This window comes from Cryptomeria japonica, chromosome 4 (genome assembly GCF_030272615.1).
Source record: "Cryptomeria japonica chromosome 4, Sugi_1.0, whole genome shotgun sequence".
Lineage (NCBI taxonomy): Eukaryota > Viridiplantae > Streptophyta > Pinopsida > Cupressales > Cupressaceae > Cryptomeria > Cryptomeria japonica.
The window spans coordinates 680,322,673-680,466,851 of NC_081408.1; the positions used below are offsets into that span (position 1 = coordinate 680,322,673).

Sequence of the window (144,179 nt, forward strand, 5' to 3'; positions counted from 1 at the left end):
CTGGAATGCTTAAACCAAATACTGAAATAGCAGTTAAACCAATTAAGCATAAACAATAATCATAGAATAAATACCATCCACATGACACCAAGATTTATACGTGGAAAACCCGGTAAAGGGAAAAACCATGGTGGGAAGACTACCCACAGTTAGATAATACTTTTGTAGTAAGTATGTGAATTACAATTGAGGGGTTTGCACTTGTAGGAAGGCCAACAGCCCAGAGCTTACTACTCATCACAAAAGGAGTCTCACTGACTACATAGAAATCTAGACTACAATCCAGAAGAAGTGTTTGAACTGCAAAGATAGCATCTCCTATGCATGAGTACAGTTCTGGTCAAGCTCAATATCAGAGGACTAAATCCTCTTACATAAACCCAACTCAATCTCCAATGATCGAGCAAATCCTCTTCATGAATGATATTACATTATTCACATAGACAATCTCATAGAACCATATCCCATATCTTGACCTTATACCTATGATGATCTATAGTGAGATCTTGCATCATATATACAAACCCTCGACCATAAACAATAAGGTCAGCCATAAGACAACAAACCAATTACATAATTACAAAACATGTTGTCCTTAGACCAAACAAATAATATCCAACATATAAGACATCTCGTAAACACATCGAGAGGTCCAATGCACATGTTACATTAAGTCGGTCCATAACCTAGATCAATCAGGACCCAATATAGGTCCACACGCTAAGGCAATGATCTCCAACCACCAAGTATCGAACATGATCACCAAAAACATCTTGACTCTCCACCAAAAGCTGCACCAACACCACTTATGCAATTCATCAAAGATCTTCAACAAAAGCTTTGCTTGTGAAACCCTCGCCGAAACTGCAAGCCAAACTTCCAAGCAAACAGGATAGCATCTGATCACCAGACCAAAACCAAATGACTGAGCATGAACATGAGTATCATGAATAAGCCAATTTCATAACCAAACCATACCGGAGCCTACCGGAATATGTCGGATCCAAACCAACCAGAAAATACTCAACCTACCAGGACCAAAAGGGTGTCAGTAAAGCATCCAAACAGCTAGTGTTGACATCAATGACAAAATATCACCTAATCAATTCCATCAAATTGCCAACAGGTATCTGGTTTTATATACCATGCTTTCTTTTTTAAAAAAAAATCTATTTGGTTGAAGAAAATCTATGTGTTTGGAAATCTTCTGGTTGCAAATTGGTTTTAGTTTTGGTTGGAAAAGAAAATATAGCTTTCAATTTTGAAAATTAAACCCTTTAGTTTTATGTCAATTCCCCAAATCATTTCTGACTGTAAAAGAAAAATTAGTTTCAAATGGAAAATGTGTGAATGGTTGTTCACTGTGGATTTGAGAAAGATTTATTTCTGAGTTTTCAATTTGTTCATTTCTTTTGAAAATTAGTTTGTTATAGTGTTGTAAATTGGGGGAAATTTGTAAATTTGTTCAAATTGACCCCTATATGGGGTCATGCTGGCAAAATTTTGCCAAATATGGATGCCTAGGAATGAAATGGTTTTTTAAACAATTAATTGTTCTATCTCTGTTTTTTTTTTTACTCATAAATTTTCTGATTTTATTTTGATTGGGAGGTTTGTTCTTTAAAAAAAAAATTATTAAGAAAGAAATAAAATAAAAAAATATGTAAATTAAATCATGGTGTGTGGGGGAGTCGTAGGCTCAACCCCACAACACCACGAGAGGGGAAGCATTGTGCAAGTGCTTACCCCACTGTATGTGGGAGCGTTACTTACACAGCACTTTCCCCACATATAGTGGGGAGCATTGTATTCACAATGTTGTCCCTACTATGTGTGGGGAGTGTTGTGTAAATAGCGCTTCCCTCCCATTCATGGGATTCTCTTTTTTTTATTGTAAAGTTTTTTTTTTTAATTTTAAATTTTTTTATTAATATATATATTAATATTTTAATTTAAAAATTTAATTATTATTTAATAATATTTATTGAATTTATATATTATTAAATATTAATGATAAAAAAATTAATATTTAATAATATATTAAATTAATTACCTTGGATTAAGGTAATTTCCATTTTAAGGCTAAATTTTAATATTAGTGTATATATATATATATTAGGAACAACAAACTGTCATCATTAAAATGAGAGTTTAAAACATAACGTCGTTGGCTAGTAAGAGGTCTTTGGTTAAGGCATTCCAACGAGGTCCCATCTCCCACTTTTGCCACCAGCAGCCTCTATGTGGCCCAAAAGAATCTGTGTTTGAAAACGGTGTCCATATATATATATATATATATATATATATATATATATATATATATATATATATATATATATATATATATATATATATATATATATATATATATATATATATATATCAGCAAAAGGCCGAAGCCATAAAAATTTATTAGATTAAAAATTCATTGCATTGCATTACAATCTCCGCTCAGTGCGGGCGCCGGTAGGAAAGAGCAAAGAGGAAAAAACCTTCGGCCTTGCCTAGGACTTTAAGTCCAAATACAAAAAGACCAGTTATGATTACATCATTTTGATTAGTATATTAATATATTAATAAATTAGATATATAATATTTTTTGGACATATATATATATATATATATATATATATATATATATATATATATGTATGTATGTATGTATGTATGTATGTATGTATGTATGTATGTATGTATGTATGTATGTAGAATAATATATATTTATGTTTATTAATGGGTTTTTTATAACAAGTTGGAAATTTAGTGAAATTTATTTATTGGAAAATTTATATTGGAAAACGTAGCAAACTTGGTCGAAATAAAATAGATGGAAGAACAACATTATTGAAATTATTTTATATCATGATGTACTTTTTGGTTTGCCTGTGTGTTTGGCTTATGATTAGGTTATTGTGCAAATCATTAGTTAATTGCTATATGGTGTTGTTTATATGTTATAGTCTCTTTTCATGATTCTTTTGAGTTCTCTAGTTTCCTCAACCTAGGTGCTAGATTCGAATGACCAAGTGAACTGATATTGTGTCTGAACTCCTTGAATATTTTGGTATCGTGAGTCGTACATTAGAGTTCAGTAGGATTGTGGTGTCGTAAGAGAGAGTGGCTTTCGAGTGGGGGTCGCACCCAAAGTGGTAAGCAGGATAACCCATCGAAAGTTAGATAATAAGTGATAATACTAATAATGAATTAGGAGTGGGTAGCTTCAAACACTAAACAAGATTAATTTACCTCACTCATGGTTGAGTGCTCATATAGACTCGGGATGCAGTGGGAAGGCCTGGAATGGAAAACCATCTACCTTGTCTTCATGAAAGGATAGTTTGGGTTTGCATTAGATTTGGATGGGGTCAAGGGTTCAGGAAGGGCTACCAGGATAACCCATTATGGGGTCGGTACCTATGGAGGCTTGCCAGGATAACCATGCCAAACTATGCAATAACACTCTTCTCTTATGTGCACTAGTGTGTAGACTTGTAGATGTTACCTGGTATACTTGTGAAGTCTTATCTGATGTGTATTTGTATGTTGGTGAGTTGATCTGAGGGTTTTTTAGACCATATATTCTTTCCTTTCTTTGCTAGTGGGTCTTAGTGCTATCTCCTAGCACTGAGGGGTGGTTCTTTTGAGCCACATGGTCGGGTGGTAGTGCCACTTTCCATCGATATCATGTTCGCTTCCTTCTTGTGAGGTTTGTCTTTGCAGGTGTTCCAGTTGGATTCCTTTGTACTTCATGGATTCATTATTGTACCTATTTGAACCTTATGAGTTCAATTGTGTCATTTGTATTATTATGCCTTCTTGGCATGTTGTAAACTATGTAATTCATTATATGATCTTTATTTAATTCATATGTTATCCTGTAATTTAAATGCAATGTATGTGAGATATTATAAGTTGTTAAATTTTATAATAATAGTTATGAGGTTATTGAATGATTTATTGTAGTAAACTAGATGTATGTAATTATTAATGTGTAATAAGATCTAATGCAAGTATGTAATTTTAAGCATGTTTAATTCAGTTATTTAAATGAATATCATTGCAATGTATTAGGGATAGTTAACATGCATCATAAGTGGTTAAGTGAACCTTAAGGTTTCAGTTTCTTTTTAAATTAATCTTCGTTGGAAACCCTTTAGGAGTATGGTTAAGTCTTCTGCTTGTGTAATTAAGCAGTGCTATGTTATAAAAAAATTCTGCTTTTATTCCTATATTTTCGTGTGATCTTTTTGGGTTTCTTGGTGGGGCATTACATAAACACTGAGACCCACAAGGCATGGGTTCAATTATTTGCTGCAAACCATGGTTTCTATACTTCACCAAAAGCTAAAATAGACACTTCAGACATCTCGGTTGAAGGGAAGGGAAAAGGTATAATGGGTTCCTCATCTACAATTTTGAAAGATAATAAGGCATTGGATCTAGAGTCCCCAGTAGAATCTAATGTATAGGACACAGAGGTGATACCGACAGATGTACATATACCAGTAGATACTTAGAATATACAGGCTGAGGACACAGTTCATAAGGAGGAACCGGCAGTAACTATTACTACACCAAGTGGCGAAGCCATCGATGCAAAAGAGGAAGCTATTAAAGTTAATAAACCATCAGAGGAGAAGGTAGAGGAATCCGACAGGGAACCAGTAGTGAGCACATAATTGTTGTCAATTGACACCTCACAGGTAGAGCATAAGAGCTTAACCAAGATTAGTTCTACTGAGCTCATGATGATGGCTGCACAGAAGATGTTGAAGGAAGGATCTATGGACAAAGTAATTATTAATCAATCTATCCCAATTTTGCATAGATATGTCCCGAAATGCCATTTTGACAAAGGAGGAAGCCCATCCACTTGTCCCTGAATGACATTTTGACAAAACCAAGATATACAAGTCCAATCTTGAGAAACTCACACTTTTCAAGGTTGATTTTGAGTTGTGCCTTTTTCAGCTTCTTCAAGACCATCTCCACATGCTTGAGATGTTCTTCTTTGGACCTGATAAAGATTAGAATGTTATCAAGATATACAATCACAAATTTACTTATGAACTCAACCAAGACTTCATTCATGAGCCTTTGAAAGGTGCTAGGTGAATTGGTAAGGCCAAATGGCATGACCAACCACTCATAGAGGCTAGCATTGGTCCTAAATTTTGTCTTCCATTCATCCCTTGGTCTGATTCTTATTTGATGATGGCCTGATTTTAAATCTACCTTTGTGAAGTAGCTTGCACCCCCAAGCTTGTCCAACAGATCTTCTATCCTTGGCATAAGGAACCGGTACCTTATAGCGATCTTATTGATTACTCTGGAATCTATACACATTCTCCATTTTCCCCCTTTCTTGGGTACTAAGATAGTAGGTATAGCACATGGACTCAAACTCTTTTTGATGAATCCTTTGTCCAAGAGCTTGTGCACTTGTTTGGCAATTTCTTCATTTTCACTAGGTGTCATTTTGTAGGCAGCCTTGTTAGGCAAACTTACCCCTAGAATCAGGTCTATTTGGTGATTTGTAATCCTCATTGGTGGCAAAGAATCAGGTAGATCTTCTCCTATTACTTCTACATATTGTTTGAGTAGACCCTTTACCTCTTGTGGCACTTATTCCATTGGACCTACCTTACCTTCTTCACTAACTTTGAGCACAATAGCATACCCTTGATCTCCTTCTTGTTTCATCACCTTAAGAAACTCTTTCCCACTCATAATCATCACACTTGATCCCACTTGTTTTTCCTCTTTTGGATTAGGTAATGGATCCATTTGATACCTCTTACCATTCTTGATAATGACATAGCTATTCTTCTCTCCATCATGCTGAGCCTTTACATAAAATTACCATGGACGTCCCAACAACAAATGGCAAGCATCCATAGGCAATATATCACATCAAATCTTGTCCTTATACTCACCAATCTCATAGTCTACCCATGCTTTCTCATCAACTAAGAAATGTTGGCCCCGGTTGAGCCATGACACCTTGTAGGAAGTGATATGTGACATCCTCTTTAACTTTAGTTTATCCACCATTTTAATTGAAAGTATATTCCCAGTTGAACCTGAGTCCACAATCACTTTGAAAATCTTGCCTTGAGATTTACAAGTTGTTCTAAACAAACACTTCCTTTGTGGTGGCTCTTGAGCTTGAGGAATCTTCAACGAAGACCTTCTTAGCATTAGACTTTCACCATATGTCATTGGGTCTACCTTGTTGAGAGGAGAAGACACCCTTTGATTTTCTTCTTCCTGTACTAATTGTGTTCTTCTCTCACCCATGTATGAGTGTGAAGAGTTGGTTTCCTTCTCCGGACACCTTCCCATTGTGTGGCCAACTTGATTACAATTGTAACATCTACCAATGAAAATTGAATTTCCTCTTCTTGAGCTTCCAAATCCGCCCCTAGAATTATTTCTTCCTCTGAAGGATCCTCTAAATTCCCCCCTTGAAGATTCTCCACCACCTTCTTGCCTTGAGTTTTCTTCATTCCTTGATGTTTGTTGTCCTCTACCAAAAGTGTCCCTTCCTCTAAAGGATCTGTCACCTCTAAAATTTTGATTTTGTTCACTCCTCCTCTTGATTTTGTCTTCTGCCCTTAATGCTAACTGAAAACACTTATGAATGGTATCAGGAGTAAGGATACTAATTTCATCTTGTATATTTTGTCTCAATCCATTCATGTATCTAGCCAATTTCTGCACCTCATTCTCATGCTTCTTAGCTCTGAGGATTAGTTTATGGAAATCCTCCGTGTAAGCATTGACATCTAGGTCTCTTTGTTTCAGGTTTTGTAGTCTCTTGTGGAGTTGTACCTCATAATCCCCTGGTAGGAATTGTTCCTTGATCCTAATCTTCATTCTTTCCCATGAAGTGATCTTATTTTTACCTCCTTGCACTCTCTCTTCTTGCATCGTGTTCCACCATATCATGGCGGATCCTCTCAACCTTGATTTTTCCATATTCACCTTTTTCTCCTATGTCACCTCCTTGTAATCAAAATGATTGTTTATATCATCCACCCAACCAGTTAACTCCTCTCCATTGAGAATCCCTCCATGGGTAGGTAGCCCATCAAGATTGTCCTTAGAAATGGACTTGACCGCATCAAGGAAAAGTCTTTGGTCTTGTGGCATTGCAGTTGTTCCATCTTCCTTTTCTTCCCCTTCTTCTTCTCCCTCAGTCTCATCTCCCCACTCTATCTTAACCTTCTCTTTATCCTTCTTAGCATCTAGAGTCTCTCCTCCATCTTCATCCTTTATTTTCAACTCTTCTATCATCTGGGCCACCAAGTCCATGATGGTCTCTTGAGTTATTGCTTTAGGTGGCATTGAAATTGCTTCAGATTCTTCAGGGTCTAACATGCATTGACTGATTCTATAGGTTGGCTTTGATACCACTCTGATGTAGAAGTCATGTGCCTAGCTCTCTAATTCACCCTTACTCACCCCAACTCCTCAACTCACCCTTCTACTCAAGTTCCTCCAAGGTCACTTATTAGGGTACACTCATTAGACCTCAAAGGCCTAAAATCTATTAGATTACCTCCTAGGTATATCCACTTGAGGTTTCTTGTTGGTTTTGACCCAAATCTCTGATTTTGAGATGGTCTCCTACTAGGTTCCCAAAGCTCCAACTAGGCTCCAAAGACCTCCACCAAGGATCTTCACTCTAAAAGAATTTTCAAAGGTTGTGGCTATGTTGTTCATGTATTTCCAAGGTCATTTTATGCATTGACAAGGTCTTCACCTTCCTCCCAAGCCCTAGGCTTTCAACTTGCTTCTACCAGCTGCTATTAGGCCTAGTTGACTAGCCCTTCTTTGACTATTTTTTTGGTCTTATTCCCAAAACTTTCTTAACAACCCCCAAAATTTTTACATATTCAGATACCCATTTGGAAGTTAAACAAGATCACTCAGTTTCCCATCTCAGTTTGTTGTACAACTAGGGTTACTGAAAAAGAGCTATTTTTAAGGGGTTTATGGCTTCCGGGCAGTTTTGGAAGATGTGCTCCAAACTCTTCACCAGTCACAATAACCAACCCAAAAAAACTTGGATTATTTTATTACACTCATATAAATTTCCAAACGCTATGGCTTGCTGGGGTGTCACTTCTCCATGGCTCTGAAAATGAACAATCTTTGTTGCCCTCACACACTAGCTACAAGCTTGTGTGTTATTCATCTCACCCATTCTCCTCCTTGTGGCCTGAAAAAACACAAAAAACCTACTCTAAAACTATTTATAGATCCTACCCAATCCATCCACTGGATTGCAACTTTTTCCATTCATGGATGCTCAGGTAAAATGCATTTTTACAATCAAAACCCCAAGTTTCTAGGATTTGTGAGCAACTTTTACAAAAACAGTGATAACTTTTGATCCAAGGCACTTCAAGCCTTCATATTATACTTGTTGGAAAGATTAAAAAAATTCCTAAATTCCTCTACTATTATTAGCATTGTACCAGCTCATACAAGTCGTACAAAAGCAGAAAATCAAAGCAAAAACAGTCCAAACGTGAGGAAAAGCATAGGAAACCCTTGGCAAATGAATTGAATGCAAACCAAAAGTTGATTAACCTGTTATTGGAGATGATTAGAAGGTTTTATACACCATTTTAATTTGGTTCCAACCAACATCCAATGTCATTTCCTTCATGGACAACCTTTGCCTAAAGATGCAAAAGTTGTCATGACCAATTTTTGACAACTTTTACCTATGAGTGCCAAAACACACTCCAAGGCTCTCAAGGCTTGAAACATCACTCAAATGGAATACCACAATGGATTTAAAACATTTCCAAACATTATAGCAAGTTTCCAGGCATCCACCTGGTACAAACAAAAAATTGACATTTTGACAACATTTCAAGATAATGACAATTTTGGATCCTGAGCACAACAAAAGTGTGGACAACCAAACTATGGCTTCAAAAATCATCATAGGATTTCTTCCACCTTATTACAACATAAAATAACTTTAAATCACACAAAAACTCTAAAATGCAAGAAAAGACAACTTTGAGCTAGGTGCTTTGCACCACCTATCCGGAAATTTTCAAGTATATTCAACTCTGATAAGGTATTTTGGGACATATTCTTTGCACGGTCTTTCATTCTTCATCCCATTTTTTGGTATTTTTTTGGCATTGATGTCAAAGGGGGATGTATAGGTGAAAAATATATTCTCAACATTGGGAGATATGGAGTATTTTGTATAGATCATGATCACAGATGGACATGCAGCTCAGGGGGAGTGGTCTCGGGGTGAAACTAGCAGATGGAAACCATTATCATTTTTCACATGAGTGTTGCCATCAATGCCAAAGGGGGAGATTGTTGGAAATTGAAACTTGTTTTATTGGTTTCAATATGTTGTCATTGATGGCAACATGTTTTGGCTTTCATTCCTTGGTTTGGTTGTTCACCAGCAAACACTTCACTAGCACCAACATCGGCAGGTATCTTCACCGGTAGGAAGGATTCTATGGGTACCGACCTTGTAGGACGACATGAATCACATTCAGGATACCAATATAGGAGGCCGACATCATTTGGGAGATCCAACAATCGGCAATTGATTTTGATATTTATGTATATATGTAATTGAGCCAACATGTATATTCATTTTATAATTATCTATGTAAGTCGACATAAAGCATGCAAGATTGTAAGGGTATATAGGTCAGTTGATTAGATCATTTTGTAATATGATATGTGAGAGAGTGATAATTGTAATGCAAGATGTGTTGATTATGTAAGAAGTTATTCTCGCAAGGGTTTAGGGTTTCAGAACCGGAACAGCCAGAGCTTTAACCGGAACTGTACTCGGGCATAGGAGATGCTATCAGTGCAGTTCATTCTATCTTCTGAATTGTAGTCTGGATTTTTATGTAGTCAGTGAGACTCTTTTGTGATGAGCAATGTGCTCTAGGCTGTAAGTCTTCCTGCATGTGCAGGCCCCCATATTATGTAATATCTTTTCATATGGAATTGTGGGTCACAAATCCCACCGTGGTTTTTCCTCTTTGAGTTTTTCCATGTATAATTCTCTATGTTATGGTATTCATTTGTGTGATTGGCTTATTGATTGCTTTAACTGTTTCAATCTTATATGTACTAGTTTACCAGTTGGTGAATGCATGTTATAATAAGGTTAAAATTAAACATTTTGATAGAACACTAATTCACCTGCCCCCCCTCTTAGTGTTCTTGGATTCCAACTAGCCCTAGAATTTGACAGTCACCCCTCCCTGTCATATGAATTTTTTATGATGGTCTCGTCATTGCAATGCCTTTCATTTGATGTTTTAAAAAGAATATTAGTTATAAAAAAAATTAATTGTTAAGATGTATCTTGTGTAAACAAATAAAAGTACAATTATTGATATATAAAAGGAATTAAATTTAGATTTTTCAAACAAAGTATTCAATATATTATTTTCTCTCAAACTTAACAAACAATAGTACAATTACAAACATTAAAAAAAAAAAAAATTGAAAAGAAAATATGGATAAAAGGAATGTAAAAATTTAGAAAATAATGATAAATTAATAATATATGTAAAAAACTTAAATTTACTAAATAAGTTTCTAAATTCATACTCAAAAAAAATTGTTTTAATTAAAATGAAATCTATTTTTTAAAAATTCATATGAAAATATTTTAAAAGTTAGAAACAATTAATTCGACAAGTTTCTAAATTGATATTTAAGACAATCTTATTAAAAATATTTATAAAAATAAATTAACTAAGTTTCTAAATTTATATAAGAAAATACATAGTATTTTGAAAAATTTATATTAAAATATTATAAAATTACAACTTGACTAAGTTTCTAAATTTATATAAGAAAATACATTCTATTTTAAAAACATTATATTAAAGTATTATAAAATTAGAAACAATTATATTCTACCTTTTCAAGACATTCTAAATAATTTTTTATTTTTATCACAAACATTTTAAAATGATATATATCAAAATTAAAAATTATAATACTATATAATATATATTGCCTATTATAATTTTTTAAGATTTATTAACAATTTTAAGTGTCATATATATGTCAATATTAAAAATAGTAATACTATATAATATATATCGCCTATTATAATTTTTTACGGTTTATTAACAATTTCAACTGTCATATATATAAGTTTTTTTTTTAAATAACATGTCAATGTGTACGGTCTACTATTTTTTTTTATTGTCATATACGGTCTAAAAGTGAAAAAACGGCCATATTGACCATCAAATTCCAGGCCTGATTCCAACAACTTTATGATTTGTGTTATGTGTGGTTCGACCCCAACTTTGGTATTGGTCAATTTTGGTTTTAGAGTGTGAAGCTTTTTTATGTTTCTTGGATTTCTATATGACTATTATATTTCATGTATGTGGACAGTTAGAATAATAGTGTTATTTGATATTTCTTCACTCGGTGTGTATGTTACATGGTTATTGATGAGATATTTTGGTGATAATAGAATTCTATCTTGATGATCTTAGATGTATAATTGTTTGATCTCACATTCCTTATGATCTCTGATGTGATTATGTGATTGTGATCATTGATTGAATGGCATTATCTTCGATGGAAACATATGATGTAGTTTATGATGTGATTATATGATGTTGTTCATATATGATATTTCATTATTGGATTAGTCGATCTATGAGTTCCTTTCTATTTATCGATGTATACTAACTCATTTGCACTATTTCTATGTTTGATGTGCTTGGGTGAGGGGGAAAAGTGTTGCGCTAATCTCTATGGGCAAGCTACGTCACTTCCATTCCCTACTAATGGTATGATATTTTGTGGTTCATATATATATGTATGTATGCTCGACAATTTGTTTATGTAGATGCAAGTACCGAGCATCGACTCCACCTAAATTTTCAGGTCTAAGTGTGCTCTCCAACCCAATGGTAAAGTGGACAAGGAGATATTAGTCAAACCCCATTAGGCACCCTAGTTCCTTGTTTGTCAGGTCTTGTCAGTCATTACCCTATGTTAGTTTATCATGTTTTGAGTTGTTGTAAATTGCCATTCTTATTTATAGTGTAATAGTTCTTAAGGAGTGATTGGTATTTTATCTCTCTCTTTGTATTTTGAATATGATTGTTAAATCAAATAATTAATTGTGATTGTGATATTTAAGGGTTTAAAGTATTTAAATCAATTGATTAATTTGAAAAGAGAATTTTTTAGGGAAATTAAAAAAATAAAAAAATAATATCAAATAAATATTTAAGGTTAGTTAATTAATAATTCATCATTGTTCAATTTATTATAAATATTTAATTAAGTATCTCACTAATAATATTACCACTTATTGTTTTCTTTAAAAAATATATATATCTAAAAAGAAAATAGTAATTATTTATTTAAATTAATGTTTTTGCATGTGCATGTGGGGGTTACAAATAATTAAATGAAATTAATGAAGGAATATTGCGTGTCAAGAGTTACAATTTTTTTTTAAAGTTATTTTTAATGGGGCTTTCTTGTTTTTTGGGGGAGGAAGCTCTGTCGTGAAAAAAAAATTTCCTGCAAATCGTTCTTGGTTTTGGGGATTTTGTTTATGAATGGGGTTTTTCTCTAAAATTTTGTGTGGAGGATTGTTGAAGCTCCTATGGATATTGGTATCGTGTGGTGAATATCTAAAAATTTCTAGCTTCATCCTATGTATTGATCTTCTGGTAGCAAATAAGGTAGGCTTCTTGTCTTTTTATTTTGTGCATGTTAAAAGTTCATGTTATTCTATTAAAAATCAATTGACTGTTCTCTTCTTATGAAATCAAGAATGTATGGTTATGTGTGATCAAGAGAAAATTTGGGTTTTATAGTTCTTGTTATTTTATTCCAGATCAAAAAATGGTATCCGGGAAAAACGATTTTAATAATGTTAAATTTGAATCCAAAATTGATTATAAGCATTATGTGATCCCTTGTCTGTGAAATTGAATTCATGAATGGTCTCTTTTAATTATTTCTCATACCGAGAATAAAAAAAATTGTGACCTTTGTTTATAAATATTTTTGTCTTCATTTTCTGAGCCTTTTCTTTTGCAGTCATATATATATATATAGTCTATATCATAAAATTTGTTCTCGTCTGGTTATCGTTTAGTGTTCGGGATTCATGTGTTCCATGGCTTCTTTGTGTTGTGGATATGGCGGGGAGCCACAACTCTCCCTTTAGCCATGGGGAGACCCAAGGCTATGGGGAAGACCTCCCCACTACGTGAGGTGAGAGCTCTTTCCCACAACCCCCGACATTTCCTTTTCATGGCAGTCATAGCCTCTATAACTTGCAGTATAACCGATGCTCGATCTGATATTATTTTTGGCTCCTTCGATTATATATATATATATATTATAACTGAGATTTCTATCATGGGGATTAAGGAATTTTAGTGAATTTTGTAATTATATTGCTAATTTTATTAATATAGTTATAGGTGTTATATTGTGTTCCTTGATTTTATATTATAATTGCTCTTGTTCTAGACCATGGTAATAATCAACATTGTCCATCGTATTTGAAGATTCAATTATATTGTTTGAATTATGTTTGACTCTTTTAGGCTTGGTTTGTGTTAGATTCCTTAAGCACAAGTTTACTTCTCGTCCTTGTATGTAGAAGAATGGTGTCTTGCTAGGCTATCCTGATAGCTGAGTCTTCATTGTTGGCTTTGATGTACTGTTTACTTTTGGTTTTGTGATATGTTCTAGCATGTGGATTAAGTCATTCTATTGATAGAGTCTTGTCACCTTAGATATCATGACCTTGAGTTTATTTTGAATCCTAGGTGCAAGTAGGAAGAGTGGCTTCTATTGAGGGTCAGACCCAAAGTGGTCACCGAGGTAACCCAATAGAAGTTTGGTAAACAAGTGATAACTTAATTAATAAACTTGTGTGGGTAGTTAGATCACACTAAATAAGATAATTCTCTGATGCCTCCTTACCCACAAACGCTCGTACAAGTTTGAGGGTAAGTGGAGAAGGGCCTGGAATGGCTTCCACCAACCTTGTCTCCTCGAAAGGTTGGTGTGGTCCACTAATGAATGTATGGGGGTTGGGGGTCGAGAGAGGTCACTAGGGTAACCCAGGATGGGGGTCGGGACCTAGTGAAGATATACCAAGGTAACCCATGACATTCTAGTGATGACACTCTTCTCTTGCAACCTAGTGGTAACCTGCATCCTTATCCTTCCATGTGTTCTTGAGTTCTCAGAAGTGGTTGTATTCTCATGCTTGTTGTCTTTGTGAATGTGCTCAAGCCTCTAGTGTATTTTTGTCATTCATGTGCTTCTATGGTATTCTCTTGTGAGCCTCTTGCTTGTTAAGTTTTGTTGTTTTCTTGATAGTATGGATATCTGGTTTCTTCGGTGAGTCATGTTGATACTCTTGTTTATCTTTCTTCCACCTGGTGGGTCTGACTAGTACCTCCTAGCATAGGGGTGTGGACCTATTTTGGTGCCACATGGTTGGGTGGAGTGCTTTTTGCACCCATTGGGTTTGGCCCTTTTAGCTTCATGTTCGAGTTGGCTCGGAGAAGATTTGAAGACTATCATTGATGTACCAGATTTATGTATACTTCCCTACATGGGACTTTTGGAGATTTGTATATTGTGGATCTATCATTTCTATATGTAACTCCTATGTAAATTCTCGAGAATTGTAACGAGATCTTGTATCCATATATTATTTTGTTATGTAAATTATTGCAGTTCCTTTTATAATTATTTGAGATGATGTATAACCTTGTGTAACATTGTTATGGGGCCTCAAGGATATTTGTTAATTGATTCATTATGTATTTTGTTTAACCATTTTTTAGCATTTGTATATGTTATATTGATTGATTCAAAAAAAAATTATTTGCATTTTCATGTTCTTGGTTGTTTTGTCCTCTGGGGCTCATGGTGGGGCATGACACTTAGTATTAGAGCCCATGTTCAAACACTGCGTTCTCTGGGTGTTCTCGGATTCGTTCATTGTTTGTATGTTTGTTGTGTGTGCGTAAATTTTGGCATTAGCTTGTCTCATTCATTTCGTTGTGTTGTCTAGTAGGATGTCGAGAGATCAAGGTAGAGGACGTGGCAAAGGGATAGCAGCAAATAGTACCCACTCTTAGAGTTCCCACGGGGATTCTAGTAATCAAGAGCGTGAGCAGTCTGCATCAGCAGGGAATCAGTTGCAAGTGTTGCTTGAGCAGCTTCTTGACCGCTTGGGTTCCCACTAGGAGAATGTGGCTCATGAAAGGTCACCAGTAAGGCCGGTTAATGATATGTCAGAATGAGAGGCGGCATTTATGAGAGACTTGATGAGGACCAACCCTCCTAAATTCCATGGTACCGGAACTGGGTTAGAGGCTGAAAACTAGTTGATTGAGTTGGAACGATGTTTTGCTATGCACCCCTTCAGCACCAATACTAAGGCTAGATGTGCAATATTGCATTTAAGAAATTTTGCTTCCACATGGTTGTGGTTGGAAGAACAGAAGCTTCACCTAGACATTAATATCATTTCTTAGGAGTTGTTTGTGGAACATTTCCGGACACGGTTCCTTTCAAACCATTAGAGGTAGCGTAGAGCAAATGAATTCCATGATTTGCATCAACAAACCATGTGAGTGGAACAATATGAGTGATATTTTTACGATCTTAAGAGATATGTTGGGATAGGAGATGATGAGATTATGTTAGTGCAACATTTTTCATGGGTTTCAATGATTAGATTAGTGGTGATGTGTGGGTTTTTGAACCAAAAATCATGGAAGTTGTAGTTGAGAAACCTTGCTTGGTAGAGGAGAAACTTGCTAGGACTCATAGGTCTCATTCAGGAGGGCAGTCTCGTAATGCTTCAGTTGGTGAACAGGGTTCTAGAGAAGCTGAGAATCAGGGAGCCAAATCTTTTTTAGGAGAGCAGCAACATCAGTCAAAACGTAAGAACTTTGATCATCGACAGGGTGAAAGTTTCCAGCCTAGAAGGGATAGGGATTGGGAGAGGAACAAGCGTGATCGTAAGGACCGGCCTTCTCACAACATTCAATCAGTAGTTAGTTGGGGTGGTCATCAGTAGTCGAGTGCACCCTCTGGTGGTAGTGGTTATGGTCATGGTACATGATATTTTTCATGTGGCCAACAAGGTCACATTGCTAGGTATTTCCCTCAGAAGGGTACTCAAGGATCTAGTCGTGGGCTAGCTATTTCAAAGCCTAACGTTGGAGATACAAGTAGGAGCTACAAGATTCATTCAACAATTGATAACCGCCTTGAGGAGCGTCAAGATACGATGATAGAGTCATCAAGAAATGATCGGGAACCATGTCATCAAGGAAATGGACGCTCAGGAGCACAAGCTTCGAGTTCTTAGAGATAGAGGTTTTTGGAGTGGTTTATGATGCAGTAGGATATTCAGTAGAGTCTTGTGTTTGTGTGAGTTCTTTCCTCATTAAGTTTCCAAGAGTAAGCCTAATTCTAGGGGGGGAGAATGTAGTGCCCCTCCCTCTTTTGGCTTGTCAGACTTTGTGATTTGTGCTCTGTGTGATTCGACCCTGATTTTGGTATTGGTCGATTTTAGTTTTAGAGTGTGAGGCTTATTTATGTTTCTTGGATTTCTATATGACTATGATATTTCATGTATGTGGGATGTTAGAATAAGTGTTATTTGATATTTCTTCACTTCGTGTGTATGTTAGATGATTATTGATGAGGTATTTTGGTGGTAATAGAATTAGATGTATAACTGTTTGATCTTGCATTCCTTATGATCTCTGATGTGGTTATGTGGTTGTGATCATAGATTCAATGGCATTGTCTTCGATGGGAACATATGATGTAGTTTATGATGTGATTATAAGAAGATATTCATATATGATATTTTATTATTGGATTAGTCGATCTATGAGTTCCTTTCTATTTATAGATGTATACATACATACATACATACATACATAGATATATACATATATATACATATATATATATACATACATACATATATATATATATATATGTATGTATATATATATATATATGTATATATACATATATATATATACATACATATGTATATATGTATATATATGTATATATGTATGTATGTATATATATATACATATATATCTATGTATGTATGTATGTATGTATGTATGTATGCTCAACAATTTGTTTATGTAGCTGCAAGTACCAAGCATCAACTCCACCTGAATTTTTAGGTCTGAGTGTGCTCTCCAACCCAAATGGTAAAGTGGACAAGGAGATATTAATCAGACTCTGTTAGGAACCCTAGTTCATTGTTTGCCAGGTCTTGTCAGTCATCACCCTTTGTTAGTTTACCATGTTTCGAGTTGTTGTAAATTGTCATTCTTGTTTATAGTGTAATAGTTCTTGCGGAGTGATTGATATTTTATCTCTCTCTTTGTATTTTGAATATGATTGTTTAATTAAATAATTAACTGTGATTGCGATATTTAAGGCTTTAAAGTATTTAAATCAATTGATTAATTTGAAAAGAGAATTTATTAGGGAAATTAAAAAAATAAAAAATAAAAAATATCAAATAAATATTTAAGTTTAGTTAATTAATAATTCATCATTGTTTGATTTATTATAAATATTTAATTAAGTATTTCACTAATAATATTACCACTTATTGTTTTCTTATAAAAAAACAATTATCTAAAAAGAAAATAGTAATTATTTATTTAAATTAATGTTTTTGCATGTGCATGTGGGAGTTACAAATAATTAAATGAAATTAATGAAGGAATATTGCATGTCAAGAGTTACAATTTTATTTTTAAAGCTATTTTTAATGGGGCTTTCTTGTTTTTTGGGGGGAGGAAGGTCTGTCGTGAAAAAAAAAACTTCATGCAAATCATTCTTGGTTTTGGGGATTTTGTTTATGAAATTTCTTGGGGGTTTTGCTCTAAAATTTTGTGTGGAAGATTGTTGAAGCTCATGTGGATATTGGTATCATGTGGTGAATATCTGAAAATTTCCAGCTTCATCCTTTGTATTGATCTTCTGGTAGCGAATAAGGTAGGCTTCTGGTCTTTTTATTTTGTGCATGTTAAAATTATGTGTTATTATGTAAAAAATCAATTGATTGTTCTCTTCTTATCAAATCAAGAATGTATGGTTATGTTTGATCAAGGGAAATTTTGGGTTTTATAGTTCTTGTTATTTTATTCCAGATCAAAAAATGGTATCCGGGAAAAAGGGTTTTAGTAATGTTAAATTTGAATCCAAAATTGATTATAAGCATTTTCTGATCCCTTGTCTATGAAATCGAATTCATGAATGGTCAATTTTAACTATTTCTCATCCCAAGAATAAAAAAAATTGTGACTTCTGTTTATAAATATTTTTATCTCCGTTCTCTAAGCCTTTTCTTTTACAGTCATATATATATATATATATATATATATATATATATATATATATATATATATATATATATATATATATATATATATATATATATATATATATATATATATTGTTGGCATATGTGTAGAGCATGATGACATGATGATATTGTATGTTGTCATTGATGTCAATATGTTGAAGTATGACCTGGTATGTTGTAGTAAGCAAACTAGCAAGAGAACCGGTATGATGATGTAATCCGGTATTTGTGAAAAAGTGAAGCGGTATGTTGGAATAAGAACCGGTAAATGGAAGTTTAGTATTGGGGTTTCATTTGGCATGACTACCAGTTGGTAGTCTCAGCTTCAAGGTTTCCAGTTGATGCATTCCAAGATTGTGTGATTCAACCAATGACATCTTGTGATGAGTTAGCATTGTAATGAAAACCAGATAAGTGTTGCCACGTCAGCCTTGTGCGCGTGAAGGATTTCGTTGAGGATCTTGCATGGAGATTGATCCTATCTACCTCGAGAATGTGCGAAGTCTCTGTAAACGGTGGAGAGCGCATGATGAGTTATCAGCTTCCTGAAGCGGCAAAGAATGAATGTTGGAGAATGTCTTGAGATCTGTTCAAGACTGTTGTATTCGATGTAGTATGGTTAATGATTAGGATTGAACCGACTGGATTGTAAAACCTAAATGTTTAGGGTTAGGTTTATGCTACCGACCTATCTATTTCCTATAAGGTCGATGATGTTTTTCATTTTGAAGTTGTTGGCAAATGGTATGTGTGTATCCCAGTGAGTGATACCTGATTCTTGCCAGACCGGACAAGTGTGGTGATACCTGTAGAGTGTGATTGCAGAAGAAAAGGAGATAAAGTGGATCTACCTTGGCATTGAGTGTTGTTATCAGATCAGTGTTTTACCTGTTGACTTCTAACCATTTTAGCAGTTGGAACATCCCTTAACCGGGTAGCTTTAACAAGATTTTGTGTAAATCCTTTAACAGGGTGACTCAATTCAATGAGTTCTTCAAATCCTCTTGCGAGGTAACCTTTAACAGGGTTCTAACCTTTAACCGGATATTTAGTCATCCCTTAACTGAGTGATCCCTCGCAGGATCAGTTCCTAGCACAACCTATTGTAATAGTCTTTAACCAGACTAGGCTCCTAACAGAGCGGACTTCAAAAGAGTTCAAGAACAGCTTGTGGGTATTCATCCCCACCGTGGTTTTTCCCAATTGGGTTTCCACTTGAAAAATCAGTGTGTCATGTGTGATGCCTTTCATGTGATGGTTTAATGTTTTATGTCAAATAGGTAAAATATGTTGAACTAGCAGTCATTATATTTTTTATGATAGATTACCTATTTATGCATAAGGGTGAAGTGGAAATGAGGTATTAGATTGTATGGAAATCTAAGGGTTACCGGTTTATGTCTTTCACATTCTCACTATGTTTTACCAGTAGTAATCTGGTTTAGACCGGTGTTATTGCTTGCCAATCAAACTTAAATATTTGCAATCAAACCAGTTCAGGGAAAGTGTTTTTTCCTGTACTGATTCACCCCCCCTCTCAATACTGGTTTGGTACTAACTGTTCATCATTTATTCATCATATATATATATATATATATATATATATATATATATATATATATATATATATATATATATATATATATCAATGCATATAATCAATATCATAAATTTTGTTCTCGTCTGGTTATTGCTTAGTGTTCAGGATTTGTGTGTTCCATGGCTTGTCTATGTGGTGGATATGGTGGGGAGCCACCCACGTAGTGGGTGGGCTCTCCCCATAGCCATGGGGAGACCCAAGGCTATGGGGAATCCCTCCCCACTGCGTGAGGTGAGGGCTCTTCCCACAACCCTCGACATTTCCTTTTCATGTTAGTCGTAGCCTCTATAACTTGCAGTATAACTGATGCTCAATCCAATATTATTTTTGGCTCCTTCAATTATATATATATATATATGACAGAATTATAGTGTTTGTGCAATTGTATTTTAATTATATATATTTATATATAAATATATATATAGGTTTTTCAATTATGATACCTTAGTGGAATTAAGTGGATATCTAAAGTTGCATTTTAATGTCAATATATGATTGTAGAAATAAAATGGATTGATTTTGGGCTTTAATTTATTGATTTAGCCTTGAAATGGGAATTGGTAGTAATGGACTTAGTCATTATTAAGATTTAATCATACTTAAGTGAGTGTTAATGTGTAATTGTGAATCAAGGAATTTTAATGAATTTTGTAATTATATTGCTAATCTAATTAATGTAGTTATAGGCGTTATATTGCATTCGTTGATTTTATATTATAATTGCTCTTGTTCTAGACCATGGTAGTAGTCAACATCATACATTGTATTTGAATATTCGATTATATTTTTTGAATTATGTTTGACCCTTTTAGGCTTGGTTTGTGTTAGATTCCTTAAGCACAAGTTTACTTCTCATCCTTGTATGTAGATGATTGGCATCTTGCTAGGCTACCCTGATAGTCGAGTCTTAATTGTTGGCTTTGATGTACTGTTTACTTTTGGTTTTGTGATTTGTTCTAGCATGTGGATTAATTCATGCTATGGATGGAGTCTTGTCACCTTAGATATCATGACCTTGAGTTTATTTTGAATCCTAGGTGCAAGTAGGAAGAGTGGCTTCTATTGGGGGCCAAGACCCAAAGTGTTCGCCAAGATAACCCAATAGAAGTTTGGTAAACAAGTGATAACTTAATTAATAAACTTGGGTGGGTAGTTAGATCACACTAAATAAGATAATTCTCTAATGCCTCCTTACCCACAAACACTCATATAGGCTTGAGGGTAAGTGGAGAAGGGCCCAGAATGGCTTCCAACAACCTTGTCTCCTCGAAAGGTTGGTGTGGTTCACTAGTGAATGTATGGGGGTCGGGGGTTAGGAGAGGTCACCAGGGTAACCAAAGATGGGGGTCGAGACCTAGTGAAGATATACTAGGGTAACCCATGACATTCTAGTGATGACACTCTTCCCTTGCAACCTAGTGGTAACCTGCATCTGTATCCTTCCGTGTGTTGTTGAGTTCTCAGAAGTGGTTTTATTCTCATGCTTGTTTCCTTTTTGAATGTGCTCAAGCCTCTGGTGTATTGTTGTTATTCATGTGCTTCTATGGTATTCTCTTGTGAGCCTCTTGCTTGTTAAGTTTTGTTGTTTTCTTGATAGTATGGATATCTAGTTTCTTCAGTGAGTCATGTTGATACTCTTGTTTATCTTTCTTTCGCTTGGTGGGTCTGACTGGTAACTCCTAGCACGGGGGGGTGGACCTATTTTGGTGCCACATGGTTGGGCCGAGTGATTTTTGCACCCATTAGGTTTGGCCCTTTCAACTTCATGTTCAAGTTGGCTTGGAGAAGATTTGAAGACTATCATTGATGTACCAGATTTATGTATACTTCCCTACATGGGACTTTTGGAGATTTTTATATTGTGGATATATCATTTGTATATCTAACTCTTATGTAAATTCTTGAGCATTGTAATGAGAATCTTGTATCCATGTATTATTCTGTTATGTAAATTATTGCAACTCCTTGTAATTATTTGAGATGATGTATAACCTTGTGTTACATCATTGTGGGGCCTCGAGGACATTTGTTAATTGATTCAATATGTATTTTGTTTAACTGTTTTTTTAGCATTTGTATATGTTATATTGATTGATTCAAAAAAAAATTATTAACATTTTCATGTTCTTGGTTGTTATGTCTTCTGGACCTCATGGTGGGGTGTGACATATTGTGCCATGTCATTTTTGGTCAATTATTTGTGCCCTTTTTATCATCATTGAGATTTCAAAATGTTGAGATTTAATACAAACATCAATGGTATAATTGAACCATGATGACCTGAGTATAACTTACATGGATTTTGATATTGCAGCATGACACAAGCATCGAGGTATAATTGAACCAAGACAACTTGAGTGATGTTTGCATAAAATAGGAAAGAGTTAACCTTTATCCTATGAAAATCCAAAATATCATTGATGATGTGTTACCGATCACGTCTTGCGACAATGTTGCATAGTATTAAGGATTCACTCACAGACAACAGTCAAAGAAAAATATCAAACTCCTTCCTTTCTTCTCTAGTTTCAAGACATCCTTGAGTCACGCAGGAGATATGATAACAAAAATCAAACTACCACAAATAAACATTTGTGTTTATTCTTGCTACTTGTCAATTAAAAACATCCTGATAATGGATTGAACTTGATTTTGACTTGGATTCCATTGGTGATTTGTTTGGGAACTTGGTTTCAATGTTCATTATTGATTTTTGTGAATCATGTTTCACATGCATGTCACTTTGTTTTTTTATCTACATGTTGCTAGCTCAAAGTGAATTTCCCCCACTAAGTTTGGGATTTTTCCCCCAGTCTAGATACAACCATTTATTATGGATACATACGATGATCACCAAGCCATGGTGAGAGATTACAGCGATGCCTGAGCTATATACAAGGCCCTTTAACAGATATGGATAATGATAGGAAAAATTGGATATATGATATTTGTTGATGAATACTAAGAGGGGGGGAGTGAATTAGTGTGCCAAAAATATTTGTACTTAAACACTTTGCAAGACTAACAGTAAACCGGTAAAACAGTTTAGCAGACAAACTGGTTAGCACACATGCAAACCAAATAGAAAATAATGCATTCACCCACAGAAGCACAAACACCATAACACAAGAGATTTTGGCGTGGAAACCCAAATGGGAAAAACCACGGTGAGATGGAACTCACAAGTAACTATCTGCAGAATAGAAACCAGACTGGTTAAGGTCAGACCAGTTAAGATCTTACAATGTTCTTTACCAGAATAGATCCTGCTAGGAATCTCGTTCTCTATTAGGAGATAAGTCTGATTAAAGACTACCTTGCTAGAGGATTTTAGATCCACAAATGTGAACCACCTTGTTAGAGGATTTACAAGAGGCTTTTGGGCCTACCTGGTTAAGGGCTACAGACTTGTCAAAGATATGAGTAATCAACAAATGAGTGATCTAGCAAATAGCACAGATTGCTTGGTTAGATCCTTGATAGCTTGATCCTAGTGCATTATAGCATTACTTCAGTCTTCTACACATTCATACTCTCTCTAATTCCTCAACCACCTTAAACCCTAGCAACAATATCAACTTCACCAACAGCAACAACCTAAAACCCTAGACATGATGTCCTTATAAAGGAATCTGATTTCATGTTAGTCTAATAGGATTACAATCCAATTCCCTAGGTTCAATGAACCTGGACATACTTGGTAACATGACACAAAAAGTACCGTTAAAGTGTCGGCACCGTCAAACAATCGGTGGATGGTAACTCATCACAAAATGTTAGTTGGTAACTCATCACAGAGTATTACTGATTCATACAATATACCGGTTCAAGCAAAATGTCAGTTGCCAGTTTTGACAAAAATGAAGACTCGAAAATATGTGTTATGCTGCTTTGACCCTTCGTGCCACTTGAGATCCTCAAACCGCTTGGGGTCAGCATACCGCTTCAGATCGGTAATCACTTTCTGCAAAACACCAATAGTCTAAGGACTATAATGCATCATACCGGTTGGAACATGTACCGGTTGAGCTTTGACATATACATACAAAAATGATCTCAATGTAAGTGTGTGTCCATCAATGACAATCACAACATAATCATCAAAAATGCCAACAATCTCCCCCTTTGGCATTGATGGCAACACTTAGGAAAATAAAATTTTGACATCTAAGTGTTTTACAACAAAATCATGCCATTAGCAAAATTGCTCCCCCTAAGCATATACACTATCCCTTTTAACAATACAATGTATAACTATTTTGCATATAGAGATATCAGAGCATACATCAAAATTTTAAATACCAGATACTTCTCCCCCTTAGAATACTTCTCCCCCTTTGCCAACAATGACAAAGTACAGCTGAACAATCCCTGTTTCCATTTGGTATTAAAATAATAAAAGTTTATGACAATAAGGAATAAAACTTGTCAAAGTCCTACAAGAATTGTTACATAGATAAAGATCGGGACTCAAGTAGGGAGGTGGCTACTTCTTTTTATGTCTGCATTTGGGAGACTTGTTCTTCCATGGCATCAATTGTGCTCATCTCCTATGTCACTATTAAGGCATCTAGATTTAGATAGCACTTCTAAAGAATTTGCAGATGTGGGAGTAGAACCAGTTGTAGCTCCTACAAATCTCGAGACCAGGTGTTGATCTCATGCTCCATTTTTGCTTTCTGGATGTGAAACCGGTGAACGGTTTGCCCATAGGCTGTAAAGGAGTCATAAGGCGGCTTGAATATGCTCATGTAGGACTGCAAGTCAGATTAAAGCTTTTGCTTCTGTGCAAGCACATCGTCACAAAATAGATGGGGTTGGAAAATTTTGCTGAGTAGAAGATTCCCCTCATCCAGAGCATCCCTTATATCCTTTTGTGCTTTTTGGAGTTTAGTCCGGAGCCCATTTAACTTCTTCACCAGAGAAATATTTAGAGACTTTTGATGCTCTTTCTTAGAATTTTCCTCTACTACCTCTTCTAATCTCTGCACTTGATCATCTACTACTGTGCATAGGAGCTTTAGTTGGGCCAGTGATGAGTCGGTACTGGAGAGGTTTGTACCGGGTAACAAACCGGTAAGAGTGTCCACTGCAACTTGGATCACATCTTCCTCCTTCTTCCTCCTTAACACCTCAAGGTGTTCTTGAGCAACCTTGATGCTCTACAATAGCTCCATTTCACTTGCAGACTGCAGGACGATGGGACTCATGAGGTCAGCCAGTTTGGCTTGACTACCGGTTGCATTAGGTGTCTCCATCTGCGTGCTCTTTGTCGCTTCTCCTGCCTTGTCCTCCTCTATTTTCTTCCTTGTTGCTTCTCTTCTCTTTTCCTCTTCCTTCTCTTCCTCTTCCTTCTTCCTTTTCTCTATTTCCTTCTACTTCTCCTCTACCTTATCTTCATCTGCATTCTTCTTTTCTGCTTCCTTTCGCTTCTCCTCTTCCTTTCTCTTCTTCTCGTCCTCTTCCTCTTTCTTCTTCCTTGCATCTTCTTGTTGCTTTTTCTCTTCTTCATCCTTCTTCTTCTTCTCCTCTTCATCTTTTTTCTTCTTCTCCTCTTCATCCTTCTTCTTCTTCTCCTCTTCATCTTTCTTCTTCTTCTCCTCTTAATCCTTCTTCTTCTTCTCCTCTTCATCTTTCTTCTTCTTCTCCTCTTCCTTTCTCTTCTTCTCCTCTGCTTACTTCTTTGCTTCCTCCTTTTTGTCCTCTGTCTCCTTTTGCTTTACTTCCTTTTCTATCTGGTTCTCCTGACCTATAGCTTCCGATGGTGTACCTTGAGCAATATCTTCTCCATCCAGAGCAGCGACATCAATAGTGTCGATAGGTTCAACAACCGGGTTTCCTTCATCATCAAATGCTTCATCCGGTTTTGTTATTATGGGTTCTTTCTCAGCCTTCCAATTGGCTTCAGCCACTTGATGCATCTTCAAAGCTTCTAGAGCAAGGGTGTGTGTATTCTTGAGCACTTCTTTACCCTTCCCTTCCAGTAACAGAAGTCTTATTCTTCTCATGAAGAAGAGGCCTTTGTATTTGTTCATTACTTCGAACAGTTTGTAATTTGATACATCAAGAAAATGTTCAGCAAAAAATTTTTTTCTCATTTCCTATTCCTGCTCTATGGCAATGTGCCATTTATTGTCTAAGGACTTATATAAAGAATCTGGTATCTTAGATCTAATTTATGAAGGAGACCGATCATTAACACATAAATACTGAATTATTTCCTTTTCAACTGCTTCCTTTTCATCATTATTGAAGTCATCAAAATAGTCTATTAAATCATTCAACAATTTTCTCCTAATGTTTTTTATAGTTCTTTGACAATGCGTCAAAGGTTTGTAGGAGGAGATGTCAATATTTACCAGCGTCGATGATGTCGTTTCATTCTTTGTCTTTTTATTTGCTTGATGTGTCTTCTTTGGTTTTTCCTCAGACACAGTGTCTTCTGAGTCTGGAGAGGTATTCCTTGTCTTCCTCTTTCTCTCAAACACTTTAGCAGGTACTGCTTTAGAATTATTTTTAGCCAATGACCGCTTGGTCACTGTAGGATTGGTTGTAGTAGCCGGTGTTGATGCTAAAGGCACTGTTTTTGCCTTCTTCACTGAAGGTTCTTTTCCTTTCTTTGCTGAGGGTTCCTCAACCGGTGTTATCCTTTCTAGGTAGGTGCCAGTTCTTTTTGCCTTTGGATCAAACGGTGAGGCAATAAGAGTAGAGGCATATTCTTCTAGCATATCATTCATTACCTCATAGCCCATAGGCTCCACTTCCTCCTGTCTGGGCTCAACAGCCTCTATTAGGCATTGATCCACTTTAATGGTGAAATAGATATCATCTTCATATTTATTGACAATATCACCTGATATTCTCACCCTCTGACTCATTTTGCATCTAAACTCATCAAAGTACTTGTTCATAACTTCAGGGTAATCGGTTCCAACTACTTGAATGCTTTCCTTGATTTGCTTGGTTACCGATTGGTTAGCAAACCACTAGACATCACCTACTCCTGGAAAGTAGCCTTGGAAGTAAAAGAATAACCCAACCAGTAGTTATCCAAACTTGAACCTCAATGCATTTGTTGGCATTTTTTAAGTTTATGTTGTGGTTATTATTGATGGACACACACTTGCATTAGGATCCCCTTTATATGTATGAGCTAGAGCTCAACCGATATATGTTCCAACCGGTATGTTGTATTCTAGTCTTTATAGACTATTGGTGATTTTGCAGAATGTGTTTCCTGGTCTGAAGCGGCATGTTGACCCCAAGCAGTTTGTAGATCTCAGGCGGTATGAGGGAGAAAAGTGGCATAACACATTCTTACCAGTCTTCATTTTTGTCAAACCGGCAACCGGTATTTTGTATGAACTGGTAATACTCTGTGATGAGTTACCAATCGGCATTTTGTGATGAGTTACCAATCCACCGATTGTTTGACGATGCTGACACACTGGCAGTGCTTTTTGTGTCGTGTTACTGAGTATGTCTAGATTTATTAAACCTAGGAAATTGTAATGTAATCCTATTGGACCAACATGAAAGTAGATTCCTTTAAAAGGACATCATGTCTAGGGTTTTAGGTTGTTGCTGAAAGGGTTTATGTTGTGCTAGGGTTTAAGGTGGTTGTTGAGTTGTTGTAAGAGCGATCTTATCTGAGAAGATCAAGTTCTAACTAAGTGAAAGACAGAGAAGACTGAAGTAATGCTGGAACGCATTAATTGTGAGCTATACTAGATCTAACCAAGCAGTCTGTGTTATTAGATAGATCAAACACTTATTGATTACTCACATCTTTGACAAGTCTGTAGCCCTTAACCGGGTAGGCCCAAAAGCCTTTTGTAAAATCCTCTAACAAGGTGGTTCACCTCTGTGAATCTAAAATCCTCTAGCAAGGTAGTCTTTAATCAGACTTATCTCCTAACAGAGATTGTGATTCCTAACAGGATTTGTTCTGGTGAAGAACATTGTAAGAACTTAACCGGTCTAGTTTCTATTTTGTAGATAGTGACTTGTGAGTTCCATCTCACCATGGTTTTTCCCATTTGGGTTTCCACGTCAAATATCTTGTGTTATGGTTGTATTTCTTTTGTGGGTGAATGCTTTATTTGCATTTTGGTTTGCATGTGTGATAATCGGTCTGTCTGTTAAACTATTTTACCAGTTTGTCTTTAGACTGTTTAAGTGTTTTAGTGCATAGATTTTTGGTATACTAATTCACCCTTCCCCCTCTTAGTATTCATCAATTGGTATCAGAGCCTACCTTTCTATAGGTTTAACCACTTGGAAAGAGATATGGGGGAATACACCTTGAGGGAACTTACTCAACGGCTCACTCAGTCTTAGCAAGCCTATGATGATCTTATGGTCAAATACAAGGCATCTCAAGCAAAAAGGAGAGAACATGCAGAAAAGTGGATGGAGCTATCTAAAAATAGTTCTGCAGATGAAGCAGATATGGAAGCCATGATAGTAGAAGTAAATAAGTTGAATGAATCAAACTCCAACTTGAGAAAGGAGTTGGAAGGATTGACTATCCGGTTTAGTCAAGAGCTTGAGAACAGGAGGAAAGTTGAAGATCTGGTAAAGGATAGAAATCATGAGATCTCCAAGTTGAAACAAGAGATTAGTGCACTGACTGCTTGCCTTCATGAGAGCAGAATGGAAAAAGAAGGAGTACAAGATGAACTGAACATAGCCATCTCTGAAAATGCAAGCCTAATAGAGACAAATACTGCTATTTCCAAAGAACTCTTTGAGTCAAAGGAAATACTTGCTAAGTTCAGCAAAAGTATTGTCAAGCTAGAGAAAAAGCTTGAGTCATCTAGACCAATAAAGAATACCAATGGACTTGGTTTCTCTAGACATGAGGAAGGAGAATCCTCAGGAATAAATATTGAAGCATCAAAGAAGCAACTGGCATTCAAAGGGAAAGGTAAGAAAAAATTCAAACCTATTTGCTTTAACTATCTTAAAGAAGGACACACTACCAATGTATGTAGGAGCAAAGCCTACAATAATTTTCCTTACTCTATCAACAATGTACCTAGATCCAATAAGTTCAATGGTCATTGTTATGCATGCAACAAGTTTGGGCATAGAGCATTTGAATGTAGGTCTGTGATGAATAACACTGGAAGATATCCTCAAAGGACCCAAGGAATTGGTCCTGAACCTTTTGTGAACCGGAACCACAACCAGTTTAATGTCTTCAATCATCAGCCAAGAAGCGGTGGCCATCAAGCAACAACCAGATGGAGAGCAAATTGTATGATCTATCATGGTTATGGTCACACTACTGCAACATGCAGAAGGAAGAATGGAAACATGAACAATGGACCTTAGAGAGCACCTGGATTGGTTTGTTATCACTGCAACAAACCGGGTCACATTGCAAGATTTTGTAGAAGCAGAAAGAGTATATCTGATGATATAACGGTCACTCAAAAAGGAGAAATTGATGTTGAAACAGTTCAAACGGACATGAACAAAACCTGGAGGAAGAAACCAACAATGTTGGAAGAGGAACCAGTTTCTACACTTAGTGTGGAAATATCAAAACCGGCAAACTAAGCTCCAAAAGTCTTAGGGGGAGAAAACAGTGAAATGTTTTCGAACCCCCGGTTTACACCGATAAAAGACCTTAACCGGTATGCGATACCTATCACTTGGAAGAAGACCGGAAATAGTAAAAAGGCAAATTAGGGTTTACGCCCTAATAGAGGAGCATTAATGGTGGTAGGTGAGAGACATGTATAAAAGCATATTTCAAATCATTTCTCACTATCTGTTTTCGAGCGAAGAAAAGTTTTTCAAAGTGCAAAGCGAAGAAAAGGCGATTTGAGATAAGATTTCAAGAAATTGACAAAGTCTTGAAGGAGATTCAAATTCAGTTTGCAAACGGTCAAGTGGAGAACACAAAGCGGTGATTCGGCAACCAACGGAGTGTGGAGTGAAGCAGAATCAGAAAGCCCTAAATTTGCATTTTAAAGGTATTCCTCGAGTTCTTAAAATATTCTACAATGGCTTCCGCATCTCATACCAGTTCTAGTACATCCATTGAGTCTGAAGGTTTCATTCAAAGGAAGTCAAAGTATAATGCCCTATCACAAGTTCTGACTAGAGTGATAGTGGAAGAGGGAATTTCTGACTATATTGATTGCAAGATTGAAGACCTAGGGTCTCTAGCCATCCACTCTCAACTAGGTCTATTTTGTGGAAAGAACAAGAAAATCAAACTGGAATATAGTATCTTAGAGAAGAAGAAACTCCATAATGCAGTATATTTTTTGGAAGACTTTACAGAGGATCATATTAGGATCATTTTGAGCCAATTCCATGGTGACAAGATGTACTTGGAAAGAATGCATGATATCACGCCACGGGCAATTCATGCAGTCACTGGTTTCTACAACACAGGAGAAGTGCCAGCCCTAAAAACAGTAAGCAAAACTGAAATGGCCAAGCTCACTGGTTCAATGAGTGATTCACGAGGCATGATAGTCAACTCCATCAAGGATGATCTTGTTAAATATGTCTGCATGGTGATAGGCTACAGAACATTCTCTGCCAGCAGAATTAACTCTATATCTGTTGCAGCGGTAAATGTCGCTTACCGAATGATTAAAGAGGATGCATCATCTGACCTGTGCACCGGTATGCAGAGGCAACTCCTGTCTAATCTGAAGTCGATCAAATAGGATAATGCACTGAGATTCAAGTTTGAACAACTATTGGTTGGGTTGTTCTTTTATTTCCAAGGCTACTTTCCTGGAGTAGGTAGATGTCCAATGGTCTCCTGACCAACTAGTAACCAAGCAGATCAAGGAAAGCATTCAAGCTATCGGAACCGGTTACCCTGATGTGTTGAACAAATATTTTGATGAGTTCAGATGGAAAATGAGCCAAAGGATGAGGATCTTAGGTGATATTGTTAAGAAATATGAAGATGACATCACCATCTAGGTGGACAAATGCTTAATGGAGGTTGTTGAGCCTAGAATGGAAGAAGTGGAGTCAATGGGCTATGAGGTGATGTACGATATGCTGGAAGGGTATGCCTCAACCCTTATTGCCTCACCTCTTGATCCTAAGGCAAAAAGGACTGGAACCTATCTGGAAAGGATTGCACTGGTCGAGGAACCCTCTGTTAAGAAAGGAAAAGAACCGGCAGCAAAGAAAGCAAAGGCAGTGCCTGCAGCATCGACACCAGCTACTACTGCAACTCTAAGAGTAACCAAACGGTCACCTGCAAAGAAGAAATCGGAAGTGGCACCAGCAAAAGTCTTTGAAATAAAAAGGAAGACTAAGTCAAATGAACCAAACTCTGAAGAGACTAAGTCTGATGAAATGCCAAAGAAGGCCAGACAGACGAAGAAGATGAAGAAGAATGAACTGGCAGCGTCTGCATCGGTAAATATTGATATCTCTTCATATAAACCTTTGATACATTGTCAAAGAACAATAAAGAATATTAGGAGAAAATTACTTCATGATTTAGTAGATTATTATGATGATTTTAGTGATGAGGAGAAAGAAGAAGTACTATAGGAAATTATTATTTATTTGTGTAAGAATGATCGGTCGCCATCAGAGATTAAATCTCAGACACCAGATTTATTATATAAGGCATTAGATAATAAATGGTACATTGCCATAGAAAAAGAATAGGAGATTAGGGAGAAAGTATTTGCATAGTACTTTCCTGACCTCTCAAACTCAGAATTATTTGATGTTTTAGACCAAAATAAAGGACTCTTCTTCACAAGGAGAAGAAGACTATGGTTGTTAGAGGGAAGAATTGATGATGTTGAAAAAGACACTCATCAGCATATGAATCATGCTATCCAAGCTCACAAAGCATGTATGGCCAACCTACAAGCAGAAAAAGAATTGGTTATATCCAAACCGGATGAAGTTTTTGATGAAGAAGGAAACCCAGTTGAAGAACCAATCGACACTATTGATGTCGATGCCCTAGATGTAGAAGTTGTCATGCAGGACATACCTTCTGAGTGAACAAAATAGGGGCAATAGGCCGAACAGGGCAGTGAGAAAGTCGAGGACGGACAGGAAGCGGCTGAGGAACAGGCAGAGAAGAAGAAGAGGGATGAAGATGAGAAAAAGCAGAAAGAGGAAGAGAAGAGAAAAGAGGAAGAGGAGAAAAGAAAATATGAAGAGAAAAAGAAGCAAGAAGATGAGAGGAAAAAGAAAGAAGAAGAGGATAAGGAAGAAAAGAAGAAGAAGGAAGAAGAGAAAAAGAAGAAGGAAGAGGAAAAGAAGAAGAAGAAGGAAGAAGAGGATAAAGAAAAGGAAAAGCGGAAGGAAGAAGAAAAGAAGAAGAAGGAAGAGGAAGAGAAAGAAGAGGAGAAAAGGAAGGAAGCTGAGAGGAAAAAGAAAGAAGAGGAAGACAAGGAACAAGAAAAGAAGAAGGAAGCAGAGAAAAAGAAGAAGGAAGAAGAAGACAAGGCAGCGGAGAAAAGCAAAGTGGACAAGACAACGGAAGCAGTGAAGAGCACATAGATGGAGACTCCGAAGGCAACCGGGAGTCAATCCAAACCGGCTGATATCTCCAGTCCTATCAATCTCCAGTCTGCAAGTGAATCGAAGCTAATGCAGAGCATCAAGGTTGCTCAAGAGCACCTTGAAATCATTCGAAGGAAAAAGGAGCAAGATATAATTCAAGCAGTCGTAGACACCCTTACCGATTTGATCCCTGATACCAATCTTCCCAACACTGAATCATCACTAGCACAGCTTAAGCTACTATGTACTATAGTGGATGATTAGGTGCAGAGCCTGGAAGAAGCAGCTGAGGAAAATGTCAAGAAAGAGCATCAAAAGGCTCTTAACATTGCTCTGGTGAAGAAATTGAATGAACTCCAGTCTGAACTGCTGAAAGACCAAAAGGATATAAGGGACGCTTTGGATGAGGGAAACCTGCTACTAAGCAAAATTTGTCAACCCCATCTATTCTACGATGATGTGCTAGCCTAGAAGCAAAAGCTTCAAACAGACTTACAGTCTTACTTAAGCAAATTTAAGCCACCTTATGATTCCTTTGCAACTTATGGGCAAACTATTCACCGGTTTCAAATCCAATCAACCAAAATGGAGCAAGAGATCAGTACATGGTCTAGAGATTTGCAGGAGCTACAACTATTTTTACTTCCACGTCTAAAAATTCTTCAGATGTGTTATCTGAACCTGGATGCCTTGATAGTTACGCAGGAGATGAGCACAGTTGATGCCATGGAAGAACAGGTATCCCAGATGCAAACAGAGAAAGAAGTGGCCACCTCCCTACTTGAGTCTTGGTCTCTATCAATGAAACAATTTTTGCAGGACTATAAATCGGTTTTTGACAAGTATTATTCCTTGTTCTCATAAACTTTTATTATTTTAATATGGAAACAAGGTTGTTCAGCGGTACTTTGTCATTGTTGGCAAAGGGGGAGAAGTACTCTATCTATTTTGGAGAAGAATAAGGAGAAATATCTGGCTTTAAAATTTTGATATATGCTTTATGCTTTGATATCTCAATGTTTATGCTCTATATGCAAAATTTCTATACATTGTATTAATTAAGGGATAGTGTATATGCTTAGGGGGAGCAATTTTGTTAATGGCATGTTTTTGTTGTAAAACACTTAGATGTCAAAATTTTATTTTCCTAAGTGTTGCCATCAATGCCAAAGGGAGAGACTATTGGCATTTTTGAAGTTTATGTTGTGGTTGTCATTGATGGACACACACTTACATTAGGATCCCCTTTATATGTATGAGCTAGAGCTCAACCGATATCTGTTCCAACCGGTATGTTGTATTCTAGTCTTTAGACTATTGGTGATTTTGCAGAATGTGTTTCCCGATCTGAAGCAGCATGTCGACCCCAAGCGGTCCGTAGATCTCAAGCGGTACGAGGGAGCAAAGCGGCATAACACATTCTTACTAGTCTTCATTTTTGTCAAATCGACAACCGGTATTTTGTATGAACCGGTAATACTCTGTGATGAGTTACCAACTGGCATTTTGTGATGAGTTACCAACCAGCATTTTGTGATGAGTTACCAATCCATCGATTGTTTGACGGTGCCGACACACTGATGGTGCTTTTTGTGTCGTGTTACTGAGTATGTCTAGATTCATTGAACCTAGGAAATTGTAATGTAATCCTATTGGACCGACATGAAATCAGATTCCTTTAAAAGGACATCATGTCTAGGGTTTTAGGTTGTTGCAGAAAGGGTTTATGTTGTGCTAGGGTTTAAGGTGGTTGTTGATTTGTTGTACGAGCGATGTTATCTGAGAAGATCAAGTTGTAACTAAGTGAGAGATAGAGAATACTGAAGTAATGCTAGAATGCATTAACTGTGAGCTATACTAGATCTAACCAAGCAGTCTGTGCTATTAGATAGATCAAACACTTTTTGATTACTCACATCTTTGACAAGTCTGTAGCCCTTAACCGGGTAGGCCCAAAAGCCATTTGTAAAATCCTCTAACAAGGTGGTTCACCTCTGTGAATATAAAATCCTCTAGCAAGGTAGTCTTTAATCAGACTTATCTCCTAACAGAGATTGAGATTCCTAACAGGATCTGTTCTAGTGAAGAACATTGTAAGACCTTAACCGGTCTAGTTTCTATTCTGCAGATAGTGACTTGTGAGTTCCATCTCACCATGGTTTTTCCCATTTGGGTTTCCACGTCAAATATCTTGTGTTATGGTTGTATTACTTTTGTGGGTGAATGCTTTATTTGCATTTTGGTTTGCATGTGTGATAACCAATCTATCTATTAAACTATTTTACCAGTTTGTCTTCAAACTGTTTAAGTGTTTTAGTGCAGAGATTTTTGGTATACTGATTCACCCCCCCTCTTAGTATTCATCAGCATTATCCTGTTTGATTGATTTTAGATTCAATAGGAGTTTCCTTTTCATACCGGTGCATAGGTCAAATGATGCATCCTCCTTGATCATCTGGTAAGTGACATTCAACGCTGCAACAGATACAGAGTTAATTCTGTTGGCTGAGAACGTCCGGTATCCAATCACCATACATGCATATTTCACCAGATCATCCTTAATAGAATTGACGGTCATACCTCGTGAGTCGCTCATTGAACCGGTGAGCTTGGACATTTCAGTTTTTCTTATCGTCCTTAGGGCTGGCACATCCCTTGTATTGCAGAAACTAGTGACGGCATGAATTGCTTGTGGTGTTATATCATGTGTTCTTTCCAGGTACATCTTGTCACCATGAACTCTACTCAGAATGATCCTAATGTGACCATCTATGAAATCCTCCAGGAAATAAACAGCATTGTGGAGCTTCTTCTTTTCCAAGATACTATACTTTGGTTTGATCTTTTTATCTTGTCCACAAAACAAACCTAGCTATGAGTGAATTGCTAGAGACCCTAGGTCTTCTATTTTACAGTCTATGTAATTTGAGATTCCCTCTTCTACTATCACACCAGCTAGAACTTGTGATAGGGCATTATATCTAGACTTGCGTTGAATAAAGCTTGCTGAATCTACAGATGTACTAGAGCTAGTATGGGATGCAGAAGCCATGATAGAAACTGAAAACTTAAAAAATACCTTTTGAAAAACATGAATTTAGGGCTTTTAGATTCTTCTCCACCTCACCCTCTGATGGTTGTAGAATCACCACTTTGCGTTCTTCACTTGACTGTTTGCAATTTGAATTTGAGTCTCCTTGAAGATTCCTTAAATTCTCAGAATCACAGCACAAATCACTTTGTCGTCGCTCTGCACTTGAAAAACTCCTTCGCTTCAAAAAACTGATAGTGAGAAATAATTTGAAAAATCTTTTTAAACATATTCCTTACCTACCGCAATAAATGCTCCACTATTAGGGCATAAACCCTAATTTGCCTTTTACTATTTCCAGTCTTCCGCCAAATGACAGGTATTGCATATCGGTTAAGGTCTTTTACCATTGTAAACCGGGGGTTCAAAACATTTCGCCATTTGCTCCCCCTAAGCTTTTCTTAAGCTTAGTTTGTCGGTTTCGTGATTTCCACACTAGGTGCAGAAACCGGTTCCTCTTGTAACACTGTTGGTTTCTTCTTCCAGGTTTTGTTCATATCCGCTTGCAGTGTCAACATCAATGTTTCCTTCCAAAGTGACCGATATATCATCTGATATACTCTTTCTTGATCTACAGAATATGGCAATGTGACCCAGTTTGTTGCAGTGATAGCAGACCAATCCAGGTGCTCTCCAAGGTCCATTGTTCATGTTTCCATTCTTTCTTCTACATGTTGCAGCAATGTGACCATGGCCATGACAGATCCAATAGTTTTCTCTCCATCCGATTGCCGCTTTATAGCCACTGCTTCTTGGCTGATGATTGAAGGCATTAAACCAGTTGTGATTTTGGTTCACAAAAGGTTCAGGACCAACTCCTTGGGTCCTCTGAGGATATCTTCCAATGTTATTCATAATAGACCTACATTCAGATGCTCTATGCCCAAACTTGTTGCATGCATAACAGTTATCATTTAGAAAATAAGGAAAATTGTTGTAAGCCTTACTTCTACACACATTTGCAGTATGTCCTTCTTTAAGACAGTTAAAGCAAACAGGTTTAAACTTTTGCTTACCTTTATCCTTTGATGTCGGTTGTTTCTTTGATGTTCCAGCATTTGTACCAGAGGTCTCACCTTCCTCATAACCGGAATAACCAAGTCCATTGGTATTCTTTGCCGGTTTGGCAGATTCAAGCTTTTGCTCTAGCTTGACAGAACTCTTATTGAACTTAGCAAGTATTTCCTTTGACTCAGAGAGTTCTTTGGAAATAGAAGCATTTGTTTCCATCAGGTTTTCATTCTCAGAGATGGCAATGTTCAGTTCTCCTTGCATGTCTTCATTTGCCACTTTGCTCACATGGAGTTGAGCAGTTAATGCACTGATTTCTTGTTTCAACTTGGAGTTCTCATGATCTTTGTCTTTCACTAGATCTTCAGTTTTCCTCTGGTTCTCAAGCTCTTGGCACATTCGAATACTCATTCCTTCCAATTCTTTTCTCAGGTTGGAATTGGATTCATTCAATTTTTCTACTTCTTGAATCAGGGCTTCCATGTTCGCTTCAACAGAGGAACTATTTTCAGATAGCTCCATCAGCTTTTCTACATGTTCTCTCCTTTTTGCTTGAGATGCCTTGTATTTGACCATAAGATCATCATAGGCTTGCTCAGACTGAGTGAGCCGATGAGTAAGTTCCCTCAATGTGCATTCCCCCATATCTCTTTCCAAGTGGTTAAACTTATAGAAAGGTAAGCTCTGATACCAATTGATGAATACTAAGAGGGGGGGTGAATTAGTGTGCCAAAAATCTTTGTACTTAAACACTTTGCAAGACTAACAGTAAACCGATAAAACAGTTTAGCAGACAAACCAGTTAGCACAAATGCAAACCAAATAGAAAATAATGCATTCACCCACAAAAGCACAAACACCATAACACAAGAGATTTTGACGTAGAAACCCAAATGGGAAAAACCACAGTGAGATGGAACTCACAAGTAACTATCTGCAGAATAGAAACCAAACCGGTTAAGGTCAGACCAATTAAGATCTTACAATGTTCTTTACCAGAACAGATCCTATTAGGAATCTCAATCTCTATTAGGAGATAAGTCTAATTAAAGACTACCTTGCTAGAGGATTTTAGATCCACAGATGTGAACCACCTTGTTAGAGGATTTACAAGAGGCTTTTGGGCCTACCCGGTTAAGGGCTACAGACTTGTCGAAGATATGAGTAATCAACAAATGAGTGATCTAGAAAATAGCACAGATTGCTTGGTTAGATCCTTGATAGCTCAATCCTAATGCATTACAGCATTACTTCGGTCTTCTACACTCTCTCTGATTCCTCAACCACCTTAAACCCTAGCAACAATATCAACTTCACCAATAGCAACAACCTAAAACCCTAGACATGATGTCCTTATAAAGGAATCTGATTTCATGTCGGTCCAATAGAATTACAATCCAATTCCCTAGGTTCAATGAACCTAGACATACTTGGTAACATGACACAAAAAGCACCGTTAAAGTGTCGGCACCGTCAAACAATTGGTGGATGGTAACTCATCACAAAATTCTGGTTGGTAACTCATCACAGAGTATTACCGGTTCATACAATATACCAGTTCAAGCAAAATGTCGGTTGCCGATTTTGACAAAAATGAAGACTGGGAAATATGTGTTTTGCTGCTTTGACCCTTCATGCCACTTGAGATCCTTGAACCGCTTGGGGTCAGCATACCACTTCAGATCGGTAATCACTTTCTGCAAAACACCAATAGTCTAAAGACTATAATGCATCATACCGTTTGGAACATGTACCGGTTGAGCTTTGACATATACATACAAAAATGATCTCAATGTAAGTGTGTGTCCATCAATGACAATCACAACATAATCATCAAAAATGCCAACATTTGTAATAATAGATAGATGAGACAATCAATCACAGATAGCACATGTTACCAGGTTTTCACTACTTGCTTTTATTGCACCTTTTTGACTTTTTGATTTTATTTTTTTTGTATTTTCTTGCTTTTTTTTTGGCTTTTAAATTTTTCCCATGCATTGGGTAAGTCAGGTATAGAACCTTTTGAGATGAATGTTGTTGATAGGTTCGTCAAATTGGTCCCCTTCTGATGTAGATAGTTGATATGCCCCAGATCCATATGTTGATGTGACAGTAAACGGGCCTAGCTAATTTGGTTCAAATTTTCCCTTCTTTTCCTGATCCTATTGATTGCAAGGATTTTCCTTTAGTACCAAATCACCAACCTGAAACATTTGTGGCTTTACGCTGTGATTATAGCTTCTAGACATTCGTTGTTGATATGCTTTTATATGATCAAAAGCAACTTGATGATGTTCATCTAGCAGTTCCAATTCTTGTAGTATGTTTACCCTGTATTCTTCATCTAGGATGAGTCCCTTTAATGATACTCTAAGTGATAGTATTTCAACCTCAATGGGTAAGATAGCTTCTGATCTATTTACAAGTGCATATGGTGTGGCTTCAGTTTGGGTACGGATGCTAGTTTGGTATGCCCATAAGGCAGTGTTTAATTGGACATGCCAATCACAGCCCGCATCATTTAGAGTTTTCTTTAGGATTTTTAGAATGGTTTTATTTGAATTTTCTTCTTGACCATTCCCTTGAGGATAGTATGGTGTGGAGAAGAGATGTTGGATATGAAATCATTCACATAGTTCTTGCACATCTTGATTCTTGAAGGGTCTACCATTATCAGTGATAATGGAACTAGGAATGTCGTATCTCTAGATAATGTAGTTCAAGATAAAGGAGGATATTTTCTTGTTGATGATAGTGGTTAATGGAACAACTTCGACCCACGGTGGGCACCAAAAAAGTATGCAAGAAAGATGGTTAGATTTCAATTAAGAGCAAACACAAGAATACCAATGAAACATTATATGTAAGGATTTAGCAAATAAAACAAAGTAAATAAGTCATCCTCCCAAGACATCCCATTGTTCTCTATCTCATAGGATTCCTCAAGTCATGGTTGCTCTCAGATCACTCAGTAACTAACCTTTGGAATGATAACTCCAAGAATGAGTGATATATGATGAAAATGATCTATATGCAAGTGCAACTAAGATCTAGAATATGATAATAAAATCTAGTTCTGATGTGGATTATGCTATGATAATGAAACTAACTATACTATGAAATGGATATTAAACTATACTAACATTCTATGCTAACATGAGTATGTTATACTAATGATATGAGATTCTTCTAAATGCTAAATATTATGATTAAACAAAGAGGCAAAATTTTAAGACTTGATGAAATGGACTATAATCTAGATGCATGAAACTTGGATGATGGATTGTAAGAGAAATGAGGCCTATTCCTACAAGAAATGGGAAATTAGATAGTTAAGATTGAGTAATATTAACAAGGGCTAGAATTGAATGATCTTCAATCCATGTGACACTTTCAAACCAATCCTATGTTGACAAGTGTCAATATGACAAGGCTTTGAGAGGGGAGAGAAGAAACATTAAATTCTTGAGAAGACATGAGGGTTACCCTAGGAGGGTTTAATTAGGGTTGAGTTAGTGGATAAAGCTTTAATTAAAAGGATAAACTCTTGTGCAAGGGATAAAGGAATAACCATGGTAAAAGCAATGAATGCTTGACGAGACCCATGGGTTAAAGGATGGTTAAGTTAGAGAGAAAGTCTCTAACCAAGGGTCAAGGTTGAGTTAACCATTAATGGTTATATAAGAGCCTTACAAATTTTGGAAGACTTTGGAGGTTAACTTGTTGAAGACATAAAGCCTTTAATGGTTTATGAAGACTTTGGGGGTTTTTGAGAAGTGGTCATTTTCTTAAGAAATGTGTAAATGTTTAGGAGAGGGATTAGGTTAAATTGGAAGTGATTAGAAGAATCTAGAAGGGGGTTTAGTGGGCAAGTGAATTTGTAGGAGAATGCAAGTGGGAGGGTTTTTAGGATTTTATTTGAAATTAATTTAATTCAAAAAGTTGGTTGAAACTTGCATTGTTTTGATTTAAATAAATATTGATTTATTTACATGTCAAAAGGGGTTTTTCAATTAAATGTAAATTTAATTAAATGGGAAAAGGGGATTTAATTAAATAAATATGCTTTATTTAATTAAAGACTAGAATTTGGCTAAATGAATAAAATCAAATAAATTGAACAATTTATTTAATTAATAGAGGAAGGGGTGAATTAATTAAATAATAATTTAATTAATAGAAGAATTGTTAGAGAATTGAATAAACATTAAATATTTATTTAATTTGATGGTTTGATTTAGGTGTCTACAACTACTTATCAATTCAGGCATTCCAATTATTATCTATAATCATTTGTAAGGCAATGAGCCTTTCGGGGTTGTAGCCCTCATTGTATTTGAGCAGTGAGCTCTAGGCAATGTACCTAAATGTATGTGCATTCCCCTCATGTAATATTATTATACTTCTAACAAGGTATATTAATGTTGTGGGTCTCAATCCCGCTATGGTTTTTCCCTTAACCAGGTTTCCACGTAAAAATCCATGTGTTATGGTGTTGTGGCTATTTACTTTGTGTTTTTGCACTTTACTTTTATTCAGTTTTGCTAAGTGGCTAAAGAATCGAATTAAGAATGTTAAAAATTGTAGAACACTGATTCGCCCCCTCTCAGTGTTCCTTCATTCCAACAATTGGTATCAAAAGGATACTTCAGACACTCCATCCGGGCAGTTAAAAAGTTTGATCAATTCTGTAGAAACTCATTTTGAGTCCTTTGAAAAGTCTACTGAGGAGAAGGTCCAAAATAAATTCAATGCAAAGAGGCTCTGGAATTTGAAAAGGATGATTGCCAAAGACAAAGTCACTTTAGATGCATGTGTGAAGAGTATGCAAGATTCTTTGTCTGAAGGTGGAAACTTATGCAAATCATGCTTATCTCAGTCCAACTTCACTGCAGACATTGAGAAGAAGTCTAAGGCACATGAGGATGAGCTAGAATGCATATCTCATTCAGTTTATCCTCTGTCAGTATCATTGGGCAGTCATGAAAATCAAGTAATTTCATTAGTTGATAAAATGATAAGTCTGAGCCATAATCGGGAGAGAATAATTGGAAGAGTTGGAGAAATTAGGAGTCTCATTACTCCTAAGTTGGACATTATGTTGAATGCTCTTAAGGATACTCGAGATGCTCTGGCCAGCGGTGATCCAAAAGATGTAAAAATAGTAGAAGCTCAAGCTTACTTATTTAGTGGATTCATAATAGTGTTGTATAATCTACAGAAGGGCTGGGATAGCCACTTGGACACATTGAAGAACTCTTATGCACTTCAATTTTTTGTGAGCATGTAAGGACTATGTGTACATATGTAAATAGCATTTTTGACTTGAATTTTTTGGTTTCTGAAACCCTACCCTTGCCATTGATGTCAAAGGGGGAGTTTACAGGAGTGAAAAATGTTGATCTTAGAGGGAGTCTTTACTTTTGGGAAGTCCGACAGTTAGATTCTTATTACAGTGTATATTATTTTGGTTTTGATCTGACACTTAGTCATTTTTCACTAAGTGTTGTCATCAATGCCAAAGGGGTAGATTGTTAGCAAGAGACACTACATTGATGATCAGATGTTTTCATTGATGGCAACTTCAACAAGATATTCAATCCATAATTCATGATTCATTCATAGCAGAAGATTGATTGAGGTTTTGTGAGGTCCGGTGAGAAGAACAGGTCATCCGACAGAGTGTACAGTGTTGTGGTTAGCGATTTAGTTGTGTTGAGTACTTTGTGTTGTGAATCTCAGAAATGAATTGTGGATGTGTAAATTTCATTATTCCAAGTTTGTGTGCTTCGATGTTGTCTTGTGTGAGTTGGAAGATCTGGTAGACAAGTGTTATGTTAGAATAGTGCTTATCAACAGTAATGTGTGAAGATTCATTGTGTGGATCATGTGGAGTGATTTTGGCCATTGGTTGTGTGTTTGAGGTTAGTGAGCCAACATGAAGGAAGCATGTGGATAATTTTTTTTGGTCCACATGGTTGTTTTGGATCGGATTGAGCCGATTTAAGTAACATGTTTCATTTGTGTGTTATGTAGTTTTTGGGCCAACCTAAAATAAACCTAATTTAATGTTGTGGATATATAAGACCAATTGATATGATAATTTGGTGTATTGATGGTTGTTTTTGAAGGGTGTATGAGGGATTGTGCACAATTGAAAGATTTGTGCTCTGAAATACAGCAAAATATTAGAACAGAGGAGTGTTGTAGAACAAAGTATTTTGTGCTTAATCAGAACTATTTCTGGCATTTGTAGATGTTGCTTGTCATTTTAAACATTCTAATTATTATCTATAATCATTTGTAAGGCAATGAGCCTTCTGGGGTTGTAGCCCTCATTGTATTTGAGCAGTGAGCTCTAGGCAGTGTGCCTGAATGCATGTGCATCCCCCTCATGTAATATTATTATACTTCTAACAAGGTATACTAATATTGTGGGTCTCAATCCCACCGTGGTTTTTCCCTTAACTGGGTTTCCACATAAAAATCCTAGTGTTATGATGTTGTGGCTATTTTTTTTGTATTTCTGCACTTTACTTTTATTCAGTTTTCCTAAGTGGTTAAAGAATCAAATTGAGAATGTTAAAAATTACAGAACACTAATTCACCCCCCCTCTCAGTGCTCCTTGATTCCAACATATATATATATATATATATATATATATATATATATATATATTTATTTATTTATTTATTTATTTATTTATTTATTTATTTATTTATTTATTTATTTATTTATTTATTTATTACTCAGAAGTAAAATTAATTAAATAACCTCGTCCCAAATTATAAATAAAACTTTATAATAAATTTAATAATTAAAACTACCAAAACAATAAGACAAATAAACCCACATGAACACACATGAACACACATACACATCATACCAAAGACATCAAATTTCTTGCCTATGTGGCATTCTGATTAGGTAGATAGAAGACCAGATACATTTCTCTATTATCGAGCAAGGGCTAAGGGTTTGAATAATGGGCCTTATGCTATCTCCCACAACTTTCATTAGGATTATGTAGGCACGCTCAGACCTGTGAAACCAGGTGGAGTCGATATCATGTACCTACAACTCTACATAGCACCAAACATTTGCAAATACATATACATTTAAAAACACCCAAACAGGTGAAAGAGAATCGCAACATCACATCTCTCTCACTAGTGAGTTATGTGACATTGTCCTATTCACCCCCATACAATCATAGAAGAGATTTAACATATAGATATTATCGAACAACATATTTATTTAACCATAATTATTAAGTGAAGGTTAGAACAACACACAACATCATATTCCAAGATAGTAAATCACACCTACTAAATAGCATGCAAACATGAATGAATCGACATAAAAACCTAACATCACGATCATGTCCTAAATATATCATCATCCACTTTAGGAGCATAACGTATTTAATAACATCATAAAAAGTCTCATTCAAGAGGAATCCAATCATCAATAAGGAAGTCAAAATCACACATGAGATTCATTATCATATAACATAATTATCATACGAATGATTCCTAGAGGCATGTTACATAAGGCACCATCCCCTCGCACCACAATCAAGATCATACATGAGACATGAATCAAATCTTAATCCATCTCATAGTCTAGCTAGATTCGCCAGTACATGGGTTGGTTTCACCTAATAATTACTTATTCATAAGGAACATTATCATATTCTATTGCAATGTAAACATTAATCTAACATCATAGCAAAGTCTCGTAAATATCTTACACCTCCAATCACAAAGGATGGATCGGGGAGGGGCAAGTCCAAGATCTAGCTACATATATAAGTGTGACACTTTCCATTGCATATGGTCTATCCATGTACCCTTCAATGAAATGTTTGAGGTGATGTTTATCATCATTTTCTTCATTTTTTATCATTGGCTTGAACACCTCTCTTGAAACATTTAAAGTAAAAAATACTCTACTACTTTCTACCAATGGCAACTCTAATAACATACGACATGTTTCTTATGATCCAATGTCTCTCTCAATGAGAGTTTATGTTACAAGTATCCTATATGCCCTTGATGTCACTTCATCTGGATTTTCAATATTTGCAAGTCACATTAACATTTGATGATAAGTTTATGAACTCTTTTCTACTTTTGCCACATACTTTGCAATATAATTCATTACAACATGTCTTAAAAGAACTGGTTGCCAATCTACATTTGCTCTCCATAACCGAAGTATGTTACAATTATGTGTGTTTACTCAATCATCATTTATTTTAGGTTCATATACTTTATCTCCTATGGTTGGGTCTTCAAATAATTTTGATCCATCTAGGTGTAAAGACCATGGTGCATTGTACCTACAAACAAAAAGTAAATTGTTAGCTTACATAAATGTTTTAATTATTTATTAGTACAAAATATTTGAATCTATAAATATCTTACCTACAAACCATTCTTCCTCTTTTTTTACTAAGGAAAGAACCCTCTTTACACATTGTATGTCATTCAACACAATTGAGCAACTCTTCATTGTCATGTGTTAAGTCAATCTAGGTTAGTTGTTGTGTATTTTGAAGGCATGGATGTTGTGTAAAATTTTGTAAGACCTATCATTGATGATATAACATATTTTATTAATTAAAATACATGTATTTTAATATATTTTTAAATGAATATACAATTGAGAATTAATAGTATAGTTGTATGTTTTGTTGATGTGGATCTCCCTGTGGATTCCATGCATGGATAATAGAATCAAAGTATTTTTTAGCATTTTTTACTTCATCATTATTTCCCCAATCAATATTGTCTATGTTAGGTTCTCCCTCTAGCCATATGAATTCATGCACATGTGGTGATCCTCTATGTTTCCATTCATATCTTGAGCAATATTCTTTTGCCTTCATTCCCTTTTATAGTATTTCCTTTTGAAACATTATATATCATACTTGTGCATGTAATATGCTACAATATGTGGATTGTCAATAATATTTTATCACCTCCATTTATGTGCTTCTTGTGGATTAGGTGGTTGTGTCCTTGGCATTAATGTATGCAAATTTGGCCAGTACATATCTGTTGCACTCAAAGTAAAAACCATTGTTGGTGTTCCAATCTAATGCAATAGGTCTATTAATTCAGCCCAACATTTTGCCCAATAAGACCTTGTACCCCTTATTGTTACGCCAAAACGCATTAAACAATCAACTAGATATGAGTGAGGGATATTTTCCATATGTTTTTGTAACTCATTGATTGTGATTGTCATGTCTTGCAAGCTCTTTTTACAAACACTGCAGATGAGTTTTGTGCACGATGTCGCATAATCATATTCATCATATAATATCTAAATTGTGGGTATCATCCAAAATGATGATCTCTATATCGAAGTAAATGCTCAACAAACTCATGCAGATGGACTCTCCTTATTCATGGTTATATCCAATCACATCATCATCTAGAAAGTATTGAAAAAGCCATATCAAGTAATCCTTCATTTGACATACTCATTTATTGGAGATGCTCCAATTCCTAGCTAATCAATTAGTGGTCCAAGATCTACATTAGGGTTATTTACCCATGCATGAATCAGTTCCATCTCTCTTCGAGCATTTGGTGGCTTAGAGGCCATTGATGTAGTGTGATTATAATGTTTTCTTCATCCATCTCCAATACTATACCCACAAATACATATTCATTTGTGTCAGAATCAAACTCCATATGAGCAATGATTCTCTACTCTAAGTGGATATGTTACTCCACACATGCATGGTATTCATTTTTAATCCTCGTAGCAATTTGTGAAGTAAAGAAAAGAGTTTGTTTTGTTCTTTTTAAAAGAACCAAAAGAAGAGCTTTCTACTCTAACCCTACAGATGAAAATGACTTTAGTAGACACATGGTGGGATATCCAACCTATCTTTCCCTCAATTACAGAGCTTTGTCTTTTTACAATCAAAGAGTAATTCTAACAAAAATCAGAAAATGTGAATGATAGAATGAAGAAAATTTCAAATAAAAATTGTGAATTAACTACTAATCAATTGTGAACTACTAATTGATCAAGTGTGAATTACTGTAACATCAAGTGCGAACTGATCTCTGAGCAATTGTGAATTACTGACATGTCAATTGTGAATTAGTTAATAGGCAGAATTTGGAATATAATTTAGACAGAAATATAAGACAGAAGAGAAGAATTTTTGGTTTTCTGAGTCTTTGCTTCTAAACATGCAAGCTTATATTGTAGCGTCATCGCATATCTTGGACCCTTTGAAGACTTTATGCGTGATCGCATATTGTAAATTTGTATCTTGTTATTGTTGGGTTTCTTCGATTTGCCTTTCTGCCTTAATGATCCTCTAGTATTCTTTAAGCTGCCTCTTATGTTGTCTCCTCCTTCTTGCCCCTGAAATCTTGAATGTAGCCCTTCATGTCATCAAATTAGACACTTCTCATGCAAAAACATGAATTTTCCAGAATTAGAAAATATTTATGGGTTAGGTGCGCAAAATCAATTAACTAAGAAATGATAGACAAAAATTAAATTTTGACCCCTTCTGGCAATTGTGAAACAGTTTTAGCAATTGTGAGACATTCTGAAAGCAATTGCAAATTAATATGACATCAATTACGAATTGATATTTGCAATTGTGAATCTCTGCAGTGTCAATTGCAAACCTGCAATTTTTGGGTTTGTACGGACTTACAAAATCAAATAAATCAAAGAACGAAGGTTAGATCTGTTTGTTCACGTCAGGTTCACCGTTTGTATTAGGGTTAAAATCATGATAATTAATCAGATTATAAGAGCGAATCACAAACTCTAATCTACTTAGAATTAATCCTAAATAATAATCGAATAATATAAAATCAATTGAATTGAGCAAATAAATCTAATTAAGACTCTCTCAATCGATTTGACAAAGCTTCCATTGCTCTTCTCCTTAGTTGTTGTTGAATTGTCTCTTAGGTATTGCACTAATTTCTTGCATAGATTAGCAACTATTTCAAAGACTATGATCTAGATTGAATTGAGAAAAGAGGTTGAATTTATAGATTTTCAACACAAAGGAGGTGAGGATTGAACTGAAATGTTGATTGATAGTCAACTGAGATTAATTGAAGAGTGAAGTCAATTTGATTGATCTATTAACAGGATTGATTGAAGAGTGAGCTGAATAGATTATCCAATAGACTAAATAGATTGAGGAGATGATTGAATTGATTGATTAGAAGATTGAATAGATTAGTTAGTCAGAAAAAGCTGATTTGGAGTGAAAAAGGGAGATTGGAGAGTTAACTGAGTTAACTGATTGGTTAACTAATTTGATCAATTTGTTATGATTTTCAACATGTTCTGTAGGAGATTCATTTGAAATTCAATTTCATTTTGATTTGGATTTGCATTTGAATTTTCGAATGTTGAAATACACATGAGATTCAATGAAATTCAGATTTGGTGAAATGTGAATTTGGAAGAAATAAAATTAATTGAAATGATATGAAATTTGAATTTGGGGAAATGTGAAATGAAATTAGATGAAATTAATTGGAATTAAAATTTGGGAGATTGGAGGAATAAGTTAATTATTTTAAATAATTTATAGAAATGAGTTTAATTAAATAATAAAGATTATTTAACTAAAGAATTATTTGTGATTAATTAAATAAATAATTTTAAATTAATATTTAGAAGACGATTAACGGATTAAATTGATTAGAGAATAGAAATTTGATAATTAGGAGTGTTGAATGGTGATGATTACAAGAAATAGTTAGTTTAATCAAATAATTAAATAATTACTTAATTAAATAGACGAATAATTAGTGTATGATCGATGAGACATTTTTAGGTGTCTATAGAATGCATTGAGAAGTTGAGAGAGAAAATCCATAAGTTTGAAATAAGGCATAAAGAAGTCAGTGAAGAGCTTAAGCAAGCAAACAACACTATTACAAATCTGAAAGTCAAAAGTGAAGACAATGAGAAGACCGAGGTGTTGTAATTAGATTGTCATCGATGTCAACAATTGAAGTAATGCATGGGATAGAGATGCAAAATGGTGAGTGTCTTAGAGGAAGCAGAGGACAAAGACAAGATGCTACCTGTTGTTGTACAATAATCACACTGTGTTATCAATAATTAAAGTGAAGCACTGGACAACATTGCATGATGATGAATGCTCCAAATGGAGGTCAAAATGACAGAATTGGTGTTGTCTCTAGTTGGCACAAGTTGAGCAAATAACAATGAGAACAATAGTAGCGAATTGGATAAGTATGAAGCATGCACTAAGTGAGTTGGCTTGACTTAGAAAAAGGTGTGCAACCCCATCATCCTCCATGTATATTTTGCAATATTGCTAATGTGATGTGCATTACACCCAATACCAACACAAAAGTGGTTCACAACTCTGACTTAAAAGAGGCCCATGTGGACATTTGACCTGTTGAGAATGGGTGTCTCAAACTTACTAGTTGAAATCCCATTCAAATGGTGTTTGGTTTCTACAATGAGCAGTTCAGTTTGCTTGATCAGATTTGTGCTTGATCTGGTGCATTTTTCAAGTGCTTTATGTTATTATTTCACACACATTCATCTTGAGCTAAAGTTAGATAGTTTAGGAGGATTCATTGTGAGAGATGGTAGCATGTTTATCTCCTTAACATAGGGGATGGTAGTGGGTTGATTTCTTGAAATAGGAATGGAATAGTTTGATTATATCTTGGGGTTGTAAAGGAGATCTTACTTGTCATAATTGACACTTAGAGGTGTATGTAGAAGGAAATGTGATGCAGGAGCATCCCCAGTTCTTGGCAGTCTTGCATCAACCAAAAACATTTCTTTTTAGTTTGTTTTCAGTTTTGCAGTTTCAGCATTTATTTTTTCACTTCTTACATTTGTTCACTAGATCTTGTGGAGCTAGATTTTGCTTGTAAACATGATTATCTTCCTTATTCTTGAACCACAGAATGTTCAGATATTTTTTCGGCAAGTTATCACTTGCAGATTCTAAGATAGTTTTCTAACTTAGAACACCGGAACCAATTGGACCTATTTGCTATTGGTGAATCTTGCGGATCTTTCCCATAGATTGTGGATCCCTAGTTTGTTGTGTCTATCATTCCTTGGTGTGTGTCCAACCTTCCCTCTAATCCGCACTTCTTCCTTTGGATTTTCTAGAGGATTATCATTGGCAGAGGCTGACATAGTGCTTTTGTATGTTTCATCATGTTCATCATTGTTTGATTCTTCTTGGGCCAACTGGATCTCTCTAGACCATATAAATCAATGTAATTTAGCTTGTATAAGTATGTTGTTGGAACCGAGAAGATCTATCTTGAGATTAAGAGGTTTAGTATAGACTGAGACTGAAATTGAGCATGTTTGTATCAGGCCAGTGAGCCTAATCTTGTAGCCCACATGTTGTTGATAGATTTTAAATGGTTTTTAAGATATCATTAATCAGTTTTGCATTGCCTCCATCATCTTGTCTTGCTTTCATTGTGTTTACTCTTGCTACACATTCTGGATAGAACTCATTGAGGTCCCTCCTAACTGTGACTACACCAAGTGGTATCAGAGCAAGATTTCATTCTGAAGATTGTGTTGTCCTAAAGATTTTGTTGTGGGGTGGTGGATTGTAGATCCAACCTGCAACTACAGATGACTGGCATAAAGATGGCACAAAGAGGAAATAGGAATGGTGGAGCACATGGGAATGCAGACCCTAATGTAATGGAAATGTTGAGAGGAATTGCAGCCTGGTTGGAAGTTGTTGAAATAGCCCAGAGAAGAGGTCAACATATTGAAGATGTGAGTGAAGATGAGGATGAAGAAGAACCGACAGAACAGGTAGCAAATCCATCGGTGATCAATCCAAATGAGGAAAGGTTCTTGAGGGTTTTGAGTAGGGCAAACACCAAACCACATTTTACCCCACCGGAGTATGATGGTAAGTTGGATTCAAATGAATAAATGGATTAGATCTCAAAGATGGAGAAGTATTTTGAATTTGAGAACACCGCAAAAGAAAGAAAGGTGAAATATGTCTGCACTCGGTTGAAAGGTCATGAATCTCTTTGGTGGGAACATTTGCAGGTTGATAGATAGAGAACAGGCAAAGAGAAGATCAAATCATGGGAGCAGATACTTGCCAAGTTGAAATCAAAGTTTTTGCTAGTTGATTACCAAGTAAATTTGTTCCAGAAGTTATAGAACTTGAAACAGAAAGAATCAAGTGTGAAGGTGTATACCAAAGCATTCTACAAGTTAAATATCAAATTTGGACATATTGATGATGAGAATGAACAATTTGAGAGATATTTGAATAGACTATGGATGTCTATACAAGATGAACTTAGTTTGACCAAGTTACAGAGTGTTTAAGAATCTTATCAATATGCCCTGAAAGTAGAAGAGAAGTTGAACAAAAGACATGAGCAGAGATAGAGAGGTAGAGGTGGAAGGTTTTCCAAAAGAATATTTCAAGGAGGAAGAGGATGTTCCCGAGGAAGAGGAGCCTATATAAATAAGAACAAGGACAAAGAAGTAAACAAGGAAGGTAGTTCATATCGGAAGGATGACAAAAAATTTTGCCAGAGAAGAGAATGTGATGGTTACTGGAATGAGGGTTTTAGAAAAGATGACAAAAGACAAGATAATAGAGTGTGGAGGAGAAGGACATCATGCTTTTGAATGTAAGAAGTCAGAGAAAGTTAGAAGAACAACATTGGTAGAAGAAATCCCCACTGGATTAGCCAACAAACTGGAAGATGGAGAATTGTTGATGATGAGGAGATCTTTGTGTCATACCAAACAGGATGAAGACCCTTGCAGAGGAGAAATTTGTTCAAGACTAGATGTAAGGTATTTGGTAAGTGTTGTAAAGTAGTTATTGATAGTGGTAGTTTAGATAATCTTGTTTTAGAAGAGATGGTGAATAAATTGAAGTTGGAAAGGTTGAGATGCCCTAAGCCTTATCAGATAACATGGATTCAAGATGATCATAAGTTGTTAGTAAGTGAGAAATGCTTAGTAAAATTGAAAATTGGAAATTATCATGATGAAGTTTTGTGTGATATTATGCCTATGGATATTTGTCACACTTTTTTGGGAAGACCTTAGCAGTTTGATAGATAGGAAATACATGATGGAAGAAAGAATATATACACTATTGTAGGAAATGGGATGAAACAAACCTTTTTACCCTTGGAGGATCCCCCGAAGAGTGAAGTCTATACGAATGCTAGAATTTGTTTGGTGGATGGAATAAGACATGAGAACGTGTGTTTTTCCTTAGTTCCTAAGAAGACTGAGAACCATGAGCATGAAGAACAACCGGAGAAGATAAAGGAGTTGTTGGCAGAGTATGAAGACATCATTTCAGGTAATGTGCCTGATGGATTACCACCTATGAGGAGTATCAGCCATTGCATGGACCTAATTCTCGAAGCTGGTTTGCCTAACAAAGTTGCACACTAGATAACATCCGAAAAGAATGAAGAGTTGAATAGACAAGTGCAGGAATTGTTGAAGAAATGTTTGATCAGAGAAAGTTTGAGTCCTTGTGCAGTACCAGCAATATTAGAACCTGATAAGAATGGAGGATGGAGGATGTGTATCGATTCCAAACCAATAAACAAGATCACAGTGAAGTATCGGTTTCCTTTGCCTAGGATGGATGACATAATGGATTGTTTGAGTGGAGCCAAATACTACACAAAGATATACTTGAAGAGTGGATATCATCATATCAAAATCAGAGAAGGAGATGAGTGGAAGACAACGTTCAAGACAAATGAAGGATTGTATGAATGGTTGGTGACACTATTTGGGTTGACTAATGCACTGAGAACTTTCATGAGATTGATGAATGAGGTATTGAAGAAATTCTTGGGTAAGTTTGTTATTGTGTATCCGGATGACATTCTAATTTTTAGTAAGACGAAGGAGGAGCATATGTTGCATTTAAGACAAGTTTCTCAAAGGTCCAGATAAGAGAGGTTGATGATAAGTCTAAAGAAGTGTAGTTTCATGAAGGAAGAGTTAGTATATTTGGGATTTGTGATATCTGCAGATGGATTGAAGATGGACCCTGAAAAAGGTAAAAGCAATTGTTGAATGACCTACACCAGAAAGCATTGGAGAGGTAAGATTATTTCATGGATTGGCTAGTTTCTACTAGAAGTTTATCAAAAAATTCAGTTCAGTTTGTAGCCCTATCATTGTGACAATGAGAGGAGATAGGAAGGAATTCAAGTGGACAACCACAGAAAATAAGAGTTTTGAATTGTAGAAGCAAAAGGTGACTAAGCAGCTTGTGTTAGCTTTATCAAATTTCAACAAAGTATTTCAAGTAGACTATGATGCAAGTGGAAATGCAATTAGAGTCATGTTAAGTCAGGAAGGGAGAGCAGTAGCTTATTTTAGTGAAAAGGTGAATGATGCAAGAAGGAGATATTCAGTGTATGATCAGGAATTTTATGTCATAGTTCAAGCCTTGAAGAAGTGGAGACATTACTTGTTGCCTAAGGAGTTTATGTTGTATGCTAATCATAAAGCCTTATAGTATTTGAATAGTTAAAGTAAGTTGAATCAGAGACATACGAGATGGGTAGAGTTTTTGCAGAGTTACACCTTTGTGTTGAAGCATAATAGTGGGAAGTCAAAAAAAGTTGCCGATACATTGAGTAGAAGGAGGAATTTGCTGACAGAGATGAGAGTGATAGTATTAGGATTTGAGGAATTGAAGACCTTGTATGATGATGACCCGGATTTTGCAGAATCTTGGAAAGCATGTAGAGAACCGATTATGGTAGATAGAAGTAAGTGGTTGGATTATTTCATTCGGAATGGGATGTTGCTTAGAGGAGTTTAGTTGTGTATACCTAAGAGTTCTATGAGGGAGAATCTGATAAAGGAGAAGCATAGTGGAGGATTAGTCGGACACTTTGGTGTTGACAAAACAGTAGCATTGGTGAGTGAACATTACTGTTGGTCTCAGATTCATAAGGATGTCAAGAAGTTTATGTAGAGTTGTAGAGTTTGTCAGGTTGCAAAAGGTAGTAGTCAAAATGTGGGATTATATAAACCTTTGACAGATCCAGAGAGACCTTCGGAGGATATAATCATGGATTTCATACTTGGATTGCCTATGACATGGAGAGGGAATGATTATATATTTGTGGTGGTTGATAGATTCTCGAAGATGTCTCATTTCATACCTTGTAAGAAGACATCAGATGCAGTGCATATAGCTAAATTATTTTTCAAGGAAGTGGTGAGATTACATGGATCACCTAAGAGTATAGTTTCAAATAGAGACACTAAGTTTGTTGGTTATTTTTGGAGGACACTTTGGAAGAAGATGAAAATAGATTTGGAGTTTAGTTCTACTTTTCACCCACAGACTGATGGACAGACAAAGGTAGGAAATAGGAGTTTGGTAAATTTGTTGAGCTGCTTGGTTGGAGAGAAGACTGGAAGTTGGGATTTGATTCTTGCACAAGCAAAGAAATAATGCAGTGAACAGGAGCACCAAAAGAATACCTTTTGAGATTTTTACCGGAGCACACCCTAGAGGTATATTAGAATTGAGGGATGTCAGTAATGAAGACAAGAAGAGTGAAGAGGCAAAAGAATTTGCAAATCATATGAAGGCCTTACATGTTCAAGTTATGCAGCATTTGGAGGAAATGAACAGCAAGTATAAAAAGAAAGTAGATGAGAAGAGAAGACATATGGAATTTGAAGTTGGTGATGAAGTGACGGTGTACCTGAGGAAAAAAATATTTCCAGTTGGAATATATAACAAGTTGCAGATGAGAAAGTTTGGACCTTGTAAGATTTTGAGGAAATTCAGTTTCGGAAATGCATATGAAGTAGAGTTACCAGATGGTTTGGGTATTTCACCCATATTCAACATTGTCGATCTACACCGGTATCATGAATCAGAATTCAGTAAAGCCAGTATTTCAGATTTGGAGTTACAATTTCCCCAAAAGGAACTAGATCATTTGAAGATATTTTGGACAATAGGATTGGGCATAGCACCTGGAGCAGTCAGTACAAGGAGTATCTTGTGAAATGGAAGAACAGACCAGTTGAAGATTCATCTTGGATTTCTCAGGCAGAGGTAGACCACCTTGGTTTTCCTCTAACCCTATCAAAGAGAGGGACTCTCTTTTTTTCAACAACCTTGGATGTCTAATGCAGGAGCATCCCCGATTCTTGGCAATCTTGCATCAACCAAAAATATTTCTTTTAAGTTTGTTTTCTATTTTGCAATTTGAGCATTTCTTTATGCACTTCCTTATATTTGTTCACCAAATCTTGCAGAGTTGGATTTTACTTGTAAACATGATTATATTGCTTATTCCTAAACCACAGAACATTTGGATCTTTTTACGACAAGTTATCGCTTTCGGATTCCGAGACAGTTTTCTAGCTTCGAACACCGGAACTACTTGGACCTATTTGTTATTGGTGAATCTTGTGGATCTTTCCCATAGATTATGGAGCCCCAGTTCATTGTTTCCAACATTCCTTGGCATGTGGTTGACTTTCCCTCTGATCCACACTTCTTCCTTTGGATTTTCTAGAGGATTTTCATTGGCGGAGACCGACATGGTGGTTTTGCACGTTTCATCATGTTCATCATTGTTTGATTCTTCTTGGACTGATTAAATCTCTCTAGACCATATAAATAAATGTAATTTAGCTTCTAGAAGTAATTTGTTGAAACTGAGAAGATCTGTCTTGAGATTAAGATGAACGGTATAGACTGAGACTGTAATTGAGCATGTTTGTATCAAGCTAGTGAGCCTAATCTTGTAGCCTGCATGTTGTCGGTAGATTATAAATGATTTTCATGATATCATTAATCAGTTCTGCATTGCCTCCATCATCTTGTCTTGTTTTTGTTGTATTTACTCTTCTACATGATCCAGATAGAACTCATTCAGGTCCCTCCTAACCATGATTGCACCAACATGCTACATGTTTATGGTATGTAGCTTTCTCTCTTTGGTTTTTTAGTGATCTTCCTGAATTTTCAAATTCACTTTGCAGTGGATGTGAGGTTTTGTATGGAGTTGCACCGATCACTAGTTTGTGGTCATATGTTGTCATTTGGGTGATGACATGAAGATTCTTGTATCTCATTCTTCTATCAAATGTGGAGAACTTGGAAGAGCTCTGTGAGACTTGTTGAGAGAGGTGTTTCTTGCAACAATTTTTTTTGCAAGGTGTTTTCATCTTTGTGGATGGTCCTTGGTGCTACATGGTTACCTTTTATATGTGTTGTAATTGGTAGACTCTATAGATTTATTGATTCTTTTAATATTCAGTAATACCAATGCAAGGGGAGCTTATGGATGTGTTTGGTCTTCATTGATTGGTTTGCACATGGAGCTTGTGGTTGCAGAATATGGGTTGGTTTTGCTGGTGGTATGAGTTTGCTGATAGTGGTACCTCTGTGGTATGTGAGATTATATGGTTAGTGTGTTATGCTCAAATTAATCATTGCTAAATAGGAAATAAGGAAACTCATGAATCCCTTAACTATCTAAGCAATTCAAACACAAACCAATGAAATAGATGCAAAATAGACTAAAATTAAACAATGTAAAACTCCCCGTTGTGCATCATGGCTTCCATTATTCTTATCCTCTTTGTGGTATTGTGGCTCTCAGATATCGAGCTGGCAACCTGCAAATGACACAAAGATTCAAAGTTTGTGATTGTTGAAAATGGAGATTGAATGCTCAATTTATAGATAATTGGAAAGGATTGATTGAAAGGTAGAACAGATTGATCGAGAGGTGGAACTCAGGTGAGCTCACATGTTGATTGATAGTTGAACTGCTGATTTGGAGGTGAAACAGAATAGATTGAATAGATTAAATGAGTTAACTGATTGAGAAAAAGCTAACCGAAGGAAGAAAAGAATGATTGGAGGATAATTGATTGATGACAAAGAAAGCTTTATTTAGAAAAAGCTAACTAGAAGATGAAAATAGAGATTAGAGAGATAAATGATTTAATTAATTATGCATTTGCTTGCACTTTGACTTAGATTTTCAATTTAATCTTTGCATGAGATTTATTCAAATAATTGAATTTATTTTAAATTCAATTTAGTATTTGAATATATCTAGAACTTGACTTTGATTTTCAATTTGATTTTTGAAATCATGCACATGTGATTGAATTTAGAAGAAATTAGAAGAATTTAAAATTAAATGAAATTAGAATTTGGAGATTTGGAAATGGAATTAGAAGAATTAATTAGCTAATTAAAATAATTTAAAGAAGCTATTTAATTATTTTAGAAATGGAATTTAATTAAATACTAAAGATCATTTAAATGAAAGGATTAAATCACAATTAATTACATATTATTATTTAATTAATATTTAGAAAAGGTTTAATGATTAATTGATTAGAGATAGAAGTTGAAAATAGAATTTATTTAAATAATAAAGATTATTTAAATTGGGGAATTAATCAGAATTAATTAAATAATAAATATTTAATTAATATTAGAAAATGCTTACAATGATTAAATAATGATAGAATAATAAATAGAATAATTAGTAAGATGATGAGGAAATGTGAAATTAGAAGAATAAGATTAATTAACTTAAATAAATAATTAAAGAATTATTTAACCAATTAGATGAATAATTAGTACATGATCAATGAAACATTTTTAGGTGTCTACATTTGCCCCTCTTTGAGACAATATTGAAATGACGTTGTTTCAAAGAAAATGAAAAATTTATGCCTCTATGATATTGAGGGTGTAAAGCCCCCTTGAGAGATTGTTTATGCATTAAAGACATGAATGATCTTTCAAAAAAAGAAGAATGTGAGATGAAAGAATAAAAGAATGGTTAGTTGATTAGAGATAGAGATAGGTGATGTGAAGACGATATTGAGATAGAATATGAGAGAATGAACCTTAGAATGAAATAGAATGATGTTAGATGATAGAATGTGATTTAGAAAAAGATGATGAGAAAAGATTCAGCAAACTAGCAATAAGCAAATGAGATGAGAATGAGAATGATTGATTCACGAACCTGTGTCATTATTTATTACGCAATATATATTCATCACTGAGCCTTATTATTGAAGAATGAAGCTTAGCACATCATGGTATAAGGAACCAAGATGTAAAGATATCTCATTGAAGAAACAAACACGTAGTAGACAAGGAGTGAACCCCTCCATTCTAGTAAATACAGTAGGGATCGAGGTATTTGTGGCATTCAATAGCTGAATACTCTTATCACAGACACCCACTAGAGAAATTTCCCTAGAACTTCATCAGTTCATACCACAAACAGCAAACAAAGAAAAAGATAATGCCCATAATGGCTCCTCTAGTCGCTTGTGGACTGTTGGCTTGATGATGATTGTAATGAATAACTTCATCATATATTGTGATTGATGAAACACATACACACACATATGTTCATATCATCTACCAGTGTGACTTCAAATTTATTTATATTACAACAGGTATACTAGAGGTTTATATCTAACCGGTACATGGTGATAGCCGGTATATGCATGGAGACAACCAATGGTTATACTTATCTTGGCATCAACATGAAGATCCAAAGGAGATTATCAAAGGAGCATATAAGGATAAACAGTTTATATGTTTAACTCCAACCGGTATTGATTGTTCCAATCGGTATTCATTGATTATGTGATGAGTTATCACTGGTCGTGATGAGTTATCATTACCGACAATTTTTGGTGGTTTTTTTATGATGTGTTATGATTGTTTGACCAGATACACTGCACCTACATAATTGTGATATGATTTTTAGAGGCCGATATGAAATCTAAATGTCTATATATTGACATCACAATGAATTATTTTGTATGAGCGAAGGAGATATGTTATGTGCGAAGGCAAAAGTATTAAGTTGCAGAGTATGATGGTAAAGAAGTGTTGAGTGTGCAGAAGAGGATCTAAACAAGCAAGTTGTGCTACTACTAGATCACGCTACATGTTGTTTTCTAGTCATTGCAACAGTCAAATCCCCTAACCAGGTAAGCTCTAACAAGCTTCATTGTACAAATCCTCTAACCAAGTGATCCATTAGTTTGGATTCAGAAATCCTCCACTAAGGTTACTCCTTACAGGATATAGCTTTTAACTAAGCTTTGGGATCTTTAACAGGATTCGTTCCTAGCAGAGCACTTTGTAGACCTTAACCAATCAATTATTTATTACTGCAAATAGTTAACTTGTGAGTCCCATCTCACTGTGGTTTTTACCTATTTGGGTTTTCTGTGTATAGACACTTGTGTTGTGGTGGATGTTATACTAATTATGGATGTTGTTATATCATTTTGGATTGCATGCATATTGTTTAACAAACTTGTTAAGTATTTCTATCGGACAGTGTTTATAGTAGTTTTGTTTTTGGTGTCACTGATTCACCCCCCCCCCCCTCTCAATGCTTTACAAGTCCATCAATTGGTATCAGATCCTAACTTATTTAAATCCTAATCGCTTGGAAGGAAACCCTAAAGCTACTATGGGGGATATGAGCTACTTTGAGATGGATAGAGAGCTTGAGGCCAATAGAAATGAGCTTGAAACACTAAGGGTCAAACTGAAATCTTCTCAAGTCAAAAGAAGAGAGTTAATTGAACAACTGTTGGAAATATCTGATAATAGTTCTTTAGATGAGGTCAATATTGATCCTTTAGCTGAGGAAGTTGAAAAACTAAACAGTGAAAAGGTAAATCTAAGGAGAGAGCTAAAAGGTCTTACTATCCGCATGAGTCAGGAACTAGAAGCTAGGAGAACTGTTGAAGATCTTATCAAGGAAAGAGATCATGAGATTGCCAAGATCAAGTGAGAGAATGCTAGTTTGCATGAGCATTTGAATGCATAGAGAAGAAAACGAGAACTTACAACTAGATCTTAGATTAGCATCATCTCTGAGAGAGAACTTGTCAAAACATAATAAAGATCTCACCAAACAGCTCATTGAAGAAAATGGGAAATTGGAAAAGTTCAACAGAAGTGCTACCTTACTAGAAAAGAAAAATAAATCACAAAGGATGAATGGTGATACCTTTGGACTTAGTTTTCACACATCTGAAAAGGGAGAATCCTCTGGTACCAAGAGCAACACTCATAAGAAAAAATCTACTCCTAAGGCCAAAAATCCTACCAGTAAGAAGGTCTTTAAACCTGTTTGTTTTGTTTGCCATAAAGTTGGTCACACTACAAATGTTTGTAGAAACAAACCTAATGGAAATGCAAGCTACAATACAAATGCTAGGTATGTATCCAAGAAATTTGAAGGTCATTGCTACACATGCAAAATGTATGGACATAGATCAGTTGAATGCAGATATGGAGAAGATAATCCTATACCGCATATGCATCCAAGACCAAATGGAAACCGGATGAGAAACTGTGATAACCGAGGTAACATGAACTAGCAAAGACCCTACGACAACTAGTTTAGTCCATTTGAGATGGAAAAGGTAACAAATGTCATTTGTACCATCTGTAACAACTTTGGGCATGTGGCTATGAATTGCAGAAGAAGAACTGGGAGAGGAAATGTAGGATCTTGGAGATCATCTGGAATGGCCTGGTATCATTGTCATAAACTGAGACACTTGGAAAAAAATTATAGATCCAGAAAAAGAAAACGGGTCAATCCTTCTAAAGATTAGAAAGGAAAGTAGAAGGTCAATATTGAAGAAACCAGAGAAGAAATGAATCGAATATGGAAAAAGAAGAGTGATGATTCACTTGGAGAAGAAACTATTCCTTCACCCAATGTGGAGAATCCTGCACCGGTGAACTAAGCCTTTTTAATATGGCTAAGGGGAGCTTAATGGTAAATCCATTTTCAGACCCCTTGAGATGAATGAGTGGTAAGAAAATTTCAATGCATAAAATTTTGATAACTTTTTGTCAATCGGTTATCAACTAGTTTTACATCTGTCAAAATTGTATGTATCATTAAGCGGTGTAATTAGGGTTTGTAACCCTAATGTACAAGCATTTAATGCAGTAGGTAAAAAGGATAAAAGCAAGTTTTACTTTGTTATTTTTACCCCAACGCATATGAGAAAGAATTTTTGAGCACTTGCAGAGCTAAGAAAGGATTGTTAGTTGATTTTAGTCGAAGTTGCATTGTGATTTGAGTGATCAAGATGATTTTAAGGTTGGCGAAGACTAAACCGGTGTGCACTTGAGTATTCAACCGGTAAATGAGGCAGCACGTCTAGAATAAGGTATTTCTTTGAAAAATCCTACTTTGAATCTAGTTTATTTGAAATGGCATCATCTTCTAAACCAGTAGAGAAATTGATGATTACATCTGACCCTATGGAAGTTGTAAAAGTGGAATGAATTGTGTCTTATAATGCTCTATCACAAATTCCTAGTGATGTCATAGTGAAAGGAGATTTGTCCAGCTACATTGATTGCAAGATTGAGGATTTAGGATCATTGTCGATATATTCCGAGTTGAAATCTCTTTGCAATGAAAAGAGAAAGATTCAACTAGAATATATTAGGGTTTGTGAGAAAGGTTTTCATAATGCAACATATTTTCTTGAAGATTTTGAAGAGGAACATATCGGAATTATTTTGAGTTGTGTTCATGGGGAAAACATGTATTTAGAAAGGACTCATACTATAACCAAGGAATTTATTCAAGTTGTAACTAGTTTTTACTCAACTGGTGAAGTACCTAAGTTGAGGCATATTTCAAAAGAGACAGTAAACACTCTAACCGGATCAACCTCTGATGGGCTTGCTTTTTCTGTCAATAATGTCAAGGACCCTGCGGTAAAGTTGGCAGCTATGGTTATAGGCTACCAGCTATTTTATTATATTAGATTGAATAGTGTTTCATCTACAGCGGTGCATACTTCTTATAAGATGATAACTGAAAATGCTAATTATGACCTATGTGAGGCCATAAGGAGCCAATTATTGTTGAATCTTCAGTCTATCAATAAGGATAGCAATCAAAAGTTTAAATTTGGATATTTGTTTATCGGTCTATTCTTTTATTTCTTGAATTTCCTACCAGGAATTGGTGATCTTGAATGGTCTAAGGATCTACCGGTATCTGCCCAAATTAAGAACAACATCAAAGCTATGAAGAACACCTTCTCTGCTTCCATGAGTAAATATTTCAATGAATTTCAGAAGAAAATGAATATGAGAGTAAGATTGCCTAAGGATGTGGTAAAATACTTTGCTAAGGACATTATTTTCATAGCTACTATTGATTTTTGTTTGATGGAGGCTATTGAGCCTAGAGAAGAAGAAATGGAAGACATGAGTTATGAGGTCAACTATGACTTATTGATCGGTTATGCCAATAAACTGTTGGCATCTCCAGTGGACAAAAAGAAGGCAAGATTGGATACAGTTGAAGTTCAAACTGCAAAAGTTGAAACCAGTAGTGTTCCATCCATAAGTGGTAAAGGTAAGAAGAAGAAGGTTGAGCAAGCACCTCCAGTAATAAAAAGTACAAGAGTGACATGAAGTGTCCAAACCAAAAAGGAACCGGTACCTAAAGTATATGCAAAGAATGAGACTGCATCAAAGAAAAGAAGTCAGAAATCAATTCTCCAAGCAGAATTTGAAGGTACTGATACTAAGGAGGAACCCAAGAAAATGAAAGCAACCAAGCAAGTGAAGGAAGTGCCAAAGGCAACTATACCTTTTGATATATTAACTTACAAGCCTAAGACTACCTTTGAGAGAATAGTGAAGACATTAGGAAGAAACAGATTTGATAATGTCAAAGATCATTTTGATTCGTTCAATGAAGATGAAAAGGAACAAATTATTCAACAAGTAATCAATTATTTGTGCCATTTTAATAGATTACCTCATGATCTTGAAAAGGATATCTCTAATTCCTTGTATACTATTCTTTTGGATAAATGGGAGGAAGCAATAAAGAAACAAAAAGAAATCATAGATGATGTATTTGTACAATATTTTTCTAACTTGTCAAAGGATGAGCTGAATGAATTGGTTGATAAGTACAAAGTTCATTTTGCTTACCAAACAAGAAGATTGAAGTTGATTAGTGGAAAGGTGTAACATGTTGAGACTGGGACTCATTAGATTGCTCGTAATATCCAACAAATGGAAGATCTTATACATTCCTTTAAGGATGAGCAAGATATTGATGATCGACCTGAAATAAATGAGGAAGAAATTATGCAAGCTGATGTTGTCTATCCTATCAAGAAGAAGGATTACACTATTGTCCAATGAGTCATACTTGTTGATAATATTGAGGATTCTATAGATCTATCTGGAGATATTACTGCACCAGAAATGCAGCTACCTGAAATCATTGATTTACAAGTTACTTCAGTTGAGAAACCGGTAACTCAACCAGGAGTGGATATTCCACCAGTCAAGGAACCACCAATGAAACCCCAACTGCCACCAGTTTCACAGGATATTCAAAAGGAATCCAATGAAAAAGATGATACACAAATTTCTGAACAAGAAACGGAGAAAGAACAAGAGAAAGAAGAGATTACTAAGGTAACATCTTATGAGCCGGTAACTTCATTAGTTTTACAACAAACTGATGAAGATGATGATGACTCATTAGGCATCTTAGGGCCTATAATTGTTGATAATATGAGTGCATCTGAAATGATGAAGATTGAAACTGTCATGCAATCTAGGGCACACAAGAAGAGACTTAAAGAACAAAAAATGGAAGCTGAAACCATTCAAAATATTGTGGATATTTTGACAAGTCTACTATCGGAAACTACTACAGGGCATTTGACAACACCTATTAGCAAACTTGGTCAATTGGTTGTTGATGCATCTGACCAAATTAAGTCCCTAGAAGTGATAACTCAATGATGAACAATAAGTATCAAACTGGTACTAAGAGGGGGAGTTAATCAGTACAGTCACAAAAACTTTTCCCGAACCAGTTTGACTTCAAACACTGCAAATGTCTGACAAACAGTAACATCGGTCTAAAACAGAGTGCAACCGATAAAGCTAAGAATGACTGTGACAAGCATTAACTGGTTAAACACTTAGCTTCGCACTCAACTTACTACTACACTTTCATTTCACCTTTATACATGAATAGGTAATCTATCATCAGAAATAAAATAACAGCTAGCTCAACATGATTTACCTACAGACACAAATCACTTAAATCATCACATGAAAAATACTACACATGACACACAGATTTTTCATGTGGAAACCCAACTGGAAAAAACCACGGTGGGGATGAATAGCCACAAGCTGCTTTTGAACTCTTTAGAAGTCTGCTCTATTAGGAGCCTAGTCCGATTAAAGACTATTACAACGGGTTATGCTAGGAAACGATCCTGTTATAGATCACCCAGTTAAGGGATGGCTAAATACCCGGTTAAGGGTTAAACCCTGTTAGAGGTTACCTTGTTAGAGGATTTCAAGAACTCAATGAGTTTGAGTCACCCTGTTAAAGGATTTACAGCAAGCTAATTAAAGCTACCCAGTTAAGGGATTTTCCTACTGTTGAAGTGGTTAAAGATCAACAAGTATTACAATGATCTGATAATAGCACTCAATGCCTAATGCAGATCCGTTTAAGTTCCTTCCTTCTGCACACACACTATGCAGGAATCAATCCTCTTATCTCATCTGGTCTGGCAAGAATCATGTATCTTTGCACTTAGATACACATACACCATTTTCCAGCAACCTCAGCATGAAACACAACATCGACCTTATAGGAAATAGATAGGTCGGTAGCACAAACCCTAAACCCTAAACATTTAGGTTAAACAATTCAGGCAATTCAATCATGTCCATTGAAAACTTTGCATTTGAATGCAATGGCCTTGAATAGATCTCAAGATATTTTCCATTGCTTGTTCTTTACCGCTTCATGGAAGCTATAACCCATCACGCGTTCTCCACCGTTTACAGGTACTTCGCACATTCCTGAGGTAGATAGGATCAATCTCCTTCATGTAAGATCCTTTACGCACACAAGGCTGACATGGCACCATGATCTGATCTTCATTACAATTCTAACTCATCACACAATGTCATCAGTTGAATCACACAGGCTTGGAACACTTCAACCGGAAACCCTTAAGCTAAGACTACCAACCGGTAGTCATACCATGTTAAGTCTTCATAGAAAATATTTCATATGTCGGTTCACATTTCATCATACCGGTTCTCTTGGACAAACATACCACTTCACATATTGCTCAATATACCGGTTTATACCACTATATCGGTTCACTTTGCCAATTGTTTAGCTTCAATATACTTGTTCACTACTTTGCACATATACTGGTTCACCACATTGTACCGGTTCACATTTCAGCATATTGTCGGTTCACTCTCCAACATATTGACATCAATGACAACATAATATCATCATCTCAACAGACTCTACACAAATGCCAACAATCTCCCCCTTTGGCATTGATGGCAATATACAAAGATTTCTCTTTCTGCATCACATCTTCTCCCCATTGTTGCAGATATCATCTCCGCTTCACATCTTCTCCCCCTTTGACAACAATGCCAAAGTGGAGGCACAAGCTTTCCTGTTCCACTATGTTTCTCCCCCTGAGGAGTAGCATCCTTCAACACATCAATCCAAAAAAATTTGGACACTGCAATACCTGACTGATGTGGAGTACATACTTTCAATTCACCTCTTGAAGGGGCAGCACCCCTAATTCACCTCTTAAATAGGTAAATGAAGCCTTTGGTAGAGGCTTGGTGAATATATCTGCTAACTGCTCCTTACTGGAAACATGTTCCAGTACAACCTCCTTGTTCTGAACCTTTTCCCTCAAGAAATGATACTTGAGCTCAAAGTGCTTGGTTCTAGCATGCAAAACCAGATTCTTGGAAATGTTAATTGCACTTGTATTGTCACAAAATATGCTTACCGGTTCATATACAGAACTTTGAAGCCATTCAATACATGCTTCATCCAAATAGTCTGGGTGCAGTTCATAAACGTTGCAACATACTCCGCTTCTATTGTAGACTGAGAGATACAACTCTGATTTTTACTCATCCATGAGACCAGTCTACCACCGAGAAAGAATGCACCACCGGTTGTGCTCTTCTAGTCATCTACATTACCAGCCCAATCAACATCTATGAACACTTTCAGGTTGAAATCATTATTGTATGGATACCATAACCCATAGTCAATAGTTCCCTTCGGATATCTAAGAATCCGCTTGACTGCTACAAGTGGGTTTCTCTAGGGCTTTGTTGAAACCTAGCAGTAATACCCACTGCATGTGCAATGTATGGTCTGTTATGCACTACATAATGCAACTTACCAATCATTGATTGGTAATCCTTCTCATTTACCACCACTGAGTCATCTTATTTTGATAGCTTACAACCGGTCACCATTGGTGTACCAACCGATTTACTATCTTCCATGCCAAAGGTCTTCAACACCTCTTTGACATACTTGGACTGAGTAATAAAGATTCCATCTTTCATTTGTTGAATCTGCGATCCAATGAAGAACTTAATCTCCCCTATGAGTGACATTTCAAACTCCTTTTTCATCTCATCAGCAAATTCATGACTCATCTTGTCATCACCTCCAAAGATGATGTCATCAAAAAATACTTCATAGATCAGAATTTGATCTCCTTCTGATTTCATGTAGATATTGCTATCTTCACTTGTTCTTTCAAATCCAATCTTCACAAGATGGGAGTGCAATCATTCATACCATGCTCTAGGTGCATACTTTAGTCCATACAAGGCTTTATGTAGCCTACACACCATGTCACTATCTTTTGATAGAGCAAACCCATCTGGTTGCTCTATATACACCTCCTCTTCAAGTATTCCATTTAGGAATGCATATTTTACATCAATTTGGTATACCTTGAATCCTTTAAAAGCTGCATATGCAAGAAGCATACGAACTCCTTCCAATCTGGCTACTGGGGCAAAGGTTTCTCCATAGTCTTCTCCTTCTTCTTGAGCATATCCTTTACATACTAGTCTGGCTTTGTTCCTTACCACTATGCCATCCTCATTCAACTTGTTTCTGAAAACCCATTTGGTACCAATGACATTTTTATGCTCCAATCTGGGTACCAAAGACCATGTGCCATTCTTCACTATCTGATCAAGTTCCTCCTCCATTGCCTTGATCCAGTCTTCATCTTTATGTGCCTCTTTGAATGATTTAGGCTCAAATTCAAAGATCATACAAGAATTTTCTCTGACCTTTCTTCTTGTAAGGATTCCTGCATCCTTATCTCCTATGATCTGCTTTGGATCATGATTTAGTTTGACATATCGAGGAATGCTCTTGACTAATTCCTCCTACTTTTCTTCTTCATCCTCATCTTCATTAGCATCAACATCTACTGGTGAAGGAACACTGTTACTGGTACTTGGCTGATTAGCAACCGGTTCCCAAAAGGTTATTACCGGTTCATCTCTTACTTGCTTACTGCCAGTTCCCTCAGGTTTTCCAGAGTTTTCATCATCTCTAGCATTGATGCTTTCAACAATTCTCTGAGTCCTATTATTGAAACATTTGAGAGCTTTGCTCTTGGTGGAATATCCTAGGAATATTCCTTCATCACATTTTGCATCGAACTTGCTCAGATGTTCACTCCTCTTGATATAACATTTGCTACCAAACATTCTAAAGTAGCTTACTATTGGTGTCTTATAGGTCCAATACTGATAAGGAGTCTTATCTTTTCCTTTCTTGATGAGTACCCAGTTCAATGTGTATACTGCAGTGCTCACCGCTTCTCTCCAAAAGGTGTGAGTGACTTTTCCTTGGATCAGCATAGTTCTAGCTACTTCAACCATAGCCTGGTTGTTTCTCTTTGCTAAGCCATTCTGTTGTGGAGTCTGGGGGGCAAATAGTTGCCTCTCGATGTCATTCTCTTCATAATATTTGTTGAATTCACTGGAAGTGAACTCTCCTCCTTGATCAGTTCTAAGGCATTTGATTCTTCTACCACTTTCCTTTTCTACCAATGCTCTGAAAGCTTTGAAATTTCCAAAAGCTTCAGACTTATCTTTCAAGAATGTGACCCACATCATTCTTGAGAAATCATCAATCAAAATCATGAAATACCTATCTCCCTGCACACTCCTAGTTTTCATAGGACCACACAAATTAGTATGCACAAGATCAAGTAAATTGTCTACAGTGAAAGATTTACCTTTGAAAGTTGAGGAAGACATTTTTCCCAGTTGACATTCTCTGCACAAAGGATTTTCTAGTTTGCTCAGTACTGGCAATCCTCTAACTGCCTTGGTCTTACTAGCCTTCACAATGTTATCAAAGTTTACATGGTCGAGTCTCCTATGCCATATCCAGCTATCATCAAATTTAGCCATAAGACATGTACTTACATTTGCATCCAAATGAAATAAATTACCTTTGGTCTGCATACCGATGGCCATCAATTCATCGTTCTTTCCTTTGATTTTGCATGCTCCATTTTTTAATTCCAGAATGAGTCCACTATCATTCAATTGGGCAACGCTCAATAGATTGTGTCTGAGACCTTCCACCTAATACACATTGTCAGCACTGCTCTTTCCATTTAGAGAGATGGACCCTCTTCCTTTAACCATACATGGTGCATCATTACCAAAATGAACCACACCACCATCATATTCTTCCAAAGATAGAAACTTGCTCCAGTCACCAGTCATATGGTGAGAACAACCACTGTTAATAATCCACTCATTGGAGTTATCAAAGCGGGAGACAAGAGCCTTCTTGTCTGACACATCTTCCTTTACTGTAACAAACACAATATCTTCATTCTCTTCATCTTTTGATTCCTCGTCTGTGACACCTTCATCAACTGCAACATAATAGTTTCTCTAGTTTCCTCCTTTGAATTTCTTGAACCTCTCTAGTTTGTTCTTGTTGTCACCATTAGGACAGTTTATAGCAATATGTCATATCCGATTACAAGAAAAGCATTTCAAAGGGAGCTTGCCTCTGTATATACCAGTTCCTTTAGGAAGTTTCCTGGCAAGAAGAGCTTCAAATTCCATCATGATCTCCTCATCATCCATTTCTCTGCTCTGTCTTGGTTCACCGCTGGTGCTTGCTTCTTTTCCTTTTCTGGATGGTACAGCAGAAGCTTTAAAAGCTGATTCAGTCTTTTGAACACTGCCATCAAAACTATTTAGCTCATAGGTTGTCAACTTTGCAATGATGGAGTCTAGGGATACCTTAGTCTTGTCTATTGATCTCAACTCCTAAATAGCAGCAAACCTTATTGCATAGACCGGTAATAAGGATCTCAGAACTTTGCTTACCACAGTGGAATCTTCCATTTTACCACCTGCACTCTTGATATCTCCAACAATAGTTTTGATTCTTATTCCATACTGTTGAATGGTCTCACCTTCAACCATCTGCATGTCTTCAAACTTCCCTCTAAGGCATTCTTCCTTAGCTTGTTTTACATGCTCATCACCATCATAGATACTCTCAAGAGTGTCCCATACTTCTTTGGGATTATCTTTATCCTGGGCATCATTAAACTCAATGTCAGATAAGCTGCTGATTAGGGCTTCCATGACTTGCCCATTCTCTTGTATTCTCTCTTTTGATCATCGGTGAGAGTACCAATAGGAATAACAAAAGCATTCTCAACATAGCTCATGTGTTGAGCACCCATTCTTCTGATGTACATCTTCATTCTATCCTTCCATATTTTGAAGTTATCTATGTTGAACTTTGGACCTTCCCTCTTCATCATTACAATAGGATCTTTCCCTCAAGCGGTTAAGCTTACAACACAAAGGACCTGGAGGACGCTCTGATACCAATTGATAACTGAATGATGAACAATAAGTACCAAATTGGTACTCAGAGGGGGGGTGAATCAGTACAGTCACAAAAACTTTTCCCGAACTGGTTTGACTGCAAACATAGCAAATGTCTAACAGACAGTAACACCGGTCTGAAACAGAGTGCAACTGGTAAAGCTAAGAATGACTGTGACAAGCATTAACCGATTAAACACTTAGCTTTCCACTCAACTTACTACTACACTTCCATTTCACCTTTATGCATGAATAGGTAATCTATCATCAGAAATAAAATAGCAGCTAGCTTAGCATGATTTACCTACAGACACAAATCACTTAAATCATCACATGAAAAATACTACACATGACACACAGATTTTTCATGTGGAAACCCAACTGGGAAAAACCACGGTGGGGATGAATACCCACAAGCTGCTTTTGAACTCTTTAGAAGTCCACTCTGTTAGGAGCCTAGTCTGGTTAAAGACTGTTACAACAGGTTCTGCTAGGAACCGATCTTGTTAGAGATCACCCGGTTAAGGGATGGCTAAATACCCGGTTAAGAGTTAAACCCTGTTAGAGGTTACCTTGTTAGAGGATTTCAAGAACTCAATGAGTTTGAGTCACCCTGTTAAAGGATTTATAGCAAGTTGATTAAAGCTACCCGGTTAAGGGATTTTCCTATTGTTGAAGTGGTTAAATATCAATAGGTATTACAATGATCTGATGATAGCACTCAATGCCTAATGCAGATCCATTTAAGTTCCTTCCTTCTGGACACACACTATGCAGGAATCAATCCTCTTATCTCATCTGGTCTGGAAAGAATCACGTATCTTTGCACTTAGATATACATACACCATTTTCCAGCAACCTCAGCATGAAACACAACATCAACCTTATAGGAAACAGATAGGTCGGTAGCATAAACCCTAAACCCTAAACATTTAGGTTAAACAATTCAGGCGGTTCAATCTTGTCCATTGAACACTTTGCATTTGAATGTAACGGTCTTGAACAGATCTCGAGACATTCTCCATCATTCATTCTTTACCACTTCAAGGAAGCTATAACCCATCACGCATTCTCCACTGTTTACAGGGACTTCGCACATTCTTGAGGTAGATAGGATCAATCTCCTTCATGTAAGATCCTTTACGCGCATAAGGATGACATGGCACCATGATCTGATCTTCATTACAATTCTAACTCATCACACGATATCATCAGTTGAATCACACAGACCTGGAACACTTCAACCGGAAACCCTTAAGCTAAGACTACCAACCGGTAGTCATACCATGTTAAGTCTTCATAGAAAATATTCCATATGTCGGTTCACATTTCATCATACCGGTTCTCTTGGACAAACATACCACTTTGCCTATTGCTCAATATACCGGTTTATACTGTAATACCTTAAAAATGGTCATCTAAACCATGAGCCCCTAATCTCAACAACATCACAAAGGTCCTAACCAAAGGCAATTAAATCAATCTTGAGCACACAATTAATTCTTTAATCATCAAATGTCACATGGCAAAATCAATCACTCAATATTAATTAAATATTTATTTAATTAATAGATCATTCCAAGTAAATCATTTTAAACAATTATCTTATTTATTTTAATTGAATATCCTTGCATATTTAATTAAATAAATCAATTTGCCATAAATCTTTAAAAAAGGAAACAAATCATCAAAAAGAGGAATTAATTTTAATTAAATAAATCAATTGAGCACAAATCTTCAAAAATGGAAATAAATCAAAAAAGGAATTGATTGACCAAAAAGGAATTAATTGAGAAAAGAAATCCACTGGAAACAATCTTGAAAAACAAATTAAAAATTGACAAATAATCTCAAAGAAAGCAATTTAAACAATTAAATATTAAAATAGAATGAAAGAGAGAATAAATCAGTTTTTTCTGATTTTAATCTTAATTTTAGTTCAATTTCCTTTAAAGCTGATAAAAGCATCCAATCACATCAATTCACCTGGATTGTGCTACCTCTTGGAAAATCTTGACTGCTCATCATCATTTGATCTTAGTCGTTGGTTTCTTTCTGAATTTTCTATAAATTTAGGCTCATCTCTCATTCAAAAGGAGGCTGGAGAATACATCGTTATTATATTGTTTTTGCTCTAGGCTCATTGAATATTAATTATTTCAAATTGCTTAAATCATTTAGATTGATATTGCTTAAATCTTGTTAGATCAACATTGCATCCATCTAGCATTCATCATGTTCATATAGATAAAATCCTTTGTCTTGATGTTGTCTAGTCACTGGTATTGCTTATAATTTGAGAGCAATCATATACTCACATCTTTTAGAAGGCAATGGGTTGATTTGTTATGGTTTTATATTTCATTGATTATATCGGATTAACCATGCATGTAATGACTTGATTGAAGTGTTGTGCTTACAGATACAGGTACACTTTTCACACACACATTTCTGGCGCCCACCGCGGGGTAGAAGACTACATTTTTCGGCCTTCAAAGACTGACTTTTTATTTTTGTTATTTTTCAGGTTTTTCGACTTTTTGGATTTTCGGTCATACAGCCTCTGCATCATCTCGTACGACATTTCTCACAGACTGAAATGACAAACTGTAGGTGTCATACGAACTAAAATCTTCTATCGTACAAGCAGAAATATTCTGTCGTGCGAGCAAAAATCCTCTGTCGTACGAGCAGAAATCCTCTGTCATGCGAGCATAAATCCTCTGTCATACGAGCAGAAATCCTCTATCGTGCGAGCATAAATCCCCTGTCGTACGAGTAGAAATCCTCTATCGTGCGAGCATAAATCCTCTGTCGTGCGAGCAAAAATCCTCTGTCGTACGAGTAACCAATTTGTCGCTTTTTTTCATCGTTCGGTTCGGTGAGAATACTCGTACGAGTTACTGTTTTGTCGTATGAAAAACAGAGAGTTTTTGTTTAGGATTTTTCTTGAAATAAGGCTTGTGGAAGGTCAATATATATGGAATATAACATTTAACTATAAGTGATATTTCCTCTTCTCTTCTCTCTTTCTTATACTTTAAGTTATATTCCATATAAATTGTCAGGATGTTTGAGAGGGGTTTCAGACCTCCAAGAGTTATAATACAAAATCTAGTTTTTGGAAGATCCTCCAAATTTCAGACTTAGTCAAATTTCAGGGCATTTCAGCATCAGGAGTGAAAAATTTGTAACCAAGATTTGAAATTAGGCTTCTGTAAGCCCACCAAGAGATTTGATATTTCACTAACTTTTTCTTCTTGCAGGTTTCTAACAATTTCTTGCAGGTTGGAGGAGTTAGATTATGATTTTTTGAAAAACAAATTAATTTTCAGGGTTTTTCTTGAATTAAATTTTGATGATACTGACGCTAACCCTGAAGTGTCTTTTGTCTGCCTGATATTTTCACAGCCTAACCAGTTTCTTGCAGAACGCTTGTCAAAGAATTTATCAATCAAACGTACGCCTGTCAAAGAATGAAAACAACATGACTACTGATGCATTGTTTTTGCAGGTTGCCTAAAAAGAATCAACCAAACATCATGTATTCTTTAAATTCATTTTTTTTAGGCACCTAACATGCTATCTGGTTAATGAACAAATCTGTCTTTTGTGTTTTCAGAAAAATCTGAGAGGTAGGAGAGTATGCTCTTGTCTTTTACAAACAATCAGAAATCTAGACCCTCAAAGCTTTTTTCTAAGTTTTGAGATTTGAGTACCTTTAGCGGGCCTGTCACGGTGAGAAAAAGTAATCACCCTGTGAGAACGACCCAAGTGAGTATAGTTGGACCTGAGCATTCCAACTCACTATAATAAATAGGCCTTTGGTGATTAAAGTCTCAGAGGATGGGATTATTTGAGTTTTCTCTTTGAGATCTCTCATATCGAGCATTTTGTAGGGCCTCGTGGTCTCAATCACATTTACGTGACTATAGCTTGTTTCGGTACCTTGTCGGGCTATAGGCCTCAATCATGCTTGTGTGACTTCAAGGGGTAATTTCAAACGGAATTCCTAACTAAGAACTATAAGATAGAAGCTACCTGATTCACCTCCGAAAGGTTGATAATCTTTGTGCAAGAGAGATAGTAACTCTCCTAAGACACTTACCATATCGTGCCCCCATTAGCGTTTGGAGTCGGCTAATACGGCGTTGAGAATCCATTGCGTAAGACTCAGCAGCTATATTCTGATTAGCTATTGGGTGTGTACCTAAGTCAGCAAGCAAAGGTTGTCTTCTCTAAGCCAACTTCCATAGGGTTAGCGTGATGTGATTGAGTTACTATTTATCTTGCATGTTTTTTGTGTTTTCATCCCTAAAACTAAAACTGGAATACCAAAACTAGAGAAAACAACAAACAAAATCAGTGATAAACTCTGTCTATGTCCAAACTGGTCTCTGACAGTCATTAAAACATTAGTCCTTATCAAAAACTAGTAGTCGTCAGTCATTGAAACTCTGTTAGTCAGAATCTCATCTCTGTCCAATCCTCTATCGTATGAATTCCTGATTTTGCCAGTCTAGAATAGTCAAACATGTCCAAAACAGTCTATAGTGAGCCTAAAACTAGTTATCATCCTCCTAAGCATAAACAACCTTGATAGTGTACCGCTGTCGTTGCGTTACACAATTTTGTCGATCATCTTTAAGCTAGTTCAAACAAACATCTTATCAAACCTAAGTTAACTTAGATAACATCTTACACAAGATAGATCATTCCTGAAATCAGACCAGATCTTAGTTACTTCTCACAATGACTATGTTAAATGAACTACTAGCTATAATTTGATCTTGACTTTTGCAACACATCTCGCTCTCGGTCCTGTCGGTTAAAAATGCCTGTTCAAACCAAAAGCTCTTCTAATTTTTTTGACAAAAGTAAGAATCTCATGGATACCTTAGCTCCAATTCCCATGGCTGCCTATGCTCAAATGCTTCAAGATATAAAGGAAGAAATATATGACATAGAAATCCAACAAAATAAATCAATGACTCCATTTGAAAAACAAATGTATGATATCAAGTGTGAGAAACTTCAAGAAGTGCTAAAATGATTATGTGATTTGACAAGCAAATACCAACAAATGATTGACAATCAAAAGCCAAATCTCAAACAAGCTCATGAGACACCTTCACCAAGACAAAAAGACATATATCCCTAGATAGACAATTTACACCTTGGGGCAATCTATTGAGTCAGCTTTGGAAGAGCTTATTAAGAACAATCTTATCATATTGCCTAAAAAGACCACATGGGGATGTGCAGTTTTGAGTAGTTATTGTGTATATCATAGGCATAACAAATATAAGACTTCAATGTGTATGGAATTAAAACATAAGATTCAAGATCTCCTTGATGATGGTGTCATTGAAATTGAAGATCCTAATGACTCACCTAAAGAAAAAGAAGGAACTATTTGTAAGCATGATCAAAATCATGAACCTATGTCTAGCAAGGCTCCATATGTAGCCTCCATCCCTTCCATGATGCCTCCATCTCCTAAAAATTCTCAAAAAAAAATCATACCATCTTCTTCAAACAATGAAACTTCTCATGTTGACCTTCAAGGGCTATCTCCTATGGAAATCCAAGTCAATGGAAATATTGGTACAAGTTCCTCTGAAGATTTAAAAATCCCAGATCCTATGCCATCATGCACTCCAATTCCAATCATACCCACTCCAGAAGGCCATTTCCAAAATGCTTCCCCATCATGCCAAAATACGGAGATCTTCCAAGAATCCCCTAGGCCTATGAAAAATCCTAACCCTTCCTTAGAAGTGACTCCATGTCAAGAGGATAATCTAAAAAATGAAGAAACAAGTTCTATTATAAATCAAGATCAAGACACCAAAACTCCTCAATCCCATCTAATGATTGAAAAAGATCCTATTTCACTAGAATCACATGATGATCCCCTTATACCTTTCTATTTATTCCAAGATGACCCCCTTTCATCTCAAGATCAAAGCATCCTTCCAAATCCCATTCCTAATCCACTTCCTAAAAAATGAAGAGTCAAACACCCTTCCTACTATATCCAATGGTCCTCTTCCATGTCAAGATCAACGTATCCCTTCATCTCCTTGTCATAATCCTCCATGTTCAACTCAAGGATCCATCATGTGTATAAAGCCCTCTCACGATCCTATTATTCCTTGCAAGACACCTCCACCTCAAAATGAATATGTCGCTAGCATCAAAAGTAAGAAGAAACCCTTTGTTAAAAAGATCTTTCAAAACATGCATTATCAAAGAAAAGGGTTAGACATTCATGAACGAGGTATATTAGAACCCCCTGCTATTAAAGAAAATGTTAAAGGTCATGGCCTCAGGGAAATTTCTCGAGATGTTGGTATCTCTCATAAATCCTACATTTCTCCAGTTAAATTCAAATACATGTCTTCTCCTTCGCACCTTCAATCCATTCTAGGTCCTTATATCCCTTCATCCCTTATGCGGGATCAACAAAGGCACATGTCTTCAAGTACCTTCCATCCATCTAAAAGACCTCCATATCATTCCTATCTATCCACGCATCTCCCTTCAAGCAATTTGGATGCCAAGCATAAAAGTCATAAGTCAAGCAATCCACATGTATTCAAGGATCAACATGTCCCATCTAATTGATATGTCAAAACAAAGCAAAATATGATCCAAAAAGGAAAAGAAAAATACAAAATGCCACAAAGGCCAACAAAGAAAGAAGAAAAATCAAAATTTATATGGGTTCCTAAGGCACTTGTACAAGCAATGCGCTCTAAGGAACTACAAAAGCATCAAAAATCAAAAGCCATGTGGATCCCTAAGCAGCTGCTTGAAGCACAATAGTCTAAAGAAAAATCAAAATTGGCATCCAAAATTGTTGTTTCTCCATCCAAACCTTCCGAGTCTATTCCTCCATTACCTCCCTCATCCATTTTGGGTTCTTATGCCCCAAAATTTGTAACCTTTCCTCCATCCAAATCTCAAAATCTAAGATTCACTTCTCCTCCATATGTCCACCATCCCTCAAGGCGTGTGCGAATGTTGATCTTTCCAGTATTTCCATCTGTCCATACAAAATTATTCCAACATCCCATCCATTATCCAACACCTCTTTTTCACCCTTCCATCCCTCTTATCCAATCATTTGCATAAATCCTTTCCCTAGTTTCATTTCGTTATCCTACCAACATCTTTGAGCATACCTTCATAGTCATGGTCTATTGCAACTCATATTATAAGGGTACCATCCAAAGCAGTAAGATGTTGGGGTCCTTCTTCCATCCTCTATCATGCCTCTATTATCTTCCAAAAAAGAAAAAAAAAATGATGAAAAAAAAATGAAAAAAAAAATCAGAAAAAAAAAAAAAGTAAAGAGAAATAATTTCGCCCACGAGTAAAAACCACTTCTTGTGGCGCCTTGGGAAAGTACCATGATGAAAACCTGGCAAACAGGCATCATGCATAATCCATTATCCTTTTGCACTTTACACTAGGGGCAAGTTCCATCCATTTACATCCATCTATTATCCTTCATCCTCCATTATCCCTCATTCACTCTATCTACGTTCATATCCCTTTTCCACCTTTTGATCTTGACAAGGTTAAAGATCTTGTACAAGTTTTGTATGTCCTATATATTACACTTGATCCAGATCCCTTAGCTCCTATCCATTGCTCGCTTACATCCTTCATTACTCCCTTTTGATCTTGCTTATCATATCTACCTTCTATCCAAATCTATCCCTTGATCTTGATCAACACTATGGACAAAATGCAAAAACATGCTTTCCACAAACCTCTTGACATGGCCACTTCTTTGGACCATATGGCTTCATTACGCTATATCCTTCCTTCGTTGTGCTATATCCTTGCTTTACATCGCTAAAATCCTTGGTTTACATTGCTATATCTAAACCCTGTGCTTAGATTAACGTTGTGAGATAGTCCTTGAAAGCGTCCACCATCATTCGCTTATCCATTCATGTACTCAAAATTCCTTTTGCCTTGTTAGACACTAGGGGAAAACATTAAAAAATCAGAAAAATCAGAAAAAGTCCTGAAAAAAAATATAAAAATCAGAAAAAGTCCTGAAAAAATCCTAAAAATCAGAAAAAGTCTTGAAAAAATCCTAAAAATTAGAAAAAGTCTTGAAGAAATTCAAAAAAAAAACAAGAAAAAGAAAAACAAAAGAAAAAAAGGAAAAAAGAAAGAAAATGCCTTGGTGAAAACCTGGTAAACAAACACCTTGGTAAAAAATAAATTAAAAAAATGCATCTTTGCCAAGCAGGTGAAAACCTGGCAAACAGGCGCCTCTTGTACTCAAGCACTCCATCTATCAACGCAATGTTGGCATTTCCGCTTTCCTCCATAGTTTGCTTTTGCTTGTACATATTTCAGTCACTTTTGTGACATCCTAGTTCGCTGGAACCCTCATGGCTTGAAACCGATCATTGTCCTAGTCTTAGGCTAATTGACAAGAGCACGTTACATGTCCTAAGCAATGTCAGCTAAGTCAATCTTATGTCAGTGAAACCTGGTCATCCACTCCGAGTCAGTTACCTGTCTCCTGACTACTGAAGAGTTTTATCATTGAGTTAACAAGCAAAACAACATAATGGGAAACAATCACTAAATAGTTTGATCTATGCATGGAAATTTACTTTGTGTGTTGTCTTTTATATTGGCTTTTTATTATTATCCCTCTGAGTAACTCAAGGAAGTCTATCTTGACTAAGAGGAGCAAGGATTGGGGGCATAATATCTTCTTTGTTTTCTGCTTGAAGGAATGATCCCAATTATCTGGAAACATCTAAATTAGCTGGGTGTCTGTGATAAGAGCCTTCACATCCAAGTGGAATCACCTCACATACCTCGACTCCACTTATTTGAATGCTACAAGGAGGTTCCCATCATTTCTTTGTTTGTTTTGAGGGAATTTCTTCATTGTGCAATCCACGTCCATGCGTAATTTGTCCAAGGATATGAACGGAAAAAGGGTCATTGCGGACAAGATAATTAATATTGCACATGAACAACAAGGAACTTTAATCTTCCTGCTATAATTGTAAAACGCTCAATGATGAAAATTAAGCTATTCAAATCCAGTGACTAGGTTTAGATTGCATCTCATTTTGCATTTCATTCTGCATCTTGTAAATTTAGAGTGATTTCGGTATAGTAACAATGCTTTCTCTTTATCCTTTGAATGAGAGTTGGAGCGTCATCATTTCTTCGCTAAGTGGTCTCTTTTCATCATTTCTCCGATCGAGTACTTGTGTTTTGAGATGTTTAGCTGCATACATGAGCATTTAATACAGATTCATACATTCATTATCATTCATTTGCACTCATCTTATTGCACAGAAAAATGAACAAATTGCATTATTCATATTACTCATTCGCATTATCATTTATTTGCATATGAAAAGAAACAAAAATAAGCATTCATATTCCATTTGCATTCATACATTCATGCTGAAAAGAAATGCATACATATAGAATAAAGCATATAGAGGACATCTCATAAGCGAATCAACACAAGTATAATGAAGTCAAATCGGAACTCGTATATATATCATGTCAAATATAAGAGTACAAAATGATGTCAAAAGACATGTACAAACTCTCATCAGAGCAAGAATCGTATAGGCAACAAAAAAAGGGTGTGTCTACAAAACATATCCAAGCTACAAAAAGAAATCATCTAGCTCACTCCCTCTCCCTCATCGCCTGGTGGTGGAGGAGGAGCCTGATGTCTGGGATCCTGACAAGGCACCCGCGCTCCCTCTGATCGGGCCATATACTATGAATAGGGTTGCACCTGCTGTGCAACAGGAACTACAGCACTATACGTTGCTACATAATGTGTTGTCCTACTGCTTTGGAGAAGGACCTCCTGTCGAAGAGACTTTATCTCTTCTCTCGACTCTGCTCTCAATGTTGTGATCTGGCAATCACACTCGGCCCTCACCTTGGCCAGCTGTCAGTCTCGCTCCGCTAGCTGAGTCTGCGCCATTGTCAACTGTGACTGTAGCTCTGCAAGACATGCCCTCATCAACCGTCCAATATCTATCCCCTGCTCTCTCGCAGGTCCCCCATCTCCACCTCCACTGCCACAACCACCCAGCTCCTCTCTCCACTGTCGCACCTATCTAGGAGCTACTCGCTCCTCCTCCATCCCACCCACTCCTCCTAGGGATCCACCCTCACCCCTCTGTTGTCCTCCCTCAGCTGGCACCTTGCTACTGCTAGCACCTAAATCACCACTACCCCGTCGCGGAGCCTCACCTCTCTATGCCTGACCCTACCTCTGGCACTGTCTTTGGCCCTATCCCTGTGCTAGTGCAGGGACATCCTCCTCAACATCCTCAATACGAGGAGTCTGCTCACCCAGATCTATAAAACATGGGAATGGATGCTGCTGAAAATGATCTCTATATTGGGGCAATACCCCTGCATCTGCTACATCATCCAGGTAATCCCACCTTAGGCGGTTTAACCTTGTCGACTCCTGCATCGCCAACACATATGATAACCATGGAGACCATCCCTGTCTCTCCTCATCTGCATATCGAGCATATGATTTATACTCCTACGAGATTCCCTGAGGACGACCATATTGCCTCATCACTTGCAAAATGACCAATTGCTCCACAATGGTATGCGACCTCCCAATCAGTGGGTGTGTAACAAACAGGGCCTTGCGAACTAGCCGCCAATCATCCCATGGCTCCAACCCTCTGTATGGTCTCCATACGGCTATCAGGTCATTGAGCTGCCATCTCCAGAAGTCTGTCTTGCCCAGATGGGGCTGTGTGATATATCTGGCATACCTATAAATGATCAGTTGCCCCAGCTCTCTGTTGTCTATTACTATGGGTCGGCACACAGGAAGGTGCTCCCACACCCACAACTATAAAATGTACACAACAGCGGCCATGCTACGTCCCTCTCTATATACGATCTCATGCATCTCTCGATACATGTGGGCCAATAAACAAGAGCCCTAGCCAAGTCTCTGAGGGGTCTCTATCAACCTCTCTAGCATCCAGCCCCATCCGCTCTGGAAACCCTGCTACCCCCTGTCCGGCATCAAAAAGCACTCGATGAACCCTGCTAGAACACATGCCAGGAGACACTCCTCACTGTATCTACTCATAAGAATATCCCAACTCATGGAATGAGTCAAAATATTAGGATCCTCGAAGACATGCCTAACTGCCTGCAGTCCAGGTAACAACGCGGTATCATAATCCACCTTATCCCCAACAAAAGGGATATGAAGGATCCTGTACACATCCTCGGGAGTGATAGTCAACTCCCCAACTCACAAATGAAATGTATTATGCTCTGAATGAAATCACTCTACCAACATCGTGAGCATCTTGTGGTTCACACGGATATCAGGTAATCTCAAAAGATGAGTCAAGTCGCACAAGTCAACATGAGCCTGCTCAACCTCAGATAAATCTTGCACTAAGGCCATAGTAGGAGGATATACGCATCTGAACAAAATAGGAGGTAATTGAACTTGCAAACAACAAAACCCAACAATGAAGCATCAGAAAAACATTCCCCATGAGCCTACAAGAGAAGTAAAACATCACGCAAATCCAACTAAGTCAAAAGCAAACTCCAAAATTCATGTTTACACCCTCAAAAATGCTTACTGTCTATCGTACGACAAAACACAGAAAAGCAGCATCTCGTACGAGCCAGGAATAGTTACAGTACGAGAAAACAAGCTCAAACGATAATTTATTAGACCCCGCACGACAAAGGGGTCTTTTTACAGACCTCTCATACGAGACATGGGTGGCCCTGGAACGGCAAAACTAATGGGCTCAAATGACAAAAGAAAATTTACCAGTTTCTCATACAAGACAAGATTCTGTCTCGCACGATAAACCGGGATACCTGACTCAAAACACGTGAAAAACTTGAAAATGCATAAAAAAATTCAAAATTGAAAACACAAACAGGCTTAAGATCGATCACCTACCGCTAGCTCATAGTTTTGGGGTCGATTATGTCTCCTCTGGCATTCGAATCGATGTTGACAAGTAGGGACCACCATTTTTTTCATAGAATGTTTTTGAATTTTCAAACTTGGAGGGTTAAATGAATTGAAAATGACACTTTTGTCCCATATATAGCCAAAAACCTAATTTTTCAACTTGCTCCGATGCACACGAAAATTGTACCCTTAGCTAATGTGACCGTCCTGAGTCCATTTTCGGGATTGAAATTGAAAATCGAGATCATTTTGCTAGTCAATTTCAGAATTTGGACCACTTAACGCTCTTTTCATCAAATGCTCATTCTTTCTTCACTTTGCGCTCAATTTCTCATCAATCGACGTTGAATCTCAATTTAATTTCTACAATCAACTTTGCGCTCAATTTCTCATCAATCAATGTTGAATCTCAATTCAATTCCTACAAATCAAATTTGTGCTCAGTTTTCTCAATCAACGCAAAAATTTCAAAAATTCCTCTGGATCAGTTTGTGCTCAAACAACTTATCAGTAAAAATTTCCTATCATCATGAACCCTCGCTACCTTTCGAGTTCGCTCCCGAGGGGGCATACTCATGACCTTATGACCTCACATCTTCAAATGTCGAGAAAATTTTCAAATCTTCATTGCAAGTCGAGCAACTAATCTTTGCTAAACATCAAATAAGACCTCATCGCTAGGGGCATTTCAACTTTATCGCTTTATATCAAGTTGAGATCTCTCGATCATCTGAATCAAAACAATCTCTAGGGGCATATCAATTTCATCACTTCATATCAAGCTGATATTTGTCTTTATCTGAATCAATCTCTTCAATTTAATCAATTTCATCGCTTCATATCAAGTTGATTATTCGTTTAAACTCAATCAAGGGTTTAAAGAGTTTCTTTGATCACACTCAATCTAAGCAGGTGTTTAGTATTTATTTCTTGATCAAGCTGAACAGTTTATTTTCATCGTATCTTGATCAATCGAGTTCAAGATCAATTTTTATCATCACTCACTGTGTCTAGATCAATCAAGTTCTAGATCAGTAAGATCTGCTTCTTGATCAATCAAGTTCAAGTTCGGTATCTTTTGTTTTCTATCGTTCCTAAGTTCAATCAAGTTCCAGAACGGTATCACTTTAATCAGACTTCATTCAGCTTTGTCACTTCGAATCAAGCTTAACACCTTGTTTTTCATATAGTTTGTGATCAATCAAGTTCAGAACTGGCATCTCCTAGACATCAACTATTCTTTGAACCAACGCGCTGCTCGCACATTAATTCAAAGAGGGGCAAATGTAATACCCTAAAAATGGTCATCTAAACCATGAGCCCCTAATCTCAACAACATCACCAAGGTCCTAACCAAAGGCAATTAAATCAATCTTGAGCACACAGTTAATTCTTTAATCATCAAATGTCACATGGAAAAATCAATCACTCAATATTAATTAAATATTTATTTAATTAATAGATCATTCCAAGTAAATCAATTTAAACAATTATCTTATTTATTTTAATTGAATATCCTTGCATATTTAATTAAATAAATCAATTTGCCATAAATCTTCAAAAAAGGAAACAAATCATCAAAAAGAGGAATTAATTTTAATTAAATAAGTCAATTGAGCACAAATCTTCAAAAATGGAAATAAATCAAAAAAGGAATTGATTGACCAAAAAGGAATTAATTGAGAAAAGAAATCAATTAGAAACAATCTTGAAAAACAAATTAAAAATTGATAAATAATCTCAAAGAAAGCAATTTAAACAATTAAATATTAAAATTGAATGAAAGAGAGAATAAATCAGTTTTTTCTGATTTTAATCTTAATTTTAGTTCAATTTCCTTTAAAACTGATAAAAGCATCCAATCACATCAATTCACCTGGATTGTGCTTCCTCTTGGAAAATCTTGACTGCTCATCATCATTTGATCTTAGTCGTTGGTTTCTTTCTGAATTTTCTATAAATTCAGGCTCATCTCTCATTCAAAAGGAGGCTGGAGAATACATCATTATTATATTGTTTTTGCTCTAGGCTCTTTGCATATTAATTATTTCAAATTGCTTAAATCATTTAGATTGATATTGCTTAAATCTTGTTAGATCAATATTGCATCCATCTAGCATTCATCATGTTCATATAGATAAAATCCTTTGTCTTGATGTTGTCTAGTCACTGGTATTGCTTATAATCTGAGAGCAATCATATACTCGCATCTTTTAGAAGGCAATGGGTCGATTTGTTATGGCTTTATATTTTATTGATTATATCTGATTAACCATGCATGTAATGACTTGATTGAAGTGTTGTGCTTACATATACAGGTACACTTTTCACACACACATATACCACTATACCGGTTCACTTTGCCAACTGTTTAGCTTCAATATACATGTTCACTACTTTGCAAATATACTGGTTCCCCACATTGTACCGGTTCACATTTCAGCATATTGACAGTTCACTCTCCAACATATTGACATCAATGACAACATAATATCATCATGTCAACAGACTCTGCACAAATGCCAACAAAGCAACGCAAACTTATGCTGAGAAGAGTTATAGGAAGAAGCGTGGAGAGCAGCTTATGAAAGAGATTGATACAGGAAAAACTGCTCTATCTCTTAATAAAGATTTATTAAGAAAATCTATTGAAACAAGAGGGAAATATCTTGCTTATACCTATAATGTTTCATTCTTTTATTCTGATATCAATACCAGGCGAACTGAAACAGAACAAGAGCTAGAGAAGATATGTAGTGCATATGTACCACTTCAAGATTCTATTTTTTCTTTTAGCAAAACTGTGGATGATTTGCAAAACAGGTTAGATACCTATGATCTTGAAAAGGCAAAAAGACTTCGGTCGCTAATGGAATTGAAGAGTCTACTCATATCCCAAGTCGACATACTACAAAGAGCCTACAAGAATGCAGAAGTTAATTTGGTTACTCCAGAAACCTGTACACTTGATTCAATGGAAGAGTTCCATACTCAGATTATGTCTACACTTGAGTTCACTGAGAACTTGTTGGAGACATGGGAACATGCTTTATGTCAATTGAAGAGAAACTTTAATGTTATTTTTATGAGGCTAGCAATGCATGAACCTTGATTCAGTTTTTCAAGTTTTTGTATATGTAAAACATTTTGATACAAATTCTCTCTCTCTCTCTCTCTCTCTCTCTCTCTCTCTCTCTCTCTCTCTCTCTCTCTCTCTATATATATATATATATATATATATTGCTTTTCAACTTGGCATTGTTGTCAAAGGGGGAGTAGAAATATGTATGTGTGTTGTGAAAAAAAATTTATGTAGTAAGGGGGAGTATATGTATATGTGTATAAAAAAAAAAATTGTAAGCACACTTAGTGGTATTACTGTAAAAATTTCATAAAAAAAAAAATTGTAAGCACACTTAGTGGTAAAAATTTCAAAGTGTTGCCATCAATGCCAAAGGGGGAGATTGTTGGCTTGATGATGATCATAATGAATAACATCATCATATATTGTCATTGATGAAACACATACACACACATATGTTCATATTGTCTATCGGTGCGACTTCAAAGTTGTTTATATTGCAACCGGTATACTAGAGGTTTATATCTAACCGGTACATGGTGACGATCAGTATATGCATGGAGACAACTAGTGGTTATACTTATCTCGGCATCATCATGAAGATCCAGTGGAGATTATCAAAGGAGCATCTAAGGATAAACGGTTTATATGTTTAACTCCAACTGGTATTGATTGTTCCAATCGGTATTCATTGATTATGTGATGAGTTATCACTAGTCGTGATGAGTATTTTTGTGATGCATTATGATTGTTTGACCAAATACACTACACCTAGGTAATTATGATATGATTTCTAGAGGTTGACATGAAATCTAAATTTATATATATTGACATCACAATGAATTATTTTGTATGAAGGAAGGAGATATGTTATGTGCAAAGGCAGAAGTATTAAGTTGCAGAGTATGATGATAAAGAAGTGTTGAGTGCGCAAAAGAGGATCTAAACAAGCAAGTTGTGCTACTACTAGATCACACTACCTGTTGTTTTTTAATCATTACAATAGTCAAATCCCCTAACTGGGTAAGCTCTAACAAGCTTCATTGTACAAATCCTCTAACCAAGTGATCCATTAGTTTGGATTTAGAAATCCTCCATTGAGGTTACTCCTTATAGGGTACTACCTTTTACAGGGTATATCTTTTAACTAAGCTTTGGGATCTTTAATAGGATTCACTCCTAGTAGAGCACTTTGTAGACCTTAACCATTCAATTATCTATTACTGTAGATAGTTAACTTGTGAGTCCCATCTCACCATGGTTTTTACCTATTTGGTTTTTCCATGTATAAACACTTGTGTTATGGTGGATGTTATACTTATTGTGGATGTTATTATATCATTTTGGATTGCATGCATATTGTTTAACAAGCTTGTTAAGTATACCTATTGGTCAGTGTTTATAGTAGTTTTGTTTTTGGTGTCACTGATTCACCCCACCCCCCCCCCTCTCAGTGTTTTACAAGTCCATCATGGACATCCTTGAGTAGCATAGGAACATGATCTATCACCAAATGATAAAAGATAAAGACTGACTCGGACAAAATTTAGAAGCTACACTGACCTTGTGCCTTCATTCTCAGTTGCTTGATGTGATGGTTGATAATGTCTGATCTCATAAAGTTACGGACCCCGTTTAAGACTGACCTGTCTAATTTCGAGTGTATCCTCTTTTGTTTAAGACAAGATAATGATCACTTGATATGGATATGATACGATTGATAAGACAGTTGATCAGTTGATTGCAAATGTTTGACTGGATAGTCGTATCCTTTGTTAACTTCGTGCATTTGTTGGATATCTGCTAGGGTATTTGTTTCTTGCGAGATATTTTATTGCAAGTTTTTTGATTGATTGATTTTTGATTTTTTAGTTCTTTTCCAAAAGCTTTTTCGATGTTTTTGGATTATGTCGATCAATATTTGAATGTATTTAATTGATTTTCACAACATTATGCAGATGTTTTTTATTTTTTGAAGGATTTTACAATGTTTTTGGATTTTATGTTTTTTGTTGTTTTTGGATTTTAAGTTTTTCACTGTTTTTGGATTTTTCAGGACTTTTTCCGAATGTTTTTGATATTTTTGAAGCATGACCTACCATTAATTGATAAAGATAAGACTAACTTGGACAAAATCCAGCAGTCATATTGATCTATGTCGTTGTTTTGATTTGTGTGATCATTGATAGGAATGTCTGGTTTCAAAGAGTGAGTACCCCGTATAAGACCAATCTGTCTAGTTTCGAGTGTACCCTTCCTTGTATAAGACATGTTGATGTTTGATAAAGTTTGATCAATAGATTTATTAACAAGATATGTGATTAGTTTGATTATAGACTTTGAGAGTTTGTTTGTTATTGATTTGATTTGATGGATGGTCTATGGTTTCTTGCTTTGATTTTTTAGTTTTTAAGATTTCGATTTTTAAGGGTTTTTTTAGGATATTTTAACAATTTTTTGGATTTTTTCAGTTATGCCCCCAGTGTGCAAACCTATGTGACATGATGATCTGCAGAATGCATGTGGAGATAATGAATTTTTGACATGACCTATGTTAATGCAATATGCATGATGAAGATGCATTTCCTATTCAAACAAGGTTGACTATTTTTTTGTTTAGCATTTTGTAATTGTAAAGCGGAAAAATCAAACCCTAGTTGTTCTCCCCTCCCCAACTCCAAGGAGAGAGAAGGGAGATTCACTAGGGTTGATGGTTTTCACTTAGGAGGGACTTTACATTCAAAAGAGGGGTTGAAACCCACAAGATCCAATCCCACGCAATGCAAGATTGGATTCTATATGAGTTTCAAGGGTTGTGATAGCAAGGATACCCTCTTTTGTAAAGAATGTAGATAGAAAGATTGAACTAGGAATGCATGTAGAAGCAAGAAAGATTCACTTATAAATAGAGATAGGGATATGATATGAAGCTGCGGACCTGGAATTAGCAGTAAAATGTCAGGACGGTGCTGTTCTGCAATTTTGCAAAAGTTGACGAGACGATGGCGCCCGGTGTGCACACGGTCCTCCGAAAAATCCGCGAAATGAAGGGGGATCTGTTCGTCTCTACACAAGGATTCCAGATCTTCAATTTTAGCTGCGTACCTACAACCTACACACAGAAAAGCAAAGATGATTGGGGGGTTAGGGATTAGGGGTTTGCCCTTAGGTAAAACCCCGGTTTTGGAATTAACCAAGAAATGAGAAATGTTGTAAATGTAAATGACTGTAAAGTAAAACAAGTACTAGTATCTTGTTGTAAGGATGTTTGTATCCTTATATGCGAAGGTATAGATGTTGTTGTTTGTTGTATGTTGTATGTTGTAGCATGTGATGTCCTCTTCAATGGTTGAATCCTTGTCTTGAATGCAACATTTAGCCTTGAATGGAGACTTAGAATGATCAATTGCTTGAAGGAATGTTTGAATGCTTGAATGCTTGAATGTTTGAATGTTTGAGTATCGTTTCCACCTTTTTCCCTCATACCAAAATGAGAGAGGAAAAGTAGTTTATATACTTGTCAATTAGGGTTGATAGACTGATTTTCCCGACCTTAGGCCGACCAGGAAATGTTATTTTCCAATTTGCAAACAAAAAGACCCGAAGTCCCATAGGAGACCGAGCACAAAATAGGGCCAGGGACCAGGGCGCTGGGCACCATGGTCCTGGGGGACCAGGGCACTGGGCGCCCTAGTCCTGAAGGACCAATGCGCTGGGCGCTCTAGTCCCACCTCCCGGGATTGCAGGGTGCAAGGAGGGATCAGGCAGGGTGTTGGAAAAATGCAGTTTTTGATGTTGTGGACAAGTTTCAGGGTCTCCATTCAGGTTCAGTGTTGAGTCGCCATCGTGAAGACCCAAATGCAGTCAAAATTGCAAGTGTCGCAATTTTAGGATGCTACATTTAGCCCCCACTTTAGCGGGAGTATAAGCGTACGCTCATACTTCTGGTAAAGTACAAGGAAACAACATTGAAAAACTTTCACCACGTCAAGGAGACAAGATACACCAAGCCCCCAGTGGACTAAGGATCTTACGACTTCGATTGACAAAGTAAAAGGGAAGATCACGAGAGAGAACCATGACTGTCAGTAGTAAGGTTCCCTCACTATGATTCATGCAAGAAAGATATCAAAAAATTTCAAGACAAAGCTAAATTTGTCAAGAAATTTTCAAGTATCTTGAAAAGATATGAACGGGATGTATGCCCCCCTACGTTAAAGCGATCACACACGCCTCACCAGGGGTGATTGCTTTAAGGTAGTGATACATATAAGAAATGAGAAAGTAGCACGTTATCACAAGGATTTAGCCCCCAAGTGTGAGATAAGCCCTAGGATAATAGACACAAAACACAAAGCACAAGGTGACTTCGCTTTCCTCGGGGTCAGTATGCTATATGATAATTCATGTATATCATATGTATGTATGCATAATTTTTCTTCATTCCCCAATCAAGGAAGGTCACCTATAAGAAGGGAACACATGATCTCAATGCTTTGCATCGTCCTCAAGTAGACAACACTAAGGACAACAAATAGAAGAATGAGAATAACATATAGAAGAAGTAACAAAAGAAAGAGAGGAGGAGAGAATCTGCTATGCTAATGAACTAGTCTAGCACGTCATCTACCCCCCGATCTTGCTGATCAATGTTTCAGGAAGGCAGGGAACACGCTAGAGGAGGAACATTCAACACAGCAGATGGAGCTATCACAAGATCCAAACAAGGGCTATGTTCATGTTCCAAGCCACGTTGTTCTTGTCTAGGAGCTAGGATAAGTGCTTTAGAAAATTCATTAGATAAATGGTTATCAATATCAACAAGTTCATATTCACTATTAGAAGCAAGAGAAGTAACATTTTCATCTATATCATCATCAAGATTTATAAAAATAGGGTCTTTAACTCGCATAGGATCAAGACCATCATGCATCTTATGTTTAGGAGATTTTGGCTAAATTTCTGGCTGATGAGAAAATGGAATAATGCTTGTTGAAGGTGTTTTTGGGGATTGCAAAGTTTGAGCTCTAAGACGACGCTTTCGCCGGCGTTCATGTGCAGAACGATTTCATCTAGTCTTAGTAGGAAGTTGAGAAGATTGAGGAGGAGGAATGTTCTCATCCTTATCACTTGGGTGTTTAGGTTGTAGTCTCTTAGGCTGAACAATAGGAGAAGAGGAAGGTCTCTTCTCTCCATAAGAGGAAGGAGGAGGAACTGCTCCATATAAGGGAGGAATATTTGGTTTAGGAAGGAGACCAAGTCCATCATGACGAGGAGGGATAGGTCTACTTTTAGGAAGTTTATTAGATATAGGCATAGTCACATCCATAGGGGTGGGTTGGGAATCTTCTTGAGGAAAGACATTAGTTTTATCTTTCAAAGGAAGAACTTCCTTCTCAAGAATGATAGGAATGTCAAGTTTGGGTGTTCTAGGTTCACTTAGAGATAGGATCATATCTTTTTTCCACTTTTGATAAGATTTGAAAAGATGATCACTTCGCAGAGGAAGAGATTGGAATTGTTTAGGCCAAAAATAATCAATAGGAACACTAGAAGTTCTTTCAGCTGGTTTAAAGAGACTATGATTGACAGTAACAACTTCACCATTATGGGGAAATTTCAAACACTTGTGAATAGGAGAAGCAATAGCTTTCATGGAAGATAGCCAAGGATAGCCTAGCTTCACACGAAATTGTTCGGATGATGGAATAATAGCAAAGTCCACATCAAGGGATTTGTTATGGACCTCAATAGGTAATGTAATAGAACCAATTGCAGGAGAAGAAAATGCATCAAATAATTTCACAACCACATTTGTTTTGTCATAGATCACTTGATTCAATTGCAAAGTAAAAAGAAATTCTTCAGTAATGATATTAACCATGCAAGAAGGATCAATAAGAACTCCACGGCAAGGTGTATTTTTGACTTTTGCAACTATGTATAAAGGACCATCAGGTGCCCTGATAGTTTCGCTAGAATCAAAGGTGATGGAAAGTTCTTTAGGGATTTTCTGCTGCTCCACAAAGTTAATCACATTCAGAGTCATGGACACAAGATCATCAGGTGAGACAGAGGAATCAGTAGTATCAATCGCATTAGAGGTATGAGAAGGTAATGGATCAGTAAAAATCTGAAGATTTTGGTTAGGAGGAGCTACAGATGTGTTGCCTTTATCATTCACTCCAAAAATAGAAATAGTATTATTATCAATCAAATCTTGAATTTTACCCTTTAAAGCAAAACATTTTTCAGTATCATGCCCAAGTTGACGATGAAATTGACAAAAAGATTTGTTATCAAAATAGGGTGAATTAATCTTTGCAGGATCTATTTGCCTTATAGGAGGAAGAGTAAGCACATTTTGTTCCAATAACTTATTCATAATACTATGCAATGATTCATTCAAAGGAGTAAACTTTCTTTCTTTCTTGAAAAACTTAGAAATAGGAGGCACACCTGATGCTGCATTCACATTGTTGTTGATGATGTTTTCATTGAATTTAATGGACTCTCTGTTCAGTTTAAACTTCCCAAATGGTTGTTGACTACTATCACCCTTATCACTCGGAGCCATAGGATGTGATTGTTCCATTTGACTCACCAGTCAGTTGATAATTGTGAAGAGTTGCGCACAACTGTTGGAAAGAAGTAAACTCAGAAAACAGGAGTTTGTCTCGAATATCTTTTTGTAAATTAGAAATAAAGATTCTTTGAATATCATTGTCAGCCACTGGAAAAGAAATTTGAGCATACAAATGCTTATATCTACCAATGAAATCAGTCACTTTTTCTTTAACACCTTGTTTACAATGCATTAAATCAATCAAAGTAACTTTAGGACTTATATTGTTTTGAAATTGTTGAATGAAAGCATTTGCAAGTTGTTCGAAAGAAGTAATAGAATAGGAAGGCAATGAGCAATACCATTGTAGGGCTTTGTCTCTTAATGTTCTAGTAAACAGTTTTGCAAGCAACCTTTGGTCATAAGCAAAATCAGTACATATTGTTTGAAAGGTCTTAACATGTGTTAGAGGATCACCCTTACCATTATAAAGCTCCAAATGTGGAATTTCAACATGTTTAGGTGGAATAGCTCGAACAATGTCAAGAGAAAGTGGGCTCGCAACATCAAATGTGGGCACACTAAACTTAGATTGATTCATAGAGGCAATTTGTTGATGTAAAGAAGAGACAGGTTGTGCAAGATTGTTAATGGTCACTTCAGTCGAAGAGTTCATATTAGATGGGTTAGATTGTGATGGAGGTGTTATGTTATTGAAAGAAGGTAGAGAATAAGGTGGTGGGACACTATGATAGTTAGTCACAGGAGATGATTGGACAGGAGGAACACTACAAGGAGGAATGGAAAACGAATTGCTCCCTTGTGTCATGTTCATTTGTGGTGATATAATAGGAACACTTATTGAAGGAATGAATGAAGAAGTTGGATTGAATGAAGGAAGAGGGTTGATTGAAGAAGAGGGATTGCCCCCCTGACTAGTGATCATAGGAGAAATGTCTTGTATTGAAGTAGTCATTATGTTTGATGTAAAAGTAGGTATACTAGCAATAGAAGTCATCAAAGGAATAGAATGATTGTCTTGAGTAGGAGGTTGTGTATAACCCAAAGTTTCAGCACAACTCTTCATAGGCATCACATTTGAATCCACAATGTGTGCAATACCACGCAAAATATCAATTCCATTCTTATCACTTTGAAGCATACGTTTTAGACCCTCAATTAAAGGAAGAGCTTGACTATCAGGGTATTCTTGAGACATCCATTGTCGAAAATCATCAAATTGGTTATCCAATTTTGAAAGTTGTTCTACAGAAACCTCATGGAGAACTTCTTCATCATTAAGAGGATTAGAGGAATTACCCATGTCCTCGTTAAAAAGGCCATTCAAATTAGGTTCCATCTCCTCAGTAATTAAACCTTGGAAGGACTTAATTCTAAGGCTTCGTCTAACGGGAATAGTGTAAGTAGGGCTTATTGTTGTAAAACTCATGCACTAAAGAAAGAGAGAAGATTTTGAATTTTAGAGGTAGCAAATTTCAGTAGAATCAGCCAATCTTCTAGATTTAAGCTGTTAAATACAATCAGGACAATCTCCCGAAATTTCAGAAAAAATGTCCGGGACCGTGGCGCTCGGGGTGCACATGGTCCTCGCAACTTTTTTTAAAATTTGCAGGGATGAAAGTTATGATGATCTTACAGCTAATCTGAAAAAATTGAGTGATTTTACGATCTGTAGATAGGCCAAATTAAAGTTGCAATCTCAAAATTGAACCCTACCAAGATTGTCGAAAAATGCAAAATTTGAATTTTGAAAAAAGAGAGGGAAACTAAAATTTTGAATTTTATGATTTTAGAGGGAATACCAAAAGCAATGCAAGTTTTGAAATTTGAAAATTGACTCAATTTCACGCAAAATTCAATTTTGAAAGCGGAAATCAAAGTTGTTGTAATTAAGCACTTAATTTCAAAAGTCACAAATTGCAAGAATTTGAATAAAGCACTGAAATTTTGAATGAATGATAACACACTTTTCAGATTTAGGACTATAAGAAACACAATTTTGCCACAAATTTCAATTTCAACAATTTTTGAATGATTAGAAGCCTCAATCCAAGCAATCGCTAGACCAACTTTGACTATAATTTTGAAAGTGTTAGAATTGATGAAATCAGCCAAAATTCTAGATTTTAGCAGAAAAATACAGTAAGATCTAGCTCTCGAAATTTCAGAAAAAATGTCGGGGACGATGGCGCTCGGAGTGCACACGGTCCTTGCAACTTTTTTCCAAATTTTCAGGGATGAAAGATATTATGATTTTATTGCGGAATCCAAAGTTACAGCTGATTTGGAGATGTTTTGATCAGTGAAATTGTCGGACAAAGGTTAAATCAAGAGGGTCTCAAAAATTAGGGTTTTGACACTTAACCACTTAATTTTCAAAATTAAAGCACAAATATGAATTGATAATTTGCAATAGAAGGGTAGATCTGAAACAAGCATTAACAATTAAACATTTCACAAGTTTAATTACTAAAAAGAAAATTTTAGGGTTTTTTATGCAATCAACCTCTAAAATTTGCAAAAGATCAAACATGGAAATATAATTAGGAAAGCAAAATTTTCAGATCTAACCATGAATAATCAGAATGAGGATGTTCACGTCGGGTTCACCAAAATGTAAAGCGGAAAAATTGAACCCTAGTTGTTCTCCCCTCCCCAACTCCAAGGAGAGAGAAGGGAGATTCACTAGGGTTGATGGTTTTCACTTAGGAGGGACTTTACATTCAAAAGAGGGGTTGAAACCCACAAGATCCAATCCCACGCAATGCAAGATTGGATTCTATATGAGTTTCAAGGGTTGTGATAGCAAGGATACCCTCTTTTGTAAAGAATGTAGATAGAAAGATTGAACTAGGAATGCATGTAGAAGCAAGAAAGATTCACTTATAAATAGAGATAGGGATATGATATGAAGCTGCGGACCTGGAATTAGCAGTAAAATGTCGGGATGGTGCTGTTCTGCAATTTTGAGCAAAAGTTGATGGGACAATGGCGCCCGGCGTGCACACAGTCCTCCGAAAAATCCGCGAAACGAAGGGGGATCTGTTCGTCTCTACACAAGGATTCCAGATCTTCAATTTCAGCTACGTACCTGCAACCTACACACAGAAAAGCGAAGACGATTGGGGGGTTAGGGATTAGGGGTTTGCCCTTAGGTAAAACCCCGGTTTTGGAATTAACCAAGAAATGAGAAATGTTGTAAATGTAAATGACTGTAATGTAAAACAAGTACTAGTACCTTGTTGTAAGGATGTTTGTATCCTTATATGCGAAGGTATAGATGTTGTTGTTTGTTGTATGTTGTATGTTGTAGCATGTGATCTCCTCTTCAATGGTTGAATCCTTGTCTTGAATGCAACACTTAGCCTTGAATGGAGACTTAGAATGATCAATTGCTTGAAGGAATGTTTGAATGCTTGAATGCTTGAATGTTTGAATGTTTGAGTATCGTTTCCACCTTTTTCCCTCATACCAAAATGAGAGAGGAAAAGTAGTTTATATACTTGTTAATTAGGGTTGATAGACTGATTTTCCCAACCTTAGGCCGACCAGGAAATGTTATTTTCCAATTTGCAAACAAAAAGACCCAAAGTCCCATAGGAGACAGGGCCCAAAATAGGGCCAGGGACCAGGGCACTGGGCGCCATGGTCCTAGGGGACCAGGGTGTTGGGCGCTCTGGTCCCACCTCCCGGGACAGTAGGGTGCAAGGAGGGATCAGGCAGGGTGCTGGAAAAATGCAGTTTTTGATGTTGTGGACAAGTTTCAGGGTCTCCATTCAGGTTCAGTGTTGCGTCGCCATCGTAAAGACCCAAATGCAGTCAAAATTGCAAGTGTCACAATTTTAGGACGCTACAGTAATACACCCATTGAATTGGAGGTGCAAAACATTTAGTAGATAAGTGGTCAATCCATCTTTAAGGTCCTTTGGAACATCCAAATTAACACACTTAGTGACTAGGATTTACAAATGGAGATGCGGAAAACTTCCCAATTGGTTCTTGAAACTTTGATCTTCTTTTTCCCATGTGTGTGCAAATGAGTTAATTCCCACTCTTGTATTCACTAAAGATCCTTCGCATCCTATATGACTAGCTATGTGGATTATCCTAACTTCAAAAGCATCTTGAATAGAGCTTCATTGCCAACAAGCTTTTAGAGCTCCGACGAGGTTATAGACTGTAATTTCTCAAATATTGCTTCATTTCCAGCAGGTGTTCATAGCCCTAATGGAGTTTCTCGTATGTTCCCATAGTCAATCTTTTTGTCGCACTCGTATACGTGATATTTCAGTTATATATCATTTTTCTTTTGCCTTGAGATGAATATTTGGCATAGCACTTTTTCTCTTCTTCTTTTTTTCTCTTGCCTTGACTTGTAAGTAATGAAACCTACTTGGGTGTGACAATTACAGTGGCACTGAAGTAGAATTTTAGATTTTTCACTAGTCATATGATCAACTAGGTGTCTAGAGTGAATTAGAGATTTTCTTATTATGTTTAAGATATAGAAATTGATAGATTTTGGGTTAACAAGTCTCAAAATAGTGAAATCACTACCCAACCATAAGTAAAGTGTCATCATAGGGTAATGTTGAAAATGAATGACCTTAGGACCTCAAAGACTTCATGTCCAAATATCTAAGAAAGGAGATGACCCTTGTTTCTCTTGAATGCAAACAGATGACCAACTTGGACAATTGCCTTGTTTTATTGATGCTGCTATATGCAAATGCAGAAACTTTGTAAATGTGATTTCTAAATATGATGGTGCTTGGAAAGAAACTATATGTGATGTAGTGCTTTGAATAAAATGGTATGCAATGCGGAAAGTAAAACCTAAACTAACCCAACCCTTAGGTATAATATCAATTAAGGTGCATGTTGTTTATAGGGTTAGAGAGTTTTATGTAGGTAGTTCATTGGCCTTTGTTTGAAGAGTTGGATAAAGATGTCTTTTCCAATAGGATATAAAAACTTAGCTAAGTGTACACGTTCATTATCTCCAATGTCAATTTCTTTAGTTTTTGGATTTGGTGGATCATTAGATGGAAATCCATCTCTAGAACCCAAGAATTCAGCTATAGCCTTATCATTTTCGAAGCAATCCAACTGAGGTAGATCTTCTTGCCCCCAGTCTTTCAAGTGTGGTTCTATGAGGCAAAAAGATTCTATTTTTGAAGTTGTGACATGAGCAGGTGCTATGCCTATTTTTATTGATGCACTTGAAGAGGATGATGAAGCCAACCAGGTGTTGATCTCATTAGTTGGTGTTATGCTTTTTTTGTCACTACATTAGCATTTGATGATGGCACACATACAATTGTTGATAATTTGCTCTGTGCAGTATGATCTAGATTAGTGATTTCATTGATAAGGGGTTCATGAACAACTTGTGTAGAGGGATTGGGATCATTAGGAGAAATGGTAAGTTCATTTGAGAGGGAATATTGTGAAGAACATGGAGGATTATGACATGGAGATGAAGGGATGGAGGGACCTTGATCGGGATTCGGAGAAATAATGGGATCTTGTTTAGGACATGAAGGTAAAGGTATGCTTTGATCTTGTCTTGGAAAGGGACTATTATGAAGGATAGAAGGGATGTTTTGATCTTTCTTAGGAGATGGATGTTGAATGGGACTTGAAAGGACACTTTGTTCTTGAGACAAAAGGGTATCATTATGAATAGAATAGAAAAGAGCAAGGGGATCATCATAAGATTCTTGGTCGGTGGGATCTTGATCAAAAATTGGGTAGGATGGAAGTGGTTGTTTTTTATCTTTATTTGTTTCGGGACTCATTTCTTTTGATTTTGGATCATCCTGTTGACTCAGGGAACAATTTTGGATATGCATGGGAGATTCTTGGAATTTTTCAACACATTGGCCTGATGAGAAAGGATTTTAAATGAGATCCTTTGAATCATGACTTGAATTAGATTGGATTTGTATGATGGATATCCCTTGGGAGGTTGTGTTATTGGATAGAGATGGCATGAATTGGTCTTGTGTGACTTTAGGGGATGATGAAATGGTGGATAGATATGGTTGATTTGGGCTTTGATTGAATGAATTTTGATTTGGACTTTGGTTAAAAGGGTTTTGATTTTGGTTGAAAGAGGTTCGAATGTTGGATTGATGTAAATTTTGATTTGGACTTTGGTTGAAAGGGGTGTGATTTTGGTTGAACGAGGTACTTTGAATGTTAGGTTGGTAGGAATTTTGTTTTGGACTTTGGTTGAATGGGATTTGATTTTGGTTGAAAGGGGTTTGATTGTTGGGTTGATATGATTGGTATGATTGATATAGTGGGTTAAAAGAATAAGAAGGTTTACATGACTCTAATGTTGGTTGAACTGAGGTAGGAATGATTTTGTTGAAGAATGAAGGTTGGCATGCTTGAATGGTCTCACAAGAAGAAGAAGGTTGGCCTAATACTGATTCTCTCGTGGTCATCACTTCTCTCATCATTTTTTCTAACCAGCCCCTATGGTTGTTAGGACTAGTCATGACTATCAATTGTTGTTGCAAAGTCTTGATCTGTTGAGCTAAGGTTTCTATGGATGGCGATGGAATAGGAATGGAAGGGATGAATTATCCACCTTCTCTATGAAATGTATAATGCCAATCCATGATGTTTTCTTGATTGGTTTGGACCTAGGAGCACAACATATAAGATGTTTTCTCCATTTCTCTGAATGTGACAATGTTTGATTGAACTTGACCAACTTGTTTGAGTTGAGGTTGAGTTTTATTAATCCTCTAATTGTGATTTGGACATTTGGGGTAGCACTTTCTAGAATGATTATGCAAATAATGACGGACTAAGACATGCATATATGAAGTCTAGATAAGGACTAAAATGAAGATTATGACAACACTAAAATGAACTAGGAGGTCAATGGGACACAAATAAGGACATGCGAAGATTATGATGACTTATATGGGAACTATATGGGGACGATAATGAGGATGATGCAAGGACTTATGCAAATTCTAATGACGTAAATGAGGATGATAATGAGGACGATAATGAGGACTATGCAAGGACTAAGGGCGTATATGAGGACGATAATAAGGATGTAAATGAGGACTATGCAAAGACTTATGCAACTCCTAAGGATGATAATAAGGACGTAAATGAGGACTATGCAAGGACTTATGCAACTTTTAAGGATGTATATGAGGACTATGCAAGGACTAGCTATGGTCACAAGTATGTAAACTTTTGAGTTTTGACATTTTGAAAATGGACTTTGTTTTCAGTAATTCTGTGTGTAGAACAAGTTTTGTGGTTTTCCAAGTCTGAGAATAATTGTTTAGAGGTAGATATAGCTGACTGAACTGATTTTCAAACATTCTTATAAAATCCAAAGATACGCAAGATAGGGCCTGAAATAGCCCAAATAACTTACTCAATACCAGTCTGATACAATGATACATAAAAAGACACAGAAGACAATCTTAGGCTAGAAATTGGAAACCATTCAAATGAGGCCCTTACAATAAAATAATGAAACAAAACGAACAGATAGAGAGTCTGATAGCACTGGCTCCACTCTATGGCACACACTTCTCGGGCATGCCAGTCTCTCTTACCTCGAAGATCTGAAGATCTTATCACCAAGGGATTTTTGTATCATAAAGCAAGGTACATGAAGGGTATCTATGGGGTATGATCTGCACTCTCGGAATCACTAAATGTAGGGTTTTGGGGTACTAAGTTGGTTCTTATTGCAAACTTTTAAGGGGTCCCGATCCAATGATAGATTCTCAGAGCAAGCCACTTAAGACTTTAGTTGAGCTTATCGGTGCAAGGAAGGCCCCCACATACGTCTAATTCACTCAACACTCTAGTCGCCTGACCAATATGTTTATATAGCGGCTCAAAAAACCCGCTCGAGAGTATGCTGGGAGAGATGATATCCCTAACGCATCCCAATTCAAAGTACCTCTGTGAGGTGATGAAATCCCCAGTCAAAGATACCCCTCTCTATTTGAAATAAAATAAAATTGAGTGTCATTGTCACCTTCTCCCTTTCTCCCAAGACCCCAAAGGTGGGTGGAAAGGTAGTTAATACAATAGTAGGTCCACCCCAAACACGATAAAAGTTTTTTCCTTTAAGAAAATCAAATGTGAGTTAATCTATATGCAGCTTGATTAATGTTCATTTTAAAGCCCAAATTGAGGTGTTGAATATGCATACGCATGTGAATTTTAAACATCAAACTGAAATGTGAAGGCATGCATGTCAATTTTAACCATTGTTAATTTTAAGCCCAAACTGAAGTGTTACACATGCATGTCCATTTTAAAACATTGTTAATGTTAAGCCCAAACTGAAGTGTTACACATGCATGTCCATTTTAAACCATTGTTAATTTTAAGCCCAAAAAATGAAGTGTGAGAGCATGAGTGTTTATGATCTAATTCTAATCTGATCCTCTATAAATTCACCATAGGCTGCAAACGGATGATTAGTAACCAAATAAAATCCACAGAAAACAGATAACTCAATTATGACATAAACGAATGTGTGATGATACATGCGTGATTGTGTGACCCTGCATAGGGGATTGCGTGATTCTGTCAGAGCGATTGCATTATCCTAACAGAGCGATTACGTGATCCTAACAGATCGATTGCATGATGATAACAAGGCGATTGTGTAATCCACAGGAAAGCAACACAAAAAATAAAAAATAAAGCTAATTTTGATCAGAAACCTACAAAACAGATTGTGAGGTTCTAACAAGGTCTCTCATCATCCATTCAATGTTAATCAAATCATATTTCACCCTATATGAGAGAACTAAGCTATTGTATCTGTCGATGGCTGGTTGGTCTTCTAGATCTTGTATCTTCTTTTTTGCTTTGAGAATTTGTTGATGGCGTCTGGCTTGCCTTCTTTGCTCCTTTGTCCTCCTGGCACCTGAAATTCTAAATTGTACCTTACGTGCCATTAACTGTCATAACAAAAACATGCGATAAAAATAATTTGTTTCTAGATTTACCCAATTTCATGCAGAATTACACATATCAAAGAACAGAAAAGAAATAAGAACAAAAATAACTGAACAACAATATTCCTAACGAATGCATAATAATGTCAGAGTGATTGCGTGATCTTATGTAGGTGATTGCGTAATCCTGTAAGAGCGTTTGCGTGATGGGTTCTGCACGAATGCGTAAGCCTGTCTACTCGATTGCGTAGCCCTGTCTACTCGATTGCGTAGCCCTGTCTATGTGATTGTGTGATGATGCAAATGTGATTGCGTGATGAATAGATTTGCTTTGAAATCTATGCAAAACCTACAAAAAGGGAAAAAATCCCTACGATTTGCAAAAATAACATAGAAAACAAAGAAGGTTTATTCGTTGTCGTTCACGCCGGGTTCACCAAAATGTGCTATGCTCAAATTCATCATTGCTAAATAGGAAATAAGGAAAATCATGAATCCCTTAACTATCTACAATTCGAACACAAACCAATGAAATAGATGCAAAATAGACTAAAATTAAATAATGTAAAACTCCCTATTGTGCATCATGGCTTGCATTGTTCTTCTCCTCTTTGTGGTATGGTGGCTCTCAGATATCGCGCTGGCAACCTGCAAATGACACAAAGATTCAAAGTTCATGATTGTTGAAAATGGAGATTGAATGTTCAATTTATAGATAATTGGAGAGGATTGGTTGAAAGGTATAATAGATTGATCAAGAGGTGGAACTCAAGTGAGCTCACATGCTAATTGATAGTTGAGCTGTTGATTTGGAGGTGAAACGGAATAGATTGAATAGATTAAATGAGTTAACTGATTGAGATAAAGCTAACTGAAGGAAGAAAAGAATGATTGGAGGATAATTGATTGATGACAAAGAAAGCTTTATTTAGAAAAAGCTAACTAGAAGATGAAAATAGAGATTGGAGAGATAAATGATTTAATTAATTAATTAATTTAGCATATGCTTGCACTGACTTAGATTTTCAATTTAATCTTTGCATGAGATTTATTCAAATAATTGAATTTATTTTAAATTCATTTTAGTATTTGAATATATCTAGAACTTGACTTTGATTTTCAATTTGATTTTTGAAATCATGCATATGTGATTGAATTTAGAAGAAATTAGAAGAATTTGAAATTAAATGAAATTAAAATTTGGGGATTTGGAAATGGAATTAGAAGAATTATTAGCTAATTAAATAATTTAAAGAAACTATTTAATTATTTTAGAAATGGAATTTAATTAAATAATAAAGATTATTTAAATTAAAGGATTAAATCATAATTAATTAAATAATTAATATTTAATTAATATTTAGAAAAAGGGTTAATGAATTAATTGATTAGAGATAGAAATTGAAAATAGAATTTATTTAAATAATAAAGATTATTTAAATTGGGAAATTAATCAAAATTAATTAAATAATTAATATTTGATTAATATTAGAAAATGGTTAAAATGACTAAATAATGATAGAATAATAAATAGAATAATTAGTAAGATGATGAGGAAATATGAAATTAAAAGAATAAGATTAATTAACTTAATTAACTTAATTAAATAATTAAAGAATTATTTAACCAATTAGACGAATAATTAGTACATGATCAATGAGACATTTTTTAGGTGTCTACAGTTAGCACTTGTTGTGGGTGCTATTTTTTAATCTTGTGGGTTTGTTAGTTGGATGGGAGCAGTCATTTTGACAGTTGATCTAACTGATGTTCAATCTTGAATGTTTTGGAGATACCAGTAAGTTCTTCGTCAAGTGGGAGAATGTTGAGAATGGGTGTCTCAAACTTACTGGTTGAAATCTCATTCAAATGGCATTTGGTTTCTATAGTGAGTATTTTGGTGTGGAAAACTTTTGTGTTGTCGACCAGCTCTAAAGGGGGTTGAATACCTTTTGTGTTTCACAACTAGAGATGCAACGAGTTCAATAAGACTTATAGAAGTCTAAGTGACATTGAACATTAAAGTCATTTTGGTGTAATTGTTCAATATCGAGTGAAAATATTATTGGTAGAAGTTAAGTTCTAACTAATATGAAAAACAGGTTTTAAGGACTCGAAACCTAGGATTGGTAGAAGTTAATTTTTTGGTAGTTAAAGTCATTTTTTTGTCTGATGAGATATATTTGATAAGATTGTTGAGCATTGGGCAAAAGTGTTATCGGTAGAACTTAAGTTTTCGAAAAATCTTTTTTAAAGTCGATGTTTGATTCTATGCTGACAAGCCAATATGAGACTTGTGAGGGACCCATTGACAAAGCACTATCGAGGATTGGAGATCAGGTGGAACAAAACTTGAAGAAAATGAGAACTAATGAGCTACACTTCCATCAGACATCGATATGCAGATAAGCTTTGAGATGGTCCTGGTGGGGACCACGACTGACTTAGTTTCATCTATTGAGTTGGAAGTCGGTGGTTGGTCGGTGTTGCAACATTTGTCAATAGCCTTTGAGACTTGGTGGGGACCACATATGACTCGGTTTGACCTGTTGGGTTGGATGTTGATAATTGGTCTGAGCTGGAGTTTGTGGAGCACAGTTGGAATTCAATGTAGGTTACACACTATGTTTTTTTGAAAACTGAAAAAGTTCGACAGTTGGAGTCACGAGGAAACTGAATCGAACCGTTTTTCCTGACAAAGGTATAAACGTCTGAGGAAATAGTTGTTGATAGATTGGTTGAGAGAGCATGGTGGGTTGTAATTCTATTGAATTGTAGACAATCTACGTGTGTTGTTTGTGGGTCAAATTTTGTTTGTAGGTTGAACGTTGCTAGAATAGAGACTGTGAATATATACATGAGAGCATAATTTGTAACTTGTATGTAATTGTCTTATTACTATAATACAAGTGTTTTTTCTTTGGTGGTGAGTTTTTTACCCATAAGGGTTTTCCCATGTAAAATTTTGTATTTTCTTTGTGTGAATCTGGTTTTATTCTTCTCTATTATTTTGTAAATGTGCATCTCAAAAACTATAATCTGAAATTGAAAGTCACCGCTGCTTCTCTCTTCTTTGAATTTAACACTATGGAAGACGTATTCCACAATGTGCTTTCCTTACATGACCATGTTGACCTAATGACATGAAAGGAGAAGTTGTGAACATGGTATGTTAGAACAAATTGAATATTGCCAACAAGGAATCATAGCTTAATCAAATTGGATCACTTGAGAAGGAAAGAATTAAGGAAGGTGGCCACATTAAATGTTTATGCATGAAGAACATGTAAATGACTAGTTGAGTGGCTCGAGAAGCTTAGGTGATCTTCAGTCAACAAGATATTACTGCTATGAGAAGATCAGAAAACCTCCAGTTAACAAGACATCAAGGTAGTGGATAGGTGAAGATTACTAAAGATAGTAATATGAACTCAAAGATCAATCTGAGGAAGGAAGAATATGCAATTAATGATAGCTGCTAATCTGCCCATAGGGAAAATTTCTTGGGGGCTTGAAAAGATCATTTTTTAATTTCCTTTTTGAAGGGAAAATTTTGAGTGTACATAGATGACCACTAAGTGTAGTTAGTTGAGTAGTGAAGTCTGAAAAAAAGATGGGGTGTAGAAGAGTAGAAAAGTGAAGAAGAGGTGGAGGTGTGTATGTTGAACAAAGCATGTAGAAAAGAAAAACGTAAAGCAAAGAAGGTAGCACAAAGGGTGTGGAAAACACAAGAGGTAATCCACTCTGAGAAAAATCAAGAGAGAGGATAGAGGACAAAGATATCAGAACATAGTGCAGAGACCTAAGAGTAGTGGAAGAAAAGTGTGCCTGAGAGATAGTAAGAAGTGTAAGTTGCAGGTATGCAAAGAAGTGGAGATCTAAGAGAAAAATAAAGAACACAAAACTAAAGAAATAGGGCGCATAGAAATAGGTACAACACTTGCACAAAACACAGTAGAGAGCAACAAGTGTATGAATGCATAAAAGAGAAGTTTTTGATGTACAAAGAAGTGCATAAAGAAAAAGAAAGTAGAGTGAAGAAGTGATTATTGGAGACGAATAGAGAGTGTGTAGAGGTCGTTTCAGGTGAAAGTGAGTAAAGTATTATTGCAGGCAAAAGAGAAGGGAGAATAGAGAGAGTGCATAAACAAAATAGTGTGTAATTCATGCCAAGTGCAGCAGAGAGAAGATAGAGAACAAAGGCTTTAGATCATAAGGCGGAGATCTAAGAGAGAAAAGAGAGAATGATATTATAAGATCAAAAGAGTTGGTGCAAACATAAGACAGAGTGTAGTGAGTTGTTGTAGAGACCAAAGAGTAGAAGACAAAGCCTATGAGCAGAATAGAGCAAAATCATTTTTCAGGTGTGGAAAACACGGCGTGTTACAAAACATCATTTGTAATGAAGTATTCAACTTGTAGCTATAATTTCTTATTTATTGTAATCATCTGAGTAGGTGCTCAGATCAGGGATTGATGCCCATAAATTTTAGGGGTTGGTGCTCCTTTGGGTTGGTACCCATAAACTTTGTAATCAAATTATTTCCATTGTTAGGTTGGATTAGAGCCGTAGACTCTAGCAACATTTCTCACCGAGGTTTTTCCCCATCGTGGCTTTTCCTCATACATCTGGTGCTATGTGCTTTCCTTGTGTGTGTGAATGATTTTAATGTCTATACTCATAGTTTCTTGACTTATGGTATTAAATCTTAGATCAATTGGGAAGTTTAAGTTTTTAATTACCATTGATTCACAGCCCCCCCCCCCCTCAGTGGTCCATTTGTGTTTATTCAATTGGTATCAGAGCCTTAGGTTCCCTCTTAGAAAAGCTTTCTCTAGCTTAGGTAGATTCTACTTTGTGAACACTATGACTAGGAATGAATCCTCATCTTTTAAAGCACCAATGTTTGGTGACACAAACTATGCCTTTTGGAGCAAAAGAATGGAAACCTATTTATCCTCCCTAGGTTTTGATGTCCAGATGTCAGTTAAAAATGGCTATACTATTCCTCAAATTCCCCCTATAGACCTAGATGTAATAAGAGAATATGAGTACGATTATAAAGCCAAGAATGCAATCTTGAGTGGCCTATTTGACACAGAGTTTGTCAAAGTTATGCACTGCACTTCTACAAAAGAAACATGGGACAAGCTAAAAAGAATTTATGAGGGAGATGTAAAGGTAAAGGAGAGTAAACTGCAAAATCTTTGAGGTCTGTTTGAAGGGCTGAAGATGAAGGAGGAAGAAAAGATTATTGATTATCTACAAAGAGTGGATGAAATAGTTAATGCTAGAAGAGGACCAGGAGAGGATGTTCTAGATGAAGTTTAAATTAAGAAGGTGTTGAGGTCTTTAACAACAAAGTATGATACTAAGGTCTCTGCTATTAAAGAAGCTAAAGACTTGAAAACCTTCTCCATGGATGAACTATTTGGCTTATTTTCAGCTTATGAGATGAGAACTGTAAGTGTTGAACCTTCCAAGAAAGAAGTTACCTTCACCTCCGAGAAGAAAGGAAAAGAGGTTGCAAGTAGTGTAGATGATGAAGAATCGGATGCAGCTAAAGCCAGCTTTGTAAGGAAATTAAAGAAAGGATCAGGTAAGTATAAAGGAAAGCTTCCCTTCAAATGTTTTGACTATAGAAAAATAGGACATTTTACTGCTAAGAGCCCTTATAAGAAGAACGAAGATAATAATGAGAGTAGTGTCAAGGGTACAGGTAAAAAGTTTTATAAACCTAGGAGAATAAGTTTTTAAAAGAAGAAAATTCTTTACACTATTGATAGTGATGTCTATGATGATGAAAGTGAGTCACTTGAGGATTGTAGTGAAAATGAAAAATAAACTAATCTCTTCATGTCTCAACAGATCCTTGATGATGAACAAAGCGGAGCTCAATCAGAAAATTTAAATGATAGTGAGGAAGAGGATGTTGATGTTGAGGTTGATCTTGAAGGAGAGTTAATACGTGCTCTTGAAGAACTAGACAGCATAAGGAAAGAATATACAAAATACAAGAAGTCGGCCATAAAGGAACAAAATCAGTTGAGCAAGAAACTTGAAGAGTCTAAAATGAATATTAACACCTTAAAAACTCAGCTAGAAAAATCCAAGAGGAAGAGTGAAGTAATAAAATTGGAATTGGAATCCAAAGAAAAGGAAAGTCAAAAACTAGAAGAAGAAATTGTGAATCTTAGGAAAGAGCTTGAGAAGTGCAAGGATGATCTCAAGTTGAGGCTAAAATGTGAAATCAACACAAATACATTAGATGATATGCTAAAGAAGCAAAACCATTCAAAGGATTCAATGGGTATAGGATATGAGGTTGGACAATGCTCTTCTAGATTGGACTCATCTAAAACGGGCATACACTTTGTATCTTCAAGCATGGATGGTAATTGGAAAACCCTCACAGTTAGCAACGCTCCAAGAAAGAAAATAGATTTAAATACTACAACTGAAAGTGTATATGGTGAAAATGGATAACAATAATAACGATATTGAAAGGCTAAATGAATTCAACCACAAAACCCTAGCCTAACAACAACAAAGATCCACCATAACATATGAAGATTACCTAAGACAATGCAAATCAAATGAAATCACAAAGATTATACCATCACATGTCCAATAAGGTTTTGAATCTCCATTCTTCCTATCTCCATTGATCTTGCTTGATATATTTGCTCTCAGATTTTATGTGCACAAGAGCTCAACAAAGAACGGAATGTGGTTGCAAGTAGGATCGTAGTGTAGTCAATTGCATAAGAGATGATTGGAATGCATAGAATGATTAGGATGATTGATAATGAAGGAAGTATCTCCTTATATAGAAGACACAATATGAAATGGAGGGATAAGATTAAGAGGTGTACAAGGAGGTCGGCTATGATTAGAGGGTAGGTAAAAGAAATAATAAAATAATGAAAAGGGTAGGTAGTGTATGAATTAAGAGATGAATGACATGTGTCATGGGTAGAAAAGGCTAATGAATTAATTAAATAAATAAAGATTTATTTAATTAATAGAAGAAGTAGGATAATTAAATAAATAAGAATATTTATTTAATTTAGGAAAAAAATAATTTAAATAAATAAATGTATTTATTTAAATGAGAAATAAGGCTAGAAGAGGATAAATTAATTAATTAAATAAATAAAGATTTATTTAATTAATAGAAGAATTAGGCTTAAGATAATTAAATAAATAAAATATTTATTTTATTAGATTGGACAATTTTGGGTGTCTACATTTTGCCCCTCTTTGAGACAATGCGGCTTGTCGCGTTGTTTCAAAGAAGATAAGATGAACTGATACAGAGTTGCCCCAGAATGGGAATGATATGCCCCCTCGAGAGATTGGATGAAAATGTCTGAAAAAGATTGCAGACAATCTCTCGATAAGAAAGAAAGGTTAGAATGGACTGACCGGATAAAGTGACAAAGTCACGGGATAATGAAGACTGACTCGGAAGGCAAGGGCAAGAGCTAGGTTAGTCTATAAGATATACCACGGGGGAAAATACATCCTCATTGTCATCTACACATCCACGAGAGCATATTACAGAGCGAGAATAGAGCAGGAGCAATCAGCAGCGATGGCCTTTGCTCACAGATTCGACCGCGTTCGCCAATTTCAAAGGCCAACAGAGGCAGGAGAGCCAGTAAGTTCCACCAAACCTCCTTGTACTTTGACACATTTAATTTTGTCATTAATGCATGCTAGGTAGGGTCATAAATGCGCTTAGACTAGGGTCCAAAAAGTGTCAAAAAATGGTTAGGCGCGTCTACGTTGGTGCCAAGCGCATCTGTGTTCGCTAGGCGCGTCTGTGTTTGTGCCAGGCGCGTCTATGTCTGGACCCATGTCTGCGTCAATTGCGGCCGCGTCTGTGATGGACAGGCACATTTGTGCCAAGAAGGCACGTTTGTGTCAACCAGGCACGTCTGTGCAGAGCCTAGGCACGTCTGTGTCAAGCAGGTGCGTCTGTGTTTTTCAAGCGCGTCTATGCAGTCTTTGAGCACGTTTATGTCATGTAAGCGTGTTTGCGTTTGAAAAGTATGAATTTGCATCTTCTAGGTCAAATTGGCAGTTCTGCGATGAACATACATTGTTGATTGGATAAGCTGCTGAGAGGATACAATCAAGTAGGTCCTCTAGGTAGACTAAGATAGATCAAAGCACTTTGTGATGAACAGTGAGTACCAAGATAGAGTACTTTGTGATGAACAGGGAGTACTGAAATATGAGCAGCACTTTGTGATGAACAGGGAGTGCAAATGTGAGTAACACTTTGTGATGAACAGTGAGTGTCACACACGTAGTACTTTGTGATGAACAAGGAGTACCACTAGGATAAATAGCAACACTTTGTGATGAACAGTGAGTGTCACTAAGATAGGTAACAATGCATTTAGATAGCGAGTAGCATTTTGTGATAAACAGTGAATGCCACCCTGACTGACATGATTGAGTTGTTTGACTGCAGGAGTATTTGTCGATGCTAGAGTCACAGGAGAGATTCCCGTCGACGCAGAGGTTGCGACCTGAGTTGTCGCTCAAGGACAGAGTTGCCATCAAGGAGATGGGTTTGAGACATGTTTTGTATGTGCCTGAGTTTCGGGCGAACATGGGTTTGCTGACTGCGCTGGCTGAGAGATGGCACTCTGAGACGTGCATATTTCATTTGCCGATGGGTGAGATGACAGTCACCCTGGAAGATGTATACAGGATTCTACGGATACCGATCGATGGGGAGCTAATCCCATATGATCGAGATGGCGATAGGGAGGCCCTAAGACGGATGTTCCAGGACCCAGGATTGGAGATGAGGGCAGGACACATGGCATGGGATACCATGACAGCCACAGGGTTAGCATTGCCGACAGTGGTAGGAGGAGCTATCAATGGGTTCCTGTGTCCGGATAGGGCGACACGGAGTTTGGTTGTGGGTTGGGGAGGAGCACTGGAGACACTAGTGACACAGCACACCAGATATGCCTGGGGACCATGTGTGTTGGCCCATTTGTATTATGAGCTTCATCAGTTTGTTTATCATGGATCAGTAGGATTGGGCTGTGGAGTTACATTGCTGCAGGTATGGGCCTATGAGCATCTGCCGGTTACCTGACCGATACACTTCAAGGGCAGGAGTCATGGACGCAGCTTTTTACATTTGTATGATATGATCACATCACAGTCGCAGATTGGCAGGCTAGAGCATTGGCGACAAGTGATAGACGATATGATGAGGTCATATGGAGACCATATCTAGGCTACGAACAGTGGGAGGATGATGCAGTTGATTTGTCATACACCTTCCGGAGCAGGTACCTGATTGGGCGGACGCCCTATCTACTAGAGAGACAGCTTGTAGACAAGATTGGCCGATAGTTTGGCCGGATTCAGAGGATGCCCCAGGGCTCAGGCATGTATGCCCGTACAGTTAAAGATCAGGCACAGTTTGGGCCCTTGCTGTCGTATGATTAGGCAGTGACACAGCTGATAGAGATGATACCTCTACCCTGGGACATGTGGCCAGAGATCGAGGATGCCGGCATGGATGCCGAGTACATAGCTTACTGGGCCGAGCATCCCTTCCCATGCTTGACAGATCCGGGAGAGGCACTGGAGGGAGATGGGGGTGGAGACGATGATGATGGTGGAGGTGATGGGGGCTAAGGCCGACGGAGGAGGAGGGGAGCAGTTGGAGAGAGGCGGGTTGCACCTCAGAGGGAAGGTGGCGAGGAGAGGCAGGCTCGGGTGGTGAGGGGTCGCGGTGGATTTCCTTTACAGGTACCAGCAGCACAGGGTCCCAAGAAGGTACAGATACAGGGACAGGGACAGAGACAGGTACCAGTACAGGCACAAGGGTAGGCACCCACAGAGGAGGAGCCACAAGCAGAGGCAGAGGGGGCTGACCCAGTGGAGGCTGAGCTGCTAGAGCTGAGGGAGATATGTTAGGGCCAGGCAAATGAGATCCAAGAGCTAGAGAGGGAGAGGGATCGGCTCAGGACGAGGCTCAGAGATACTGAGCAAGAGCGGGATCAGGCTATCCAACGCTATACAGAAGTTGAGACAGCACTGAGGGCAGGGAGACAGGCAACTGAGGATACAGAGGCAGGATACACTTATGTCCTGCGAGCAAGAGAGGAGATAGCCTACCAGAGGGACCTCTACTATGGTGCAGTGCCAGCAGATCAGCGGGCGAGGAGCTTCCATAGACCGTCGCGTACAGTGACAGCTATGGGAGGGAGTCGAATCGAGTGGTGGGATTATGGGCCCTCCACCGCCACCAGATAGAGGGGACAGGCAGGATGATCCTGGGGTGGGTCCTTCAGGGGCTTAGATTCCACCGAGGCCAGGCAACTCCGAGGGAGGGAGTTCATCATAGCCGTAGAGGGCTCCTTTTGTATTAGTTTTGTACCATTTTTGTATTGTAGACACCTGCAGGTGCTTTTGTAGCCATATGATTTTGACATCATTGTATCATGACACTTTTATGATTATATATATGAGATGATTCATCTTTGCGGCAGCTATATGCATGTGTACCTATGTGATGAGATATTCTTATGTGATGTTTGCTTTATGCTATGGATGCAAATATGTATATGAGGAAATGCAATGTTTTTGTTCTTTTATGTTTTATATGTGTATGTATGATGCAAATTTGAATGTATGTAATGCAGATGAATATGATAATGCAAATGTAAATTGTGCTAACAGGTGTTGTGTGCAGGATGTGATGCAGTTGTGATATATATATGTATGTATGAAATGCTTATGATAATGCAGGTGCAACTACATGAAATGCAAGTGTTTTTGGTGTGTCATAATACTCAGTCGTGTGATAGCAGGCTACGCGGACTCGAGAAGGATGATGGAAGTCAATCAAGAAAGGGGGATGGAAGATAGAAGATATGAAAGTGAAGGAGCTTCTTGTGCGTTATCATCATTGAGCTTTATTATGGCAAGTAGGTTATGACAATCAAGGCATATGTTCGACCTAGAAAGGCATTGTACCTGTTTGCATGGGGATAAGACAGTCACAAACAAGAAATGCCCCAGTTCATACTAGACTCACAGTGTCCTCATATCCTTGGACAAGTCATAGCATTACTAAGAGACAATCCACAGACAGCAAATACAAATAGGTGATGATACCCCATCCTCGCCTTTCTAGTCAAAGACATCTGGAGATAGAATCTCTAGTCAAAGACATCCCGGAAAAGCTAAAAGACATGGCACCAAAAGATGAAATCAAAAGAAAACCAATACTCGACACCAACATCCATTGTAGTCCTCAAGTTTAGTGTCTCTTGTCACTTGTATAAGTCTTATTTGATTGTGGTCACAATGTTTACTTTCACAAAAAGGATAGATAGCACTGAACCATATGTTGTCTGAGTCTGTTGAAAGATTTGATTTGTTGAAGCCCATTGTTGCTGTTGTGTCTCATCTGAAACTGACTGAATCCATGAAACTAATACTTTATTACAGAGAAGATGAAACTTTATTGTGGATCTGTGATGCAAATGTTGCTTTATTGCAGATTGTGCGTGGATAGATTGAAGAAACTGGAAGAAACTGTACTCCTCGAAACATGTGATGTTCTCAGTTCCACACCCATCACTAGACGTAGGATTTGCCTTAGCCACAGATAGGATCTGATTTATTATGGATGGAAAGGGATGAAAAGGGAGGTTTATTATGAATGGCTAACCAATCTTGGGTAGATCAATAACAAGCCATGATGGGAATGGATAAGTTTATTATGGATGAATAGGTTGTGAGTGTGTGCAAAGTGAAGTGATGAAAGAGAATCCTGAAGGAGGGAGGAGCAATGTCTCTACGCATGGCGCTGGTGACCCAGTTTTCACTATGGTACTTGCCTAGGGCACCACCAAAGTGGTTTTCACCATTGGACGAAATTATTTCTCTTTACTTTTTTTATTTTTTCAATGTTTTATGTGTCACAAGGTGCCTGTTTGCCAGGTTTTCACCAAGTAACGATTTTAATATTTTTATAATTTTTTTTGTATTTTTGAAATTTTTTATTTTTTTGTATTTTTTGAATTAGGATACTCTGAAGAGCTATGTGTAAAACCTGCGAAGGTGCATGCTATTGATGGGATCCTCCAAAGGTTCACCTTCTGTAGTTGAAAGCTGATATGCACTAGATCCATATGCTACTGTAATAATGTAGGGACCAGCCAATTTGGTTTGAACTTGCCCTTCTTCTCTCTGTCTTGCTGGTTTTTAGGATTTTCTCTAAGAACCAAGTCACCTACCTCAAATGTGCGAGGCTTGACTTTGTGATTGTAGTTGTGACTCATTCGTTGTTGATAAGCCTTGAAATGATTAAAAGCAGTTTGTCTTCGTTCATCCAGTAGTTCCAGCTCTTGTAAGCGAGAGACCTTATAGTCTTCATCACTGATGATGTTTTGCAAAGAGACCCGTAAAGAGGGTAGCTCGACCTCAATAGGCAAGATAGCTTCAGCGCCATAAACAAGTGAATAGGGTGTAGCTCCTGTAGGTGTGCAGACACTTGTGCGATAGGCCCAAAGTGCAGGATTAATTTGGATATGCCAATTACGACCAGCATCGTCGACTGTCTTCTTTAGGATTTTAAGAATTGTTTTGTTAAACGCCTTAGCTTGGCCATTACCTTGGGGGTAATATGGTGTGGAGAAACGATGGGAAATATGGAAGCGGTCACAGAGTTCATGAACATCCTGATTTTTGAAGGGACGCCCGTTATCAGTGATAATGGAAACAGGAATACCATATCAGCAAATGATATAGTTGAGGATGAATGTAGCAATCTGTTTTCTAGTAACTTGTGTGAGAGGCACGGCTTCAATCCATTTTGTAAAATACTCTATGGCAGTGATAATGAATTTATGACCATTGGAAGAAGGAGGGTGAATCTTGCCTATGAGATCGAGTCCCCACTGACAAAAGGGCCAAGGAGACGCAAGTGGTTGAAGTTCTTGTGTTGGTGCATGTATGAGATCTCCATGAATTTGACATTGCTTACATTTCTTGACAAACTGATATGAGTCTTTCTCCATATTGGGCCAATAATATCCAGTCCTAATGAGTTTCTTGGCTAAGGTAGGACCACTAGCATGCGGACCACATATCCCTTCATGCACTTCTCGTAATGCAATCTGAGCTTCGTCACTTTCTAAACATCTAAGAAGAGTGCCATCTAGACCTTGTCGGTATAGGATATCAGCTAAAATGACATATCGAGAGGATTGGCGAATGAAAGTGTGACGTTGGTTATTTGATAGATCAGGAGGTAAAGTATTGTCACGTAAGTATGTGAAAATGGAACCATATAACTGGGATTCGGGACCGACAACACATATCATCTCAGTAGGCATGATCTCATATGAAGGGACCAAAAGGTTATCCACTAAGAACCCATAGCGAGTCTCGTTTGGAGGTAGATCGATCAATGAAGCAATTGTAGCCATGGCATCTGCGGCGCGATTTTGTTCTCTTGGTATCTACTCAAAGTCTATCTTTGTGAAGTGTTGTTTTAGATCATCCACCAGTTGTTTATAAGGCATTAACTTTTCATCTTTTGTTTGGTAATCATTAGTTGCTTGATGGATGACAAGTTGGGAGTCCCCAAAAACATGAAGTTCCTGGATCTTCCATTGAACTGCAATTCGTAATCCTGTTGTTAATGCCTCATACTCCGCTATATTGTTAGTGCAAGGAAATGATAATCGGTATGATTTTGGTATAGAATCCCCTTGAGGAGTCATAAAGAGGATGTCAGCTCCTGCCCCATGCTGTGTGTATGAGTCGTTGAAGTACAGTTGCCATGGCTTTGCATGTGACATTGTTAAAATGGATTCATCTAGAAATTCTGAACTTAGAGGAACATCATCTATCATGGGAGCATCTGCTAATTGATCTGCGATGGCTTGTCCTTTTATTGCTTTTCTGTCCACATACTCGATGTCGAATTCACTCAGGATCATTACCCATTTGGCTAGTCGCCCAGTAAGTGTTGCTTTATTGAGAAGGTATTTCAATGGGTCTATCCTTGCAACTAACTTAGTCTTATGAGTGAGCATGTAATGTCATAATTTCTGCGAAGCAAAGACCATGGCGAGACATGTACGCTCAATTGGTGTGTAGTTTAGCTCATATCCTACCAATGTGCGACTGATATAATATACTGCTTTTTCCTTGCCTTCAGCACTTTGTTGTGCTAAGAGTGCCCCCAGTGCTGTTGGAGTAGCTAATATGTATAGTAAAAGTGGTTGATCTGGAACTGGTGGCATCAGAACTGGCAGATTTAGAAGATAATCTTTGAGCGTCTGGAAAGCCCGTTGATAGTTATCATCCCATTTGAATTTGATGTTTTTATGTAGCAGGTGCTGAAAAGGATTACACTTATCTGCCAGTTGTGCTATGAATCTTCGGATGGACTAGAGTCTGCCTTGTAAGGACCAAAGTTGACTGATATTTCTTGCTGGTTGCATTTCTAAGATGGCTTTGACTTTTGTTGGATCAGCTTCAATTCCCCTTTTGGATACAATGAATCCTAGGAGTTTCTCGGAGGTTACTCCAAAGACACATTTCTTGGGGTTTAATCTTACTTTGTATTTTTTCAACCGATCAAAGACGACTAAAAGTATGTCTAAATGTGTACTTCTATCTATTGATTTGCCCAAGAGGTCGTCAACATAATCTTCCATGGTTATGTGCATGAGATCATGAAAGATAGTAGTCATGGCTCTTTGATATGTAGCACCTGCATTCTTTAGCCCGAAAGGCATGACATTCCAGTAGAAAGTTCCCCACGGACAAGTAAATGATGTTTTGTGTTGATCCTCGGGTGCGATCCTTATTTAATTATAACCAGAGAATCCATCCATCAACGATAACATTTCATGACCTACTCTGAGATCAACAATCAAGTCAATATTTGGTAATGGGAAGTCATCCTTTGGACAAGCTTTGTTAATGTCTCTGAAATCTGTGCAAATTCTGATGTTGCGATCTGGTTTACTAACAGGTACCAAGTTGGAGATCCATTCAGGATAATCAATTGGGCGTATGAATCCGACATCGAGTAATTTCTCAAGTTCTGCTTTGACTAGTAATGCCACTTGTGGATGCATTTTTCTTAGTTTCTGTTTTACTGGTTTTGCCCCCGGTTTAACTGTCAAATGATGCATTACCAAATCCGGATCTAATCTAGGCATATCAACGTATGACCAGGTGAAGTTGATTTGTCATTCTTTGCAAAAACTTATGAATTTTGACCTTTCGGACTCTATTAATGATTGAGCTAGGAATATGTTGTGTGGAACCTCTTCTGTACCAATGTTTGTTTTGATAGTCTCCTCTACCAACATGGATGACTTTTCCTCATATGATGCTGGGAGAATGTCGAGCCTTCCATCTTCGGGTGCCTCAGAGAGGTTTTCGCCCTCAGATATGTCATTTCTTTTTACTTTTTTGGGGTCAGACAGCGCCACAGTGTGGTTTTCGCCATAAGACCCTTGATTTGTTCTTATTTTCACATTTTTGCGACTGGAAGGTTCGACACCCTCACCAAAATATGCCACGCTATTGAGTTCTATGGTGTATCCCGCTTTATGATCTCCAGGGGGAAGATCATCTCGTATGCCTAGATAGTCAATAAAAGCTTCATCGTTTTGGAATGTGTCAAACTGTGCAGGTCCTTCATGATCCCAGTCAATGAGTTGGTGATGAACAAGGGGAAGGCCGTTAATGTCTTCGAAGTTAGCGGGGCTAAGAGTGAAGATGTGGTTATATTCGAGTATGTCAAGGTAATTATCAAGGTCATTGATGGCACTCTCCTCATCAGTCTTGATCGTGAGCGAATCCAAATTATCATCACTAGTAATGCCTTCCGGGATAGGTGTTCTCATCCTATGTGATTTCAACCTAGAACCTTGAGACAAGGACTGTGTAGACTCCTCATGGGTTGTTTCTTGACCAACTCTGAACTTGTTATAAAACTCCTCTTCTTATGTGGGTTCATCTGGCTCTCTGAATGTCTCGGTGAGCTCGTAGTCACTAGAAGACTTGTCGGAACCCCATTCCCATTCATTGGAATCTATGGAATAGCGATTCTCTTGTTGAATTTTGGCAGCTTTGATTTGTAAGGCTTCTTCCGTCCTTTGGGTGTGGACCTTGGAAGTTAAGAAACCAAGTCCTTTTGAGCGTTCCTTCTTGAAAGTTAACTCAGGTTGTAAAGGTTCAATGATGCCTTCCTTTCATAATCCCAGAGGGCTTTTTCCATCATAGCCGAATTTTTGTAGAATTTTGAAGCCTTTACCATATTTCTCACATGGTAGATTGATGTGGTCTTGTGTTTCCTCTTCATTGTCTCTGAAAAGCATTTGGTATAAATCTTCCTCTTCTAGCTCACCCCATCTTTGAAAGGTAGTAGGGTCCCATTTGAGCATCATAATGGAGATTTGCTTGTTAGGATGTGGTCTTCCATATTCTTTTGGGGAACTCATGACTTGTCGTAAGTACATGGTCTGATTGAAAGTATATTCCCCCATGCCTTTGTCCTGAAACTTGCCTTTAAGCTCACCTTGTTTTGATGTTGAAGGTTTCAATGACTCGGGATCAATGTCTACCGACGAAGGAATAGCCTCACGATTACTGGGAATGATGGTCTCAGTCTTTGATTTCAAGTTATTGCAGTATATGAATGGATTAGGATCGCCGTTAACTGTTACTTCCACTCCATTATGAGGAAACTTAATGCATTAGTGATATGTGGATGGGACTGCCCTCATTTCATGAATCCAAGGATGTCCTAGCAATATGTTATAAGTGAGATTTAAATCCAGGACTTGGCAAACCACATCCTTTGTAACTGGCCCAACTCTGAGAGGTAAGATGACTGTACCCTTGGATGAACGCTCTTTGTCATCATATGCTTTAATGGTGATTTTGTTTGTAGAATTCACAACTTTATCAGAATATCCCAATTGTGTAATAGTGCTTAATGTGCAAATGTTTAGACCTGCTCCTCCATCTATCAGGACTCTTTTTATTCGATGTTTGTGTATGAAGGCTTCAATGTGTAATGGTGCATTATGTGGCTGACTTACAGAGGCATCATCTGCTTCTGTGAATGTAAGGGAGTGTGGAATGGAAAGGTATCCCACCATGGCTTGAAACTGGTCCACATTTAGATCAGTAGGAATGGCAGTATCTCTCAAGATTTTGTCAAGAATGGCTTTATGTGCGGGAGATATGCATAATAGCTCAAGGATTGTAATGAGCGCGGGTGTCTTCCCTAGCTGTTCTACAAGGTCATACTCAGGTTTAGTTGATGAAGAAGCGGTGTTTTTAATTGGAGCACCTTGCAAAGTTATTTTACCTCAACGAGTTGTAACATTACATTTAGAGGTAGGTTCAAAAGAAGATCCAACACCTTTTAGGACAATCCTGGGTCTTTGGGTAGAATTCTCAAGGGTTTTGTCCTTGATGATAATGGTAGAGACGTAATTGTCCATTGAAATGTGATTGATGGTTGAATCATAGTTGTAAGATGCTCTGGTATAGTTGGTTTGATCCTCTATAGCTTTAGCTTTTCCCTTGTCATGTTCTGGGAATGGTTCCTTAAACTTCTCGTGTTCTTGATTAGACGAATGTCCCTCAATCTCAATGTCACCTCTATCAATGAGATCTTGTATGATGTTCTTTAGTCGATGAAAATTTCCTATCTTATGACCTTTGCTCTTATGAAATTCACAATACTCATCATCGTTCCACCAATTTGGTTTAACCTTTGGTTCATATGGAGGAAAATCTGGAACTGTGATTACCTTGTTTGCCACTAGCTTCTTGAAAACTGACTCAAGTGGTTCTCCCAATGGAGTGTACTTCCTTCGTGATCTGAAAGTTGTTTGAGTATTCACTTGATTGTTTGTAGAACTTGATCCCGAAAAGATGACTTTGGGTCGCACTGTGTTGGCATCAACAACACCATCATTGACTGTGTTCTTGTTTTTATTCCAAAATCTTGGCTTGTCTTTTCCTTTAAAATCATCTTTGTTTTCTTTGAATATCTTAATGACTCCTTATTCAATTAGGACCTTTTCTGTCGCTAAGCCTTTTTCAATAACGTCCTTGAAGGTGGACAAACAAGCTTTTCTTAAATCATAACCAATGTCTTTGTTAACATTTTGGGTGAACATTTCTACCATTTGTTTTTGTGGAATTTCACAAGAGCATCAACTGGCTAGATTTCTCCATCTTTGTAAGAATGATGCAAAAGATTCTCCCTCTTTTTGCTTGGTGTTGCACAAAGTAGTGACTGATATGTCTATCTCTATGTTGTAGGAGAAATGTTGAATAAATGCCTCTGCTAAGTCACCCCATGACTTAATTCCAGGTGGAAGTTGGGAGAACCATTCCATAGTTTGATCAACTAAGCTTTGCGGGAATAATCTCATCAAATATGTCTCTTCTGCTGCTACCTCAATGCAAGTTGTAAAAAACTATCTTATGTGTGCCTTAGGATCCCCTTTTCCTCTATACTTATCAAATTTAGGCGTCACAAAGTGTGTAGGAAAAGGAGGCATTGGAATGCTCTTGTCAAATGGATAAGGACATATGTCTCTCATTGTGTAAGTTGGCTTTGGTGTATTTATGTCCTCCATTTTCTTTTGTAAGTCCCTGATTTGTTGCTCCAAATTGCTCTTAGGTGGAGATCGACTTCTTGGACCATATCCCATGTTTGAGGTACCCATTGGAGGAGGAGCATGTTGCATATATGGATGATATTGATCATACACATGTTCATATGGAGGAGGTCTACAATGATGCTGCGCATATGGACCACTTGGTATAGATTCATGTTGAGGAATACCATATCTATTTTGTGCATGTATACCATACTCTACAGGCATGTCATGTTCTAATGTGTTGCCCCCAAATTTGACATGGGGTTTCCTTGTGTCCAAATTTTGAGCATGCCTTTGAATATCCCATTGCTTTGGTGGTTGATCCTTAGCATTGATATGTGATTGAGCATATTTTTCTCCATAAGACTTCCATAATGGTTTGCAAAGGTGAGTATCATATGTTTGACCATGTGTATGTGGGACCTCTGGTTTTTGAAGCAAAGCTGATGGTGATTCAGGTACCATATGTGGTCCTCTATTTCCTCCACTATTAGGTCTCCTTTGATCCATGTTGGAGTGAGGTTGTTGCAAAGGTTGGTTTTCCATTATTTGAGACATGTCAAAATCATGAGGTATCATGGCTCCACTTTGTGCCATCATTTGTAAAAAGTATTGTCTATCCCTCCTCATTATTTCCTCAACCAATCGATTCAAATGGGGATTCATAATGGATTCTTCCACATCTACTGAATGTACGGAAAAGTTGTCCACATTGTCATTATGCATAGCATTGTTGTTTATAGTGTCCATGTTCTCAACATTTGGAATGTTTCTATAAGCATCCATGTCAGGTAATGTAGTATGATCAGAATTGAAAAAGATCTCATTGTCATACTCATAAGAACTCATGTTTGCGGACTCTTGAGCTTCTTTAGTTTCTCTCCTAGATTTTTGAAGACGGGTTTCAACCATGAACTAGGTATTGACCAAGATGTGTGAGACTAGATGAAAAATGGAAAGAGTATGGAAGACCAAGAGTTGGATGGAATGTAAATGAATCTGAGGTGTACTTGCAATGTCCAAAGTGTAAGACCAAGTATGTATGTAGTAGAGTAGGTGTGACTTCCAAAGAGAGGATAGTTTCTCTTGATGAGGTAAGTTGACCTTGACTCTAAGAAGGACCAAATGAGACCCAAAGGTAAGAAACCTTGATGAGGGACCACTTAGCAAAGTGTTGTTGTATGTAGTGTGTTGACAAAGTATGATGAGGACAAGCAAGTGACCTTTTGACTCAAGTTTAGACAATTGTGAATGTAAAGTGAGATGTGAAGCAATGATGGACTATGTGAGACTCAAGTACAGGTTGAATGCTAGATGAAACCCTGGAGAAATGACCTAGGAAGCTCAAGAATTCTGAAACTGACTGTGTTTGCTTGCTGGACTATAATAGTTTTTCAATTCTGGACATAGACGCGCTTGTATACTTCACAGACGCGGCTCTGTTTAACACAGACACGGCTAGACAACACAGACGCTATTATGCCCAACACAGACGCATTTTTGCAAATTTTGTGCAATTTTTTCAATCTGTGAAGTTGTTTTGTTGTGACCAAATCTGACTGTTTGACTGATTTTCGTGACAAGAGGACACAGTGTAGATGAAGACCCAATGTTTGCAAGTGTCTAGACTCAAAAATGACTCCAATGTTGTTTGATGTAAAAAATGTTTTGCATACACTTGAAGACACAAAAGACACAATGTTTTGCTGTTTGGTCTTGAATGTTTTGAATGTTTAACATAAGTCAAGCATAATTCTTATGGCTGGCCAAGACAATAGTTGTTGATCCCACATGGGGTTTTACCCCTGAGGCTACGCTATTCAGAGCGGATACTTAGATGCTTGACCTCACTGGCTCCACCCTCGGCACTCACTTCTCGAGTCAGCCAAGCATCAGTCCCCACGAAAACTCCCTGTGGCGAACTTTGTATCTCTACTAAGAATCCTATGTGTGTGGGCCGCTACCAGAGGTCCGACCTCCTGCCCCAACAACTAGAAGGATTTGGGCCTCTAAAACAAAATGGTGCTAGTAAAGGCATCCGCTCGTGTGGCCATACATGCGGCACTTTCAGCTCTGTAAATACAGAAGGCTCCCAGCCGATAGGGGTTACGCCCTACAACTGATCAAATAAATTTGATCAAATGGGTTTATGGGGAGACATAGTGTCGGTATGAACTAATCAGCACATGTTATTCATAGTTTTCACCATGAATACATTTGTTTATAGTGGTTCGGATGAGGTGGGTTTTCCTCGCTACCACTTGGGTTGTTCTCTTCTCACTAGTAGTCCTAATGACCACACGGGAAGACAGGCCCTCTAAAGATTAAACAAAAAGAGCCTATTGCTCAAGACACAAAAGACAATGATTCAATTTTAGTGCACCAATTGAAGTGTTTGCTAGCCTATGAAAACAAGGCACACAATAAAAATCCAAAAACCCTTGTCAAGGACCTACAACAAAGATTTGTTAGTAGTTTGGATTGTTTTAAATGATCACCCCTTCCTGCAAGCACACAAGTTAGGTAAATTTTAAACCCAAAAGACTTTGTGAAAATAGGGGCCTTCAACCAAACGATTTAGCCTTCAAGACCAGCTACATCAATTTTGTTAGCTAGATCTGAAAATGTTAGCTCAAAATAAACCAGATTTGAAACCCTAAATGCAAAATCCAAAAAACTGAATAAATGAAAATCAAAAATTTCAAAACTAATAAACACAGACGCGGTTACCCTCAACACAGACGCGACTGGGTGACACAGACGCGGTTCTGTGAGACACAAACGCGGCTATAGAACACAGACGCGTCTTCTGGACACAGACGTGGCCAAAACCAGTGCAGACGTGACTTTACAACACAAACGCGTTTTCCTGAAACCTGCAAAATAAAATAATGCCAGAACACAGACGCAGATCCAGATGTCGCTGACGCGCCGGAAAATCAAAAACGCGATCCGAAAATACACAGACGCGGAAATAATAAAATGCTGTCGAAAACGTCGGATCTGCAACTTCACATTACAAAATCTGCAACAAGGATGTTAAATGCAAAAGGGACAAGAGTCCCACCGGGCGTGCCAAAATGTATATGGTGAAAATGGATAACAATAATAATGATATTGAAAGGCTAAATGAATTCAACCACAAAACCCTAGCCTAACAACAACAAAGATCCACCATAACATATGAAGATTACCTAAGACAATGCAAATCAAATGAAATCACAAAGATTATACCATCACATGTCCAATAGGGTTTTGAGTCTCCATTCTTCCTATCTCCATTGATCTTGCTTGATATATTTGCTCTCAGATTTTATGTGCACAAGAGCTCAACAAAGAACGGAATGTGGTTGCAAGTAGGATCGTAGTGTAGTCAATTACATAAGAGATTATTGGAATGCATAGAATGATTAGGATGATTGATAATGAAGGAAGTATCTCCTTATATAGAAGACACAATATGAAATGGAGGGATAAGATTAAGAGGTGTAAAAGGAGGTCGGCTATGATTAGAGGGTAGGTAAAAGAAATAATAAAATAATGAAAAGGGTAGGTAGTGTATGAATTAAGAGATGAATGACATGTGTCATGGGTAGAAAAGGCTAATGAATTAATTAAATAAATAAAGATTTATTTAATTAATAGAAGAAGTAGGATAATTAAATAAATAAGAATATTTATTTAATTTAGGAAAAGGATAATTTAAATAAATAAATGTATTTATTTAAATGAGAAATAAGGCTAGAAGAGGATAAATGAATTAATTAAATAAATAAAGATTTATTTAATTAATAGAAGAATTAGGCTTAAGATAATTAAATAAATAAAATATTTATTTAATTAGATTGGACAATTTTGAGTGTCTACAGAAAGCATGAAGACTCGTATTGTTGCTCCAAAGAAAGAAAATGTTGTTGTTGCTAAAAGAAACAATCATGTTGATCCAAAAGGAAAGGTCAAGCTGATTGATGATGGATTCACCAAAGTTAAGGACATGAGGAGGAAGTTCAAAAGTCCAAGATATGTTGCTCCAAAAGGGACAATGTGGAATCATTTCAGCAATAATGACCGATATGCTTCTCAATTTCATGGTTATTGCTATAGATGTAATGCATGTGGACATACAATTTTAGATTGTAGACTTATGCTTAGTATGCAAACAAGAATGTGTTTGTTGTTGTAAGGGATATTAATGTTACATGTTATCATTGTAATGAATTTGGCCATATGAGTGCAAGATAAAAAAATTTCAATCAATTGGCAACCCCTCTATTACTTCATTTAACAAAAATGTGAAATGCTACTATTGTAAAAATGATGGTCACATAACAAAACACTATAAATCAAGAGCTACTAAACAAAAGAGGGCAACAAGCGTGGAACCAAAAACCAAATCTGATCAAAATGTTGCAGCGATAATGAGGAAGGAAACAAGGCAAATATGGGTAGAGAAGAAAAAGAAGAAAAATGAATCAAGTCTAATAGTGCAAACAACATTGCATACAGAGAGGAAAAACCTGTGGGGTGGCAATAGTGGGTTCTCCAATCACATTAAAGGAGATAAGAAAAAGTTTATCAAATTTGAAGATTTGGTGACAATTCTTGCATCAAAATAAAAGGCAAAGGAACATTGAACGTTGATGGTAAGTAAAAAGCACATGATGTATAGTATGTTGAAGAATTAAAACACAACTTAATAAGTGTTAGTTAGGTGTTTGACAAAAGCTACAAGCTTACATTTGACCCCAAGGGATGTGAAATAAGGAAAGAAAGCAATGGAAAAGTAATTGCAGAAGGTAAGAGGACTGATGGCAATGTGTATAATTTGAAGTAATTCTATGAGTCACAATGCATGATGGGGCAAGTGGATGAGAGTTGGTTATGACATAGAAGATTGAGCCATATAAATTTTGACAATGTTGTCAAAGTGAGCTCAAAAGGATATGTGAAACATATACCTAAGATTACTAAACCAACAAACACTATATGTGGCGAATGTCAAAAAGGCAAGCAACCAAGGTGAGCTTCAAGACAAAGGAATACTCAACCACAAGGCCACTGGTACTAGTGCATACATATTTATGTGGTCCCACAAGGACAAGAGCTCTAAATGGTGAAAAGTACTTCATGTTTCTCATAGATGACTATTCAAGGATGACATGGGTTACCTTCTTGCGGGATAAGTCACAAGCAATTCACAAGTTCAAGATTTTCAAGAAAATGGTTGAGAGAGAGAGAGAGTGGATACAAGCTGAAATGTTTGAGATCAGATCGAGGAGGTGAGTTTACATCAAATGAGTTTGAAGATTACTGTGAGCTACATGGAATTAAAAGACAATGCTCTGTTGCTAGAACACCACAACAAAATGGTGTTGCAAAAACAAAGAACGAGACAATAAAAGAAATGGAAAGAACAATGCTAAATGAGTCAAATATGCCTAATGTCTATTGGAAGGAGGCAGTCCACACAACTCTCTACACACTCAACAGGGTACAAGTAAGAGTGAACATCAAAATGACACCATATGAGCTATGGTATGACAAGAAACCCTTTGTTGAAACAATTTAAAGTTTTTGGAAGCAAATGTTTTATCAGAAGAGATGAGGATGGATTAGGAAGTTTTGATGCTATGTATGATGAAGGAATATTCTTAGGCTACTAAACTCATAGCAAGGCATACAAATGCTTCAACAAACGCCTGAAGAAGGTTGTTGAAAATGAATGTAGAAATTGATGAAGACTTGCAAAAAGGAAAGAAAAATGTTGTAAATCAAATTGAGGAACCATGTTATGAAGATGAAGAAGAAGAATATGAAATAGAAGAGGAAACTACAAAGAAACCACCCAGCAAGTATGTGCAAAAGTATCATCCTGAAAATTAGATTATAGGCAACAAAGATGGAGGTGTACAAACTAGGAAGAAGCTTGCTATAAACAATAAACAAGTGAATTTATGTCTATTATCTTAAATTGAACCAAAGAACTACAATGAAGCAAGCAAGAGTGAGAAATGTGTAAAGGCCATGGAAGAAGAACTTCAACAAATTGAATAGAACAAAACTTGGGATTTAGTTCCAAGGCTAGCTGATAAGAATGTCATAGGCACAAAGTGGATCTACTGAAACAAATTGAATGAAGATGGCAAGGTGGTAAGAAACAAGGCTAGGTTGGTCTGCAAAGGATACTCACGGGTAGAAGGCATAGATTTTGAAAAGACATTTGCCCCTATTGCAAGACTTGAGGCTATAAGATTATTTCTAACATTTTCAACATACAAAGGCTATAAACTGTATCAAATGGATGTAAAATTTGCATTCCTAAATGGCAATCTAGAGGAAGAGGTGTATATTGAGCAGCCTAAAGGATTTCAATTGCATGAGAATGAAGACTTTGTATGTAGATTAAGGAAAGCATTATATGGTTTAAAGAAAGCATCGAGAGCATGGCACTCCATACTTGATAAGTATCTACATCAACAAGGATTCAAGAAAGGATGTGTTGACAACAACCTATACATTAAAAATGAAGGTAATCTCACGATTATAGTTGTTATTTATGTAGATGACATTATATTTGCTAGAATTAAGGATGGTTTGTGCAAAGAATCTGTTGATCAAATGCAATAAAAATTTTAGATGTCAATGCTAGGGGAGTTGTCCTACTTTCTTGGGTTGTAAATATCACAATTGAACAAAGGTATATTCATCTCCCAAACTAAGTATGCAAAAGACATGTTGAAAAAGTTCCAAATGGAATATTGCAAACCTATTAGCACTCCCATGGTGACTAGATGCAAGTTGAGAAAAACTGGTGAATCACTTGAAGTTGATCAGACCATATATAGATCTATGATTGGGAGTCTTATGTATCTAAATGCCTCCAAGTTTGACATTGTACAAGCAATCTGTGTGGTAGCTATATTTCAAGCTGCCCCAAAGCAATCTCATGTAAATGTTGTAAGAAAGATATTCAAATATCTGCAAGGTACACTTGATTATAGTTTGTGGTGTCCAAAGAATGATAACTTTACTTTGCAAGCCTACACAGATGCAGATTGGGTAGGTTGTGTGGATGACCGAAACAGCACTAGTGGCGGTGCCTTCTTCCTCGAGGGTAGATTAGTCTCATGGAACAACAAGAAACAAAAATCCATCTCTTTATCTATTGTCGAAGCCTAGTACATAATTGTTGCTACATGATGTTCAAAGTTCTTTGGATGAAGCAAACACTCAAGGATATCCAGGTAGAGCATGTAGGTCCCATCTCCATTAAATGTGACAATTTAAGTTCTATTAACATCTCAAAGAACCTCTTCATGCACTCAAGAACAAAACATATAGCAATTAAGTATCATTTCTTGAGGGAGAAGGTAGTTGAAAAAGAAGTTAAGGTTGAATATGTAAGTACTAGTGAGCAAGTGGTTGATATTTTTATAAAACCTCTGCCTAAGGATACTTTTGAATATCTAAGACTGAGGTGGGGATTTGCCCCTCTCTCTTTCAGCACTTAAATAGATACAGTAGGCTTATGGTTAGGGGGATCTCACAGCTTCACATTATACATCCTTGAACCTGCATGGTAATATTGTTCTTAGGAAGAGACGGTCATTGTCACTTAGCAGGGTCAGCAAAATGATAGCACGTGTTGTAGATATTGTGTCTGTGATAAAATCATTGTGATTGCAACCATATTTACAATACAATTGTCATAGGGGGAGTGTCTTAAGCTTAGAGAAGAAGGTTAAAGGAGGAGAAGATGTGTGGTTGGTGCAGGAGCACCTAATTTTATTGATGTATTTTAACAATTTTAGAGTGAATGATCCTCAATTGGATCAAGGAGTGAATAAAGGACTATTGGTATGTCCAAAACTATTTTCTAAGGTTATTTGTAGTTTGTTTGTCTCTAGTTTTATCTTGTTTTCTCAGTTTTGGCCAATGTGCCTTTGTAAGCCTAAAATGGCATCATTTAGCAAAATTGGGTAAAACTCCTTGTAAAACCTCATAAGTCTTTTGGACATGTTGTTTTCATGTTAGGGAACCATCCTAGGGGGTTTAGAGTGATTAATATGTACAAGTTTCAAAAATGCATGATGGAGCAAAAGTTGTCATGTTTGCTTGACAACTTTTTGCAACTTTTGGAGCAATTTTTGAGAAAATGATCAAATCGGTGATTAGAGAACCGATGGGTGGTTGGTAATGAGTCATAGTCATATGTAATGCTTTTTAAATTATTGTAAAGGGGTTAAAATATCCAAAGATCAAATTTTTAAACAAGAATTTGAGGCAATTTCCAGATTTTGCATAAAAACTTGTAATTTGCTTATAGCAGTGCGTACTAGATGGATTGATCTTGGTACTGTTCTTTCATGGTGGTTTATTATTCATTTTTGTGGTGCTTTGGAAGTGATTGTACTCCTTCATTCTGCAAGTTTAGTGTTGTGTTTAAAAAATTTCTTGTTTGCACTACTCTCGGCCTAAGCAAAGGGATTAGGACCCTAGCAATGGCTCCTACTTGAAATCTCATTGTGTTTTCTCAATGGCCTTTGGGATTCAAGTCATGGAGCCTGTGTAAAATGTGAATATTCATTTTAATGCCTTCGAAGTTGCATTGGAGTAATTTTCTATCAATCCCTAGGTGAGCTCTGTCATAGCCCGACTAGGGAACTTGACTGTTATTTGCATTATTGCTTGCAGGGATGAACAAATGAGATTGGGCCAAGTGTTTGGCATGGAATATGGTTGTCTAGAAGATTCTTAGAGAGATTATGGAGGTGTGACATGTTGTGGAGATCAATAAACCCTATTGGGGAACATTCTTAAACCTTAAACCCTTAAAAAGAGCCATTTTGGGATCCATACCTGTATGGACGTACTAGACAATATAACCTCCTGAACCTCAAAGAATGACCAAAAGGGTATTTGGATCACTAAATCTCTTAGGAGGTCTTTTGGAATATTTTTTAATTGGGAAAAAACCGAGAAGGTAAGGCTAAAAGGGGCTCTTAGGGCTACTAGGCCTAGAAAATAGGAATTTGTGAAAGTGATGAAGAAATGAAGGGAAACAAGCCACAAAACCACATGTTAGGAGTTGATACACCATCTCAAACTCCTCCTAGTCCCCTGCAAATGAAAGTTAAATATTTTGGCGTCTTGGTGGTTGGACTTACTCTAGTGAGTTCTAGCCTTGATCTTAAGTAATTTGAGCAAGCTAGTTGGTAGAGAGTTTCCCAAAAGAGTTTAGGTGTTAGAATTGATTCAAGAGAAGATAATGGTGAAAGAAAAAATGGAAGCCCTCTATGACACCTCTATCTAACTTTCTAACCTACAAACCAAATTGCAACTCTTTTGTGAGAATCTCCCTATCAAAGTGGTATCAGAGCAAGTTAAGATTTTGGAAGGAACCAGTTGATGTCAGAGACTGAGTTAGTGGGTGAAAATAGCCTCAGAATGGTGACCAATACAGAGTTAGCCAAAAGGGTAGAAGACCAAGAGGAAGAGAATAGACTGCTAAGGGAAAAGTTGCAACGATTGGAGAACAAACTAGGTGAAGTAGAAGACAAAACTGAGAAGGTGACTATCAAAACCAATGAATAAAAGGGTAAAAAAGTGGTAGAAGAGGATGGCACACATGAACCAGATCCTATTTTGCCTGAAAAACCTTTCCTTAAAGCCATCAAAGCCTTAGGAGGTAATTCCCTAGAAGGAGTGCCACTTTTTTGTGGAAAAATGGAACCAGAAGTGGTTATGGAGTGGATTGAACGGTTAGAGAATCACTTTGAATGTAATGGAATTAGTGAAGCACAAAAGGTGAAGGTAGCCAAATCTAGATTGAGAGGAGCAACCTTGACTTGGTGGAAGTTCATCCAAGAGGAGAGACAAAAGGAGGGTAAGAACCCAATTGCCACTTGAAAAGGAATGCTAGCCAAGGTGAGAGAAGCCTAGATCCCTGAAGACTATGAAATTAAATTACACAAGAGGAGACAAAATTTGAAACAAAGAGAACTAGATGTGAGCAGCTACAATGAAGAATTTTAGAAGTTGTGTTTGAGATCCAAGGTGGTAGAAGATGAATACATCAAGGTTGTCACGTACTTGAATGGTTTGCGGTGAAATATCAAAGAAGAGTCAAGTTTGTTGTGTCTGAATATTGTCCACAAGTGTTATCAATTGGCACTTAAGGTGGAAGAGAATAGTAAAAAGAAAAAAGAACAAAGCAATAGAGGCAGAGGTAGGGGAAGAGATGGCAGATGTCATAGAGATAGCTCTGGTGGAAGAGGTGTAGACAAAAGATCCCAAGGGGAATCCAAGTTGGTAGAGCAAAGTGGGCATTCCAATAGCAAGAGCGGCTATAGAGGAAGGGGATCTAGCAACTCTAATAGAGGAAGGTCTAGTGGATCAAGAAGAGGGTCCTATTTCTCCACAATGAAGTGTTACAATTGCCATCAAAATTGGACATTCGGCCTATAGATGTCCTGAGAAGTATTCTTCATCCCAAGGAAGTGAAAGGAGAGTAAGTTATATTCAAGAAGATGCAGTAAATGTGAAGACATCAGAAGTAAGCTTAGATTCTGAGGTTGGAGAGAATCTCATGATAAGGAGAGTTTTGATCTAAGAACCGGTTAAGGAGGAACCTAGTCAAAGAAGATCCTTGTTTAGGATAAAGTGCAAGATCATGGGTAAAGTGTGTAGAGTGGTGATGGATTCAGGATCAACTGATAACATAGTGTTAGAAGAAGTAGTAAGCAAACTCAAACTGCAAAGGATTCCACATAGTGATCCTTATAGGGTTACTTGGCTCAATAAGGGGAAACATACTTTGGTGAATGAGCAAACTTGGATGGAGTTCGCCATAGGAGGCTACAAAGACAATATATTGTGTGATATCTTGCCAATGGATACATGCCACCTACTCCTAGGTAGGCCTTGGCAATTTTATAGGAAAGCAATACACCCTAGGGAAAAGAATTCCTATACCTTTCAAAAAGATGGAGTTACCTATAAAATTCAATCCACGGGAGATGAAGAAGAGAGAAGATCAAAAGGTTCAAATGTGTTACTAGTTGGTGAGAAGGAGTTCATAAACACTCTCAAAGAAGGTGAAGGAGTGGGGTTTGCACTTGTTGTGAAACCAAAAGAGGAAAAGAAGGACAAGAAAGTTTGTATTCATGTTGAAGTACAGCAAATACTCAATCAGTTCAAGGAGATCATAAGTGATGGAACACTTGCTACTTTGCCTCCTCAATGAGCCATAAGTCATCAAATTGACTTCATACCTGGAGCCTCATTGCCTAATAAAGCAGCCTACAAAATGATACTAGAGAAGAATAAAGAAGTGGCTAAACAAATCCAAGAACTTTTGGACAATGGTCTGATAAGAAAGAGAATCAGTCCATGTGCAGTTCCCACCATTTTGGCACCTAAGAAAGGAGGTACTTGGAGGCTTTGTACTGATTTAAGAGCCATCAACTGGATTACTATCAAGTATAGGTTTCCTATTCCAAGAATTGAAGATTTGATGGATTGTTTAGGGGATGATAAGTATTTTAACAAGATAGACCTCAAGAGTGGCTACCAAAAAATAAAATCAAGGAGGGAGATGAGTGGAAGACAACATTCAAAACCATAGAAGGTCTTTATGAATGGCTTGTTATGTCTTTTGGACTCACAAATGCCCCTAGCACATTCATGAGACTCATGAATGAAGTTCTCAAGGATTATATTGGTAATTTTGTTGTTGTTTATTTAGATGACATATTGATTTTTAGTAATGTAGCGTCCTAAAATTGTGACACTTGCAATTTCGACCGCATTTGGGTCTTCACGATGGCGATGCAACACTGAACCTGAATGGAGACCCTGAAACTTGTTCATGACATCAAAAACTGCATTTTTCAGCACCCTGGCCTGATCCTCCTTGCACCCTGTTGTCCCTGGAGGTGGGACCATGGCGCCCAGCGCCCTGGTCCTTCAGGACTAGGGTGCCCAGCGCCCTGGTCCCCCAGGACCATGGCGCCCAGCACCCTGGTCCCTGGCCCTATTTTGGGCCCGGTCTCTTTTGGGTCTCGGGTCTTTATGTTTGCAAATTGGAAAATAATATTTCCTAGTCGGCCTAAGGTCAGGAAAATCAATCTATCAGCCCTAATTGACAAGTATAAAAACTACATTTCCTCTCCCATTTTGGTAAGATGGAAAATAGGTGAAAGCGATATTCAAACATTCAAGCATTCAAGCATTCAAGCGTTCAAGCATTCCTTCAAGCAATTGAGCATTCTAAGTCTCCATTCAAGGCTAAGTGTTGCATTCAAGACAAGGATTCAAACATTGAAGAGGAGATCACATACAACATACAACATACTACATACATTACACCTTCGCATGTAAGAATACAAACATTCTTACAACAAGGTATCAGTACTTGTTTACATTACAAACATTTACATTTGCAGCATTCTCATTTCTTGGTTAATTCCAAAAAATTGGGGTTTGACCTAAAGGCAAACCCCTCATCCCTAACCCCCCAATCGTCCTCTCTTTTCTGTGTGTAGGTTGCAGGTATGCGGCTGTAATTGAAGATCTGGAATCCTTGTGCAGAGACGAACAGATCCACCTTCGTTTCGCAGATTTTTCGGAGGACCGTGTGCACGCCGGGTGCCATCGTCCCGTCAACTTTCGCTCAAATTTGCAGAACAGCACTGTCTCGACATTTTACTACTAATTCCAGGTCCGCAGCTTCATCCCATATCCCTATCTCTATTTATAAGCGAATCTTTCCTACTTTACATGCATTCCTAGTTCAATCTTTCTATCTACATTCTTTACAAAAGAGGGTATCCTTGATGTCACAACCCTTGAAACTCATATAGAATCCAATCTTGCATTGCGTGGGATTGGATCTTGTGGGTTTCAACCCCTCTTTTGAATGTAAAGTCTCCCCTAAGTGAAAACCATCAACCCTAGTGATCTCCCTTCTCTCTCCTTGGAGTTGGGGAGGGGAGAACGACTAGGGTTCGATTTTTCTACTTTACAAGTAAGTTTAAAGAAGAACATCTTAAGCATATAGAGATTGTATTGAAGCAATTATGTGATGAGCAACTAACTATCAATTTGGAGAAATGTGAGTTCATGAAACAGGAGTTGGTATATCTTGGGTTTGTAATCTCAAGTGGTGATTTGAAGATGGATACCTCAAAGGGGGAAGTCATAATTAGTTGGCCTAAACCTAAAATAGTAGGTGAAGTGAGTAGTTTCCATGGTTTGGCATAGTTTTATAGGAAGTTCATTAGAGGGTTCAGTGAGATATGTGCACCTATGCTTGATACAATAAAAGGAGGTGTAAAGACTAAGTTTCAATGGACAAAAGAGGCACAAAAAGGATTTGAAATCTTGAAGAAAAAGGTGGCTACTCAACTTGTCCTTATTCTTCCAAGCTTTGACAAACTCTTTACCATAGAGTGTGATGCAAGCAACATAGCAGTTGGAGCAGTTCTAAGTCAAGACAACGGACCGGTTTCATTTTTCAGTGAAAAACTTAATGAAGACAAGAAAAGGTATTCTTCCTATGATTTAGAGCTATATGCACTTGTTCAATCATTTAGGAAATGGAGGAATTCCTTATTACCTAAAGAATTTATGGTTTATACTGACAACCAAGATCTTAGTTTTCTCAACTCCCAAGAAAAGTTGAATCATAGGCATATCAAATGGGTAGAGTATTTGCAATCCTATACTTTTACCATTAAGCATAAGAAAGGTCAGTGTAATAAGGTTGTTGATGTATTAAGTAGAAGGTTGCTAACAGTTCAAGAAGTGCAGCTCAAAATAATTGGAGTTGATAGTTTCAAAGGGTTATATCAAGATGATGAAGATTTTGATGTCATCTACAAGGTTTGTCGAGAGTTTAGGAGTCATTTTCATAGTGAATATGCAGATTTTACTTTGCAATATGGTCTTTTATTTAAAGGAGGACAACTTTGTATGCCAAGAGGTTCCATGAGAGAGAACTTGATGCAAGAGAAACATAATGGTTGCTTAAGTGGTCATTTTGGGTTGAATAAGACCTTGGAACTTGTTCAAAGATTCTATTATTGGCCAAAGATGCAAAGGGATGTCAGAAAGTATGTTGAACAATGTGTTATTTGTCAAAGGGAAAAGGGAACCTCTTCTAATGCTGGACTCTATCAGCCATTACCTATTCCAAACCGACCATGGGAGTGTGTAAGTATAGATTTTGTTGTTGGTTTACCCAAGACCAAATCTGGATTTGATAGCATCTATGTTGTGGTAGAGAGATTTAGTGAAATGGCCCATTTCATTCCATGTAAGGTGACTCATGATGCTAGTCATATTGCTCATTTGTTTTTCAAGGAAGTCATTAGGATTCATGGTTTACCAATCAATATAGTGTCAGATAGAGATATCAAATTCATTGGTCATTTTTGGAAAACTTTATGGCAAAGATTGGGTACTAACTTGTCTTTTAGCTCAGCCTATCATTCCCAAATGGATGGCCAAATAGAGGTAGTAAATAGGACACTTGGGAACCTTCTCAAATGTTTGACAAAGGAGTATGGACAAGCTTGGGATCAGATCATCCATCAAGTTGAATTTGCTTACAATGATAGTGTGAATAGATCAACCGATAAGAGTTCTTTTGAAGTAGTTTATGGAATTCATCCAAGAGGTGTGTTGGAGCTTAGAGATATTGGAATTATGGTGCATAAGAGTGGACATGTTGTTGATATGACTCAGACCATGAAGGAGATTCATGAGCAAGTTAGGCAGGCTTTACAAGAAAACTCTCAAAGAATCAAGGACAAAGTGGATGAAAAGAGGAAGAATGTACAATTTGTTATTGGTGACTTAGTCATAGTTCACTTGAGAAAGGCAAGGCTTCAGAAAGGTGTCCCTAGAAAGCTTCAAATGAGGAGGATTGGACCTTGTAAGGTATTGGCTAAGTATGGGCAAAATGCCTACAAACTTGATCTACCCGAGGACATGGCTTTGTCTCCTATTTTTAATGTTGCAAACTTGGTGCAGTACAAAGGAACACTTCTAGAGGAATGCAGTAGGATCTCAGATGTCTCTCAATCACTTTCAAACCCGCCTTTTCCACCTTCAACCATGATACAAGTGGAGAAGGTGTTGGATTCAATAATCCTCAAGAAAAATAGGCATACCACCTATATGGAGCATTTGGTTAAGTGGCAGCATCTTCCAGAATCTGAGGCCACTTGGGTACCTGAAGAAAACTTTCCAAATTTTGTTATTTCCCTCTCTTTGTTGCCTAAAGAAGTCACTTGACTTATTTCTCATTAGCACCTAGTTTTATTGATGCATTTTAACAATTTTGGAGTGAATGATCCTCAATTGGATCAAGGAGTGAATAAAGGACCATTGGTAGGTCCAAAAGTGTGTTATAAGGTTATTTGTAGTTTGTTTATCTCTAGTGTTATCTTGTTTTCTCATTTTTGGCCAATGTGCCTTTGTAAGCCTAAAATGGCATCATTTAGTAAATTTGGTTAAAACTCCTTGTAAGGCCTCATAAGGATTTTGGACATGTTGGTTTGATATTAGGGAACCATCATAGGGGGTTTAGAGTGATTAAATATGTACAAGTTTCAAAAATGCATGATGGAGCAAAAGTTGTCATGTTTGCTTGACAGCTTTTTGCAACTTTTGGAGCATTTTTTGAGAAAATGATCAAATCGGTGGTTAGAGAACCGATGGATGGTTGGTTATGAGTAGTAGGCATATATAATGCTTTTCAAATGATTGTAAAGGGGTTGGAAGATCCAAAGAGCAAATTTTTGAAAAAGAATTTGAGGCAATTTCCAGATTTTGCATAAAAACTTGTAATTTGCTTATAGTAGTCCGTACTAGATGGATTGATCTTGGTACTGTTCTTTCATGGTGGTTTAGTATTCATTGTTTTGGTGCTTTGTAATTTTTTACTCCTCCATTCTGTAGGTTTAGTGTTGTGTTTAAAATTTTTCTTGTTTGCACTGCTCTCGGCCTAAGCAAAGGGATTAAGACCCTAACAATGGCTCCTACTTGAAATCCCATTGTGTTTTCTCAATGGCCTTTGGGATTAAATTCATGGAGCCTATATATAGTGTTAATATTCATTTTAGTGCCTTGTAAGTTGCATTGGAGCAATTTGCAATCAATCCCTAGGTTAGCTCTGCCATAGCCTGGCTGTGGAACTTGACTGTTATTTGCATTATTGCTTGCAGGGATGAACAAATGAGATTGGTACAAGTGTTTTCCATGGAATATGTTTGTCTATAAGAGTCTCAAAGATATTATGGAGGTGTTACATGGTGTGGAGATCAATAAACCCTATTGTAGAACACTCTTAAACCTTAAACCCTTAAAAAGAGTCATTTTGGGATCTATACCTGTACAGATGTACCAGACAATATAACCTCCTAAACCTCAAAGAAATTTCAAAAGGGTATTCAGATCACTAAAGCTCTTAGGAGTTCCTTTGGACTATTTTTGAGTAATTGGGCAAAAACCGAGAAGGTAGGGCTAAAAGGGGCTCTTAGGGCTACTAGGCCTAGAAAATAGGAATTTGTGAAAGCGATGAAGAAATGAAGGGAAACAAGCCACAAAACCACATGTTGGGAGTTTATACACCATCTCAGAGTTCTCCTAGTCCCCTGCAAATGAAGGTTAAATATTTTGGCGTCTTGGTGGTTGGACTTACTCTAGTGAGTTATAGCCTTGATCGTGAGCAATTTGAGCAAGCTAGTTGGTAGAGAGTTTCCCAATAGAGTTTAGGTGTTGGAATTGATTCAAGAGAAGAGCATGGTGAAAGAAAAAATGGAATCCCACTATGACACCTCTATCTAACTTTCTAACCTACAAACCAAATTGCAACTCTTTTGTGAGAATCTCCCTATCAGTGGTTAACCGAGGTTGGTAGTTGGTTGCCCCACCCTTTGTCATTGTTGTCAAAGGGGGAGAAGTTGAGCGATATTGACATCATTGCCAAAGGGAGAGATCATTGGAATTAGATTGTCATTAATGTCAACAATTTAAGTAATGCATGGGGAAAAGATGTAGGATGATGAGTGTCTCAGAGGAAGCAAAGGACAAAGGCAAGATGTTGTGTGTTGTTATACAATAATCACACTATGTTATAAAAAATTGAAGTGAAAAACTGAACAAAGTTCCATGATGATGAATGCCCCAAATGGATGTCAAAATGATAGAATTTGTATTGTCTTTGGTTGGCATAGGTTGATCAAAGAATAGTGAGAACAATGCTAGAAAATTGGATGAGTATGGAGCGTGCACTGAGCGAAATGGCTTGACTCAGAAAAAGGTGTGCAGCCCCACCATCCTGCATGTATATTTTGTGATGTTGAAAACGCGATGTGTATTGCACCCAATACTAACACAAAAGAGGTTCACAACACCGAATCAGAAGTGGCCCACGTGGAATTTTGACCATGTTGACCTAATGACATGAAAGGAGAAGATGTGAACATGGTATGTTCGAATAAATCGAATATTACCAACAAGGAATCATAGCTTAATCAAATTAGATTGCCTAAGAAGGAAAGAATTAAGGAAGGTGGTTGAACTAAATGTTTATGCATGGAGAACACATAAATGACTAGTTGAGTGACTCAAGAGGCTTAGGTGATCTTCAGTCAACAAGATACTATAGCTATGAGAAGATCAGAAAACCTCTAGTTGACAAGATATCGAGGCAATGAGTAGGTGAAGATTACTAAAGATAGTAATCTAAACTTAGAGATTGATATGAGGAAGGAAGAAGATGCAATTAATGATGGCAACCAATTTGCCTGTAGGGCAGATTTCTTAGGGGCTTGAAAAGATCATTTTTGAATTTCCTTTTTGAAGGGAAAATTCTGAGTGTACATAGACGACCACTAAGTGTAGTTAGTTGAGTAATGAAGTCTGGAAAAAGATGGGGTGCAGAAGAGTAGAAAAGTGAAGAAGAGGTAGACGTGTGTATGCTAAACAAAGAGTGCAAAAAAGAAAAACGTAAAGAATAGAAGGCAACACAAAGGGTGTGGAAAACACAGGAAGTAATCCACTCTGAGAAAAATCAAGAGAGACGACAGAGGACAAAGATATCAAATCAGAGTGCTGAGACCTGAGAGTAGTGGAAGAGAAGTGTGCCAAAAAGATAGTAAGGAGTGTAACTTGCAGGTGTGTGCAGAGAAGTGGATATGTGAGAGATAAAAATAGAGAACATAAAACTAAAGAAATAGGGTGCATAGAAACTACTGCAACACTTGCGCAAAACACAGTAGAGAGAAGCAAGTTTGTGAATGCATAAAAGAGAAGGTGTCGATGTACAAAGAGAAGAGAATAGAGAAGTGCAAAAAGGAAAAGAAAGTAGAGCAAAGAAGTGGTTGTTGGAGGCAAACAGAGAGTGTCTAGAGGTCATTTCACGTGAGAATAGAGAGAGTGCGTAAACAACACAGTGTGTAATTCATGCCAAGTGGAGCAAAGAGAAGACAAAGAACAAAGGATTCAAACCAGAAGGTAGAGATATGAGAGAAAATAGAGAAGGAGACATAAGTGTAAGATCAAAAGAGTTGGTGCAAACATAAGACAGAGTGTAGTGATTTGTTGTAAATACCAGAGAGCAGAAGACAAATCCTGTGAGTAGAACAGAGAAAAATCATTTTTCAGGTGTGGAAAACATGAGGTGTTACAAAACATCATTTGTAATGAGGTATTTAACTTGTAGCTATAATTTATTCTTTGTTGTAGTCATCTGATTGGGTGCTCAAATCAAGGGTTGGTGCCCATAAGTTTTAGGGGTTTGTGCCCATAAACTTTGTAATCAAACTATTTCCATTATGCGATTGGATTAGAGTAGTAGACTCTAGCAACATTTCTCATCAAGGTTTTTCCCCACCATGGGTTTTCCTCGTACATCTAGTGTTATGTGCTTGCCTTATGTGTGTGTGAATGATTTTAATGTCTCTACTCATAGTTTCTTGACTTCTGGTATTAAAGCTTAGATCAATCGGGAAGTTCAAGTTTTTAATTACCATTGAGTCACCCCCCTCTTAGTGGTCCATATGTGTTCCTTCACAAGGAGTATTTGAACAAAATGATGAAACACAAATCAGAAGAGTGTGAAAAGCTAAAGCAAGAAGTAACATCTCTAAAGGTAGATCTAGAGAAAGCAAGTAAACAAGAGTGTAAACCAAATCCGATGTCTGATAAGCTGACAGATGCAAGGAAAATCTTGGAAACCAAAAAGGATGTAAAAACTGAATTCAGTGAATGTTCGCAGTTTGATGCAAATTACAAAAAGGACTCACCTCTAGCAAAAGTAGTAGTTTCCAATAAATCTACCAAGGAAGATAAAGGTAAGTCACTGGTTGAGCAACAGGTAAGTAAGAAGAACACCTTTAATGGTTCTTGTTATAAATGCAATAAAATAGGCCATAAGGCAATACAATGTAGAAATAGCTTAAGTCAAAATTCTAACCTATTCTCTGGTAGATGTTATGCATGCAATAAATATGGTCATAAAGCCAATCAATGTAGAAATCCAGTTATAAATTAAAATAGATATAATCACTTTAAAGGTAGATGTTATACATGAAATTTTTTTGGACACAAAACTAAGCAGTGCAAGTTAAGACAAAATCCAATAAATATCATCAGGTGCTACAATTACAACAAATCCTGACACATGGTAAAGCAATGCAGAAGGAGTGAAGTTCAAGCCCCAAATAAACTGACAAAGAAGATCAATGTAGAAGATGTGAAAGTAGAAATAAAGAAGATCTAGAGTAAGAAAGAGTTTGTGGATGCACCTAGCTCTAGTGCTGGCACTTCATTTGGAAACTGAAGGACATGAGGCTTTGGCCTAAGGGAGTAATTAAAGAAATACATTTTTCTCCTACCAAAGAAAGTGAGGCCGCAATAATGACATAATAGAATGTGTGGAGATCTAATTAAGTATATCAAAGTCATAACTCATCATGAAGTTTGCATGTTATTACGCAATTCGAGGAAGTGGATGACAACTCATATGCATTTAATGTGAAGTGATAGTTGAAAGAATATAAGGACAACTCTTCAACGAATATCATTTCACCATGAATTGAAGAATCATTGTGAGTGTTGAAAGCAATAAAGGTGATAAGGATTTCTTTGGTGAATCGATCAAAGTTGACATTTGCTGAATCTATAATCATCGCCACTCCAATAGTTGTTGATGCTACAATTGAGCCTCATCTAGAGTTTGAGAAGACTCTATATAAGGCAATGGAATTCGATCTGGTTGGCACATTCTTGAACATACCTATTGGGGTCGCATTTGGTGAAGACATTCAGTCTTTCATTCATGTTAAACTTGATGAATTTATTCATCATGGGATGATGTTGGATTTGTGGATAGAGAAGATGATTGAAAAGGATGGTCAAGCAAAGCCCGAATTCAAAACCCTTGTTGACAAGAGATTGAATACATGGAATGATTTTCCCGATTTTTGCTATGATGAAAAATGGGTTAGATTAGCAATGAGAATATTTCAAGATGAATTTTTGTAGTTAGACTAGACCCATCTCATCACCAAGGAAGTGATAAGAGCCATCTTTGGGTTGAGCAATTTCAGAGATATTTATGCTCCAAAATCAACTAGGAACAATGGTGTTAGAAATTTGATGGGAGCAACCCCTCATGGGTGATCTGTGTCCATTTTTACCATAAAAAAATATGGTAGTAAAATACATTGCAATGATGATAGGAAATGAAATTTACTTTACAAACAAGGATAATTCCATTTCAGCTACTGTAGTGAACATGGCATATAAGATTGTTGAGTTGAACAAGGATTATAACCTTTGTGAAATCCTGAAGCGATAGTTTCTTGAAAACCTAGTGCAATGCAAGAAGAAGAAGCACCCATTCAAATACGGAACCCTAGCCCTATGTATACTATTTTATTTTCTGCAAGAGGTACCTAGTTGCAAAGGAGGCAAAGGATATCGAAAGAAATGGTTGAAAAGTACAAAGATGATATCATGTTTGTATTTGCAATTGACAAGTGTTACATGGAAGCAGTCATGCAAAGAAAAATCCAGATTTCACCATTTGGATATGAAGTCACTAAGGAAATGATTGAATGTACAACTCAAGTTCTGCTAAAGAGTCCCATAGATGAAACTCAAGAATGGTTTGGTACTGTAGCTAAGAAATCTTTAAAGGTTCACATGGAACACTCAAAGAAAACCTAAAAGAAGAATGTAAAGAAAGTTGTTCGAGAATCTATGGCTAAAGTAAATCTGACTGAGGAAGAGGTTGCCAAGTATAGGAATTCTGGAAGACTTGCTAGCTCATCCAAAGCCTCTACAAAAGCCACTCCAAAGGAGCTTCCCTCATTCAGCTCCCAAAAGAAGTCAAAATAAGCAAAGAGAAAGAAAATAATTCTTGAGTCAAAGGAGGAAGAAGAAATTGAGCAATACCAGATACACATCTGGAAGCCTAAAGCCAAGAAATCCAAGAAACCACTTGTTGTAGAGAGCTTGTTTGAATCACTTGCACAAGGTGAAAATCCAAAAGAGGTAGGCAAACTTTATGTTGAAGCTAATGATGAAGATAAAAGTTGGGTTGTTAAAGCTTTTCTATTGTATTGTGTTAAATTAGAAGTTGTTGCAAAACAATTTAAGAATGATATTCTAGCTAAATTATATGAAGAGTTGATTAAGAAGATAAGGATAATCTCATAGAAGCTTGTAAGACTGAACTGAGGACAAAGAGAGGCCTAGGCAATCTTATGTTAGGAGAATATGATGCCAAGGAGAAACTTAAGAATAAAATCATGAAAACAATAATGACTATTGCTAAAAATCATGGTATATTGCCCTTTGTTGACTCTGGTACTCCTACCGGTGAGTCTGAAAATGTGGATGATAATCCTATTAATAATCCTAATGAAAATCTTGTTGATAATGTGTCTATTATGGATAATGTGATGGATGCCTCTAGAACTTCTGCTGATGCTCCGATAAATCCTAAATCCATAAAAAGAAAAATAAATTGATGACTCTAGGGACACAGGTCAAGAAGAACAAATGACAACTGAGATTGAAAGGAATGAACCTAAGCCCAAGGATAATTTGATCGAGCAAACAAATGTAAAAGTGTCTAAAATAATATCAATGATTGGTACTAGCTTTGATACTATTGACGATTCCTGGAAGAGACTATTTGTTGCACCATTGATCATTCAACCCATCACCTCATCCATACAATTAGTTGACTTCTCGAAAGTTGATCTAGTACAGAAACTCCAAATTTGAGAAGCCTTTCTATCATCGGCTAGATAAGATTTTCAAAAGGATAAAATTATTGAGGAACTGTTGACAACACTTCATGTTGTGATGCTTGAGTGTCAATTAGATACAGATACCCCTAGTGCCGACAAATACAAAATGTTAATTAGTTCATTGAAAAACCATTCAGAGAAATTGAAGGAGAAATATAAGAAAGACAGAGAGAAGCTATTGCAAGAACTCAAAAGGTAAATGTGAGACTGCACATCATCAACTCACACAACTCATCTCTCAAGGTCAATCATACTTGTCAAATGATGATATACTTTTCTCATATAGTCTTCAATAGATAAATGCCACAAAGAGCATTAAGGATGAAATAAATATCATCGTGGAAAAGATCCGGCAGGCCTATGCCAACTACGGGTTAGCTCAGGACTTATCTAGTTTCGAAAGATCGGCAATTGAAGAGCTCCATAAGAAATACTTTGAGTTACAATAGCAAAGGGATGATATCATTCTTTCCTTAGGTCAATTACGAGATCTAAGTAGCGAGAGTATATCAATTATGAACCGAGCCCTTTCCAGAGCTATATAGTTTGTAGTAACCCTCTCTTAATCAAACTTTTTCGATACTCATTTTTACCATGGTTAACTTTTCAGTGGTTTTTTGTGGATACACTATGAGGTGATGTTTTTATTAAGATATTATGTTATGATGGACTATGCTTTGACGCGTGATTTAGTGAATGTTGATTATGCATTAGTTCCTTATGGATGATTAGATGTTAACTTTATTTATGTGTTATTTATCATGGACTAACACATTTACCTTATGTATGAGTTGCATTATGTATCTATCTTCATGTATGTGTGGAGTCTGTATGGGTTGTGAGGGGATGATTTTTTGTCACTCAGTTTGATGAGACACAGAACGTCACGATTCTCCTTCATCGGTGTGTCTACTATGTTTGAATATGTGTGTGTGTGTGTGTGTGCGCGTGCGCGTGTGTGTGGTTCGGTGACGCAGGAATTGCAGGTATAAGGTACTGGCTCAACAGGTCTAAATGTACCTAATTAACCCGATGGAATTAAAGGAGATAGTCTTAAGGCCCTAAATATCATCCCTAGCCTTGCTCAATATTGTCAGTCTTCTATAAACCTTTCCAATGTTGGTATGTGGGTCAAGTCTTTATTTTGTTTGGATGAGTTTGTGTGTTATGCGTTTTGTGACTTTGTTAAATCCATCTAGTATTATTTTTATGTAAAATTAATTATTAATACCTTGGGGTAATTAATAATTAATGTGTATTGTCATCCATAAATTAAATTAGGGATAAAATAATATGGGACCCTTATATGTGAAAATAAATCAATCAATTAGACTAGGTTGATAAATTAAATTAATTGTTTAATATATATCATCTAGTGGATTTAATATTGTGTCATGTGCTTTTGTAAAAAGTTATTTTAACTTTTAAAAATTAAATATCTAGATGGCCTTTTTGTGTGTGAGGGAATTTAATTTTAAATTAAAAATATAAATGTTATTAAATTGGAGGAAAGAAATTCAAACTTTAATTTTAGGAAAAGTGGTATTTTCATAAGGAAAAGATTTTTGCCCTAAAAAGATTTTCTTAGGTAAAAAAAATCCTTTATATGGGGAAATTTTTCCAAAATATGGAAGTTCTTGCATTTTGGGAAAATTCCCTCTTTATTGTTGAATGGTGGTTTCGCTTGGAGGTGATGAAATTTTGAAGGGATTTATTTTGGTGGAAAGCTTTGGAAAGATTGGTGTGGTTTGCTGTGTGTGCATCCATTGGATTCATCTTCAATTTTCTTCTAGGAAAGCATATAAGGTTGGAATTAAAAACCTTTGTTATTGAATTTTAGTGATGATAAAGAAATCTCTGTGTTTTTTGTGAGCTATGATTAGTAGAGAAAATTCATTGAAGATTCTTGTAAGAAAGAGGAAGTGTTTGAAGTTTATTTGTGGAAGTGTAAATTTTTTGTTAAGTTTATTTTATTTCTTCCTTGTGAGTCTCAGAGATGTAGAGCAAAAATCTGCGTTAGGGAATTTGAAGTTTCAAAATTTTATTGGCTTATGTTGTGAATTAGAAACTGGGGAAACTTGAATCTAGAATTGTTTTGTTCTGTTGTTTATATACAACTATGTTTTGTCCCATTTTATTTGATTTTCTGTTAAAAATGCAGAAGAGAGAAAATATTTGTTTTGTTAATTATTAAATTGAGGGGGTGGGGTGTTGTTGTGTTTTTTTTCTTTGATTTTTTTTTTGTGGGAACCCACGGTTGTGGGCTCTCCCACAGCGTGGGTGCCCACGACTGTGAGGGTGGACACCCACAGTCGTTGGTCTCCACAAAACCACACCTTCCTTATTCCTCTTGTGGGCCCAGACAATATATTATGTGTGCGTATTTGTATATTTATATGTTTGGTAATAAGAATAGTCTACTTTCTGAGTTGTGGACTATTAGATTTAAATATATGTATATATATAGCAATGTGTGTGTGTGTGTGTGTGTGTGTGTGTCTAAATGTATATATTGTTTTTTTAGAATTTATAATTGATGTTAGTAAATATGGATTGGAGGTTATTATTGTTTTTGGGAAATTATTGTAAGAGATTGATTTAAATTAAAATTTATAAATTATAGTAAAACTTGGTCAATATGAACTAGATGGAAAAATAAAATCTATATTCGAATGTAAATAATGGTTTTATTTCTTATATGTTTGGCTTTACACATTATTGTTTAATTAGAAATTATATTGAAAATGAAACTTGTTTTTAGTCTTTTGGTTCGGGAACTTAATGGCTCAATTTTATTTGAAGGGGAAATTTTCATGTGTGTGTGGGTATGGATTCTTAATCAAGTAATCATGCAAGTTAATTGGGTATATGTTGATTTTAACCTTTTCATGCTTTTTCCCTTTGTGGTCTTGTCTTATGAATAGACCGAATTGTTTGTATCACACCTCCAGTTGGTTAAA

The 144,179-nt window shown here is 36.8% G+C and overlaps 1 protein-coding gene across 1 annotated transcript; it reads left to right on the plus strand.

Moving 5' to 3' along the window:
* The first annotated feature begins 41,458 nt into the window (after positions 1 to 41,458).
* LOC131875318 (uncharacterized) lies at positions 41,459 to 106,664 on the plus strand. The gene is made up of 4 exons (XM_059219403.1): positions 41,459 to 41,819; positions 63,004 to 63,248; positions 105,555 to 105,752; positions 106,047 to 106,664. Exons 1-4 carry the CDS (start codon positions 41,459 to 41,461, stop codon positions 106,662 to 106,664), a joined length of 1,422 nt encoding a protein of 473 aa, XP_059075386.1.
* The last annotated feature ends 37,515 nt before the right edge of the window (positions 106,665 to 144,179 follow it).

What these genes read in the sequence shown, in the direction of transcription:
- LOC131875318 (XM_059219403.1), top strand. Translation starts at nt 41,459, where the DNA reads ATGATTGCCAAAGACAAAGTCACTTTAGATGCATGTGTGAAGAGTATG. An exon ending in AGAAAGAAGAGATTACTAAG is followed by an intron (nt 63,249 to 105,554) that starts GTAACATCTTAT and finishes TATGATACTAAG; the next exon opens with GTCTCTGCTATTAAAGAAGC. An exon ending in ATGCAGCTAAAGCCAGCTTT is followed by an intron (nt 105,753 to 106,046) that starts GTAAGGAAATTA and finishes ATGTCTCAACAG; the next exon opens with ATCCTTGATGATGAACAAAG.